Consider the following 144,179-nt stretch of genomic DNA (forward strand, 5'->3'; position numbering starts at 1 on the left):
CTTCACTCCGAGGAAAATTTATAAAGGAAAGCTGAAACACATCAAAACGAATGGTATAAAAACTATCATATTCCTTACTTGTTACAAACATTTTTTTGGTAGAAAACGGTGGATTTAAACTGGTTTTATAGCTAGCAAAACCACTCACTTGTATGATAGTCGCATCAATGTCCCTTATATTGACAACGATGTGTGAACCAAACAAACAGATATAATACGTTAACATGTCAAAACAAGGGTACAACAGTAAAATTGTGTTAAAATCTTAATCACTATAAAAACAAACAAATATGTAACAAAGAAGCACAAAAAAACATAAAGCTAAAGCACGTTATCAAAATGAAAGGAGCTAGTAAAAAAATATACAATATGTCTATCTAAATGTATGTTTATGCACTGCACGTTTTATAAGTTCCCTTACTTATCAATTATAACAATACAAAAATATCCTCAAGACAAAATACCCGGTCATTTTTTTTATAATTAATTTGATCAATTTAAATCTAGGCATTGTTTACGGTTAATACTAATATACATGCATATCGTCATAAGTCTGATCCTGTTTTTAAAAGTTCTTTCAGACAATCAAGAAGAATTTTGTATTCGTGGTCTAAATACATCACTTCACTTCCTTCAATCAGCAACAAATTTCGTCGTGGATAGAAAAATGATAGTAATTCAGAATCATAAATACATTTTTCTAGATTAGATATTATTTTGTTTGCCCAGTCTAAAGACACCTCTTTCTCGATATTTTGATTGGATAATGTCTCATCGTTAGAAAGTTCTGCCTTTTCTAGTTCGTGCAAAAAACATGTTTTCAGTTTGTACGTTGTTATTACATCAAAATTCTCTTCATTTTCAGAATCAACAATTTTTGGAAAATAGTTCGACGAAAGCAATGCTTTCAGCAAAATGTAACCTTTCGTTACAGCACGCGGACAGTTCCGAATTATCACTTGCTCCCAATCCCCAAATGATATCCTGAAATATTTTTCGTGATTTGGTACAAAATTTTGGTCGGGGGTTTTCATTACCACTGACACGGAACTTTCTTTTTTCAGTTTATTAAGAAGCACAGAATCTGTCCGTATGTCCTTTGGTGTCCAATTCTTAATAATAATTTCTGGTACTATATCAACGCTTATAGAAGCTAGTTTTACTGTTGGACCCACATAGTGGAAAGTAAGGCACGATAAAGTCCCTTGAGCACTGTTTAACATGCCCTCAATATAAAGACTTCTTATAGCAGTATTCGAATTCTCTTTGAAAAGCTTTATAATGCCTTCATTTATTGTGGAGTACAGGGCACAGTTAATCTTTGCACTATCAAGGAATCCATCAGCTGTGAGAAATTTAGAAAAAATATCTCGGTCACATTCATGTTTAAGCTTGAGCATTATTACTTCACTTGAATTTAAAGCGCATTCAGTCGGTATAAAATGTTGCTGGAAGTTGACCAGGCTAAATAAATAGTCGAACTCGTCTTGTATATTGACCTTTGTGCCCTCGTACTTACTTCCAGCTAAGCGTATTTCACATTTCAGAAGTGGGTAAGTTCTCTCCACATAGGCCGAAAGCCATTTTATTACAGTTTCAATTGCAATACCTATTGTTTGGTTCTCCGGAATATCATAGTACATCCCCATGTAAGGCGAATCTAAAACTATAGTGACGAACTTGCTTAATGAATCTTTGTGTAATTTTAAATGCTTCTTCCATTCTGTAAGATCAATTTTTCCATCGATTTTATCTATAAAGCTTACCCAAGGACATTCTTCAAATACATCAGTTCCATGAAACTCAGTTTCAATATCATCTATCATTGTGACATATCTTGATTCCGATATACTCCTTGTCGTAATCATTTTTAAATGGTCATATCTTAACAGCTCTGCAAATTCTAAAGGACTGTATCCATTTAAATCACAAATGTTTGTATCGGCACCATTCTCTAACAGACATTTAATCACTGTTTGTTCTCTAAACCATATGGCCCAATGCAGTGGTGTTGAACCAAAGCTGTCTCTTGAATTAAGAATATCTTTGTTATTGCAATTTGCAATAATTGATGGCCCTATCATATATCTCAAACAAGACCTGTGCAAACTGTGTTCACCTGTCTTTGATGTTTTAGATATTTGCCCGCCGAGTGAAAGTATTTTATCAACGACTTTAACATTTTGTATTAAGACAGCCAAATGCAAAGGAGTAAGGGAAAACATATCTTCTCCATTTATGTCGACTCCACATTTCGATAAAATTTCAACACAAGCTGGAATAATCTGATCATGTAGAGACTGAGAAAAATCACTGGGTTTCTTAAGAACAACACTGTGAATCATGTTTCGTTCACAATTATCTACGTCATCAATTCGTGCCCCATGACTTACAAATGTTTCAATTACACCCGAGTGACGCAGATCGTCATCATACATTGCATGGTGCAGTGGTGCTTTACCTGTCGCGTCCTTTTCGTTAATGTGCGCTCCTTTCTGCAAAAGCAATTCAAACGATCTTGAAAATTCACTATAATCAGCACTTGCTGCTAGATAATGCAAAGGCGTCTGGCCATCATTATTTTTTCGGTTTACATCTGACCCTTGTTCAATGAAATACAACATCGAATCATAGCAAGCACATGATGCTACAACATGTAACGGGGTATCTCCATCGTCGTCAGTCCCATGTAACAGTTGCAAAAATGTTGTTTTATTTTTTCGGTGCAGTCTCCTGATGTAATCATTGCAAAAATGATTAGTTTCGTCAAATCCTTCGCTTTGCTCGTCCGGATGTATGTCCATTACCCAGTGCAGCATATTCCCGCCAGTTACAGAAGTTTGGTCCAATAGTGTAACACTTTCCATCAGTTCACAGATTTCTGGATAGGGTAATACACTATCTTGGATTATAAACATCAAAGGAGTTTTATACACTTTATTCATGCGGTTTATATCTCCGCCATATTCTAGAAGTAATCTTATTATTTCTGTGCCGTTTTCTTTGTCCCAAGAAGCGTGAAACAATGGTGTGCATTTGGTCGCCTCGTCTTCCAGATTTGGATCGCCACGATTTTCTAAAAGAAGACGAACAATTTCAGGTCTACTTTGCATAACAGCTAGATGTAGTGTGCTACAAGAATTTCCCTGAACTGTTAGAGAAGGCCGATAATTAGGATCAGCATTTTCTTTTATGAGGGACTTCACCTTTATGATATCATTTGACATAACAGCATTTCTTAATTCCATACTCACATTCGCCATTTTGAAATGTTTCACACTATTAAGTTTTCTATTTTTAAACCAACCTTTATATTAAAGTGGTATTTAATAATTTCCGTGTATATATAATGAGTATTAAAGGAATAATATGCCTCATTCAACCGGATGTATACTTTTATTTTGGAAACACATTATATTTAGTAATATCTTAATCCTGCCTTACCATGCTTACGATGAATATAGATTACTTTCATTTCATTCACATCTAACAAGATATTAAATAAATGTAGTCTGTTATTTTCTATCATCGGTACAGGTTGCACTTTGAAAATACAGCTGTCTCTCAAAACACACCTCTTTTGGGGAGATCTTGAATATTCATAGAAAATTAATTTTGTTTATTATACTGGTTGCCATTTATGCTCTCTGTGTTCCATCTTACAGAGACATAACTTGGGAATGTTACCAGTAAATAAACATGTGCATATTGTTTACATTGAAATCTGTGGTAACCTTTCATTCGAGGTATGGATAGTTAAGAAAATTAGTGTTTGTTTAACTCTGAAAAGTTCAGGGCATATAAACGTTGAAAATATGCCTCACAGCCCTATATTTTGACCTTTGGAAAAAAATGTGGTGCATATTAAAATTCAATTCTAGGATAAGATTTTTTTCAAAACTTCATAGTGAAAGTGGTACCGTATTAGCCGTATAAGGAGTTCCTATGGCAAATTGCATTGTCAATATTTACAGAAATGCAACCTACAATTATGACATCATTCTTAAATATAAATGCATTCACATTATATTTCCGTCAAACCAGCTCGCATTGGAAAAGATGAAAAAGAGAAAAGATATTTTCTTAACCTTTCCTTTTTTCGATTGGCGTTAACTTCGTTAACATCTTTCTTAATGAATGAGTACATTCGGAAATACCTCCCTATTTTAAAAATCAGTCTATATCAGTCATTTCTTATACATATACCAAACCAATTGCAACTAAAACGTTCATATTAAAAACTGGGGGTGATCTCAGGTGCTCCGGAAGGGTAATTAGATCCTGTATGTGGCACTCGTCGTGTTGCTGATGTTCTATACACAACCGATAAATAGTCTTATTCGGTAGGTCACATTCGTTAGAAGGGATCTGGATTGTAGTTACGACATAATGAACATATCCACAAAGATCACCAACTCGTGACGGCGTCCGTAAAATTAACCAAAGAGTTGATTTCAACTTCACTCTTTAGAACTCTTGATTTAATTAATTCCTTGTGTCTAGCTACCCTCTATCAAGGAATTTATGATACTAAATAAAAGCCCGGGAAATCGTATCAAATGGGAGATGTTTACTCCGTATGCAAGTGCTGCTAGAATGTTGCTACATAGAAATGGAAAGTTCACTATTGGGAAGGTGAAATCATATCTTTTGTCGTCTCACAATAAATGTAGTATTATAGGATTTAATTTCCGTCTCATGATAAATGTAGTAACATTTCATCACTGTCTTATGATGAATGTGGTCTTATTTTATTGCCATCTCATTCTCACGATAAATATAGTCACAGTTTGTTCCCGTCTCGTGATAAATGTAATCACATTTCATTCCCATATTTCGATGAATGTAGGTACATTATATTCCCGTTTTTTATTCACATCACAGTGTTTGTCATTTGGTATTACTATAAAATTGATTGTAAGCGTACATAGGACAAAATTTCGGATGACATGCATAGAGATATATCCATCTTCTTTAAAACAAATCTTTATCAAAGACCATGCAATCAACTTATTCAGACACACATATTAAGTGGACTAGCAATTGATTTAATGCTTTGTTAAGGGCATACGATACAGTTTTGATCCTGTATTTACAAGTTCGTGAAAATTTGCTTATAGGCTATTTTTTTACCCGATTGAATCAAATATGTAATAAAAAATATACCTTCATGCGCTTCTTTTTGAGTAAAATGAGGTCGAAATTTTGTATATTTGCTTAAAATTCAGATTTGTGGCCGTAATTTCTTTTTTGAAAGAAACACATAACTTTTTTTAAACACAAATTGTTTTTTGTTAAGTAATCGGTAATTTCTGTATTTTATAAGTATCCTTAAAAAAATGCGTTTTTTATTCAGAAATAACTCATATTTATCAAATGTAAATTACGTCATTTTTTGCTGCATGTTTATCAAAATTAAAAAAAATCCTCTATTTACAGTTTTATGAAATTTTGGTCACATAATCTCCCTGTTAAATGAAACAAATTGCTGTTTTGAAAAAGAGGGGCCCAGGAACTTGCATCTTTTCCCGATATGTGGCAGTTTGACGTCGCGAAAATAACATTTTACGTTAGCAACGTCATAACCTCCCCTGTAACTGTATCGTATGCCCTTAAGTGGACTAGCAATTGATTTAATGCTTTGTTAAGGGTACAGGATGAGGAATTTTAAAAATGATTAACTTTGAACAAGACAGTATCAAGGGTAGTCTACAATACAAAATGCTATAATTAAATGTACAAAAGTAAAATTTGCAATGCGAATAGTTATTAAAGGTACCAGGATTATAATTTAGTACACCAGACGCGCGTTTCGTCTACATAAGACTCATCAGTGACGCTCATATCAAAATATTTATATAGCCAAACAAGTTTAAAGTTGAAGAGCATTGGGTCCAAAATTTCCAAAAAGTTGTGGCAAATACGGCTAAGGTAATCTATGCCTGGGATAAGAAAATCCTTAGTTTTTCGAAAAATTCAAAGTTTTGTAAACAGGAAATTTGTAAAATGACCACATTATCGATATTCATGTCAACACCGAAATGTTGACTACTGGGCTGGTGATACCCTCGGGGACAAAACGTCCAACAGCAGTGGCATCAAGGTACCAGGATTATAATTAAGTACGTCAGACGCGCTTTTCTTCTTCATGGACTCCTTGGATAAAATAAATATGAAGCTACATGATACCCCCCCCCCCCAAAAAAAAAAACAAAAAAAAAACAAACAACCAACCAACCCTTATCCCAACCTCCAGGGATATCAATATGGTCGTGCAAAATAGATGACAGATTATTTTTTTCTTTTCGAATTATCATCATTTCATTTGTCCTTGTAACTATTGTGTTGGAGCTGAAAGCATGATAATTTCCAAACCCATCCTTTCCATGGTAAGTGCTGCTCTTAGCGATGAATGTCGGATTTTAAGACTTATTAAATCATCAACAGAACTGCTGCTGACGAAGCCACAGAACACCCACGTTATTAATCTATTGTATTTTATTTCAGTGCATGCTATATTAAGACAAACGAATAGTCGAGGGATTTCATTTTGTTTATTTATGATGACTAGTTTTCAGTATAACAACACATACTAATCCGTCTAAACGTAAAATTAGACTTATTTGACAGCTAAGTTTGTTGATTTCAAACATATCTTAGGCGTTCTTTTACAACAAAAACAATAAATTTCGATTTGAATTAAAAAACGTGAACTATAACGAACAAAAAGGGATTATATTCCGATCTTAATGAGTTGTTTCATGCAACGTTGATATACAAATGTAGATATTGGGTTTCATATTCACACGTAAAACATATATTTGTACATAAACATTGATGCATAAATAACATCATCAGTCTATAGCTTGGTCTTGTTCTGTCGGTTCTTGTTCGGTCGGTTTGTGCGAATGCTTTCATTTTAAAGTATTTTCAAAATCGAAACTTTAATTTCAGATTGTGTGTTCTTCCAAAAAGGTTCAGTTACTTACCTCAAATATTGCTACGCATACTACCGCTACATATAATAATTAATAAACATAACCGTTTGTTTATAAATATAAACACAGAAGATACCAAGTGACAATCGAAATTCATAAGTCAAAAAAAGTTTTTAAAAAAAATATGGCAAAAAACGAAATGACTAGAGGAGAAACAGAACACGAACACAGAAAACTAGAATCTACTCAAAACTTGGGTGACCTCATATGCTCTAGTAGGGAAGTCATCCGTCTTAGTAGTGTATTGGTATTTTAAATATAAGCGCATTAAGCATTTGACATTCTGAAAACATTTTGTATTCATTTTTCCGCCACATTATAAGGCTGGGGAATAATGGCTGCAATATATTCTTCTCTCTAGTGCTTTGCAACATTTGCTTATGAAGTTTGAAATTTTACTATGAGTGTTTTGTACATAAGGTTAACAATGGGGTGGATTTTTCGTGAATTTCCCGCGTTGGTGGTTTTTCTCATAGAAAAACATGGATTAAACATATCTACAAAGGGGAACAACATCTTGTATGCGCAAATCCTCGACTAGCGATAAAATTTTATTGAATCTTTTGTCGCATTACTTTCTAACCAAAATTTGGTAAACGTTGTGTCGCGTTTGTTGTTGTTTTCTAAACGCTGCAAAAGTAGAAATCAAATACATCGTTTAATAAGTCTTTACTGACCCTGTTTGAACTTTCAATAATGCATGTACTTAGAAAGAAATGTACTCTTTATTTAGACCTTTTGAATCTTCTGTTTTCGAGAGTTACTGTTGAGTTGTTTGATTTTCGTTGGCATATCTACTGTGGGCACACATATTGCATGCACATTTTCTCTTTAATTCCATTAAATATTATATCTTTTAACATAATCAGAATGCTTATAATAAAATTATTCCTTCTTTCTTAGGAAGAACATACATATATAATAGTGAAATGTATTGTGCATATAATACATATTGTATTATAATTAAAGGCTGTGAAAATAAAACAATTTGAAATATACCATTCTAAGCCGTGTGTACATGTAAGTGTTTGATTTCCTCTGCACATGTTAACAAATCCAGTTATAATTCCCACACTAAGATTAACCTTTCTAACATTCTAGGAAATATATGTCTCTCATTTTTCCATAAAGTCTTTAAATTAACAAAAAGAAAAGTTAAATTTCTTTCAGGACATAGGTAAATATAATTAAAGTAAAAATGTCAATACAAATTTTGAGTGACATCATAAATGGTAATGACTAATTTTTCCAGTGTGTCATTTATAATTTTCATATCAATAAGTGATTAAATAATAAATAAGTTGTTCCTCCCAGTGGCACGGCATAATTAATCAATGTTGATACAGGTTTTTTAGACACTGTATGGATCTTAAACTGGTTGTAATTACAGATTTACTTGTTCGTTTTCATGTCATGTCAATCGTATATACCTGAACAGGTAATATTGATAAAGATCTATACGTCTTCTCCAGATTGTGTCTCATTTGTAACTTATACATTCAAGACGTGGATTAAATATTTTCGTGGATGACTTTATCTGTTAATGCCCAAAAGAATGCAGTGTTTATGTAAAGGTTTACTATATACTAATCAGGATTTATAAGTTTATAAGCTTAATTGTTCGATCAAGACAGACGTATTGACAAACAATTTGTCTTCGATCAATACTCCGTCTAGCAGAATAATCTTCTTCTTGTGACATTTTGCTTTATTTTCATCCTAATCAAATGTAACTTTGATATCGCCGTTTGCTCAAAGTTATTGACACAAAAAGTGTCGTTAGATGTTCGTTAGAGCGTGTGAAATTCAAACCATTTAAATACCGTAGATTTTTAGTGTATTTGTTCCGACCGTGAGTCAGTGAACCACCGTAGTTTTTTCATTCATACGACGGTTGATCAGACATCTTTAAGTTTGTAGTACACCGTGTGACAAGGATATCTACACAAATATGTACGACTCTTACCTGTGACATAAACATTCTTTTAATATTACCTGTATGTGCAATAAAAGAATAAACGAGGGAGCAGAGAGTATGGCAATAATAAAGACATTTTTGTGTTTTTCAAATACAAGAGTTGGAACATTAATATGTGGATGCTATACTCTGGTACGTATTGTTTTACTACAAAATCTGAGATTTTTTTCGTTACTCTGATTCATACACCAGAGTATTCGTTGTACAAAGGTATGAAACTGTGAAACTTTTCGTAAAATATTTGTATTTTAATGAAGGTAATTGCATTGGTTGTCCGAACATATATAAACATACTTACAAGCAGACAAGGATAAATATATACACTACAGGCTCAAGTTTCAGTATCAGGACCTAATTACTATGACCAAAACCTTTTTTTAAGGGTATTTTTTACCTTTTTAGACTAATTTTTAGGGAGGGTTTCCGCCACCCCTTTTTGACAAGCTATTTGCCCCACACATATATCATGACAAAATCGGCTTTATTTCGTGTGTTCCATCTTGAATGTATTATATTAGTATTCATACAGACATAGATGTTTGCTTTGTTTACAACTACGGTAACCTACAATTGTTTGTCATTTATCATTTGTGCCACTATGTAATTTCAACTGACCTATACTAATTATGATTGGCCCTATAAAACTTGTTTTTCTCTGGCTAAAAACTTGCATGATGGAAAACGTAAACAGGGGAGAGCGAAATCAATCAAAATGTTAACGTCGTGTTAGAGTGTTAAGTTGTAGAAGAAAATAAATGATATAAATTGTGTAGATTATCATAATGAAGAGTCTGTAATTTAGTGGTTGTCGTTTGTTGATGTGTTACATAAATTTTTTTCGTTTATTTTCTGTTCTGTTGGTTTTCCCGTTTGCATGCATGGTTGTACACTAGTAATTTTGGGGTCCTTCATAGATTGTTGCTCGGTGTGAGCCATGGCTCCGTGTTTAAGGCCGTACATTGACCTATAATGGTTTACTTTTATTAATTGTAATTTGGATGGAGAGTTGTCTCTTTGGCACTCACACTACATCTTCTTATATCTATATACTAGTAGTACATTTAATATGGCTGTAAATTTTCTTGTTTGAATTGTTTTACATTTGTCATTTCGGGGCCTTTTATAGCCGACTATGTGGTATGGGCTTTGCTCATTGTTCAGGGCCGTACGGTGAATTATTATAGTTGTTAATTTCTGTGTCATTTGGTCTCTTGAGTAGAGTTGTCTCATTGGCAATCATACCACCTCTTCTTTTTATATAAACAAAGCGAGTTCATTGGTTATTTTTCCGATAACAGTGAAATATTCATTATCTAAATCTAAATCTTTATAGTGCCTTTCACCATTGCATTAACAAGGGATACATGTAGAACTATACCATATCTGTATATAGAAAAGGAACGTCAGTATATTAGGCATATTTCTACTTTTGTGATGGTTATTATCGACTTCCTTTGTCCTAACAATAAACAACTTGTGTATCACTTCATTCAAAGCAAACATTTTCATGTACTAATTTGATCAATGACACTTTTCAATTTGGTAACAATTAATTCCGACAAAAGAATGGTGTGGTCAAATAGCTTCAACCTTAAGGGTATTGGTGTGAAGCCGTCTTGTGACAATGGTCGAGTTATCTGGACATCATTCAACCTCCGGTCAAACAATAATGTCAGAATAGAGAAAATTGAATTTGATCCTATTAACATGAGAAAAATAAATAAAATCCATTTGGAAAGCAATCTTTATCTCAAGCTAAACATGAAAAGATAAAAATTCTTCCTTTTATAACATTCTTTTCGAGGCAGGGTTCAAATATAAGTTTGCTGTCGGGATATTTCAGAGACAGAGAACAAACGGTGATGAAACGTTAAAGAATAAATTGGTGAAAGTGGCTTATTGAGCCTAGATGCAAAATTCTCATTGAATATGCATTACTGTAGATGAATATATTAAGTTAAAAGAAAACAAAGTCTAAAAAACAAACTTTTAGATGCCCTTTTCTGTTCCATTTTATTTTGATTAAATAAAAAGGGTCTATATATATATAAGGAGTTGGTTACCTTTTAGATAAACATGGGAAATGTATTTTGTCAATATGTTGTGTCCTAGGATGAACTGTTAATGTTTAACCTGATAATTTCGTTTCCTTAATAATATATATAAAAAAAGGCTTAATCATCATAAAAATGTTGTTTCTCTGTAAATAATGAGAAATTAATTAATTCTACAAAAAGACATTTCTTGTCACAATACACAGTAAAACATGATATATCTGCAATAAGAAAATGACAACCGTAATTTTCATATTTTGTAATTAATATTTTCCCGTGTAACTTAAATGCAAAAATCTGATGTTAACAACGTGTTACAAAATATTTCATTATCACAAATATCTTATTAACAAAACTATTTTATAACCTTTATCGGCAAATGATATATTGAATGATTTAATAGCAACATATTAAATTTCATAATAATTATACCTCTAATCAACAAATCATTAATATTTCTATTCAAATCAGGTTCGGACGTCAATCGTTAGTTGTAATTTACAAAAGATCTCAGGTGTTTTAATATCGATCCTCGCATACCTAACATTCCAGAGAAATTGACTTTGCATGCAATTTGTAAAATTAGTCATTCGGATTATCGATTTGTATTAATAACGGGTAAATACACAGATGTACTTCAAAGAAATCGTGGTTAGAACAATTTGAAAGTATGGTTGGATTTTAATTGCTTCGTCTTTGGAATGGTATATATAAAAACCAAACCTTAATTGCTCTCCAACAACACAACATACTCAAAGTAATGAAATTTACGAAATTTAATCAGTATAAAATCTGATTTTCTTAGTGCAGAAAATACAAACACCAAGGGGACAATAAAATAATATGACAAAGAGGAATAGGTACATGTAGCGCTATTGCATTACATATAAATGAAAGACAAATATTTTTAAAAAGTTCACACTAAGAGCACACAAAACAGAATTGAACTAAAGATATAGACTTGCAATAACAGAATGACATAGAGGGTTTTTGTATATGTATATGTACAAAATTAACAGAAAAACGCGTGACATACGTGGCTTTATATATATGTTTAAATTTGTTTCAACTGCTACATATTTTTACAATTGCTCGACTGTTTCTACTTTATTCCGAGCAGCTCATATTACAAGTTTCGTTACTTCATACAACGAAATTACAAAGATGCTTATTCAAATGAGAAAATCTCATCAAAACTATTGATCTGAGTACTGACCCAGACAGTATTGACGCATAAGACATGTCAAATATATTCAATCCGAGTATTTACTGTTAGTCAAAGAAGGATCGATTTTGCCTTGAAACCGTCTGGAATTTGATAAAACATGCACTTTTGCTTAATTTCGGTGAAGGATGGTTATGTAGAGCGTTTGAGTGGTAAAAGTACAACATTGAGGCTTGTAATGTCATTGGTAAAATATAATTTTACGTGTTATGATTTCTGATGTCAAAACAAGGCTTACAAATAAAAACTGACTGAATGAAATGAAATTATATTTTCCGTTTATAGAGCTTAGCTTGTCAAAATATATGTAACATGCAGACATATTGCATCCAGCTGATCGATACCAGCAATTTAAGCTGTTACGTATTTGTAGTAGGGGATACTATTTATACACATGATAAAGATTACATTTAATCATTTTTTTAAGCTGGTTAATTTTGGAGTAAAGTTGACTTTTAGACTGAGGACCTTCATTTCAAAAGTTATTCAGGAGGGTTTTTTTTCGAGAAATTCTCACCCCAAAACTCAATTTAGAATAATAGCATCCGATCAAATTTGAAAAAAAGACGTTATGTTTATACCAGAGTTAGCTTAGACTCTGAGTTAGATCCGTATTAAGAAAGACTGATGGGTTAAAGGAGTCTATTTCAAAGTGATTAAGATAGCTCAAACATGTATCAACATTGTCTCACACCTTCTGTTTCAGTGTTAATAATCTGTCTGAAGATAGTCTGTTTGATCTAGTGAAATCTCAACAAATAGATTAGGCTTTGTCACTCTGTGTACGTTGATAACATACTTTTATGACACAAGGCGACATTATCCATTGGTACTGTTTGTTTTTTTAAATAGCCAGTAATTGACCGTAAGAAGATTCACATATTTTATTAAAACACCACGGGGTTTGACCACGACTGGAGGGCTATTACTCATTGAATCAATAAAGTTGTTATATTTCCTAAATTAATATTTATGTAATTACATGATTATAAAGCCAGTATCTACCCGAGGACATGTGTGCTAATATGTGTCCATAGTTGATAGACTTGTTAAAAGGGCAATAAATACAATAACACTAGAATAAATGTCTCCTTTTCTCTTTGATTTTAAAATTGACAAATTTTGACAAGGTACTTGTTTGTTCTGAACACCTCTGGGGTGTTAATGATATTGTGAATGTACATAATTACGTATATGTACACTTTACACAGTGTATATCAGCACACAATTTGTTCACCATATGAACCACTTCATCCACCCCATTAAAAAGTTCACCCACGAGATGCATATAGACTCAATCACTTGTACCAAAACACAAATAGTTAGACACTCAGAATTGCACTCATTATTGTTATTATTTGATAAAAAATAAAATCGAAGAAAGCGACCACCTAATATGTGTTGCATGAAAGTTCAGAGACTGTGTATAAGTTAGTTGGAAATACAGTGTAAGAAGCATATATATATTGACGAAAACTTAATTGAAAAAAAATTTGCATACTCGTTTTGTATGCCTTATTAGACTTGATATTCCCATGATATTTAAAGTAGAGTTTAATGAAAAGATGGCTAAAATGTTCCTTGTAAATTTTTATTAGGTGTCTGTATAATGTGAGAATTTATTTTTTAATTTAAACCAAAAATTAATTCTCCAAAGACCTATAGTCGTTAAATTGTCCCACCCAAAATGAAGGTACTTAACTTTTAAGTATTAAAACTCAAAGGGTAAATGGTATTCATGTATTTTAAGATTCAATAGTTTAAATGTATTGTCACTGAATCATTATAAAGAAGGAATTTTATATTGCATGTCTTAAATTGAGGGCCATTGAAACTTTTTTTAAAAAGGTTAGTTTCGATGTCCATGTTTTTTCAGTTCTCGATTGAGGAAAGATCAGATTATGAATAGACAGGTCATGATTAGTTGCATTGCTGCACCTTTAAAATAATTTGTTTCAAATCATTAGAAAATATCTAAATGTTATGAAAAGTCTTAAATATTTAATTTACTCAGTGTCACGAAACGTCACAGGAAAAAATAAAATATCTCCTATACTAAAATGTCACAAATGGGCGTAGTTGGGGTTTGTGCACGGCAATCATATCAAAAAGGGAGATGTCAGTATTTGTTTTATTTGTTGTTAATTATTTTTTGCGGGTAGGGGAGTGGGAGGGGGTCACGGCCTAGTCTTGATTTCCACTGGGGTGAATATTTCAATCCATTTTACTGCAGTGCTAAACTCAACCTTACAACTTGATACAGGATCAGACGCTATTTCATTCGTAAATGCTGGTACATATTCTTGTAAACGTTATTTGGAAATAATTTAATTTTGGATGTAACGCGTCTTCTGATTGGCTGACGTTATTTTGTTATGAGTCCATAGACATAATTTAATCATGTGACCTTGACGTCATCAACGGTTTTTTTCATAGTTTTCTACGGTTTAAAATGAAGTTTAGAATTAAATTATAAGAAATGACTGTTATATTTTTTCTGTCTATTCGAAATATCATAAAAAAAGGTGGTGCACACTGTTAAATAAACCGCTACAGGCGTTATTCAGTGTGCACCACATTTTTTATGTTATTTCTTCATAGACAGAAAAAATATTACAGTCATTCTTTAAATGAATTCCGACATGAAGCTTATAGACGAAAGTCTATTTGAACTTTTTTTTTAGGGATTTTTTTTTTTATAAATACAAAAATGACAGCAGTTTTCTTTTAAAAATCAAAAAATGAAACTTGTTTTTTTTTCTATTTGCGGGTAAAAATGTTTCTATAAGTTTTTAAGAATCGTTGTGTTGCTCGTTGATTTCACCAAGCTTCTATTTATTCACACTCATTTGCTTCTGAAAATATTGTTTATACATCGAACTTTTCATATCTTAAAATACTGAAATAAGAAATACAGTGTAAATGTTTATACTAGGTAACAAAGAATATTTTCAGCTGAATCAAAACGGAAATAAAGTATTTAGATGCCTCATTAAAATTTACACGAACACAAAAGATAAAATGATATGATCCTTGGTAACTGTAGGCTGATACGATGGTATTTACTGATACGAGGACTGATATAAAAATGCCTTATGGTAACGATCTACATAATCACTATCTTACCACAGTGTGTATGAAAAGAAACTTTTAAAGATATATTGTCTTTTGTACTTTTAACATTTGCATGCCGTCTGTGGATTGTTAACTGGCAACCTATACTGTGCTTTTGAAGATCGTTGTATATTTGTCCTTCTAACATTTGCCGTCTGTGAATTGTTAACTGGCAACCTATACTGTGCTTTTGAAGATCGTTGTATATTTGTCCTTCTAACATTTGCCGTCTGTGAATTGTTAACTAATAACCTATACTGTGCTTTTGAAGATCGTTGTATATTTGTCCTTCTAACATTTGCCGTCTGTGAATTGTTAACTGGCAACCTATACTGTGCTTTTGAAGATCGTTGTATATTTGTCCTTCTAACATTTGCCGTCTGTGAATTGTTAACTGGTAACCTATACTGTGCTTTTGAAGATCGTTGTATATTTGTCCTTCTAACATTTGCCGTCTGTGAATTGTTAACTGGTAACCTATACTGTGCTTTTGAAGATCGTTGTATATTTGTCCTTATAACATTTGCCGTCTGTGAATTGTTAACTGGCAACCTATACTGTGCTTTTGAAGATCGTTGTATATTTGTCCTTCTAACATTTGCCGTCTGTGAATTGTTAACTGGCAACCTATACTGTGCTTTTGAAGATTGTTGTATATTTGTCCTTCTAACATTTGCCGTCTGTGAATTGTTAACTGGCAACCTATACTGTACTTTTGGAGATCGTTGTATATTTGTCCTTCTATCATATGCTGACTATGAATTTTTAACTGGCAACCTATACTGTGCTTTTGAAGATCGTTGTATATTTGTCCTTCTAACATTTGCCGTCTGTGAATTGTTAACTGGTAACCTATACTGTGCTTTTGAAGATCGTTGTATATTTGTCCTTCTAACATTTGCCGTCTGTGAATTGTTAACTGGCAACCTATACTGTGCTTTTGAAGATCGTTGTATATTTGTCCTTCTAACATTTGCCGTCTGTGAATTGTTAACTGGCAACCTATACTGTACTTTTGGAGATCGTTGTATATTTGTCCTTCTATCATATGCTGTCTATGAATTTTTAACTGGCAACCTATACTGTGCTTTTGAAGATCGTTGTATATTTGTCCTTCTAACATTTGCCGTCTGTGAATTGTTAACTGGTATCCTATACTGTGCTTTTGAAGATCGTTGTATATTTGTCCTTCTAACATTTGCCGTCTGTGAATTGTTAACTGGCAACCTATACTGTGCTTTTGAAGATCGTTGTATATTTGTCCTTCTAACATTTGCCGTCTGTGAATTGTTAACTGGTAACCTATACTGTGCTTTTGAAGATCGTTGTATATTTGTCCTTCTAACATTTGCCGTCTGTGAATTGTTAACTGGCAACCTATACTGTACTTTTGGAGATCGTTGTATATTTGTCCTTCTATCATATGCTGTCTATGAATTTTTAACTGGCAACCTATACTGTGCTTTTGAAGATCGTTGTATATTTGTCCTTCTAACATTTGCCGTCTGTGAATTGTTAACTGGTATCCTATACTGTGCTTTTGAAGATCGTTGTATATTTGTCCTTCTAACATTTGCCGTCTGTGAATTGTTAACTGGCAACCTATACTGTGCTTTTGAAGATCGTTGTATATTTGTCCTTCTAACATTTGCCGTCTGTGAATTGTTAACTGGTAACCTATACTGTGCTTTTGAAGATCGTTGTATATTTGTCCTTCTAACATTTGCCGTCTGTGAATTGTTAACTGGCAACCTATACTGTGCTTTTGAAGATCGTTGTATATTTGTCCTTCTAACATTTGCCGTCTGTGAATTGTTAACTGGTAACCTATACTGTGCTTTTGAAGATCGTTGTATATTTGTCCTTCTAACATTTGCCGTCTGTGAATTGTTAACTGGCAACCTATACTGTGCTTTTGAAGATCGTTGTATATTTGTCCTTCTAACATTTGCCGTCTGTGAATTGTTAACTGGTAACCTATACTGTGCTTTTGAAGATCGTTGTATATTTGTCCTTCTAACATTTGCCGTATGTGAATTGTTAACTGGTAACCTATAGTGTGCTTTTGAAGATCGTTGTATATTTGTCCTTCTAACATTTGCCGTCTGTGAATTGTTAACTGGCAACCTATACTGTGCTTTTGAAGATCGTTGTATATTTGTCCTTCTAACATTTGCCGTCTGTGAATTGTTAACTGGTAACCTATACTGTGCTTTTGAAGATCGTTGTATATTTGTCCTTCTAACATTTGCCGTCTGTGAATTGTTAACTGGCAACCTATACTGTGCTTTTGAAGATCGTTGTATATTTGTCCTTCTAACATTTGCCGTCTGTGAATTGTTAACTGGTAACCTATACTGTGCTTTTGAAGATCGTTGTATATTTGTCCTTCTAACATTTGCCGTCTGTGAATTGTTAACTGGCAACCTATACTGTACTTTTGGAGATCGTTGTATATTTGTCCTTCTATCATATGCTGTCTATGAACTTTTAACACGCAACATTTACTGTACTTTTGAAAATCGTTACATACATTGCCGTCTGTGAATTGTCAACTGGTTACATTTACAGTAATTTCTAAGGTCTTTTGTCTCTTTGTTCTTTTGACATTTGCAGTAATTGAGTTGTCGACTGGCAACATTTAAATACATGTATATAGTTCTTTGAAAGGTCTTTGCATGTCTCATTGTAGTTATAACATTTGCCAACTGTAAATTGTCAACTGGCAACATTAACATTCCTTCTTTCGATCGATAAAGGGCATAACTTTCTTTTTTATAACATTTAGAGAATTTGATATCATAATTTTAGATATTCCACAATCCTATTTTTCAGATTGTCTCCCTTGTGTGCCTTGTATTTTACCTTTTCCGGTACGTTGGTTACCAGTTAATACAGGATTCCCCAGGTAAGATGCGATATTGTATTTGAAGTGTATGCTTAAAAGTATAAAGTATAATGAATTATCATTCCACAAAACCCCAAAAGCGAAAACAAACAGGGTTTCAGTTCTTTTGACCGAGCACCTGTTTTTTTACATCTTTAATTATTTAAATTGACCAATTAGAATAATTACAATAAAGCATACATGCTAGTTTACAGGCACACATTTCAAAAGAACATGGAATGCATTTCTACATGGAACAAAACAATCCCCCCCCCCCCCCCCCGGATAAAAAAGATTTCAAAGTGAACAGATCTACAATGTATAATTGACAAACGATCAAATGTAGAATTTCGGACTTTGATCAGATTGACTTAAACTTATCTAGTATTCATCTATATTTCTTGAACCTAGTATGATTAAAAGGAGATGGGGGATTCGTTTTAATATTAAAGACAGTATCGCAATAAAACACAAGAGACACCAATGGGCAAACTTACGACCTTCAACTACAATAACAACAACAACAAAAAAAAACAACAAAAAAACAGAACTTGTTTCTATAGAAAATGCCAAGCTCTACATTTGAATTAACAATTAAATATTATATAATACAGTATGCAAATTAAAGTAAAGAAATCATTAGAAATTTATTGCAGTATCTTACATACAAGAATTATAAAAATCATTTTATGTTTACAGAATATAAAGGGATAGTATATGCTGGTTTTGTGTTGTATGGTTTAATGATAACCACTTCTCTAGTCCTTATACCCGGTGTTCAGTTGGTAAGTTTAATTTTGATAAAAATATGGTTAATCGGAAGTTTTATTTTTATTCAATAAACATATATCCAGACCATATGAGTATACACGTATGTTCCAGTACGAGCTGACCACACATGTTATTAGAATCATATTCAAAACAGTGTGGTCCTGGCCATTGATTGACGATCTAAATTATCCCATTGACTGGGACAGATTAGATGAACGTTTGTCTGTTACGACCATTGCTCACTTCTTACTTATTATAGAATTTAAACTGTGGGGTCACCAAAGGTTCTTAACGCCTCTAATAGTAAAAGAATTCGTAAAAAATATTCAGGAATAACCTTTATATTTTGATTTATATTATTGATATAAATCAACACATTGTATTATTCCGGATTCGTTTTTCGAATTGCTTTATTTTAGGTGTTGAGAACCTTTGGTGACCCCACAGATTCAGTGTCTTTAACAAGTACACAGTGAGCAGTGGTTGTTACCGACAAACGTCCACCTAATCTGTCCCAGTCAATGGGATAATTTAGGTCGTTAATCAATGGCCAGGACCACACTGTTTTGAATATGATTCAATATGGGTTAAATTTAAACAAATATTTATCACAATCTTTATTTTTAGTTTACGAATTGTTATTATTTCAATTAATTGAATAAAATGAACAAACGAACAATTGAAATTAAATATTTTTTTAATTGTATATATCTGAATCCTAGTATTTTCGCACTCTAGTATTTAATACTCATACGGTCTGGAACATATACACATTTCTTTTTAATCTATAAATGTTTTTGGAGAATCATTTATTATTTTTTTACTGCATAAGACAATCTCTGACACTTTTTCACGATTTAATTCACTACTGTATGGGTGTTTAACGACATTGACTATATACTAATGACGGTCTCGCAGTGTCTGTGATTATAATTGTATTTCAAGCATTTACACAGCAAGATCAAAACTTTGTTAAATGAGGGTTTCTTTGGTAATTTTCAACAAAAACGAGATAACACAAGGTGCACACATGTCTTAAGATTATCGATCGTTAAATGAAAATTCAATACAATTTAAGTATATCTATTATATATGTTATGTTTTTTCTCTATTTTCAGGACAAACGATATTTATTGTTGCCATGGATATATATGTTAATTTTAAATGTTTTATATGAAACTGGTTCTGTGGCCTTACTCACTACAGTACACATGGAGAGAGAAAAGGTAAAAATTCATCCCATAAAGTGAAATATTGTTGTTTATTTAGCATTGCTCATTATAGTATAATATACAAATTAAACCTCGTAATGTAAAAATATATAAGAAGATGTGGTATGAGTGCTTATAAGACATTCCTCCATCCATCTCCATCCATCTAAACATTTATATCATATGCTTCACAAAATGTTGTTTGTTTACGTAATTCTTGAGCTCTTCTTTTCAACCATAAATACGCTCATTCAGATTTTTGAGCGCACAAAATGCGCCTTGACAGAAAAAATAAACAACGTAAAGTCAAACACTACATTGTAACAGAAAGACTGAGCTACACGAAACCAAAAAGGAGGAAGTTATACGATAATCTAATTCTACACACCATGATCTTAAAACAAAATGTTTTAAAAAAATTACGAAATATACGTATGTAATACAGTATCCAGATGTTAAAATTACATGTAATTTGATTTTTTTCTCCAATAACACATTTCATGCAACAGATGTTTATGCAAAGCTCGCCTTAAGAGAGATTAATATGATATAAGAATTAAGATGAAATTGATATTTTATTCGCTGATTTGCATTATTTATCTATAAGTACATTTTTTACTTTCAGACGCTCCATGCGTGGGAAATAATATGGGTTTTCTTTTACTGTTTTAAACTTATAGCAAACGTAAGTGTACAACTTAAAGCACTCATCTAAAATGAATTAGTGACAATGGTAGCAATTACATTAAAAAAAGACCTACATGTATTCAGTTGGGTCAAATCTTACGAAAAATATGAAATTATTAACGATTGAAACAGATTAAATTACCACCTTTATGTGTTACCTTTGCATAAGGTTGATACCACAAACAAATAAACAAATTATAATGTCCTAGTTTACTATACAACAGTGAAAAAAAACCATTGGCAAGCAATACATTTTCCATCCTGTGCATTGCTAATTAAAAACGTATGCGATTTTCTAGAAATAGTATAGATATATACATGTAGATACTCAAATATGATATGAAAATAGATAACGTTTGAAACGTTTACTGGCTCACATTAATAATCTATCAATTGTATCTTTAAAAATGATAGAACTTCTGGTATATATCTGACTATTTTTTTTAATTTTTTAGTGTTATTGTTTTGCCTGTGTTGTCTCACAATACCAAGAGCTTTCAGAAGGAAGAGGAACATATGAATACCTATACAAGCCAGTAAGTTTTATCAGTTTCTTCCTTTAAAAGCTCATGGTAGGATATTAGGATAAACAAGACTCAGTGTACTGCATACATGTTCACTAATGAGAAATGCTGCGTAATTGATAAGCAGGCAACAATATGTCAAACATATAAACAAAATAAATTAAAAAAAACACACATTTTCGTAATAGTAAAAGTTCAAAGATAAGTTAATATTGATATTAAAAGACCTCCGAACAAAAAGGGGTGTTCAGATCCCCGAGCCCGAAGAGCAGGTTTGTAATACCAGATAGATAAAAAAATAGACGGAGGAACTTAAACTAAGTATACCAGTAAGATACACTCATGTGCACCCAGTAAGGATTAGTAGCCTTTAAAATGCGGTTTAGTTGTGTGGAAGCATACAGAACCAACATATTGCTTTTGTATAAGATGGACCTATCAAAGACAAAACAAAACATCGATATGTGTATTTTCTTTTCTGGTGGTTTTTCTGATAGTTTATTCTATTCTCAATATTCAAAGACCTGACATTAGCTACACCTCGAACAGATTCATTACTTGATTTGCAATATTAAATAGTATATCATTACATGTTTGATTTCTTTACACAATTTGTTTCCATTTATAGTTAAAATTTGATTTTGATTTTGTAGAGAACACATCGGTCTCACAGATGTCGACAAGATTTTTCAGTTGAAACATTTGAACTGCCATTCGGATATCACTTGCCTCCTTATACAGAAAGTGATCCGAATAAAGAACTAAATCCACCAAATTATGAACAAATATATCCTCAACCCAAAGAGGAACCAATATCAAATCATTCACATACATTTAATGTGCAATCAAGCAATAACAATTGTTATCAAGTAACGGTGGATATTGTGTGGATATGAATATATTGTATGGATATAATGTGGATATAACTTAAATCAAGTCCAAGTGGATCTTTGGATAACTTGAAGTTTGTGCTGTTCGGAAGAAGGTTGCAATAAGCATGAAAGACAGACGCAAATTTTGAAGATGAGTGCTACATATACGTCGTCAAAACAATGTAGCTTCATTGTGATAAAGGGAGGCTGTACCATCTGGTTCACTACTCAAGCCTTGTGGTATATGTATACAGAAACTGACCACAGGCAACACAAGAATGGATATACTACCTACCGAGCAATTACAAAAAGTTGGCTTATATTTTGAAGATATCAATGCCTCTTATTGCCTGTCCCGAAAAATGTGATACAACTCAGAGAAATAGAGTAAATGAGTTATAACTTATTATCAAGATGTGATCCGAATGTGTGACAAAAATCTGTGCATATACGACTGTTTCTAGTCAAAATTATTGTTAAACATTTTGTTTTTTTATAATTTAAATGATGATGATGCTGCATTCTTGAACTGGCTAAACAATGCTCAGAAATGTTTTCTGAAAGTGCTTTAATGAAGACTCAGGGAATAAGTGTTATAATCTAGAGATTGTTCTTCTAACACTGATTTGTAAAGGTTGTAAACAATTTGTGTACCAATAAAATAGATGACTGTCTTTATAAACAGTAATGCATTGTCAAAAGCATAATTGATTTTTAAGAAGATTCTGTACTATTGTGCACACTTGAAGAAAACCCGAAGAAACAATATCTGCCAGTTAAAGAACATTACTGGTGCCAATCTCAAGAATTCATTTTACAATGAATTCTTTCTTCAGTTGATGAAATAATAAAAAAGAATCAAAATATATTTGTTTGCATAAATTTTATAAACCCAAATCCAACTTAAAAGGTTATTTCTAGGAGTATTTGAGTCTCAAAGTTTGCTGCCATGGAAACTAGAAATGTGTAGTTCTTAACAGAACAACCAAAATCCATTCCATGTTACTTTTCATTAGATATAAGAGACTTCGCTTTTATTTATTACATTTGTGTAACTAAAACAAAACAATTGTCCGTCCTAGTGTATAGTTGCTTGATTTCTTTTTTATGAACCTCTAGTGCAAATATATAATAGAAGTTTTTTTTTTACTATTACTTTAAAAGCTTACTATATAATATTAGTTTTGCTTATTGCGAAACACTTGAAGAACTGTAGTTGATTTCATCATTATCAGATGATATTTGGTGAATTTTAATCTGATCGCATTGCCTGTACGTACGACATCTTAGTTTAGTTGACGAACACAGCTTAAGTAGTTTTTGTATAATGTGTCTACAAGTTCGTAGGGCAAGACATTAGAATACTACGTTATATAGGGGCAGTGATTTTGCCTTGCAACACACTAACTACAACCCTCATATAATTATTATTGTTATTTCAACACTTGCAGAGTGTGTGGCAGTAACCTTCCTTACAGATGGTAAGATGATAATATGGTAAAGCTCAAAGTGAACAGATATTCATACTAAGTAGAACACATACACGTAGATGAAGAAAACGATGCAAACGTAAAACATAAAGAGCATGATCATGATGCAAACACTCGCCAACTAAACAAGATTTCAAATACAAAACGCCACAGACGCGTTCTATCTATATATGACCAGTCAGCGGCGCTCAAACCAAGAAGGATAGAAGCAGTCTATAAATCAAGTACGAAGCTGATTATAGCATTAAAAACTAACAGCACCAAAAAATCTGAATGAAGTTCCCTTTCCCTGGGGGATACTGTTTCTAATGTGTAACTTTTAAAGAGCTGTAAATGTGCAGAAATGATCGCATTAATGATATTTTATGTTAGAACAGATTCTTAGACTTACTGAGCAGGTGAGAACATCAGGGGCGAAGCGTCTACCGGTAGTTGTATCGACCTAATGGAAGTCATAACTCATCAAGGATAATACTCTACCATCTTATTACATGAACTCGTCATAAATACAAGGTTTCAAATTGTGAACGCCAAACGCGCGTTTTGTCCCCTATGACTCACTAGATGGCAATGACGCTCAAGGCAAAAAGTAAGAATAGGTCAAATAGTGAAGGACGTTTAAGAGCATGGAGGATCCAACATTTTCTAAGGTTTTACCAAATACGGATAAGGTCATTTACTCGTTGGTTATATAGATCCTTAGAACGTCCTTTTTTTTTTACAGTTTTGCAAGTAGTTGATTTATTATGACCACCATAATAATGATACTTCATGTCAACATAGTACGCTGACTTCTATGCTGATGGTACGCAGGGCGCACGTTTTGTCTACAAAATACTTATAGATTAGTGACACTCGAATCAAAACTTTCGGAAAGATGTTAAAGACCATTACAACCATCCGTTCCAAAACGTTGTGACAAATCTGACAAGAATTATCTTTGCCTTGGCGTTTCAAATGATTTGATATTTTATTAACTGTATGTTCTAAAAGCGACACGCTTTAGCATCATATTGGCATTGATACATTAAAATACACACTCACGGTGTATGTACCTTAAAAAATCAAATTAAGGTTACAGTAGTTTACCGATGTTCAGATATCGTAAATCGATAAGGAACAGACAATTAAAGGTAACAAACAGAAACTAGAGAAAATGCATGAACTCCAAAAGGAGTAAGATTGGAAACTTCGACAAGGCGAGCGCCTCCTGCCATACTCAGTAAAAATTTGACGTTTGTTCTTCCTATAAATCAGGTATCGAATACTGTAAAGTATGAAGTTGCTTCAGCGCAACATATTTTCTGAGATATTTTAACACACAAAGCAACGCAGCGGGTATTCATTTAGAGTTATACATTAACGTAAGCACAATCTTATCTAGTAAAAATACTGTCCAGTATTTTATACAATTTTTAGTGAACCAGATATCTAAAACAATGTCTGTGGGTTGAAATATTATAATGGTGCTAAACTTAATCATTCATGTTACAATTAAATCATGATTCAATCCCAGGATTTATACGTGATGAAATAATAAGAAAAACAAGGAATCTAGTACACTATTTTTATTGTAGCATTTTATCAATTCTTCAAAGATATCGATTGCACTAGACATTTCATAGTAATCGAATGTAATGAAAGCATAAAATGTTTACTCTTGATTAATGACGAAACACATATGTATATCATATCGCAATGTCCGAATGTCAAATTTAATTTAAGAATGTCTTCTACAAATGACAGCTCTTTATGTGACTTATTTTAGTTGTCATAATATTATAATGGTGCTAAACTTAATCATTCATGTTACAATTAAATCATGATTCAATCCCAGGATTCATACGTTTTGAAATAAAGATAAAAACAAGGAATCTAGTACAATATTTGTTTATTGTAGCATTTTATCAATTCTTCATAGATATCGATTGCACTAGACATTTCATAGTAATCGAATGTAATGGAAGCATCAAATGTTTACTCTTACTTGATGAAGAAACACATATGTATATCATATCGCCATGTCCGGATGTAAGTTCATGTTGACATTTAATTTAAGAATGTCTTCTTCAAATGACAACTCTTTATGTGACTATTTTTAGTTTTCATAATAGGTATGATTCGGTTTACCTCCATTACATAAAGTCTAGATAAAAAAACGTATTGCATCTGGATAAATTCTGCACAAAAAATGGCCTGTCTCTTACGTTACTGTATCTGCGGTATCTGGTATTGTGACTTCGATGGGACATGCGTTCAACATTGTTTCAAAACCTTTAATTGCAATGTTTAAAATGACAATATCTGTCAAATCAAAGTCACATAAATAAAGGAAACAGTATTATACCGCTATTAGAAGGTCCTAAATCGATAGAGAGAGAAAAAAAATCGGGTTTCTAAATAAAACCAAGGGAAACACACCAACTATAAGAGGGAAATTACGAAACAACAGAATCACTTAAGTGCAACAAAAAACCTGACGATAATGTAACAAACACAGAAACGAACTATAAGATAACAACTGCCATTTTCCTGACTTGGTACAGGACAATTTAAAAAACAATGGTGGATTGAACCTGGTTTTGTGGCTAACCAAACCTTGCGCTTTTATGGCAATATTAAAAATATAACACTTAAAGGACAATCTTACATGACAGGACTACAGTACAAATAATTGAAGAACATTCAGGACAGAAATAATACAAATAAACAATGCAATAATACATTTCGACATGTTGTCAATAGTTATAAAAGGAACCATACTTATAACTTTATATGACAGACGCGCGTTTCATGTAGAAAAGACTCATCAGGGTCGCTCAGATAAAAAAAAAGTCAGAAAGCCAAACAAGTATAAAGTTGAAGAGCATTGACGACCCAAAATTCCAAAAAATGTGCCAAATACTGCTACGGTTATTTATGCATGGTATAAGCAAATCCTTAGTATTTAGAATTATACAGTAAATGTATATAAAAATGACATCTACCCCATTGAGACGTAAAATCTGACACAACGAGCGACACAATATATTTTGATGAATATTTGGTTTTAAAACCAATTAATTTGAAGTAAGAAGCTGGCATTTTGTTAAATTTCATGATAGGAATTCGTTGCTATATAAATCATAAATCATGTTTATAAAATTTTATAAATTTCACAGCGAAATAAAACGAGAATACAAAGAGAGACAACTCTGTTGTATAAAATGTCAAATGAGAATGGATTTTTTTTGTTCCTAAATTTAGGAATATTGCTCATTCTAAGCTAAATTTTCAATCAACTAGAATTAAGAAAGCGTTGATTTGTCTAAGCTGGACAAAGTCCGTTATGCTCCAAGACTAGTCTATATAAAAAAAAACACATTATGCTTGAAGATCTGATAGAAAATCATGTTTTATTCAATTTTCTTAAGCCTATTTTTTAAACACTTGATTGATATTTTACTTAAACATAACTTAACTCAAAAGAAGTACATCATCATGAATATCTAAACATTAGTTGTTTTATTCAGAGTTAATGTATATTCATTCATTGTTTCCACTAATATGTAAATATTATTTTAAGCCTTTCAAAGTTATGTTCCAACTCATTCATTTTGTTGTCAAGTTTGCACACCATGAATTACAACTCCTGGTAACATAAAATCTTTACTGCATGCCTGAAAACGGACTTTCGAAGGGTTTAATCTGCAAAATATAAGCGAATAAAAGAATGGATATTATTGCACAAATATATTAATACTTGTTTAAATGGTATTTTTCATGAAAAAAATAAGACAGCTAAGAGACAAAAAATGAACTTAACTTTAGTAGTAACATTCTAGCTAACGAGGGATGGAAAGGGTATTGAGTCTATGTCATAATGCGATTTGTAATTTTTGTTGTAAATTCAAGTCCTTTTTTAATATGCTGCTTAAATTATTTCAACGTCAACACTATCGGGCTAGGGGCCATGTTAAGAAAAAAGAAATAAAATATAATTTAAAAATACATACATTTGATGATGTCAAATCTGTTATGTACTTGACAGGGTCATCGAGCATTTTTGTTATGTTGCCAATCATTACGGCTTGTCCACCTTTAAACAAATTGACGTCTGGAAAAAAGAAATGGGGTAGCTTTTCCTCTTTGATGTTCAGTAACAGTCTATTGAAGGCTGAGACAAATCTTTCAGCAAGTTTACTTTAATGCCAGTCTTTGGGATCTGGATGAGCATGTGCCTCATGCAGAAAAACTGTTTTAATGTGATAAGATGATAAGACGGGCGTCTCTGAAAGACGTTTTTCGGGTATTTCATAGGTTCGGACAGCTTTAAGAATTACCAAAAGCTTCTTGTATGTGAGTTGATCGTTACAATTTTTCAATAGGCATGATTCTGCACGAGAAACAGAATATTGCCATAGAAGTGATGCATCATAGCTATCAATATGCTTTTTAATCCCACCGTGTAAAGTCTTAGCTACTAGACCATACCCATTACCATTCCGAATTGTTTCCACTGTTTCAAAAGCAGGCCATTGCTCATTCGTTTTATCTTTGTTTTCTAGCCATGATGCTAAGCGTGTTGGAGGTAATCCTTCACAATCAATTTCAAGAACAAGATCACATTTTGTGTTTCCAAAGGCCCAGTTAGCTGGTCCAAAAGATCCAGAGATAGCTAATGCAACTGAGCAACCATCACCAATTTTTATTTGACTTGCTGGGTCAGTGATCCCTGAATATCCCGACTTGTTTTCTTCATTGACCAAGCGAGTCGCCTCATCGACTATTGTCTTGAACATTGCCGAAACCTTCCGTGGTTCCAAATAGCCATCTTTATTCATGCATTCTTTCCAAACAGCATGACCCGACGGATCGACTTTTAGCCTTGCAAATTCATGTAAACTGTCTATGTTTTCCACCTTTCCTTTAATGTCTATCAGTAGAAGACGGTCCATCTCTTGTGCCCTAATCGCAGAAACATCTGATGCCGAGCTCCCTACAAGTATCAATTGTTTCGGTTTGAAATGGGATGCTATTTCTCCCACTTTTTTCACAATCTCAGTCACGTAGTTGAATAACTTTGTGTAACCTGGATCACGCTGTGGTGTAGCACATTTGCTGTAGAATTTTTCCAACGTTTCATTTAGTCCCAACATATCCGACATTTCAATTCACAAAAAGGCTCGCTGACAAACACAATAACTTAAGTTAAAATTACTCCACCATTATTTAAAAGAATACCCTTATACACAACGCATATATCCGGTTATCATGTTACATGTTGTTTTTTTTTAGTATTCCCAGAATTTGTTATGTTTTTTGTGGCTAGAATTCGATCAAGGGACATATAATGAGATATATGTTTTTTTTTTATTTCAGTTTCATTTTTTAAACATATAAGATATATTGTTATAATACTAAAAGTAGTTGGTTTGGACTTAAATGCACTTATAAATATGACATATAAATGACATAACTTTTAAATACCTGTGCAATTTCGTTAAATGTACGAGTAAATGTTCAGACTAGGTTTTCAAATAATGTTTTAATGTTTGTGTATACATGTTCCAGATCATATGAAAAATATGAGTGGCTAAGTTCTTAATCTTTTAAAAAAAAAGTTAATTAAATTTAACTGCTTTAAACTTTTTGGGTTTAGACGTTCCCGATGAAGACAAATCCGGAAAAGCGCCCCGGACGCTCATCGTTTACATTTTCTGGTACATCAATATTTTTACGTTTTATCTTCCCTAACAAAGTTATGAAGAACAACGACACAATTGTTATCTTCACAATTTCTACCGTGACCATCATGAATTGTTTGATCGTAACAACAACTAAAAATTTTTAAGTGATCAATTGTGTCGTTGATCTTCATATTGTTAGTGAACTTTTGAGTTAAGATCACACAACTAACATACATTTGATGCATATATTTTATACACTTTCTGTCCTTGCTGACCTCATGATACCTGTTTTATGTTGTTGTGTTGCAGTCTCATTGGCATAAACCACCCCACCCCTCTTTTATTCATTAGTTGATCATGAAAAACCCGCTTATATTTATGTCAACTTTAAAATTCATGAGTCTATGTGGCACCCTGATTGTATTACCTCTAGACAATGGGGATTACTAGTTTGTCAAAGAGAGAACAACCCGACCAAATAGCAGACAACAGCCAAAGGCCACAAATGCGCCTTCAACACAGCGAGAAAATCCCGCATCCGGAGGTGGTCCTCAGCTTGGCTCATCAATAACACTGTGAACTAGTTAAATGAAACTGGACGTCACACTAAACCCCAAAACATATAAATGAACAAAACTAAAAATTATACAAGACTAACGAAGGGCAGAGACTCCTGACTTGGGACAGGCACAAAAATGCTGCGGGTTAAACATAAATTGTGAGATCACTCCCATGCATCCCCCTAATACCTCTAGCCATTGTAGAATAAAGGAACACATAGTAATACGCTAAGTAAAACTCAGTTTTAATAGAAGTCCGAGTCCGATATCTGAACAGATAACAAAATGACTCATTATTACATAAATGAACAAAGGACTACTAGCAATTCATGACATGCCAGTTTCAGACCTCAATTCAACTGATTGAAATATAATGCCTTGATCATATAAAATCAAGTACAATGCGAATTTAAAGACCTTATAAGTGAATTAATAATAATACCAAACATGTAATTCTTACTGACTTGACAACAGTATCGTAACTATACACATGGAAAAAAGTATTGCAACACCTTGATTTTTTAAAACTTGAAACATCAGCCTTTTATTTTGGATGGAATATAATAAAATATTTGTAAAATAATATTGAAAAATAGTTTATGATTACATTGGCATTTTAACAAACAAAAATATTTAAAATAAAAAAGATTTATCTGACCACAATTTTAATAACAAAATTAAGTGTTTTTTGTACAAAAAACTGCATTTTACAACTTTTACTGTAGTCGAGCTTTACAATGTCAGAAATTTCAAAATTAATCTTAAGATGACTGTTCACATGATGGTTGATCTTTATACGCCAAAGAATTATTACTTTGTGCGCAGCCTCCATTCAAACGGTTAACCGTCACTTAACGTCTTACGATTCCTGCCACAAATCGACTAATTTGTTGATAAGGTATCAGCAACCATTTCTGATGAAAGGCATTGTTTATTTCATCACGTGTTTGGACTGGGGTGTCCTTTCGTGCACATTACGCCAAAAAGTCTCCCATATATGCTCGATATGGATCTAATCCAGGCTACGATCGGCATAAAGAGTGTTTTTTTAATTTCAATTTCAATTTGGTGTTGCAATACTTTTTTCTATGTGTATATATCCTTTCCGCATAAGTCTGTTTTAAGGTTTGGTTAGATTTTGAGGTGAAAGCCGACATTTTTGTGCTTTGTAAAGAATATTACCATAACATATTGGAAGTGAAATACCTGAACGTAAAAGATGTTTGCATGTTTATTTCTATTTTAATACGAATGATGCCCTTGTACCGATGATAAAATTTAGTAAATTTTTTGGCTTGTTTGTGAAAACCCTGTTGTAATAATTTTTCAGTAATAAAGAGATTTCGTTCGTTGAAATCAAATAATGTGTTACATACACGAGCGAATCGAACAAGTTGAGATACTAGTATATTAATAACACAATAAGATGGTGACAAGAGAACGTCACCATATGAAAATGGGTAATTAACAATATAAAATTAAAAAAACATCTCTTTTATCATGATTTAGGTATAAAAGATTCCCGTTAAAGATATAGATATCAAGATCCAGGAAGGAGCAGTGTTCATTGTTAGTATTACCTTATCTAAAGTCAGTTAAGCAGGATAATCTCAAAAGACAAAGTGTATATGTTATATATACTGAAGTCGTTATAATTGAGAGCCACTATATCATCTAAATATCAACAAATGTTATTGAATTTTTGAATCAGATGCTGTTTTGATGGGTCTTTTCTGAATTAAGGATAGATTTTAACTCATAACAATACTGAAGTTTAACAGCCGGGACAAAAAACATACTCCTTGGCCTATGTTGGAACAAGAAAATGTGACTGTCTCAGTCTTTAGCTGTACAAAGTTAGTATGAGGTTGATGTTGGTTGTTGTCCTTCATATTTGTTTTTCATGTATTGTTTAGTCACACGTCAGTCCTTATTTTATCGTTTCAATTGTTTCAAATTTTGTCATGTCGGAGTCTTTGAATGGTCTGTTTATTGCTGAATATGTAATAATGACCCAATGATTAAAAAAATGCCTCACTGGCAGTCGTGCCAGACATCCTTATATAAAATCGAGAAAAGGAGGACGGAATTACTGCTCAGACAATTTTTACATATCCGTTGTCATTATATAGAAACCGGTATTTCATATCGTTCAACCCATCATAAATTTTTAATTATATCAGGCAGCGGCATAAGGAAATGTGAAGTACATAAAAAATAATGATTTCAAAATGTCTTCAGTATCAAAAAATAACCAAAATTAAATGAAAATATAAATCAGACACTTTTGAACAAATTTGGTGCAAAATGTAATAGAAATTTCAGAAATGTACATACTAAGCTATCTATTTTGATTAACACAAATTTCTATGTAGTCAGCGATAAAATGATGCATAAAGAAAAGTTATCTGGTGTGTCAAAGGAATTTAAATTGAAAAGATGATTACAAACTTAATCCTCAAATGAGTTAATTTAAACAGATCTTTATAATCAGGTCTAATATATGTGCATGTATGATTTCTTCGCTTTCAAGTAAACTATCCATGATCACAAAGACATCATGTTTCGTACTGCTTAAAAGTGTATTGGAAATATTATACAGATGAAAAGATTTGCATAAATTTGCATGAATTACATCTTTTTCTGGTGACTGCGTTCTTTGAAGGGCAGATGTTTTCTACACATTGTCATGCCAATCAAAACGTGTGGAATTTCATTAAGATATTCGTATCTTTTACGCACTGTTTAAGATTATAGGATAAAAACTTAAAATTTATTCATTTTGTGAAGAAATTTCAGGAGCGAAAGTTTTGCAATCAGTGATATAAACAGTGGAACTTCGTTTATTTGAGTTCTAAAGTTACCATGACTACAATAAAACATCCGCACGTGCAATGAAAATGCAGGACTATATTGTTCCTGTTAAATTATTGCTTTGAAGTGCAACGAACAAAGAAATCAGGTATGTTTATTTTCACGACTTCTTTTATCTTATAGCTACAAAATATATATTGTAGATAGTTTAATGTATAGGATGTGAGGCATATTGATCATAAAGACATACATTTTTATTGAAAGGAAATATTGTTGTAAAGATTTTTTTCTAATCAATTATAATTGCACTTCATTGCACTTCGTTGTTCTGTTGTGTAAGTAATTAATGTTATTTACGTGTAATCCATCTGTTGTCCATTGGTGTATTACTATTAACATAAGGTAAGAGTGTTTTACTTTATTACGTTTGTGTTATAGTAGTCTCAGGTTTTAACTTTTGTCAAATCATCAGACCGTGATATTGTAAACACTTTATATTTATTAGATTAAACAATACAATAAGAAAGACAGTTATCTAGATTTCACTTTTAATATTAATTTGCATCTGCACACAAAACTGTATTTGATACAAAGACCTGTTACTATTGAGTTTAGAAAAACTGGTATCAAACCTTCCGAGCATTCTTCTGTTTTAATACAGATATTTAAATCTCACTAGTTTGATGACAAAAAGTATTAAAAAAATACTGATTTCTAATGTAAATTAAAAACGGGGGAAACCATAAACAAAATCAAACGTCAGACTTTATCAAATAACGGGATAAAGGGTGAAACAACTGCGATATTTATGACTTGGTCACTCTACAGGTATGATGATGCTATTTAGTTACACTGACAAACTTGGGTTAGCCATTCAATATGTATAAACTTTTAGGTAATGCGTAAATATTTGGGATTCAGTAGCCAGAACTGCATAAACAAATAGCATATATCTATACAACACAACTGACTACAAAAAAATAAAAATAAACAAACATGCAAATGTTTGCACCTATCTAAAGTCAGGAACTGGATGAATCTGATGTACTGTAGTTGTCGTTTGTTTTTGTAGTTTATACGTGTTTCGTATTCTCGTTTCTCGTTTCGTATATATATTGTTAGAATGGTTTTACACTAGTAATTTTGGGGCCATTTATAGCTTGTTGTTATGTGTGAGCTAATGCTCCTTGTTGAAGGCCGTACATTGACTTATAATTGTTTACTTTTATAAATTGTTATTTGGATGGAGAGTTGTCTCATTGGCATTTACACCACATCGTTCTATATCTATGTAAATAAATATAAACATGAAGTATTATATTGTCAGGAAAAAAACCCATGATCTAACAAAGACGCCAATCAAAAACTCTTGTTGTTGTTAGTTTTGACAAAGACGCAAAACACAAATGTTTTTATAGTTGTTAGTTAGTTTCACAAATACACACACAATTTTGTGTTGTTGCACACACAAATCGATCGGTGTACGGAAATTTGGTACCGTATTCGACAGTAGAACCTATGTTAAAGAGGGGCGTCTGTTTTTTTGGGGGGATGTTTAAATAAATAGCCATGTTAGGTTGAAATGAGGACGATAAATCTGATGTCAAGGTTAGAAAAAGTGCGACGCTCTTGAAAGAAAGCTAAACAAAAAAATATTCTTGAAGTAGTCTGTAGGTCGTCTGTTGCAAAGTAAGCCATATGCTCCTATGCAACAGAAACTTCTTTTTTAGTGCCGGCCCATATTTCAAAGTTTTAATTATGGTCGTGTTCCGTGGCAGATCCTATTTATCTGATTTATTTTTTAATTTGTTCCCATCCTTAATATGAAACACATATTTACCACTGCAAGTAGACTTGCTACAATTCCCTTTCTATTATTTCTCTCTTACTAATTTATATGTTTACTGATAAGTGCCAGCCTACTGATTGCCCTTTTAGAAAGCCTTCCCCCTGCAGATGTCAGTATAATTATAATCTCCTAGTTATAGCAGTAAAATTATTAAAGGGGCAAAATTGAAAAAAAAGAGAAAAAAACATAATTAGGAAGGGACATGTAGCAAGTCTACACTGCAAGTTAAGCTATCACAACTGAATTAATCAATCAATAAATTATTTTTCATATTGTTTTATATTTCATGACAAAAGTTGAAGAAAAATTAAATTTGTATTGCTAAGCAATTTTTCATCCATCTATACCCTTTCTTTACGAAAGCCACTGCTATAAGTATGCCTATGAATAAGCAAATGCACTTTTAAGTGGACTGGTATTCATTTAGTATCTTCATTTTAAAACAAAAAACTAAGAGATAAAGATGTAATGAAAAGATGCTGATAACTTATTCTAATACTAAAGGTTTCAACTTAATTTTATTTACACTTGTGTTCAGGCAGATTTTTGATATAAATCTTATTTATTTCACATATTCATACATAAAACATTTTAATTAATTTTTTAACGTTTCTTTAAATTAAGATTATAGCATAGTTATCTAAATGATTCACACTAGCACTTTTACTTAAATCAATATGATAGAACATTTTTCATATTTATGACTCATTCAAGTCAAAGATTTATCTAATTATACTTTTCCCTGTCAGAAACAAAGGCTATCTCGGAGCATTTTTGAATAACAATATCTCATATAATGTAATACTTTACAGAATATGGTTCCACTTCGGGGAAAATACAAGCAAATTTATTAAATTGTAAGTAATTTTCTCTTTTTAATTGGTAAGATACTGTTCGGTGTCATTTTAGCTATCAGTTCGATTTATTCAGAGGCGGATCCAGCCATTTTAAAAAAGGGCCCAACCCAGGACAAAAAAGGGGGTTTGCAATCATATGTCCCCATTCAAATGCATTGATCGTCTAAAAAAAGGGGGGTATTCAACCCCCGGACCCCCCTCGGGATCCGCTGCTGATTTAGTGTTTAAAATCTAAATAAAACTATCAAAGCTTTGTAGGTTTGGATGTAAGTTGAGGAAAGTCGGCCCATCATCGGTCATATGATATTCATAGACGTGTTAAAATAATATTAGGTGCAGGTGCCTGCTGAAGCTTTTATTGAACATATTCATTGAAACATCAACGTATCAAAGGAGATAAACTATCAAATCAAACATGAAAAAGCTGATAAAAGTGAAATTTTATACTACAGTGTGTTTTGTTAATGTCTTTCAAAATACATTGAGAATTTTGATATCATCTAACTGTAATAAGATGCTTCTTTGTGATAATGTTATAACTCTGAAAGTATCAAAGATCCGCCATCTGCTAGCTGTACTTTTAATAGTACAATAATGGCTTTGTCATTTTTTTCAAATGTTATCATGCCAAACATCGCCTATCTTAAAAAAAACAACAACAGAAAAACAGGAAAAACACATGCACGTGTACAGAAACTATAAACCGTGCAATAGACTGTGTTTTGTTTTATTTTGTATGTAATTAACATAATCACATTCTCCCATTTTTTTTAATATCATGTTAATAAAAGCATCTTTTCTGGTATATTCTCATGGTTTACGCGTATGGACAAACACCAAATTGCAAAAGAGAGGACTAGGGCAAATTCATAATCCTTCCGCGGTAGTTATTTTTAAGGTTTGATTGATGAGACTACTACAACATGGCCCACCAAATTCAAAATGACATGGATGTAAATACAAAAAAGAAGATGTGTTATGACTGCCAATGAGACAACTCTTTACAAGAGACCAAATGACACAGACATTAAACTATAATAGGTCTCCGTAAGCCCCCCCCCCGACAATGAGTAAAGCCCCGGCATAATGCATAGTCAGCTATAAAAGGTCCTAAAATTTAGTAAAAACATTTAAGTTGCAAAAGTATCAAAAGGGATTGCATACAAGTTATATCAACATAAGACCTCTATCATTCCATAGAGTTGTCACAGCGAGCAGTTATAGGTTGGTCTTCTTTTGAAACGGTAGTAGTTAGCTTAAAGGGAAACTAGTTTAGTATACTTTTATATGAATGCAAAAATGTAACTATAACTTCATTTACAATACTTATTTTAGAATCAATGTGTTTTGATAGCGTTTCTATCTTCATAAATCTCAATTTTTGTTGTTGTGAAAAAGTGCTTATGACCGAGGCTTATGAATAACATTCATATATTTGGGGGATTTTTATTAAGTCTGCTTATCGACATAAGCTGTGCAAATTACTATCATCTTAGTAAATCTATGGTTTTGAAGTCTGACAAACCATTTATAAATGTCAATTCGGGCTTCAAACAAAAAAAGAGTAGCCACAGGACTTATAGATCCTTAATCCATAACATCTTTTTAAACTTCCACATGTCACACGGGTAAAAGAAATGAAAAACAGATTTAAAATTATTTCTAACATCAAATACAATTGATTTGATTTAATTCGACTAAATTGTGTCTTGCACAGTGCAGCTAACATGGTCAAAAGCTACGACTCAAAGACAAACAGCTGTCATTACTAGTATCTGTGAGGATTAATCAACACGAGGCGCGCGCTCGAGACATTAACATGTTTACGATGTGGCTTTTGATTGCTATTTAATGGCTTAATGGCATTCTCTAAATTCACTTTTATGAATGATGGCTATCAGATTTGCCATGAAAAGAGAAAATATGTTATTTGGAAATTGTATAAAAAATAAACAATATGATTTGTTTTGACGATGCTTATATTCTTTTTTGATCTGTTCCCAGTTTGTAATAGCTTAACAGCGATCATCTGCTTGCAAGATGTGTAAATGCATGTAAACGTTTATAAAGTGTTGCACAATCACACATCCTATTGCCAAAAGGGATTATAGATGGCATATCCATGAAATTTTATGTAAACATGAAAGATGAAGAAAGTGATGTCGATCTGCCAATAGAACATTTTTTTTCTTAACTTCCAGTGAAATTGTTTGTGTTTAGTCATATGACGAGTTGCTATTTAAATAACAAAATAAAATATGACCTTTTTCAAAATTGTAATAGGTACGTGCACCTAAAACAATCTATTCTCTCTATCTTTTATTTGGTAAAATAATTAGTGGTTTGTGTTTATTAACCAATCAAGATTAATACAACTGATCAAACATGTCTGATATTCGATTACTGCTTTAAGCGAACATCTAATCTAAAATATTTTTATTTGATTTGATTCATGGGATTGTTTGAACGACCAATATTATATTTTGCGCTATAGGGGAAATCAAACAGTCAATCTCTTTCTCAGTTATTGCTTTTTACAAAAAATCAAATGTTAGTTTTGAAATTAAAAGAGTTTAAATTACTTTGTCTTACATCTATAGAATGATAAAAGAATACAAGGAATTATACATCTACCGACTAATGTTCTTTAAATCTAAAAGTTCTGTTGACACCTGAACTGTTATATACAAGAAAAAGTAGAAATTAGTTTTTGAAGTAGCTTTGGCTCTCAAAATATCATTAAGCAGTATGTTTCTTCTATTATCACGTTCACTAGAACTAATTTATTCTCTCAAACGTCTTTTGCCTTCTATCTCTCAACAGTAGGCTTTTAATTACGTTACCATGCGATTTCACGCGCATTTTAAATTGCAACAATTACTTTTGCACGTGCTTTGCGGGAAACTGTAGATTTTCTTTCAAAATATTTATAATCGAAATCTCATTGTTCATTTTGCGAGATAATAAACAAAGTGACAGAAATAGCCCATTACCAATCGAGAATGCACTTTAGAAGTCAGTTCTCCTGAAATTAAAGACCCGTTACTGTCTTGCAGTAGCAACATTAACTTTCCAAAGAATTAACTAACTTCAAAGTAGCTTGTGATATCGTAAGCAATTGTTCTAGACAAAGAATTAATTAATAGTAAACATACATCTTTTACCACTCTCTTCTATTACAGCTTTATCTCGTATATGCCAACACTCATGAAATACTTGCTACTGGGCAACAAAACAAACAATAATCGATAATCAATTATGCACTTGTAAATGATATTTATGAATTTGAACCATATTGCACCATTTCAAGTTGATTAATATTTGAATGTAAATGAGTAAAAAAGCAAAAGTGTGTGTGTTTTTTTTTTATTAATCTTTACGCACGGAGAGATTCGGACCGAGTATTATCTAGATCGATCTCAATGACATATGGATGGATGAACGCATAAAACCTTAACTCTTTTTGATTGGTTTTCCATGAATTATTGATTTGAATATTAATACTGTGTCTATCAAATTCGTTAATTTTTTCTTCTTTTCCCATTGAAATTAAGATAAGACTGCATGTGACTTAATTTCAGTTAGGTCTTTGGTTAAGCGAATACTGCCTTGATTATATGATAATTAAAAACTATTAGTGATTGAAACAGTGACAAAAGATTATTGCAGTGACAATAATTAGTACTCAATTTATCCATTAATTTTACCGCAAAGTTATGAATCTCATGAGTACAACGCCTTGGGCCTACCATATAAATAAAAACGAAAGGGTTTTCAGGATTTCGAAGAGCAAGACAGAAACTCTGAAAAGGTACACGTGTCTGTGATCTCATGCACTATATATATATGATAGAATATTGTCACAAAATGTTTGAAAAAAACGTACTTATAAATTGTTTAAAGATATTTTTTAAACAGAGATGTATTTCAAGTGAGAAAGAACATTTTAATACGATACATGGTTTTCATGCTGGTCATTAAGGTGGTACCTAACACTTGAACTAAAATTAATTTGGCTCGTTTAATTTTCTTAAAATTTTGACAAAGTACTTACTTTGAACTTTTGACAAAAATATATAAATTTCAAAAAAATTGAACCAACCGTTTAATCAGAAAAATTACACTGGTTATATAGCAGTTTGACAAAAACTTATTTTGATCATTGAGAAGCTTAATATTCCTTTAACAACACGGCGTCATTAAAACGTTTTGCTGATTTTACAGAGTTATCTCCCTGTAGTGTTAGGTACTACCTTAATATATATATATATATATTCAAAACAGTCAGTACTTGTAAAAAATGTATATAAACTTATCATCATCAGATAACAATTTAAATTCACCACTTCTTCTTTACACTTCATTAAATAAACTTTCACGTTAATCTGCATTTAAAGGACAGTCTAATAATATATATATATACATTTTGCAAATGCACTTCTGTATCGTATCTTTAAGCAATTTATAAGTGACAAATTAAAGATATTCGTAAATTAAACATAATTTTAAAAAAGAAAATGTGATGCATTGAAAGATTCGTTTTCACAGATAAAACACTTTCGTAGGAATTCAATATCTATATGTTTATCTCCAAAACATGCCGTATCGACTAACATAAGTTGATTAGCTGTCTGCATGGCAGTTAAATCAGATTACTTTAACAAAACTCGTTCACCAAAATATTTATCTAATTTCCTTGTTGCACATCGTAGTTGCACACTTAATGCATTGTTTATATGCAACGAGACGAGCTTTTTACTTTGATTATTATTTACACAAGGGAACGTTGACAACCATAAAGACTACTTCATCAAAACAATACATGTTAATAGATGAAATGATTGCATTACAAGGGCGAGAAAAGAAAAAAAAATGATTGATGAACGGAGATTATAAGTTGGATAATTTGAACATTTGTCATTTGTTTTAAAAATAAGAATTAAGAAGCGTGTTGTTATTTATATTTCATGTGAACATCGAGCAAGGTAAGGCGTATTTTTCTGTTATTATTATTATGAATTAAGATAATTTGGATAAAAATAGTGTTTAAATAAGAGGCCAAATGATAATTGTTTATTATTCATCCTTTTGTCAAAACTGTATTCTCGAACCCATCCAACAAAAAGTTGCCATTAAGTTAAAAAAAAAAAGCCCACATATATTATGTTAAATGGTTAACTTCTTTCAAATTGTGACTTGGATGGAGAGTTGTCTCATTGGTACTCGTAACGCATCTTCTTATATTTATCAAACCTTTAAATTGATTACTGATGTTGGCTAAATCAGAAAAAGTTATCAAAATAACTGATTTTTAAATACACGTTAACATATATATATGTCAACGTATATTCGTTCCACCTTACTGATTTCAAGTTCCCTGGAAACTTTGTCATAAACAATTCAATAATATCTGTTTCTGTTGGAACACATATTATATACTATTTATTCAAAATAAAGAAATATCGTTCCAAGTTTTTAAGAATAGTTATTCTACTTAAAACTTATATTATGCAGGAACTTCTATTTCATTACATAATGACTTTATTCAGTCTAATATGGTCGCCATAGAACATCGTAGTTTTGACGAAACGTTTAAATAGGCTATTACATAACTATATACATGTATGAATCAATCTTAAGTATTTTTAAATTTTGTTTATTATTTGAAACAAAAAACAGTCAGTTCTTTTACCAGGAAAATATACAACTACACTACATACATGTATATACATGTAGATGCAAAACAAATATATTTACAGCAGATTCCATTGAGTGTGTAGCGAATGGTAGTATATTTGGCTAGCTTGCTTGTAAGCTGAACCGTGATGTCAATATAAGGTCAGGTATTCTACCCTCCTTTCGAATAAACATAGTCAAACAGACAGATCGATTGGTTTTCTGTCGGACTAGTCTATTCTTAAAGTAGGGTATTTTACCTAACCTAACAATGACTTCACGGTGTACAAAAATAGTGCATAGTTAAAATTCAACTAATAAAAAGTTAAAACAATACAGAGAAAAGCTCTATCACATGTGTATGGGTTGAAAGTAAAACTTCATCTTTTTTGTTTTTGTTTTGTTTTGTTTTTTAGTTATTTTGCTTGTTTGTACATTTCGTTTCCATGCTTGCACCTTGGCTAAGTATACACGTACGATATCGCATACATATATTGTTTATAATTTCGTGATTGCATTGGGCAAATCCTTTTTCTTTTTTAAAATCTGTATACATTTTTTCTGATTTTTTTGTATTTTGGTCTTAGAGATTAAAGATATAATGATATTTCTTTGACTGTACTTTGGAACATTGCTTCAGTGCGTTAAACTATTGTTCATCACTTTTCTCTTTTTTACCAGATGATTTTCCGAGTCGAGAAAACATGCCGATAAAATGTATTACTTTTCAGCACTACATACATAATGTAGCAGAAAAAATGTATCTGGAAAAATGATATATACTGACTAATTTATCTTCATCATAGAAAACGATAAACCTCGTGTCATTTATCAAAATATGATTCTTTAAAGGATGTAAATGTATAGTAACAAATGTTCTTCGTTTCTTTTTCAGAGTATTTGTAGTATTTACAATGGATGTATTTGAAGTGCTTACTTTCTTCATATTCTTCTGCGTGGTTTTGTCCGAATTTCAATGCCCAAAACAGTTGCAGACGACAGGTTGCACGTGCAAGCAATTAATATGGTGGAACAATGAAAACAAAACAATAGTAAATTGCAGCATGGCAAATTTACAAACAGTTCCTGATTTTAAAGTTTTGAGTACGTATGAAATTTCACATCTTATTCTAAGCCATAATAACATATCAGAAATAACATCCGGGGATTTTACTGACTTAATGATAAAGGAGATGGACATTAGTGCAAATCCTATCGTTTCATTTGAAACAGTTTCTTCCATATTACCAAGACATTTAAATACACTAATAGCAAAGAAAAGTAAAATCTCGTTGGATACAGATCTCGCGTTTTTTAGAGGATTAGAAAATCTAACTGAACTCATCCTCGACAGTAATGATTTGGAGAATGATAAACAGACACTTCCAGGAAATATCTTTAAGGATTTAAATCTAAATTCATTGAGGAAACTAAGTCTTCAAAGCTGTGAAATTGGCGGAATACATTCGAAAGCTTTCACTGGATTAAGACAACTTGAAGAGCTAGATTTGAGTTATAATTACTTGGAGGAAGTTCCGGAAGCAATTCAAAGTCTTTATCATTTATCGAAGTTAATTTTGCTGGGAAATAATGTTATGCATTTGAAAGATAACACATTTCATGGATTACAATACCTACAAGATTTGAATCTTAATGTTAACGAGATCTCTAAAATTGACGTCCATGCTTTTTCTGGACTAGAACATTCCTTAAAAGATATAAGACTTCATTATAACAATTTGAATACTATTCCATATGAAGCATTACGAAAACTGAAAAACTTATCGTTCCTAGTTCTCTCTAGAAATAATATCACATTGATTCCAAAAGATGCCTTCGTTGGAGTGACAAATTTAAAAATATTGGAATTGGATAGTAATACACTAACATATTACAATGAAATGTTTAATGGATTGGAAAATTCTCTAGAAACTCTGACATTGCGCGAAACGGGACTTCGGATTCTTCCGGTACGATCGTTATTATTCTTGAAACGCTTGACCGACCTTGATGTGTCACATAACAGGATTAATAGCTTGTCATATGGGGATATTGGCAAACTCAAGTTGAAAACTGTTGATCTTAGTCATAATCATTTGACTATAATCCAACCTGATACATTTATTGGTATAAGTAGAACAATTGGACTTGATTTAGATAACAATAAGCTCACCAACTTATCGTTTGTATTACATGTCACTCCGTGTGCATTTAGTTACATTGATGTCAGCGGAAATGACATCATATGTGACTGTGACACAGAGAAAATAATAAATAGTGGAATCGTGTTAGGTGTTGGACCAACTGGCATTTGTAAAATAGAAGATGATATTCCGAATTATAGGTACAGACTAGGAACAAGTGCGTTATCTAGAGAACTCGAAGATCGTTGTAATAGAACCGAACGCGTATTTGATTGCCAAACCATGGAGCTCAAATCAAGCACTGCATCTTTAATTACAAAATCTTCAAATTTTGTTTTGACATGTACAATATTGTATTATTTAGTTTCCATGTACAGGTGAAGTTCATACGAGCAAAGTTGTGAATTGATATCTTCCCTACCATCAGTCGACAGGACATTATTATGTTGATGAGGTGACTGAACAGGATGCAGACAGTCCTAACCGTAAACAATCATTCCGTACAGTTGACTTTACCTGGAACTCGTCCAGTGTGCATAAAACTATATGGGTGTTGCAAAAGTGCATGATTTCTTTTAAACATGAGGAAAACATGAAAGAAAGGTGTTCTTCAAGAACACGATGTTCATACTGAACCCTAAGCAGACTTTTTCCTTTATCAATTATATTTTACTTTATAATAGAGTTGTTGAGTTTGTAAATACGTTCAAATTTTCTTTTGGATCAGTCCCAATGAAGTTACGATGTAACACAGTACCGAAAGATTATTAAAAATGGGCTAAGTATCCTTGTGGATAACCATTTGTTTTTATGAACGAAGCGTGATGTCTTATAATTTAAAATTAGTAAATGTTTGTAAGTTGTTGTCCAAAAATAAAAGTTGTTTTTAATAAACCAGATTAGACCTACAACTTTAGGTATCTAGACTGAGATCTTGCGCTATGATTTCATTTGTCTGACAGTTGCTTTTATGTGTGTTTTTTTATATGACAGGTAGAAATTTAAAACAAATTTACTGCCGGATTAGGTAAGGGTATATCTTCTTAATTCGTTTGTGAAGCCCCCACCCTTCCTCACAAGAAGAACATACAAAATAATTGAACACAATGAATATTTCATAAAACAATACTTGTGCGTTATATCCAAAATAAAAATGATATGGAATTCATTAGTATGACATAGCACGTGATTTCTGTATCCATTAGGTTATTTCATAGATGGATTCATATATATTCTATTGGATTAAAGAATTTTGTACATCAGTTAACTTTTGATATACAGAATACTTGGGATTTTACATCGTGGTAAACGTGAGGGCATTCCGAATTCTAATGCAATTTGTATGTAACAATTATTTTCATTGGCTAAAAGTTGCCGTCAAATCCACAGTTGACCAGGCGTTACTAAGGAGGGACAACCATTTTGAAATGATTGAATCAACAAATGTTCGACTACTACTATATAAACGAAAATAAAACATCACCTACCTCGAATTCGCCGTTTTAATGTAATTTTATCCGAATTTGAAGCGTACAGGTAACGTAATATCATCCAGTTTGTAAGTTTTCATTTGTATGACGTCACGTTTACCAATGACGGCTTTGCGCCAAAATCGTTCATGACGTTACGCGGATTTTTTTTTATTTGTCAAATTTAGACATTTTTCAAAGTTTTATCGTATTATTTCTTTTTGTAATGCATTAGAATCGGAATAACAGTACTGTAGTTGAAGAGTTGCCACCGTCAATTTTGATTTGACGGTCGCAAATCTCCGTTTTACTGTCTCCGCTACGCGTCGCCAGTAAAACTGCATTTGCGACCGTCAAATCTACAATTGACGGTGGCAACTCTTCAACTACAGTACTGTTATTCCTTAATTATTGCTGCCGACGAGATTTCCACTTCCGTAACTTTCGTGTTTGACTGGTAACCGATCTTTATACAGATAAATACACGGATATATCGAGGGAAAAAAAAACATTCCTTATATAGATATAGGAGGATGCGGTACGAGTGCCAATGAGAGAACTCTCCATCCAAGTAACAGTTAATAAAAGTAAACCATTATAGATTAATTTACTGTCGCTTGTTATAAATTCCTTTCTTAAATGTATAGTCATACAAATATTTGTGTTTAGTTCATAAATTAATAATATGAAACGTTTTGTCGTTAAATATATATATGTATAGGTAAAAAAACATTCTTAATATATATGCACACGTACCGAAACATTGTGTTAACGCATGAGAAGAATATCTCAAGAACGTTTTGTGGCAATCTTAGATTGGTGTTGCGGGAAAGTATGAATGCCTACTCTAATCCAATCTATTAGAAAAATCGATTTTTTACATGCACTTATTTGCATTGCACTATTATTAAAATAGTAGAAAAGAAAGATATGCAAATTGATAAAATTTATATATACATTTCATTGTGTAATCATACGTTTTTTGATTGAGTTAAGTCTGCCAATTGATATTTTATCGTATGTTTTTCTATGTTGTGATGTTATGCTATTGTTTCAGAAAAAGGGAGAAGGTTTGGGCCCATTAAAACGTTTAATCCCGCTGCAAATGTTTGCACCTGTCCTAAGTCAGGAATCTGATGTACAGTAGTTGTCGTTTGTTTTTGTAATATACGTGTTTCTCGTTTCTCGTTTTGTTTATATAGATAAGGCCGTTGGTTTTCCCGTTTGAATGGTTTTACACTAGCAATTTTGGGGCCCTTTATAGCTTGTTGTTCGGTGTGAGCCAAGGCTCCGTGTTGAAGGCCGTACTTTAACCTATAATGGTTTAATTTTTAAATTGTTATTTGGATGGAGAGTTGTCTCATTGGCACTGACACCACATCTTCCTATATCTATGTAACTGTTATATAGAGAATAATACATGGCAACATCCGTATCATATATAAAGGCAACAGTAGTATACCGCTGTTCAAAACTCATAAATCCATGGACAAAAAACAAAATCGGGGTAACAAACTAAAACCGAAGGAAACGCATTAAATATAAGAGGAGAACAACGACATAACACCGAAACGTAACACACACAGAAACGGACCAAGCATCAGACAAAACACCACGAGAATAACAAATATAACATGAAAACCAAATACATGAATTTGGGATAGACAAGTACCGTGCCACGTCTTATCTCAATATCTTAAAAATAAGAGAAAACACAAACGACTCAACGTTAAAATGCAACACACACATAAACGAACAATAATACAACAATGGCCATCTTCCTGACTTGGTACAGGACACTTTTAAAGGGGAATAAAAGTGGTGGGTTGAACCTGGTTTTGTGACATGCCAAACCTCGCACTTTAATGGCATAGTTAAATATAACATTGAGATGACAACATAATATTACAGGATTACAATACAAATAAATAGGAGAACATATTAGACAAAGAAAAACATGATAAATAGATAACAAAAAGCATCAGGTTTAAAATTCAATACGCCAAAAACGCGCCTTGTCCACACAAAAATCAACAGTGACGCCCAAATATAAAAGATCGAAAGTGAAAAAAGTACAAAGTTGTACAGCACTGAAGATCAAACGTTGAAAAGGTTTCGCCAAATACGGCATTGTTTTTATGCCTGAGATAAGAACATTCTTATTATATATTATTATCTTATATCTTATTATCATATGTCGTATCATCCCGAGACATCAATATCAGCCCAAGGGCCTTTAGGCCCGAGGGATGATATTAGTCGAGGGTGATACGGCATGTGATACGGATTTTGCCATGTATTATACGCTTTATCATATTTTTCAACAGAAAAGTATTATATTATATGAACTGTTTTTTTATCCATAGCACTGGGTTACCTTCAGTTCAACTTGTTTCAAAGGCCTTAAAAGAACTGCTCAATTACTTATCCGAAGCACCTTACAATTTGCGTGCTGTTGTTTTAAAAAAAATATTTTGTTTCTTTATATTGTATTTATTTGCATGTTTTGTTCTTTTTAAAGTTGCATTTAGTGTGCCAAAAATATGAAAACTTGACGTTCGTGATGTCACATACAATATAGAAAACTTGACGTTCGTGACGTCACATACCAAACAATGACGTCATTAAAAAAATTGACCTATTTTGAGGAAACTTTTTCTTGAGCAAAAAAAATAAATCTGACTTCATGTAAAAAAAAAAAGAAAAAAAGTAGGGGTGTGATAAAGGGTAGGGGTGCGACAAAGGGTATGCGATAAAGGGTAGGGGTGTGATAAAGGGTATGCGATAAAGGGTGCGCATCAAAGTTGCGCGATATGGATTAAACAGCAGGCTATTTATCACATATGCAAAACTACTGTATTTACTACTAAACATATGATAAATTAATTTAATGTATATCAACAAACCAGAGTATACTGATTTTTATCGGTAGTTCGTATCTTTTCCCTTTGATCCTACTGCCTAATATTTTCGAGTATCAACGTACTGGCTGTATCACTGAAAATATTAGGCAATACATTGCGTGACTTCATATTTACATTGCGTGACGTCATAATTACCGATAAACAGAATAATAGGCAGTTTCGTTTTTGATACTGACTATATCATGTTGAATATCTTAACTCGCCCTAACGAGCTCGTCTAGATATTCCACATAATAAAGTCAGTATCAAAAACTCAACTACCTATTGTTCTATATGTATCACTACAATATAATAGTTATTAAGGTTACTAGGTTGAATTATCTGTCATTTATTCATCATCCAGACTTGTCTCAGAACACAATATATCTCTGTACATTAAACTCCGTTTAAGGTATAGAGATAGAATATTTTTCTGAGACGAGAGCTTTTGACCACCCGCAAGAACTTGCTGTTATCCGATGTTCAGTACTTCAGTACTTTGATTTGGAATGTTATTAGCCTATCGTCTTTCTCTCTAAAGTTGACCAGTCTTAGTGCCGCATGGTATTTGTCCTTATTACTAGTTGGCATTAGTAAACGCTTGATACGAGTTTCGCTACATGGTGTTGTACCATCTTTATTCTATGTACATCCTTTTTCTCGTGAGTGAGGTCACATAACGAGCTGCTGTATTCAATAAGTGGTCTCATTAGTACCAGATATGTTTTTAGTATGCCTGTTATTGATGTTTTGTGGACTATTGGGTTAATTTCTTTTTATATACTATAGTTGTTAGGTAGCCTTATTTACGTTTTTGTGATGTGTTTATTTAGTAGTTTATTTTCAAGTTCAACTCCAAGATAGGGATTAGGTTAACATCTATTAAGTGGGGATATTAGGATTTATTGATTGATATCTAGGATGTAATAAGTTAGCTGTAGCATTTAGCACTTTTTGATGTCAAAATATACTTTCCAGTTTAGAGACTACCTTAAGTTTTTAACCCTGCAAGATCGTTTTGAAGTATTTTGATATCTGTAGGAGATTGGATGTTTCTGTACACCAAGCAATCGTCTGCAACAGTCCTATACTTGCCCCTAAACAGAGATTGTAGGTACAGCACAACCTTCTCACCCTCTTCTTTGAAGACTGTACAGGAAATGTTGTCTGGTCTTGCACCTTTTCTTAGGTTTATTTTCTATTACAGTTTAACTACACCGGGTGTTTGTTATACTAAAAGCTATCATAGGACTGTCTGATGATATTTGTAACTCTGGTAATTAAGGATTTTGGTGTAATACCTGATATAAGAAAAAGCAGATTCTTATTGCTGGTTATGTACATATACATTCTACCGCTGCATCGAGTGTGATATTATATGTATCCCCTCGAGACAGTTAAATTTTCAAATTTAAAACACGAGGCTCGCCGAGCTTTAAAATTTAACTGTCGAGAGTGGATAAATATCGTGTTACACGAGATTTGGTGGTGGAATCTGTTTCTCTAATGATTTTCAAATAAAAACCAGGCAACATTTTTCCTTCTTTTCGAGTGATCTGCAAAAAGATATGTTATTTCTACGTGACGTCATCAGGCATGGTCGCCTTTTTTAATGCCGTCACAATAGGCGATTCAGAGGAAAGCCACCAAATTCAAAGTCATAATCCGATTTTAACTAATGAAGAACTGAGATCAAACGAACCACACGTTGATTATGTTTTTAAGACAATGGGTGCAGACAGGGATAAATTGACGAAGAATTAGAGAAATTTGCTTTTCCTTCTGTGCCGGTCAATTGTATCGTTTCTATTCTTTTCTCATGATAGTGATGTTAGTACTGATGTTGGATTTCTTTTAAAAGTTTTATTTTATGAACTGTTGTTTGGCGTTTAGTGTTTTCGTTAATGACATGGTCGTCTATTGATTTTCAATTTATGAGTTTGAATTTCCCTTTGGTATCTTTTGCCTCTAAAGAAGAACATATTCTTTCAATTTGTAATTTGCTTTGAAATAGGTATATTTTATCAAGGGCACAGAAGTCAAGTGTATTAATACAATTGCAAGTTAAAAAAAAAGACTTTTTGATTTTATTATTTATCACATCTAATGTATGCTCTCCCTAGAAAAGGTAGTTTCACATAACTTTGAATCCTCGCTTTGATTGCTGATGATATCAATTTTGATAAGTTGGTATATATGTTTGGTTTTCAAGTGAATCGTCAATACCTAGTTCGTTTATCAAGCAATTTATGTAATGTGATTAACTCAATAAAACGATGTTGTTTGGGGCTTTATCTTCGACTTCGAGGACAATTAAATGTCTGACTGTGTATATTTTTGTTTGTTAAAATCCAACCACATATCATTTATGTCACTGCAATTATGACACACATAACTATTATTATCCTGGTAGCCTTGATAACTATTTACACCACTGGGTCGATGCCATTGCTGGTGGCCGTTTTGTCCACGAGGGTATCACCAGCCCAGTAGTCAGCACTTCGGTGTTGACATGAATATCCATTGTATGGTCATTTAAAAAAAAAAATCCTGATACAAAACTTTGAATTTTTCGAAAAACTTAGAATTTCTTATCTCAGGAATAAATTACCTTAGTCGTATTTGGCACACGTTTTTGGAATGTTTGGTCCCTAATGCTCTTTAACTTTGTACTTGCTTGGTTTTATTACTATTTGATCAGAGCGTCACTGATGAGTCTTAATGTAGACGAAACGTACGTTTGGCGTATTAAATTACAATCCTGGTATCTTTGAGATCTATTAGGATACACATGTGTTATGTTTTTGTTTGTTTGTTTGTTTGGTATTCTGTTATTTAAATGATATATTAGACAGGAGAATAAAAAAGTTGACGCACTAGGCCGGTTGGTGTTGGTAAAAGATCTTTAGAAGACATTAATATATTTATTCACTACTGTCCCGGCTCAAACCAATTGGCAAATTACTGATATCGTTGATTAATGCTTGGTCACTTGTGTTATTTTTTATATGTCATTTCAGTTCTATATCTTTGTATAGTCAATACTGTGTTTTCTATACTGACTGCAATCATTTTATCGGCTAGATATAAGCAATATGCACACATTCTGTTAGTTTAAACATATTTTATTTGCTTAAATGTGCAAAAGGGATGAGACAGAAGTTAATCAAACTTATATAGTTTTCTCCCATAACAATTTATAACAATAGAATATTTACAAAGCATGCATGCAAATAATACATTACACGTTCTGTTATCGTACACACAGACATTGCATTGTGGACGTAATGAAAACTTCTCACTTATAAAAGACAGTTTTAAGATAATTCCTCTCTAACCTCTAACTCTCGGTAAGGAACATCTTGAACTTGCAGTGAACTCAGACTTAGTAAAACGTTCCCAGTGTCTGAGCAGAAAGTTGACGAACCAGGAAATGTCGAAGAATGTATCGTCCTTTTTGTAAAAAAATAATTGAAATATACCATGCCAAGACCTTGTTGATAAATATTCCGTATCGACTTGACACGATGGTCTTGAAGTATAGACTCTTAGTACTAACGTTGTTTATCATCTTCACGTAACGTGTTATAGTAATATGAGGGGGAGGACAGGGGGTACCCTTCTCTCTTTTCCCGCCCCTCTTCTCCTTTCTCCTACCCCTCTTCTCCTTATTTTTTTTTTAATTTACCGGAAAAAAAACTTTTTCTCCTTTCTCCTACCCCCTTTCTCCTTTCTCCTACCCCCTGTCTCCCTGTCTCCCTTACCCCTGTCCTCCCCCTCTATTATATGTCTTTTTGAATATTACTTTTACTGTTTAGTCTATTTTTGATGATATCTATTTGTCGTGGCTCGATATTTATACACCCATCATTGTGTAAGGTAAATTATTGTAATCTTGTGATTCATTTATGTGCCTTGTCTATATGCCATTTTATGTTTCTTTGTTATCCCTTAGTTTTTGTGTATAGTAATTAAAATTATAACACAAAGTTGACTGTTGTACACATATTTTGGCATTTTCACCTTTTGTGTGTGTTTGTTTTGCGGTCACATTGTTGTCAATTTAATGTATTTGTTGCGACTGTTATACAAATGAGAGTCTTATCTAACTATAAAATCAGGTTAAATCCACCATTTTCAACTAACTACATGTGACAGTTTTTATCCTTTCATTTGATGTGTTTGAGCTTTTTTGAAACAGTCGTTTTGAATTTGCCGGAGTTGGGTGTTTTTGTGATAATAATGTCTACATATTATGTCCTTGTTATCTACTTAGTTTCATTAAATTCTGTTGTATTATTTCAGAGGCGATAAAAACTGCTGCCGTAGTATACTTAGATCATAATTTTAAGTTCAAATGGGCTTCACTTTCTGCCTATATGCACTCTTACATATTATGTTCTTCGTAGTTACAAAGATTCATGACATACAGTTGTGTAGTTTCAGAAGAGTGCCATGACAAGAACAAGACTGACGGACGGACTGACTGACCGACGGACGGGTCAAAACATTATACCATTCGGAAATTTGTTTCGTGGGGTATAAAAATTCCCGAACTGATTTCTTTGTGATTTATTAAAGATATTGTTTTGTAAATAAATAACTGCAAAAACTAACAAATAAAAATAACAGATTACAGCAACCATTCTACTTTCTAATTTTATTTGTTTATATACACACACATCATGGTATTAAAGTTCATCTTTCAATATCTTTTTTAATGTCTTAGATTGTATTTTTATATTTTGAAAATGAAAGCACCACCCTTGTTATCCACTAAACAAGTAATAAGCATAATTTCTAATTCTTTGTTGATGTCAATTGCACACGGTTCCATGATTCCGTCCTCCTCACACAAAACAGTTCTAATTGTTTTACCATCGGATGACAGGACCACGATTATATTTTCCCCACGAGAAGTTATATAAACAAACCCGTTCATATCTACTGCTATTCCCTCTGGTTGATATATATCCTCGTGATTAAATGCCCATAGATGTTCACCAGTTATGCTGTAGCAGTCAACTCTGTTATCATAATAATGTGTGCCATAAATTTTCCCGTTAAACAGTGAAATACGATGGACACAAATTTCTTCTAAAAATTCTTCGGTCATTTCTTTTAGGTTCAGTATCATGATTTTGCTATCCCCTTTATGGCTGATTACGATAACCTCACCATCACTTGCAACTCCGTAACCGTTATAAGCAAGTTTAATGGTTTTTAAAAGTTGAATTTTCTCTACGTCAACCAGCAGCAACTTTGTAGCTCCATAAAAAGTGACAGCAACTGTATTATCCTTAACAAAGCATAAATCATATGGTTCTTCTTCGAATGTCATCAGCTCTTTCATTAAGGTGCCATCACTATTGTACTGAATCATGCTATTCTCCTTGTCATGAAAAAGTAATAATGTACCATCCGGTAGTATACGACTGGTCATTGTTTGAAGGATTTCACCTTCCGGAACTCTTAATGTGTTCAAAAGCGAAGGTTTGATTTGCTCTATTCCGTGAACCATTGGAACTAAGTTTTGGGCTTGATCTTTTCTTCCAGTCTTGGTTTGGAAAATTTTCCTTGATGATTTGACAGATATATTTCCAAAGGATTTGACATCTTGTAAAATGGACTTTACAGTAGAAGAAACGGATATCTCCACATCATTGAACTGGCTGCTACTCTCTAACTCATCCAAGTATTTTGTTGCTTGTGATGTAGTTTTTTCGATTTCACGCAGGCCGATATATGTTTGCACTTCAGTTGCATGCTTAGTCATAGTAGAAAAGTCTTCCTGTAATTGTTCAATCAGTTCTGCGCGGTTTTCCGTTTGTTGAACCAGTGCCTCCATGTCTGTTGCCAATTTCGAATGTTGTGATTCTAAGTCGGTAAGGATTTCCTTCTCTAATTTGTCGAAGTAATCATTTAGTAATTTGCGCGTTGTCCTTACCTCTTGAATGCCATTTATTTTTTGAATATGGATTGTTTTGATTTTGTCTTTTAAGTGTTTCAATACTTCTTCGAAACTTTCTCTCAAATCTTGTAAATCTTTTTTAAGTAACGGAACGGCAGCAGATGATTTGAAATCTTTCAAAATATCATCAAGGGGTTTCAGGTCTTGACACTTTTGGTGTTTATTGGCGATACAATGAATGCAGCAAGGACATGAATGGAAAGCACAATAAAGTTCGTACCTTTTGTCATGGTCTTGGCACCGGTTGCTCGTTTCCAGCATAAATCGTGGTAATTTGTGATAATCAACAGTACGCATCGTACTATGTTCTTTAGATGCTTTTGATCTTTTGTGATGTTTTTCGCAGTCTGTACAAAGAAAAACATCACATTCTGTACACCAGGTGATTGCATTACTGGATATATCATCCTCCTTGCAGAGTGTGCATATATCTACACTCGATGATGCCATTTTCTTTTTATATCTGAAATGTATTTGTGAAATTAATATTGCAGGTGCAGTTTCGATATGCTAATTTGTCACAATTAGTTATGTAATATGTATTAATATGTTAATTCAGAATGAAAAACTAAGCTGAGTGTAAAATTTTGTTACTTTTAATAAGGAAAAGTAGAGTAACAGTCACTATTAATTATTTTATGTATCGTGTAAACAAAACTCGGCTCGTTTATCAATCACTTAATTCGATTTTGATAATTTTGATAATAACTAGTCAATGATATTGCCAAGTCATTGTCCCTATACACACGCGTCGAATTACTTTGGTTTTTCGTTGTTTTGCAGATATAAATAAGGTAATATCTAATCAGTTTATTTGTAAAATCATATAACACATTGTACTTAGAAATGGTATTATATACGGTTTATTTATATTTTAGCTTTGCACACGATAGTACATGGTCATGCATCCCTTAAACTGTTTGTGGCGTTTTTACACTAAATACATTGCATGTATATTTATTAGTACTTAATCAGTGAGAAAACCATTAATTTTTTTCGTTGGCTGTGAGTTTATAAAAAAGAAGATGTGGTATGATTGCCAATGAGACAACTATCCACAAAAGACCAAAATGATACAAACATTAACAACTATATGTCACCGTACGGACTTCAACAATGAGCAAAGCTTATACCGCATAGTCAGCCATAAAAGGCCCCGATAAGACAATGTGAAACAATTCAAACGAGAAAATTAACGGCCTTATTTATGTAAAAAAATGAACGAAATACAAATATGTAACACATAAACCAATGACGACCACTGAATAACAGGCTCCTGACTTGGGACATGCACATACATAAATAATGTGCGGGGTTAAACATGTTAGCGGGATCCAACCCCCCACCCCTAACCTGGGACAGTACAGCATAAGAACGAACTATAAAAATCAGTTGAAAAGGCGTAACTCATCAGATAGACAAAAAATACAAGTGGACGTGGCCGGGTACTTATACATCCCGACACAAAAAGACACAATGAACAGATCTGAGAGTACTCGCAGTTATCTGACAGCTAGTTCAATGTCACTAACAACTAATAAAAAAATCATGCCTTCAAGAAGTTTTTATCGGTGCTTATTGGTTTTTGTTTTATGTGAGTCATTTACTCTAAGACCGCAGCAGTAGTATTATCACCTTACTCTGTCTCAATCTGTGTTAAATTGATATGTTTGATTATAGTGATTCTGCAAAGGTGTTACTTTTATTCTGCTCGAACATATTTTTTTTTATAGCTTGACGTATCTTATACAATTAAGCAGGACTCTCTTCCTTTGTTTTATTCATTGTTTTTACCGCCGCTGTTTAAACGTTGAAATGTTCAAACACAAAAAAGTTGAAATAATAATTATTTCGGGATCAATCATATGGTTGTTAATTCTAGCACAGAGCCTTTTTTTGGATTTTTTTAATTTTTTTTATTTTGGTTTTTACAGCAAATTCGAGACCGTAAATCCATTTAGAATACATTTTTACACTTAAATGTTGGAAATCAAACCTTAGAACAGGAGAATTGTTTTCAAAACCTAGGCAAAAGATACAAAATGAGCATTCAAACTCATAAGTCAAAAACAAAATGACAACGCCATTACCAAAAAAACAACCACCAGCATAACCCCGGGTTAATATTAAGTGGTCCGGTTGAGTAAGCAGATCATGTTTCATATGCGACCTGTTGTTATGAAAATAATTTTGGATATTTTGTCGAAATTGTACACTGAATTAATTTGGAATTCAAGCAAGACCTAAATGTAACACGTTGTTGAAATCCTACCACACCCATAAACTGTTGATTTTTTAAAAAATAAGTTTTAATCACATCATACGCAACGCTTTAAAGTTATCTCTACCCTGAAATGTGATGCCTAATCATATACAGTATAATGTAAACTCAATTAGAGACGGCCTTTCAAAATCTCATTTCTTTTATTCTGTTGTGACTCATCGAAAGAGATTTATCACAAAATTTGTACCTACTTGAGCAGTACATACATGGTTGTCAAATTTGGAGCAAGGTATGAATTTAAGACAAAAGGTTTTTTTGTTATGTTTCCTCTGAGTTTTGGGGACAGCTGTGTGTAATTTCGATTTTATTTTAGCCATGAGGTAGTCAGTTTCTCTTAGAATTATGATTTTGAAGTACCACTGGTAAAATCCGCTACTTTTATTCTGACTGTGAAATATTTGTTAACGTATTTTGCATAGTTGATGGTAGTTGAAGAGAGTGAAATATCAAAAATGTTCTTACCTTGCTGTACGTGTTAAAGGCGTCTGAACAGGGAAGTCAACGCACCAAACGATAGTAAATTTATTCATAATGTATCGTTTTATACATATAATTTAAAAAGTAGAGGTTTGCATAATTTACAGTTGAACGCTTATGAACAAACAACTCTAATATATAGATAGCTTGTTACCAAATCCTGCATATTCTGTTTCTTTGTTGTGCATCATGTAAAATTTTAAATGGACCTGATTGCAAGGTTTAGGCACACAAACATTCAAATCAAACTAAGATGCATACACAAAAGTATTAGTATGTTGCAAATTTACTGTTGAACGCATCACTGCAAACCAGTAAAAGTCTGAAATGGTCTATATCTGTACTCGACTGTACTGATTTTTACTCAACCAGTCTGAATTGTTCTTAAATTTACTTGATGATACTCGACTGTAGTCTGAACCATACCCAACAGTCTGAACTTGTACTCGACCAATACTTAACAATTTTATACGTGTCTGAACCATGCTCGACCTAGTCTGAACCATGTTAAACCTATTGTGTACCATACTCGACCTTGTCTGAACCATACTCGACAAAGTCTTAACCAACCTAGACCTATTTTTTGTATCTACATGTATCTATTGTATTTCATCAATTTAGAAACTATTTCCCTTGACTAGAAAGTAGAAAGAAGTAGGTCCAGTAAGATTCCTTTTTGGTCGCAAAATATAGCAGTTTTTTTAAATTGTTAAAATGTAAACTTTTAGTTATTTATTTATTAAAAAAGAAGAATGGTTCTGCTTCATAAAAATGGACCTTTTTGGAAAATACAATGCACATATATCGGGTAGTAGCATCATTAAGTCATGCGAAATTACTGAAATCTTCACAATTTTAGCATTTTAGTAAAATATAAGACGGTTTCCGTTTTATATGAAAGTGTATATTTAAGTTGTATTTGATGATATAATACATAACATATATAAAGGTTGAAGATTAACACGGATGCAGACACTTTATTTTTTGACAAAAACAATCTGAAAAGTGACAATATTGGGATTTTTTTTTTTTTAGATTTTTCATATTTAAGGTGGTACCTAACACTACAGGGAGATAACTCTGTAAAATCAACAGAACGTTTTAATGACGTTGTGTTCTTAAGGGAATATTAAGCTTCTCAATGATAAAAATAAGTGTTTGTCAAACTGCTATATAACCAGTGTAATTTTTCTGATTAAACGGTTGGTTCAATATTTTTGATTTTTTTTTATATTTTTGTCAGAGGGTCAAAGTAAATACTTTGTCAAAATTTTAAGAAAAATTAAACGAGCCAAATTAATTTTAGTTCAGGTGTTAGGTACCACCTTAAGCTTGAATCGGAGTGTTTTAAATGACTAAATCAGTTAAAATCTTTCATCTTTTACAACTAAATGAATCAACTTAAATACACCCTGTGATTAAAAAGTGTGCAAAATCTTTCGTCAGCTGAGATGAACCGGAAATTTGAGGTCAAATTCGGCTCTCCGTAGATGTAGATGTAGATTTATGGTGTCATTTGAGTTGAAATTAAGCTATTCTGCAGTGAAATTGTTCTGTATTGAAATATATTTAAAATAGTATATAAAAACTACACTTTTTATTTTGTTAAACTTAAGATTTAATATAACTATGATAATAGAATTTCCATAGCAATCCGTGGTAACCTTTTTAAAACGGAAATGTACATGTGTTCCAAAGTTACAGTAAACATTTATTTCAATTAAATTTTATACAGTTTTTCTAAAAAAAATAAGGTTTAATTACCTCAGCACATGTGTGTTTTACAGGTAACTATAAGTCACATCTTTCTTAAACTCGTGTATTACTTATCTAGTAAATACAAAAGGCCCTTCGATTAAAGTTAAACAGGATGTTGCAATTCTTTTATGACTTTTATTCAAAATTTAAAACTCTCTGAACATCCCTTTTTGATTTATATATATCATACATACTATATCCCAAATTATCATAAAAGATGTATTTCTAATATAACGTTAACAATATCAAGGACAGAAAGTCACAGGACAAAAAGTCACAGTTTAGTTTTTAAATTATTTTTCATTGAACAAGAAAACACTTATTTAAAAAATATTTTTTTGTTTTTTTCTTGAACTTTTATATTTAAAGCAACTTTGTAATTGAAATTTATTCAATAAATATATTGTTTTCTATATTTTATTCTTAAATACTAGTACTTGAAACCAACTAAAACCTATGTTCTATGTGATTGGATTAACATATACCTGTAATGCCGGTATATGCGCTCATAAGATTAATGAAAAGCATGATTAAGTATTACTTGAGGGATTCGTCTGAGAAAATAAAGTTATTCAAAGTTTGCCTTAAGTTAACGTAGCAGCAGTTTGTTATTATGTTTACCCAACCATCCAACCCTTTTATGATTTGGTAATTGTCAATGTGGATATTTAAAAATATGACGTTGTATTTATATGATTTATTCCTCTTTTGTAGATATATTTTGATTGTGTTACTGTATATTCTATTATATGTTTGGATTTGTAGTGCGATGGCTGACATTATAGTGAAGGACTTTAGTTTGAGGAATTGGGAATGTGTAATTGATATTAAAGGCTGCTACACTTGTAGTCATTTATGTGTTGTCTTATTTATTAAATAATTTATATTATATAAGAATATAAAAGGCATTTTAAAATGACAAAAAGTTCATATTTAATAAAAGAGCTACAGTTAAAAGATGTCCTCTCGTGGGCTGTTTTTTATTGACATAATATTTTTAAAATAATTTTAAGTACTATAGTTATTTTTAAACAATTTGAAAGTTCTCAATTTACTTCCCTATGCATACGCAGCAACTGTTGTACACCAGGTTTACTTAAATTTGTTAAATAAACCTTCCTCAGTTTGTTTAATACAATTTTTGTTCGATACATTTGATTCAAAATTACAATATAGCCATTTATTATGAATATCCTATGTGGGTGCATTATGGTATATCTAGCCCAGTGTCTTAAGACACTTGCCAATTATTGTTTAATCATAAGCAATTAACAGTTGTATTTTACCTTATAAGGAAATCTTTCTCTTTCCACTTTGAGACAACCTTTAAAGTAGTAAATGTTGACCCACTCCATATACACTATATGTTACACACACGTTATCAGTATGTTATAGAAATATAAATGTTTTATATAATCGACGCATCACTGAATTATCAATGCTTTCAAAAATATAACGCTACACGATACGAGTATATATATACATTATATTACAGGTATGCTCTCGGCACAACAACGGGATACGGGGGTAGCAATGTTCCGAAAATATCAACATATCACATCACTGGTTAGGAATAAACTCATTTTTTGTTTTTATGTATAATGTTCGGTATCTTGCTATATGTTACGCATATGCCTACATACATTTTTAAATGATATATCAGTGCTTTTTGATCTAGTTGTGCTTCTATAGGCAAAAAACCCGGACAGGATGTAAATACCAGATTCTGGTGTACACATTGGTAATGACATTATTCTTTTCAGTAATATTAACGTCTCTACCGTACGTTAGAATATGTTGCATAAAAGTTGTAATTAGATGTAATGATGTAAATGGATCTAGCCTATTTTCACCAGGTAGTCCTGCGGACATAAGACTATAGGCGGCTCTACTACATTTTTTAATGTTTTGTTCAGTTGTTTCATTTTGAGAGTTTTGATCTCAGAAAATCCCAAGATGCGGAGATTTATCTACAGCATAGGACTTTCGTTTAAAGTTAAAACACTGTTTAAGATAGTTTCAAACGGTTGTTTGGTTCTATTTGTAATACAATGTTTTTTCTGAGGCTTTAAAACATAGTGATGAATTGGGTATATTCCGTGGGTTTATCTATAACAAGTTGTTGTTCTATTGGATTCTTGCTTATTTACGCAACATCATATGCACAGGCTATTGCATTAAAAGAGGTTTCACCGAACAATCCTGTGCAACATGTTCAAAGTTTTGAAGCATTTTATATTCAATACATATTAGCACTTAGAAGAGCTCCCCACTGAAGTTCCAGTTGAACTGGAAACTTTTCTGAAGGGTAATTTGCGCATTTAGCGCATGTTTCTGTGTTTTTATATATTTCATCGATTAATATACAAGTTACTGTATTGACATCGGTGAAGTGTACTTTCCGTAGTAGCGTTGTTTAGACGAAAACATTGAAGGCGGATTCACCTCTAGTAATACTATTTTAAACGGTGATTTTTTTGTCCATGTATTCTCGTTATACTTCTACTATATTTGCTACATTCAGCGGTGAAGCATTCGCAGTGAAGCATCTCTGTTATGATGACTTTAGATCGAGAGAATGTTTTTAAAATATATACTGTAAAAGGATTACTTCTGTAAAATCGAAAACTTGATTGACTTTAATCAAGTTAAATATAACGGTGGTTCCCATTTCTTCTCGGGTGGCGGGAATGTTTACAACTTTCAAAGTTTGTAAAAGTTATTTTGGTATTTACAGCCGATGCCATTATGTGTGGAGGCAAATCTAATATATTTGAATAGTTTGCTTGCTACCTGAACTGTGTAGTCGAACTTTCCTCAAATTTGAACACAACCTGATAATCCATAAAAAAAATCACATATAACTAGATAACATAATTTACATACTGCCCATCTTCTAATTTCCATTACATATATGTGCTGTGGATAATGGCAACAACTCTCGTAAATTTCTGGATTTTATACTTAATTTTGAAGTTTATCTAAAGAATACTGTGGTAGGAATGTTTTTATACATTCGTAACTTTCTAAAAAAAATGCTTATAAATTCCGATGATGTTACCGTTTAGTTTTAATTTCAAAAACATGTAAAATATAAAACGATATGCTATTAAATTGAGCGTTATCAAAATATAATTATCTCCCAACACAGATATGAGAAAACCTTAATGATGCACATGTAAAATTCTTTATGCAAAACTATACTCTATTCCTTCTTCGTCCTTTAACTTAATGGGAGAATAATCTGTGTTAATTCTCCCAAGGATTTGTATAATAAGTCTTACTATACAAATCATTGATTCCCCAAATATGACAAATCTCTTTTTGAACTATCTTCTATCGAAGGACAAGATCTGTTCCAGTAGCTTGCTTTAGCATGGTAATATCCGACAAAAGTGCTGAATGTGCTTCATCAACTAAGAATTTAAGGTGATCAACCATTGCTTAAATCTAAATATTCATTTTGTACTTTGCGTGAAATGCCATTGTCACTTTCTTCTTAGTGCATTGTTCAATCGCTGGAATCCGAATGCGACGAATCGTCCAAGAAATGCGATGTTCCAGTAATTATATATGACGATTCGCGTGTTAAAATACCTCAATGTGATATTACACTACTTAGAGATAAATCTTCATTGCAACCATGACTCCCTCTAAAATTTGAGTTACTATTGGTGATACCTTTGGGTGATGAACAACTATTGGAATTTATTTGTGAGGGTTTGCAGGATGGACCCCTAAGAAACAATATACCACCGTTTTCCAAAATATGCGAAAAACCTCCAAAATAACTGCATTGCTTTTAGAAATTTTTGTATGAATGTCACACTACACTATTGTTACTGATGTTTGAAACAGCTCCGTAAAACCATGAATGAAACTGCATTGATTCTTGAGTTGTGTAATAATCATATGTAATTATGTTGCTGTGACATTTAATTATGTATATTGAGTGTTACATGATATGAAACAAAATGCCTTGTATGAAATATTCCATTATGAGAGATAGAGTGTCCCGCTAACAAAGTTCTCTAGTTCTAAAGAGAAATATCTGTTTGATGTGGAAATATACCTATAGTTCAAGGAATTCAGACTGTTTATCAATAAATAAACTTTCATTCAGAGATTAGCTCCTCTTCAGACAGAAATTCATCATTTTTGATTCTTAACATTATATTCATGCAATGATTTATTCCACCTTGACACTTTAGTGAACAAAAATATGATAAAACAATGTCATGCTTTTTATAGACAAAGACATAAACTGTATATGTATCTTTAACCAGTTTCCACACTAATTGAAAGGATACCAATAGTGATGAACGTTTTGTTTTCGAGTGATCAGTCTGATGATCAAAACAAATCTGGAAAATAAAATTGCTGTAAGAGTTTGAAAAAAAAATCTGTTGTAAATAATATTATACATTTACGCATTAAGGTGTTTCTACACGCGCGTCTGGCGTATCAAATTATAAGCCTGATACTAATTAAGCCATATACCCAGCAATATGTGATTTGAACTGCTAGATATGGTACAGTCTTATTTGTATCTTTTTAAATTATATTTGTAGTGTCTTCAAAATCGTAATTGATTTTACCTTCATATTCCATATACTATATCTATTCAAACTTTCAAAGAGCAAATTTGTATAGAAGTAATTTGTGTTATGATTTTTAATATAACAACAAAGCCAAAAACAAATAATAAGAGATCGAAAAATGATTAAAAGACAAGAACACAACACAGAGAACTTCAGACTTAGCAAATAAACTCATCATAAATACCAGGACTAATTTTTTATATATATATATACGCCAGACACGCGTTTCGTCTACAAAAATAACCCTCATCAGTGACGCTCGAATCCTAAAAAGCCAAAAAGTCCAAACAAAGAACGAAGTCGAAGAGCACTGAGGACCAAAAATCCTAAACGTTTTGCCAAATCCAGCTAAGGTAATCTATGCCTGAGGTAGAAAAGCCTTAGAATTTCAAAAATTCAAAAATTTGTAAACAGTTGATTTATAACTATAAATATAACCATATTAATGATAGTTCATGTCAGCTTAAAAAGTGCTGACTACTGGGCTGGTGATACCCTCGGGGAAATAAATCTCCACAAGCAGTGTCATCGACCCAGTGGTTGTAAATAAACTCATCATAGATACCCAGACTAATTTTTTTTTATATACGCCAGACGCGCGTTTCGTCTACAAAAACCTCATCAGTGACGCTCGAAACCAAAAAAGCCAAAAAAGGCAACACGAACCCCACAAATATCCGGTTATAGTTTCAAGTGCTACGGAATGATAATCATATCTCGCTCCTCATGCGGTACTCGTCGAGTAATTTTCAATTTATTTTCAAATTGAGTGTATTCGTAAATAACAATCATTGCTGTCATTTTTAGATGCATTTTCAGAATGTTTTATCTGTGTTCGCATGTTTAAAAATATGACTCTGAATGAATTGCAGCACGCTAAGTCAAATTATTTTTTCTTCCGAGAGCACTTGTTATATGACCTTCTAGGTTGACAAACAATTACCTTAATTTAACTTATTGAACATTTGAAAAACAACACAAAAATATGGTTATTACTTTATACTTTATAAACAAAATGGTTGACAGGTGATACATAATGCACACATACATTTAACTTCAAATGCTATTTTTTTCTGAAATTTCCCCCCCCCCCCCACCCATTTTGTCTCTCATTTGAGCTGTCAATGGATGCATCAATGTAATTAGATAGTTAAGATTTAACTTATTTTATGTTATCATCCAAATACAGTTTTGCTTTGAGCTAAAACATGAAGATTCATTTTCGCTAATTTAATTGAAATACACATCTTCATTTTAAATTTTACTGCACTCAGAAGTCTATACATTTTCATCGTAGTTTACATAAACCTCAACTAGGTAACACAATTTACATTTTCTTCTTCTTTAAGTTTCAATTTCATATGTGTGCAGCTGATAGTGCCAATCAGACTCGCAAATGAAGGAAATGTATAGTTTAAAGTTATTACACAAATTGTAAGGTTATCTACATAATACTTTTTCATGATAAGCTTTATACATCCGTATCTTTCTATTAAATTGCTTATAAATTCTAATAATCGTACCGATTAGTTTAAATATCAAAAACATGTAAAATATAAAACTGTATACTATTAAATTGAGCGTTATCAAAATATAATCTTTTAGTTTAAACATATTTATTTATATTCATAGTGGATTGGGAAACAAGTTTTTAACTTACATAAACACCTTTCCACTTTGTGGGTGCGAGTGCTGCATTGTAGCGGCATTAGCCTGCTCTTTTTCGAAATATTTAAGGGTTGTTTTTTTACGTGCAAGAGATATCGATACGGCTATCTTTTAACACGAGTCAGTCATTTTCGTCCTCTTCCGACAGACTATTATCATTTCCTCAAGACCATACTCGCAAATAGTGTCAAAGGAGAGCCGAAAATTCAGTCCATGAAATGTTCATCCCGAAACGGGAATCGAACCCGGAACCTTTGTGTTAGTAGTCCGATGCACTAACCACGACACCACGACTAAAAAATATAACCTATTAACACTGCTATACGAAATACTTTTTGATGTACATGTAAAATACGGTATGCCGAACTATACCCTAGCTACTTCATTGTCTTATAAGACGGACTAGAACTAAGCAGTATCTTGCTGTTGTTTCAGTAGCTTTCCCATTGATGATTATTTGGTATATTTTTCGTTTTTGTTAGATTAATTTGCAGGTTTGTTTACATTTTTTAGTAAATTTTGTTGTAGGTTATGACACAGTTTTGGTTGGAGGGTGTAAAATATTGTCACATTAACTAATTACAATGTATGTTTGTGTTGCCCACCCAATTTTGTTAATATATAAACAGTTGTTCTATTAGTTGGAAGTTTGGCTAGCTATAAACCAGGTTTAACCGACTATTTTCTACGGAAAATGCTGTACCAGGTAAGGAATATATCAGTCCTATGTTATTCACTTGTGTCGTTGATTGAGAACGTGTGATTTTGTCAACTTTTATGGACTGCTTCTTTTTCAATTAGCCTTGGATTTCGGTATTTATGTGGGTTTTTTTTATATCTTTTTACTACTGACTTACTCTTATTTTTACCGTTGACTGACATAATATAGACCTATGCAAAATATGAAGGCACATTGAATACACTTCCATGGGACAAGGCACTGTTGCAGTATTTTTTTTGTACAAAATGTAATTACCTATTAACTAAAATTGCATGAGACGAGAAACTCAGACTATAAATGAATGAAACATTGCTAGAATTTGCAGACATTTTGTTGATTTTCACTGAAATTAATTTCTTGTTTATTACGTAATGTATTTTTTAAGCGTCGGAAGCTGAATGAGACAACCACTGAAAATTCCTTCGGAATGTGATGGTCCTCTGTTCGACATTACACGGGACAAATCCCCATGTTGAATTCTGGAATGTGTTACTGCACTGTTTGAAGCTAAATATGTATTGCTACAATGGCTTCCTCCTTTTGGTGATGAATGCTAATCTATAATAGCCAGATGAACTTCCAGGATGTGATACCACATTGGTTACGGAAATGTGTTTTAATCCTCTATATAGAGAAACTGTATTCCTGCCAGTAATGTGTGACAAGCTTCCAGAATTTAAAACTGCAATAGTTCCGATGTTGGTCGAAAATGTTTAAAATTATCAAAACTACGTTGCTTGTTTTGTTATGTGACAGAATTTCTAAATACTGTTACTGACTTGTGAAACATCTGTCAAGCATGTATAAATGACAAAATATCAATCAGTACATATTCAAAAGAAGTATTGTAAATAAAGCAACAGAAGTATACCACTGTTCAAAACTCATAATTCCATGGACAAAAAACAAAATCGGGGTAACAATCTAAAACTGAGGGAAACGCATTAAATATAAGATGAGAACAACGACACAACATTAAAATGTAACACACACAGAAACGGACTAAGCAATAAACAAAATCCTATGAGAATAACATGTATAACATCAAAACCAAATAGATGAATTTGGGATAGATAAGTACCGTGACACGTCTTATAGTAATGTGAATTCACACTCAAATACAAGAAAAAACAAACGACGCAACGGAAACACAACGTTAAAATGTAACACACACAGAAACGAACTATTATATAACAATGGCCATATTCCTGACTTGTTACAGGACATTCTTAAAGAAAAAATGGTGTCTTGAACCTGGTTTTGTGGCATACCAAACCTCCCTTTTTGATAGTCATATGAAATATAACATTAAAATGACAACACAACATTACAGGACTACAATATAAATAAATAGAAGAACACAATTGACAAAGAAACACACGAATAAAAGGTAACAAATGTTTAAAATTTTAATACGCCAGAAGTGCATTTTGTCCAGACTTACTAGTGACGCTATGTTACAAAAGTTTGACAGCCGATACAAGTACATTTACATTTACAAATACTTTATGTACAGTCTAGAAAAGCGTGATATTTTGGAAAATTGTTGCATTATTTTGTGAGGGTTACAGGTATTTCTTATATTCTCTCTTTAAATATATGAAAAACTTAAGCTTTCATAACTCATGAATAAATTACTGTATCTGTATTTTGAAAAAAAAAAGGAAATGTTTGTTCTCAATGCTCCTCAACTTCATACTTCATTTTGCTTTTTTATCTTTTTTTTTATTTGCGCGTCATTGATGAGTCTTCAGTAGACAAAAAGTGCGTGTGACGAAAATACAACACTTCAATCCTGGTATATAAATAAAATTAACTGTTCTAATTTTCCTGCACCAAATGCGCATTTCGACAATACATGTCTCTTCAGTGATGCTCGTGGCCAAACTATTTGAAATCCAAAGCTTATATAAAAGATGAAGAGCTATAATCCAAAAGGTCCAAAAAGTATAGCCAAATCCGTGAAAGAAGAGTTTTTCTACATGCTAAAGGAAAGTTGTTTCAGACAAAAAATAATATGAAAGATTGTTCACCGATAAGTTTGTGGTAGGAAATGTCAATCATAGGATGAATCCAATTATCTTTATCTTTCTGATAATCGGATACATATACTCTCTCTCTAATGTCATATAATACAATATAAAGTCATTATATCATACATAACAATTGTCATTTTTGTCAATTTTAACGAATGCCCCATAAGTCCTAGAATACTTTTAATTTTTACTAACAAAATCGTGCAAATGTGAACGTATCATTGACCTTTCTTGTCATAAGTACTCCCTTCAAGTCGTCAAGCAAATATTAAAAGCATTATTTTATACCATATTTCAAGAACCAAATGAAATAACAGATGAATAAGAGACACATGCTTTATCGACAGGTTCTTTATTTGAAAAAAAAGTCTAAATCTGTCCACGTGGATCATTGACAATTATAATTTTGAAAAAAACCAGACATGTTTTCTGAAACAAGTTAGCAGTCTTTGTGATGTGTCAATTTTTTAGCTCTCGGAAAAAACCCATAAACAGATCAAATTTGTACTTCAAAATGGTTTTTAAGTTGCACGCAAAAGTATATGACTGCATCAATAAAATGTCGTATGAGCACAAGGATTTTGATTACTAGTCTGAAACTTACCAACATTATGGGTAAAAAACATTATCAAAGATACCCTTTAGTATGATATTCATCGTATGCGATTCAGAACTCCAAAAAATTACAACCATATCTTTATATCCACAACAAAACTAAAATGATACATCAACAGCTGTTTTTAAAGTCACTTCATGAAATTAACATACATTGATATTTGTACCTAAACATTTATCAAAATGAAATTAAATCAAATTTGATTTTTTTTTAAATTTTTTAACTAAACGAATTAAATGCAATTGCAATATATCAAAATTTTGTGTGGGTACGATTACTTAATCAAATATTTCAAGATTGAATATACTGTTCTAACGTTATTATTAGTTTTATGTTTTAAGTGCAACATTAAAGATGAAAAAGTGGTTATTGAACGTTGCTTATGATGTAACCAATGAACGAAAAAGTATCAATATTGAGATTCATCAATAATATTTTAAGTGAGTGCTAAGAATTAATAAGCGTTTTTGATAATACATGTAATAAAAAAAGGAAATCTTCATTTCTATTCCGAATAATCTTTATCTGCATATATAACTTATATAAGGTCAGTTTCATGTCCAAATTTAGCGTGACAGTAGTGAAAAGTGTTTCAAAAAGTATAGACTATGAATACATCTTGCAATTTCAATCCGGCGGTTTTTTTTTCAAGATGGCAGCCATAAAAAATCAAAATCAGCAAATGTCACTTAAATACATGTTAAAATTTGGGATGAGAGTAGTCCTGGATCATTGATACAATAATACCTATGGACAAAGTTTAAATTTCATAATGGCGGCTTTTTCCAAGATGGCCGCCATATGATATCAAAATCAACAAAAGATTCCAACAATGTGCGCCTTCATCTGGGTTATATGACGTTATCAATTACAAAATGGAAAACAACACGTTTTATAATTTATTGCGTTCGAAGCACTTTTCTGGATTTACCTTCATCAGGAACGCTCAAAGCCAAACATTTGAAATCCGAAGATGTAAAAGTACCGAAAATCGTTGAAGAGCTATATGTCAAAAATACCAAAAATAAATAGCCAAATTAGTCTAAAGCCAACTTTGCCTGAGGGAGTTGAAACCTTAGTTTCATAATAATTTCAAAATGTATAAACAGACAATTTTAGTAAAGTATGTTTAATCATGCCAGTGCCGAAGCACTGACTATCCACCAGCAGAGGTATCGACCCAGTGAAGTAAAAAATGGAAAACAACACGTTTTATAATTAATTGCGTCCGAAGCGCTTTTCTGGATTTACCTTCATCAGGAACGCTCAAAGCCAAACATTTGAAATCCGAAGATGTAAATGTACCGAAAATCGTTGAAGAGCTATATGTCAAAAATACCAAAAATAAATAGCCAAATTAGTCTAAAGCCAACTTTGCCTGAGGGAGTTGAAACCTTAGTTTCATAATAATTTCAAAATTTATAAACAGACAATTTTAGTAAAGTATGTTAAATCATGTCAGTATCGAAGCACTGACTACTACAATTAAGCATATGATCTTATAATACCATACATGCAGCGTTTTGCATTTGCGCCAATCTGCATTTCGTTTGGGCCGATTTTTTGTTTCATTTGCGCCGATTATTTTTTTTCCTTTGCTTTACAGGTAAATTACGGGTGGATATCATTTTACATTTTTTATCATAGACCTCTTCCGTTATCCATTTGTACAAATGTTATGAATTGTCAATCACTAGGGATAGCCATTTTCCAATGTCACTTAATTTGTCTTTACTCTTTGCTCAGCCAACAGACAGGATTTTTCTCGGCTAGTTCTGAGCCAAAGGAAAACGACAACAATCTGTTCTAGATTTTGGAAAAGCATCCAAAATTACGTTATGCATTGCTTGTTGAAAGGAAAGTTTTTTTCACGGCTTGGATCTCAAATTATTTTCCACATAACTTCATAACACTATTCTTGAGCTGGTAAGTGTTCGTAAATTAGAGGTAGGAAGTTTCCATGTTTGAAATCCGTGTAAAATATATAACTGATTAAAGTACTTCGGACCGCACCTAAAAGTTCCATCTATTAATATTACAGACATATAATTGAAAAGACATTCAAAACATTTGGACTGACTGACCTTCTGATATGTATGACCAGTATTAACTCCCCGATGTTAAACTGTAAATGCAATTAGGAGCAAATATAAAATCGGCGCAAATGAAAAAATGAAATTGGGACAAATGAAAGAATGGAAATTTTAAAAATTGGCGTAAATGACATACGCCCCATACTTTGACACATAAGGGGGACAAAAGATTTACATTACATGCGATAGGTCCCCTCTGTCATCTGGTTGTAATTACATTAGTACTATACGTCAGCCACTTATAGACTATCAGCGGGCATCGTGTTTTGTGTTTATACATTGAAAACAGTCAGATCGTCATGATGATATCCTAATGAGGGCAGATACATCATAGAAACTTCACAAACAGCCACAGATTGACATTGATATTTTTGATTTTCGGAAGTTGTTTTGACAATGGTGGTGGTATATTGATTTTCTCACATGTAAAAACAGCTTCTGTATAACTGATTCCTACCATTGGTATACCATTTTTCAAAACTGTTTCCTGGACATAATGTTACTCGTGTAACTAGAAATCAAACTATAATGATTTTCTAAACAATTAAGCAATGCACGTTTTGACGTCTTTTAATTTCGATGTCAATTACTATAAAATGACAAAAAAAATCCTGAAAACAGATTAAAAAATTGAGCAGACTGTTATTTTAAATATAAACAGGTATGTTTAAAAAATGGTTTGCTATCTGCAGGGATCATTTTTATAACAAACACGTACCAAGATACACAAACTTTACTAAAATATACATAATATTTAATTTTCAATAAATTCCATATTATGAGTGATAGAAATGTAACTTTTAATTTTGAAAAATCAAAGTTATCTTTCCTCCAACACGCAGATATGTTGAATCAAGATTTTTTAAATACATAGACAAAGTATAACTTTATCTGTTTAATAGGTTTATTAAGTTGTTGAGTCAAGGGGTGAAACATAACAACATATTTTTTTTCTTGCAGGATGATGTCTTTTTAAGATAAATGATTTCATTGGTTCAATTTTTGTTTTGATAGAAAAAGACATCTAAGTATAAATTTGCAGTTTGACATTTTCAATATCAGCTTATGTAAGTCGATCTTGTGAAATTTTCGTCTTGAATATAAGAAATACATATTTGCATGATCATGTTGATTTTACATGAACATACAAGCAAGCAAAATATCAATTACTATATGAAAAAGGTACATGTGATATTATTGTCAAGAATAGTTATCAAAGGTACCAGGATTATAATTTAGTACGTCAGACGCGCGTTTCGTCTACACAAGAAGACAGTTATGCAGCAGAAAACAAATGACGTAGGTATCAACAAAAATAATTGTAGGTTGGTTCTTATACAGTAAAGTAATGTCTATATATATAGGAATATGAAATCATATTAATAGGGAATGGTTACAGTATAAAGATGTAAGAAAATATGTTCTTTTATAATCTTATGTAGAGAAATGCATTTCACATGTCTTCTATGCAATGATTCATTACTGATGTTTCGAATTTCTTTTTTGTTTTTTATGTGATGTATTATATTCTGTGTCAAGTTCAAATGAGATATACGGATAACATATCATGATGATTACTGACGAATGCTTTTCATATTCCAGAATTACAAGTTTAAAGTTTTTACATTAAAGGACTTAAAATATACATTGAGGTAATTGATATATGTATAACCTTTGTGGACACACGCACTTCTAATGAACTATTCCAAGTTGACTTTATACGACTTATTTGTCTGTTTGAAGAAAAAAAACATTTCTATTTCTTCCTCTCATATTATGACGTTTGTGTTTAATATTAACTTTGATTTTCACTATCATTTGATTTTAAAAAAAATATAAAGTATTTCTAAATTATCAAAAAGTAATTACATTATGCCTCAATTCGTTTGCAGCTCATTCAATTCTCGCACTTTTTATCTTGGTTTGTGTGTTTTACATTGTTTTAATAGATTTATGAGATTTGGACATCGGTTATCTGCTGTTGTCTTTATTTTTTGTTATTGTTACTCATTTGTTTTTCTGATTCAGGAATAGATTACCTTGGCTGTATTTGACAGTTTTTTGGGGAATTTTGGTTGTCACTGATCTTTAATGTCGTACTTTTTGACCATTTAAACTTTAAAACTTTTTTGGATTCGAGCGTCACTGATGAGTCTTTTGTAGACAAAACGGGCGTCTGGCTTAAAAAACAAAATTTAAGCATGATATCTATAATGAGTTTATTTACCTTACAGTCCTAGTTTTGATATTTTTCTACATTTGTTGATATCAATAAATTTTCTATAAGGTTCAACTGCTTATGTAATGAAAGTTAATCCTTTATTAATCGGGAGCACCTTTGACTGCATACACGTTGTTTAATCATAAGCTTTCTTTGTTGTGTTTTGTGTTAACTACTGTTTGTCTGTTGGTCTTTTTCTCTTTCAGCCATGGCTTTGTTTTTTTAGTTTTGACTTATGAGTTTGAATGTCCCTCTCGTACATTTGTTCCTCTCGTTTTTAAAACGGAAGCACACAGTTAATGACTTGACATACATATTTTTATTTTGTATGCAGGACAAATCTTGGATGAGTTAAGTCTAATGACGTCTTGAAAGGCTATGTTATGTATTTGCTTTGACGCCTCCTATGACGTCAAAACGCTGAAGCTATTTTTTGTTGAACTTCGAGAAAGAATGGCTGATAGTATTTTGCACCAACAAGCATACTAAAGGTAAGCATTAATATCTGATCTAAAAAAACTACACGTCAGTGAGATTTCATGGAAAAACTTGTCCCATAGTTGCAAAAAAAAATGTCTCTCGAAGTCCAAACAATTGGCCTCGGGGTTATGACGTCGTATGAAGGTGTTAAAGCAAACAAATTAAATAGGTTTTCAATACGTGAGTATTAGACTAGGACGAGATATGTTATTCATACAAGTTAAATTAAGTACTTTTATGAGTTGCTGTACTTTTACCTATAAGTGAATACTTTTTTTATACATTGTAACCCTGCTGGAGAGTTGTATCATTGGCACTCATACCACATTTTCTTATTTATGTTGTAAAATTTTAAAAAAAATTGGAAAACATATTTTCTTGCCTCCAAATAGGTACTAAATTTATTACACAGTTTTATAGAATTATCAATAATTCTTATTGCATAATGCAAAGAAAAGAGCTGTTTACAATTATGTTTACTACATACTAACTTGTAAATAAGATGACATCCTTTCAAAAGAGTAGTCAGCATCTCTGTTGACATATATGTCTCGGCAATGCAATACAACCTCGAATACAGCATGCAATTAATATTCTAATGCAATTTGGATGTAACAATTTTTTTCAGTGGCTAAAAGTTGCCGTCAAATCCACAGTTGACCAGGCGTTACTAAGGAGAAACCCACCATTTTGAATTGATGAATCAACAAATGTTCGATTACTACTATATAATCGAAAATAAAACAACACCTACCTCGAATTCGCCGTTTTAATGTAATTTTATTCGAATTTGAAGCGTACAACTAACGTCATAACCTCCAGTTTGTAAGTTTTCATTTGTTTGACGTCACGTTTAGCCATGACGTCTTTGTGCCAAAATCATTCATGAAGTTTCGCGGAATTTTTTTTTATTTGACAATTTTAGACATTCTTTCAAGTTTTATCTGATTTTTTCTTTTTGTAATGCATTAGAATCGGAATAACAGTACTGACGTTGAAGAGTTGCCACCGTCAATTTTGATTTGACGGTCACAAATCTCCGTTTTACTGTCTCCGCTACGCGTCGCCAGCAAAACTGCATTTGCGACCGTCAAATCTACAATTGACGGTGGCAACTCTTCAACTACAGTACTGTTATTCCTTAATTGTTTTCCCAATAGACGTTTTAAATGAAAATAGCAATTTATATTGTATCTTAAATTTGAAATCAAATGAATATTTATATCGTATCAAGCATACCCACATTACTATGAAACTTATGTGAGGATCATCAGCATCCACAAGGGGTATACACGACGTGGCTTAATGGTAATATTACTTTGTTTACTGTAATTTGTATCAATGATTAAATTTAACTCCAAAGTGACAGAAACTTTGAAATATAACTGTAGTGTATAACCAGGCATAATTAAGACCAGAGAGGATGAACACTTGAGACGTCTACTTATCAGATAAATGCATTCAATGAATTGTTATGTTGATCTCTTCAAAGTTTATATTCATTTTGCCTTTAGAAATAACAATCCATTTAATTAAACTTATCCTAACAGCAGTAGTTTTAATTTATAAGATAACGCTTGGAGGCAGTATCAGAGAGAAAGCAGCAACCGATAAAGAAAATATACTATATTTGAAATTACATTCAGACAATTCGAGATCAGAAAGAACCAGTTCATTGCGGAGTTTTTTTCTCTCGGAAATATGCATGTGTGAAACAAGCTTCAAAGTCCTGTATTGTAGATTGTATTGTTGATCATGGGAATACTTCATCTAATAGCAAATATATGTGAAATTGAAATGCGACAGGAAAATTTTAACATACAACTACGATACATTTCAATTTAATTTTAATTTTACGATACGGTTAGATTTAGCTAACAGTTATTTCGAGTTTATTGAAACTCGTAGCAGAAAGAAGCCAGAAAATGAGTGCGGATGGTAAATCCTGTGGTACTAACGACATTGTGTTTACAGTAAGAAGACATGAAACGCAGTACATGATAACTAGTATAATCATGTACGTGTGCATCGCCATTATGGTGATCTGCACTACTTATATATGCTGTAAACTAACAATCTGTAGGGATATAATTCAGTCAAATATCCAAAGGAAGTTACATGAAAGAAATCGCCGTTCCGCAATCATTGTGGTTTTAATTTGCCTTATTTTCATTCTTTCGGAGGCAATTCACGTAGTCGCCACTATCATTTTCTCAGATGCGAACAGTTCTGACGTTCCGGCTTTTGCTCAGAACGCGGCACAGTTTGTTTTAATCAGCTGGGAAATAGGCTTTGCGCTGAACTTTGTTGTGTATCTCATTCTCAGCAAGAAGTTAAGGAACACAATAATTTCCTGTTTTAAACGAATTTGCTTGTGCAAGAAAACTGGTAAAACCAGGAATTCGTCAACATTCTCGATTCAACTAGAAAAAATTAATAAGTTTGGATAATGATGTCTGAACTTAAAAAATGTATCTTTATTCGACAATTCTAGAAAGAAAGAATAAGATAATGTAAATGATCGAAAGTGACATGCATAGAAGAATGACCGTCTTCTATTTCTGACTTCAGATACAAGATGGCCTATTGAAGATGACATAGAGAAAACTTCAAGATACGTTATTTCAAAAACAATGCTGTATTGTGTAACAATTTTTCATACTTTTAAAAAATGAGAATGTAAGTGTTAATGTTGTTCTTTTTATTTAATTTCGTTACATTGCTGTATCATTAAAATGATAATTTACCGTTTCTATATTTGAGTGTGAATTCACATTACTATAAGACGTGTCACGGTACTTTTCTATCCCAAATTCATGTATTTGGTTTTGATGTTATATTTGTTATTCTCATCGGATTTTGTCTAATTCTTAGTCCGTTTCTGTGTGTGTTACATTTTAATGTTGTGTCTTTGTTCTCCTTTATATTTAATGCGTTTCCCTCAGGTTTAGTTTGTAACCCCAAATTGTTTTTTGTCCATAGATTTACGAGTTTTTAACAGCGGTATACTACTGTTGCATATATCTATACTTGTAGTATAGTTTATTTACATCTTTCAGTCGATTAGATTCAAAAAACAAAACAAAGTGACATTCGTTTACTAAACTGATGTTTAAATACCATGAATTGGTTATGAAGAGAGAAGTCATGGCTTCAAACAAAAAAACTGGGGAAATCGCATAACTCCAAAAGGAGAGAAACGGGGTGAGTCAGGCGTTAAAGCGTCTACTACTGTATATGTTTCACTTAGAATGCATATTTCAAAACAGCCAACAATGACCATCGGAAATAGGAGAATTATAATGATACCATTACTTTGTACTATTATTTACTGTTGACATATCTAGATCTGTACTGGGTGTTAAAAGCTCATTACTAACGTTTTAATAAACGTTCTTGATAGTACGATTTGATTTTAATCCAGATTTAATGGATGATATTATAAAGTTCCATCAATGACAGTTAATCTTATTCCTAATTGTGTGCTGACATTGCGTTATGGGCTTTGCTAGTTGTTGAAAGCCGTGCGGTGACCTATAGTTGTTTATATCTGTGTTATTTTGGTGTCGTGTGGAGAGTTGTCTCATTGGCAATCATACCACATCTTCTTTTTGTTTTTAATTATTGTATTAGTATTGGCCATTATTTGGTTAGGTTTACTGTTGTTTGTCTTTTTAGTCATGGCGTAGTCAGTGTCATTTCGACTTATGAGTTTTAATGTCCAAATTTGTATCCTTTGACTCTTTTGTAGAACAATTTAATTGAGATTAACAACATCTTAATTTAGACAGTTGTTTTGTTAGCATTGTTGTACATTGATTTGCTTTTGTAATTGTTATATTTTGTATTTTGTGTTTGCATTTGTATAGCATTATTTATTTTTTATTTTATTCCTGTAAAACTGTATTTTTTATCTCTATTTAGAAATCAAATATATAGATTGAAATAAGAGACTAAATGAATAGTATTTAAATGATAATGTATTCTTGTGTACTCGTCTATTTTCTGTTCTGACTTAGAGTATTCCATCAAAGTGTTTCCATCCAGAAAATACATATTTTAATATCTGCAAACCAGTAATGTGTTTTCCTCACATATCCATTGCAAGTTATCTAAAATTACTTGAAAGCAAGCAATGAAAAAAATTAAACTTCTCCTAAATATGGACAAATTAAAGATTGTTCTTTGGAAACAAGTATATGCACATAAGTTTAATAATGAAAACTATCCATTTTGTTATAAAAAAAAAACCCAATTATATATTTTTTTTTAATTTGAGTTTTCATATGACTTTAAAATATCCTTTTTTCCGATGTCTTTCAATAGCTAGATCCATCATAGACTTTTCAATTGAAAACTGCAATACCTACCCAAATATCCGTTTTTGAGAGTTCGTTAACAAGATCTCGCCCAAAGTTTTGCTAAATGATTATTTATACAAAATGAGCTTGCTGTTTGGTGTACGCCAAGGTTCCGTGTTTGAGACTATTCTTTGACCAATAATGGTTTACTTTCATAAATTTTGACTTGAATGGAGAGTTGTCTAATTGGAACTCGTATCACATTTTCATCTTCTTACATCTACTTGTGGTCAAATACACCAATTTTATGATGGTGTGTCTTCATAATGCCATCAAAGTCGAAATTTTTCAGGGTTTATCATAGTTAATTTAACAACAAAATTAACATGAATTTGGGGTCTATTATTATTTTTTTCGAAATTGATACTTCAGGCTAGAAATTCTAAGTTTTAAATTACCATGTTTTATGAAGATAGGATACAAGTTTTAAAGAAATTCATATGTATATCATTTCATCAAACCCTTATCAAACGCTTGAACTTTACATTTATTTCATTAAATCATATAAAAATAGGCATTTAACCTTATATTTTCAAAAAATGGAGAATATCCTGAACTTTGTTCAGAAGAGATAATCTAGAACTATTTTTTTAATCAAAAGTTATTGAAAATGCAGATAAAAATGTATAATGTTACAACCAAATCGGATGAAGGACATATACTAATTGTTTAAAAAGAGGTTATAAAAAGTATGGTGATTTATCTGTTGCAAAATGCATGTGACATATGTAAGAGATTTTCTTTTCGTATCTATGCATACATGCAGATTGTGGGTGTGTGCATGTTTAATCAAACTCAACTCAAGATTTTGTTTATGTACAAGGTAAGATAATGATTTAGTTTTATTGTGTATTTACTGTATGCTTCTCATATGTTTAATAAATTGATAAAAAAAAATACCAGGCTTATTATATGGAAAGCCAGAAGTGGTCTTCGTCTACATAAGACTCATGGTGGCGCGAGAAGAAAGTGCCAGGAGTAAAACCAAATGAACAAAAATGTCATCGTTGGTAGTCTATGCTTTGATTTTTCCTCCAAAGATGCAATAAAGTGATGAGGCAAATTGTGAAATTGATTTCCTTACACAAAGTCATACTGTAACGAATAACTTCAAACTATGAGCTCGGTTTTAAGGACAGTCGTTCAAATTGTCCTGCTATGGGTTTTTAAAAATTTGGAAGCTACACAGTTTGGTTTGAAATGTTTAATTCTAAACTCTTTTTACTTTTAGGGAATGGTTTGCCTCTTGTGTATAATGATGATGTTAAGATTTGTAGAAAAATTCCCATTGTAGTAAATTGAAGGTTTTATGTTCTTGGTACATTTTATATTGGTATTGACCTTAATTTACTGTTCATTTATTTATTATCTATTATTTATTATGTCAATTGTCTGTCTATTGTTATCATAGATTATCTTAAACTTAACCTTTGACCTTTTCTGGTATCATACGCAGTAATCAATCAATCAAGTTAAATAGCTTTTGTAATTTGTTGTTTTGAAATTCTAGTGAAAAATGGCAAAATTTAACAGTATTATTTGTTTTGATTTTCTTTATTGTAAATATAGTTTCAGAATTTTTTCAATCCTGAGTACTATTACTTTACTGTTGTATTATATCTAAATATATGTTATATCTTATTCTTAGTTTACAAACTTCAAAAAATGATAAATGTATTATCAAGTAGATTTGATTGATCAACTACATGCCCGTTTGGCCGTTCGAGTGTGATATTTGATTATTTTACTTCTTTATGAACAAATACAAAATGTACAACACATTGAAACATTCCCGTGCGACGAAGATGCATCAGCTGGTTTGTGTTACTGTAAGAAGATGGATCCTTTTGGCGGAGAGTTTTATTCATGCGAAGGTTCTAATCTCACAAAAATACCAACTGAATTGGCCGTTACAGTAACATCATTGTACGTTACGTCAATCAGATGTATTGTATGACATGTGAAGGCATTCAAATCATCTAAAACATATTAACAAAAGAATATTTTAATCTCTAATTTTAATGCTATTTTCACATTTCTTGACCAGTGTGAGAAAATATTTCTAATTTCTAGCGAAAAATTTGTTCTCAACAAATGATTGGTTGAAATTTAATTGTAATGGCAATTTTTTTTTATTTCTTCTGAATTTTGTTATTGTGACGTCATAAAAAAGGCGACCATGGCTAATGTCGTCACATCTGCAGTACACAATTTTCCTGAAATCTTTGAAACGGAAGGATAAAAATCATTAGAGAAACAGATTCCACCATTGTAACTCGTGTATTACGATATTTCTCTACTCAAAAGTTAAATTATGATTATTTAAAAAGATCGCAATACACTTGTTGCAGTTGTGGAATCTATACTTATCGAATTTGTTGGTTTAACGCAATGAGAGTATTGGCCGTATTAAGACAATTAGGTTTAATAACTTGTGAGAATGGAATATCGCTTGACACCAACTCTCGTTATTTAATTCAAATAGTAATAATAAACTCGTCATAGGCTCGTTTATTCTTACATTGAAATTAAATAACTGGAGTTGATAAAAAGCGATATATATTCTCTTGTTATGACACCTATAAATAATTTCTCAATGTCAAAAACTTCACAATTACAAATATCTTCTCGTCTACCAAGTTAATTATAGAACAGCAAGAATGTTCAGTAAAATAAGATCTACAAACAAGTCGCCATCATCAAAACAGATAATTTTGCTATGAATTCTATTCTTGTCTTTTATGTTGGAGAGTGCCCTTTGTTTGACATGCACAGCATCAAAGAGACTAAAGTGAGTGGCACAGGCTCTTAAGAAATAATTATAATGTTTAATAAAATCCCATAACTCGGACACTAAACGATAAGTTTTGCAATTGACAGTGTGGTTTGGTATACTATATTTATACTATGTATATATATTATTAGTCTAAACATTAGCCCAACATTGTTAGATCTGTAAATTTGCGTTAGCAAATTTTTTGTTCTTCCTTCGTTGGCATTCGAGCTCATGCTACTTTGATATCGTAGCCCTAATTGTATTGAACTATGTGCGCTGCGCTTGACCACTGGACCACCTAGGCTCTAAAAAGAGCTTTCGATGGCCGGGTGTAACCTTTCTTCGTCGTAACACAGTACATGATATGTAAGTCATAAAGATGGAATTGTTACAGATCAGGTGAATTATCTATTGTTACTAAAGATCCTACAAATAAATGTAAGAAGCAGTCCCAGAAATAATAAGAGCTTTTTTTTGCGCCTCATACAGTCAATAGACGACATTGTTCAGTAACTTGAGTAAGTTGTGTCATCTAAATAAAATTATATTGAATATTTGTAAACAAGTATAGACATTAACACATAGAAACCTTTCATATCTGTGAATATGGCGGAGGTGGCATTAACTCCTTCAAGGTTATATATTTTGGTCTCACGAAAACATGTTTGCGTTTGAAATTTTCACCCACAGTATTTTTTTAGTCTATTTTGTCGTAGTATTTAATTATCAGGAACTTCAATTATTTGTCACCAAAGTTCAAATGGACCGTGTATTGTTTTAAATCGTCAGTTTAAAGAAACCCTTTTACTAGATGAGAAAAAAAACAAATTGAACAAACTGAAGTATCAACTGTTTGAAGCTATATCTGAAAAACGGATATAAGTAGAGGGTGGGGTCGACGTGAACTGTCAAAATGAAGAAAGCGAAGCTTCATTACTGATGGTAAGCCTGGCGGTAATACTAAACGACTGCAGATAGAACTGATCAGAATATTATTTAACAGACGGGCAAACTATCGTACATGTGACAGATATGGGAGAACATCTCTAACTTGTGCACATATCAACAAAGACCATCATGTTATACAACTTCTTGAAGACACTTCGTCGTAGAAATTGATGAACAACATCACACATATACGTTATGACTGTTTCTAAAGTTAGATTATTATTGTAATGGATGCTTCTAAAAACGCGTTCATTTTACTTGGATATCATTTTTTTTGCATTTTGATTAGGCCACACCAATTTGATTCCTTGTTCGACGGACCCGCACCGCACCTTTTTTTTTAAAACAGATTTTTTTTTTTTTTATATATTCCCGCTTCCCGCATCCGGAAATATAATCATGTCCATTTACCGCACCGTTTTTTGTGTAAATATTATAAAAAAGATATCAACATTTGTTTTTAAAATCCCAGTCTAACCTGTATATAATGATTTTAAGCACAAAAGCACCCCAACCACACTGTGTAAATATCTGTGATAATATTTGTCTCAGCATGAAACCTATTTATCCAAAGAGGGAGTGTTCCGATATAAATTTATAACCGCGGTAATACCTGTAAAGAACAAAAAATGGTTTCTTTCCCCCTGACTTATATTCCCTATTAAAAAATGCTCGTTGTTAGAATAAAGTACAAAGAACTTCTCAAGAATTTGCCTTCAACTGCAATTATATTGTATGCTGGCGACACAAAACTATCTATAGCCGCTGCATGTTTATGCACCTGTCCTGATTGATTCGGGGGCCTGTCGTTCAGCAGTTATCGTTTGTTGATGTTGTTCATAATTGGTATTTTCCCGTTTGAATATAAATTAGATCGTTGGTTTTCCTCTTCGAATTGAGTACGCTAATAATTTTGGGGTCCTTTATAGCTTGCTGTGTTGGTCTGTATCAAAGCCCTTTGTAAAAGCCGTACTTTGTCCTGGGTTTGTTATTATCAGGTTGAGAACATCCCTCCCTCAGACAAGGGGGCATTTTACTGATGTAGAAAAGAAAATAGTAATACCAAGGATTTATTAAGTTCTTCTATACAAAACCTTTGGAAATTTAAAATTTAGAATTTTGTATTCAAAAAGAGGAGAGTAACATCATATTTTTAATAAACAACTTTTTCTAAATGAGGGATCCACTTATTTTGAATAATATTAAACTGATATTAAAAGTAAATGTGTTAATTTGACATGGTTAAAGTCCAGGAATATTACACAATTCTTGGACATGTTTTGACCATTTAATACCAGATAGATATATATTTCTTTGAGAAAATATCATATGAGCCTTTTTGTACAAACAAATATATTATAACTTATATTGATCCCTCATAAAACATGTAAAAGAGAGATGTTAATAACATTAAGGGGTTGCCCCCCAACTGATTATGACTTGTAAAGACAACTGTCTCATTGTCAGTCAGACATACATAGACCAGATTTAATTATTTCTTGGTGAACAGGGAAAAAATACTTCAGAAATTAAAGATTAAAGAAATGTCAAAGTACAGGTGATAAATCAAGTTTTAATATTGTCAAAACCTACTATTTAATGTTTACAAAAAAAAAAATATAATCGCTCGCCTTTACTTTTTTTAGCTTAGCCTCAAAAATTTGCAAATTAAATATTTTTTTTATTAAAATTTTCAAATCGCTCGCTCGCCCAAATTTTGGAGTGCAAAAGACCGTAGAACAAGAAATTAATTTGGTGTGGCCTTAGTAATAAACGACTTAAATATACTATTATTTGTTCTTGTTGTCATCTTGTTAATACACCAACATAGCAAATGGTATTTGGGAAATATTAAAAAAATACCTAGCATGGCATAAATATTGGTACCGTTTAAAAACTGTACCCGAATATGAAGGTGAGAAACAGTATTGCCAAACAAAAACATACACTTTATAGAGAACAAAACATTGAGCAACAACAACCCACTCTCTTACATCGATATACACTCCTATTATCTGACAGACGCTCGTTAACTATCAAAACAGTAGTAAACATTTTTCAATCAGATTGTTTTTGTTCATTCGCTTTATTTCACCAAGCTCTATTAGTTTATTTAAAGAAATCATGATAGGAATAGTAAAAAGTAAAAACACAAAAATACTGAACTCCGAGGAAAATTCAAAAAGGAAAGTCCAAAATCAAAAGGCAAACTCCAAAGTCCAAACACATCAAACGAATGGATAACAACTGCATATTCCTGACTTGGAACAGGCATTTTCTAATGTAGAAAATGGTGGATTGAACCTGGTTTTATAGCTAGCTAAACCTCTAACTTGTATGACAGTCGCATCAAATTCCATTACATTGTCAACGATGCGTGAACAAAACAAACATACTCAAAGAGTAAAAATGTAAAAATAGGGGTACAGCAGTCAACAAAGTGCAATCATCTTAATCACTATAAAAACAACAAATGTAACGAAGAAGCACAAAAAGGCATACATCAAATTTAACATCCTCATTTTGCTCATCTTAAACGATGGAATATAACACGAATGCAACACACTTTTATAAATTGTGACTTGGATGGAGAGTTGTGTCATTGGCACTTAAACCACATCTTCCTATATCTAAAAACATGCATTGATATTTACTATCATAGATTATACTATATAAATAAGATGGATACAAGAGACACTAGCATGTTGTGATATTTAAGTTGTTACGACTTTTGTATCGGAGTTGTTGTATAGACTCTGTACGTAATCGCTCATCATATCATATAACATTAAATACATTTAAAATTAATCTGTAAGGCAAACTTATGAATTAGAATATATAGCATTATTAAGCTTATTACTCTAGGTAAGATAAATATTTTGTAATTATAAAAAGAAACATTATATTTACATTTTCTCCAATCCATGGAAAAAGTTAGACTGAAGCTTGACATTCTAAAAAATTAATACAGTTTGTGTTCAAAAATATTTAGTTGAACCAAATGTACTCGTACGATAGGAAGATATAATGATTGACACTTTGAATGGATAAAAACCGCAATTTTTATACGTGTGCATGTAACAAATTTCGTTGCAGAGCGGTCTGATTACAGCACAAACAACATTTTACAAAAGACCAAAGAATAAAAAAATATATTTTAACAAAATGCATTTGACGACCATATAATTAATTTTCATGTCAACACCGAAGTGCTGACTACTGAGCTGGTGATACCCTCGCGGACGAAATGTCCAACAGCAGTGGTATCGATCCAGTAGTGTTTATAGTTATCAAAGGTACCAGGATTATAATATAATATACTAACCGACTTGAGAAACGCAACACTAGATTATTGTATTGTTATTTTTGAATGAATGTGTCACCGTCAAAAGCGGTAACTGTCTGTTACAAACGCCAAAATGATTGTCAGAATAGTCGACAAATTGTGTCTGACATGATTTGGGTTCTGTTTAACACCTTCTGATTTTGCATGTGTTCGACCCATTAATTGGTTTTGGCAATAATGCGTTTGGAACTTGAGGGATTTAAAGATTTTTCTTCAGTCGATTTTTTGGCAATTCAGTTGATGGGAAACATTAATGGAATGCATCTGTATGCAATGGGATTCGACAATTTGATTAGTAGTTGACGTTGCGGCCGTAAACATGTCTGGCAAATGACGTTACGTGATAAAATTCTGTTGGCGTTTCATGTCACTACATGTTGATCTGATCTGCTCATTGATAGCCAACAACAAATCTTGTCTACTTGTATCGTTGTCGGAAGGACAGAAAAACGAGTTTTTGAAGTCGTACAGTATGGCTGCAGCACGTTTGTGTTTTCCTGTTTGAAGTATTCTTAAGGGCTGATTCAGTTTTGAATTTCTCGGTCTTGGCAATATAGATATGTAACATTTTAAACTGAGTGTGGCAAAGGATTGAAAGAACTGTTGCATAAAGCAAAAAAAAATGAAACAATCTTTCATGGGTCCCAAATTTCGCTTAAAAAATTCGGTATGTTCAATAACCGATGGTAATTCAGATTTTGATTTTTTGCAAAGCGAAAGAAGTAGGGTAAGCATGAAAAGTATTTGTAACAGAATCAAACAACATTTAGTAAAAACAATCAACAAAATTAGTGTTGCGTTTTTAAAGTCGTTCAGTATATGTCAGACGCACGTATCCTCTACATAAGACTCATCAGTGACGCTCAGATAAAAATAGTTGTAAAGCCAAACAAGTACAAAGTTGAAGAGCATTTAGGACCCAAAATTTCTAGAAGTTGTGCCGAATACGGCTAAGTGTATTTATTCCTGGGATAAGAAAATCCCTCGTTTTTTCGAATAATTCAGAGTTTTGTAACAGGAAATATATAAAAATGACCATATAATTGAAATTTATGTTAGAACCATAAACTAAATCTAAGCACGATTATTGTTTTTGTGTCCATTTTAACATTGAATAAAAAACCTCTGTGCCAAACCGAAGAAACTGGTCTCTACGAAAGGTTGACATTCAAACACTTTCACCTGCTGAGCAATGGGATGGGGTAAATTATCCCACTTGCATTAGTCAATCAAAATCTTGCATGTTTTACGTGAATTATTATGAATTAGAACAATTTGATATTATTGATCATAAAACTAATATACTCAATTTAAAATTAGATTTAGATGTAATAATTATTTGTCTGCGTGCTGCTTTCAACAATGAGCAATATCTATACGTCAATTGGAAAAAGTAAAATCACAAAAATACTGAACTCAGAGGAAAATCAAATCGGAAAGTCCCTAATTTCATGGCAATATCAAATGACCAAACACATAAAAAACGAATGGACAATAACTGTCAGATAGCTGACTTGGTACAGGCATTTTCAAATGTAGAAAATGGTGGATTAAACCTGGTTTTAGAGCGCTTAACCTATCACTTTATTGACAGTTTGATTAAATCCGTTATATTTACAATGATGCGTGAACTTAACAGACATAATATATAAAATAGTCAAAATATGGATACACAATTTATCATTGTGTAACAATTTTAAAAGAAACAATTTAACAGAACACAAAAACATCTATCTACAAACACATTCATTGACTCGCGTGTCTGACGTCAAAATTATTTTTAAAATTTTACATGGACATGTGAGCATACAGGGTTAAAAAATCAAACGTATGGGAGAATTAGTTTCAGAAATAGACCAAGATTTTATATAGTCTAAAAATTATATAGAATTTATAAGATTTATGAATTTGATTCATTAAAATAACTATAAGAGCCAAAACAATATGAATGAGAGAAACCTACTATTGGTAATTAAAATCGCGAATTTTGTGCCTGGTAAAAGTCATACTATTTGTCTATTTAAATTTAAATTTTTGAATAAGACTAGGAGGTTTATAGATTTGTACATTTGGTTCACGACGATCAATAAACAGACCTTATGTGTCGACATGCGCATCTGGTGTGGTAAAATTGGTACCATAAATGTTAGCATACATCGATCAAAAGTTATTTAAGAAAAAAATGTAGGCAAGCTATACTTTATTGTATTTTGAACATGGCTAGGAATTATATTAATTTTTGACCGAGCGATACTGAGAGCTGAAATAACACGAATATAATGCCTATACCCAGTATTTCTATGTCCGATGTGTATTAGTGTAGTGCGTTTGTGTAGGCTCTTCCATGAACCTCCCATTTTTGTTTTTAATGAAGCAAACGACTGGTAATGTGATTTTTCAGAGGGAGTAATTTTGAGCAGCCGGCATGAACGGTTGTCGTATCTTGGGCAAATATGTCAATTTCGAATTGCAGCACATTACAGTCATTATAAGTGAATTAGTAACAACATGTGCATCATTTGATAGTTTGGAAGTGTTTTTAGTTAATGAAATCGATTAAATTCATGACAATTTGATAAAGTTCATTATTATGCAGTAGCTATATATAGTCAGTATACACATGTGCAAACAAATGTTATTTGATTTAGAAAGAAGCACGTCATAGTATAACTAGTGACAAATATTTATCATTGTGGTTTCAAACATTATTTTTTCTCTTGAAAGTAAACTCACCGGTAAGTATAGTAGTTAATGGAGTAGTGGGTTATAACCTATATAAATAAAAATAAATATCTAAAATCTTTTTAAGCCTTTTTTCGCACCTCATTATTCTCGTATTATGAGTTTTCGAGCTATTGAGATTGCATTGTGAATTCAATTGAGAAAGTAATATAAGTACGATGCGTATGAATAATGACGTACAAAACCATATGATCTGACAATAAACCAAATAGTTGACTTATTAAGTTAGAAAAATCATATATGTCTCTTTATGTTAAAAATTTATAGACTGCTAATCATTATCACATGCTTAAACTTTCATACCTTTAAATATAGCGGAAGTGATATTACCTCCTTCGGCGTACTATTTTTCTATTTCACGAGACTATATAATTGACATTTAGAACAGATCGGACTGAAGCATGTTTGCCTTCGAAAGTTTCACACTCGAATATAATATCTCAGTATGTGATTATCAGGATTTACGTAATTGACCAAAAGTATAACAGGACCTTGCATTGCTTCCACTCGAAGTCTAGATAAATTTGAAAAATGAAAATCGGGAATGTGTGAAACAAGGACCGAACAAAGAGCTGAAAATAGCCGCATGCCATTTATTGTTTTTCAACACAGCGAGAAAATCCCTCACACGGAGGCGTGCTTCAGTTAGACCAAAATAAGAAAAAGATAAAGAACGTCATATTAAACTCCGAAATATCAACTTAAGATTAAAAAGCATACAAGAACTAACAAAAGAACAGAGGCTTATGACTTGGGACACATGCAAAAATGCGACAAAAACATACTTTCAACTAGAAGAGACCGTAACAGATTGAACAAATGGAATTTCAATTGTTTAAAACTATACCTGTAAAAAGATACAAACATACACGTTTTAAGTAGAGGATGTATTCGACGTAAACTGTCAACACGAAAACAGAGAAACTTCGTTACTGATGGTATGTGTTAGCAAAAATGTTAGCAATACTGAACACATGCAGATTGATAATTAGCAAACTATCATAATTGTGATAAATATAAAAGAACATCATTAACTTTTGCATACTAAATATCTGTCGTTGTTTTTCAACAACATTCATTGATATTTTATATTCTAAATAACATTATGAAAACAAAATAGATACAATAGATTGTAAAATTTTGTGAACCATTTGAGTGTTATTATTGCAGTAATCACTTATTATATAATGCAACAATATACAAATTCCAAAAAAATAAGAAATAATTTATGGGGGCTTGTATATATTGTGATTTGTCAACGGGTTGGCCCTTTATAATAAATATTTCACCCTGAGCGATAGCCCCCATGAACTATTTCGATTCTAATAGGACAAATACGGCAACTATTATGGATCGAAGCGCCCTAAGTGGAGGCCAATATTTGCAATTTCTATAAATGAACGAACTATCGAATTGGCGTCAAATAATGGAGCAAACTGAATTAGTGACATGCTTAAACTATTTACCAAAACGTATTTAGATAGTTTAGGATTAATTTAAATGATAACTTACTATGTGTCTCATATGTGTACTGGTTCAGTGATAATAGCGGCCATCCTAAACTCCAAATACTATAAATAATCTAAAATTAAAATTCATATAAGAAAAACAAAGCTAGGGGCTTCTGAGTTTAGAAGCAGCATGTTAAAAATGTTTTGAAAGATCTCAAACCTACCCTTATACCTCTAGCCAATGTACAAAAAAAAAACCTCGCACACCAATACGTACATTTTAACTCAGTTTTAAGAAGTCCGAGATCAATGTTAGAATAGGTAATAACCGAAATTAGGCAAAATGATAATAATACATAAATTAACAAAGGACTTCCAGCAGTTACTGGCATGCTAGCGTCAGACTTAATTGATTAAAAGATTATATCTTCATCATATGAAAATCTAGCACAATCCCTCTAGTTATCTATCTGTTTTTAAATACAATTTGTTAGTTTCCGATGCAAAGACCATATGAATGGATCAATATCATATCAAAATATGAAATCTTGAATTACTACAGTATGGTATCAATATTTATTCTTAACAATAGATAATTGATGCGGTATGAGTGCCAATGAGACAACCCTCCGTCCAAGCCACAATTTGTAAAAGAATAACCATTATAGGTCAAAGTACGGTCTTCAACATGGAGCTTTGGCTCACACAGAACAGTAAACTGTAAAGGATCCCACAATATGACTAGTGTAAAACCATTCAAACGGGACAACCAACGGTTAAATCTGAATAAAAAAGAGAAACGAGAAACACTTATAAACCACATTAACAAACGACCACTACTTTACGAATAAATTTGATCTACGACACAGTACCACAGTGTAGATACTATTCTGTACGCTTTCCGGAAGTCGCGATTTTCGAAGCGAGAACTTTTTGGATCACATTTTAAATTTGTAGGATATACTGTATTAAACGGTAAGATGTTCATCTGTACATTGCTTAATGATTAATTCAGCTGACATCGATATTCACAAATGGTTTATAATTAAATTTAGCACATTCATTATTCGTATCTTTGCCTTAATCAAGAGATTTTCAAGTGCATCACTAAGGAAAATCAGTCGGTGAACCTAAAAACAATCTTTTTGCACCCTTACCGTACACATTAACGTATAATCCAGACTTAATTTACTAAATAAAGTATATTTTAAGTGGTGGTAAAAGTTTCAGCTAGATCTTTGAAGCCAGAAATAAGAAAATTACACTTGTTCGAATTTCGCACTGTACGATCAGTCTCGCTTGTATATTTTGAAATTGTATGATCAGTCTTTATTTCACTGTATTCTAGTAGTGATTTCAAAGTTATTTACGATACATTAGAAGGTGGCATTTTTCTAAATAACACAAATATATTTTAATAAATTCACATCCTGTATACTTTTCAAACATGTTTTAGCTTGATAGGGTGTACTCGACTTACTATTAAGTATAAGGATGTTTGAATGTGGCTGAAATAAGAAGAAGGTTTGTTTGTTTATATAAGTTTCAGAAATGTCCTCCGTTATACTTAAAATTGTACAAACACACAGATTTAATTGTTATATAAAAATGCATGTTTTTTCAAACATTCGAGGCCGTACTGTAGCCTATAATTGATCACAGTTCCTTCACTTCGTTTTGGATGTAGATCTGTCTCTCTCACACTCAATTGAATACCACTTTGTAAAGCGATGGTTTATAGGTTAATAGTGATAATGAAGTCCGTCTTTCCGTTCGTCCGTTGGACCGGTACACCATGTTTCGCCGGTTTTGCAAGCGCATCTCCTCATAAACCACTTAATATACATTGGGGTTTCCAGACATTTTTAAATGGAGAGGGGGTCCAATCCAGGGGAAAAGAGGGTTCTAAATATATGTTCCCATACAAATGCATTGAAAGTTAAAAAAGAGTTTCAAACCGCCGGATCCCAATTTTCTTGAATCCTTCACTGGTATAACTATTAATTATTTTTTTCTCGGATTCCGTATCATAAATTATAATATAAAAAAGAAGATGCGGTATGATTGCCAATGAGACAACCGTCCACAAGAGATCAAAATGACACAGACATTAACAAATATAGGTCACCGTATGGCCTTCAACAATAAGCAAAGCCAATACCACAAAGTCAGCTATAAAAGCCCCCGAAATGACAATGTAAAACAATTCAAACGAGAAAATTAACGGCCTTATTTATATTAAAAAAAAGGAATGTTTTTCGAATTTTATTAAAAATCTTTTATGGGGTTTCTTTATATAAGATACGGACTTGAACATTGCATTATATGGGGGCACCCATCAGGTATTTCCAACCGTGACCCTCAAAACCAATTGTTAAACTTTTCTAAAATTGCTCCATTTTTAATCAATTAATGTTTTATGGAGCTTCTATTTCGAATTTTTGGTATTAATATTCTTGATGTTTCTATATCTTAAATACGGACTTTGTCATAACCTTATATTGGGCGTACCTATTTTATATCCACAACTTCCTTCAGACAAGTGTCATAACTTAATGAATCTTTTTCAGATTCCTTATCATTTAATTCAATTGTGTACCTCTTTTTTGGTTTTTCGAAAATTCATCAGTTTTTTATTTCCATGATAAGGACTTTTCCACTACCTTATTGGGTGGTACCCGTTTACTATACGCAACTTTCAAAAACTTACCATATACTAGTATTAATAAAACTTCCTCATATTCGTTATTAAATGATGCCTCTGTGCACCTATAATTTAGTTTTTCTGGTGGTTTATTTTATTCCAAAACATGGACTATAGAAGTGGCGGGGTATAATATCGTTAATTCTTTCCTCAATACCTAAAGTTTTTAAACAAAGTTTTCTATCTATTTTTTGTCATTTTAAAAGAGACAGGCTTGATGTATGTTATCACCAATTGGTCAACGACAGACGGTGTAAATAGTCTTTAAAATTGTAATAGTTAAACAGATAACTGCAACGACACACTATTACAAAGTCCACAAGCGAATCATATATTGCTTTTTAGGCATTTGATTATAAGTAAGACTGATGGAACAAAAATATGATTATTTTGCCGTCTAAAAAAATCATCAGAAATATATTTGTATTGTCTGATGAAAGAAAGTACACTTTATAGTTCCAGGGACACTCAATCATAATTTCACATAGACACGTATACACCTTCAAATTGCCGTTGTTTTTCAGTCAAGGTCGTTAAAAATTTCCATTTGTTGTTGTTTTTTTTCTTCAAAATCACGACTGGTCATACAGACAAAAAATCTGAAATCGCTACTAGAATACAGTCCGTTTTAGACTGATCGTACAGTAATTTATTTTGGGATCCTCAAGGAAAGCATATTTTTGTATTTGAAATACGAACATTCTACTTAAATACGATAGGAATATTGAAACAGTATATATTTAACTGTAAACTGATGCAAATATTTGCAATAAAAGATAGTTTGCTTTGTACTACGAGAGCAAAATTGTCAATCGATTTCACTTTTTTCTATGAAGTTGGTCTGATGCACACGTATATTTTATATTCTACTGCATGTTTTTGTTACAGTTACTCATATTTATGATGCTATACATACATTCAAGATGTGCAAAGCACTTTATAGATATAGGAGTAAACAAATGATAAGAAAAAGCACCAAAACAAAACCGTTCTGTTAGCCAGTTTGAAATCCTCGCTTCGAAAATCGCGACTTCCGGATAGCGTACAGAATAGTATCTACACTGTGAGTACTAATCAGAAAAAAAATCAACGGATATTTTATAAAAAGTAATAGCATTATACCGCTATGAAATGTTAAACAATTTCAGAATAAACAACAATAAACTTAAAAAAAAATCCGACATTTGAAATAATATTATACACAGTTTAATAAAAATATTTTTATTGTTTGGCATACAGTTTAAAAGAAGACTTATGTTGTTTGTTGCTAAAAAAATGATCTAAAAGAGTTTGAACATATATAATCACTTTTTGAGTTTTTGAATGCCCATTTAATTGGGTGTGGGAATTTTTTATAATTGAGATATATATCGGTTCTTGTGCTAGGTACTATTAGTTACATAGTGTGTTAGTGACCTAATATGATATATACAGGGTCAGTAAATTCCATATGGGGTGAAAGCGCACGTAAATTCCATATGGGGTGAGAGCTCGGCCATATGGAATTTACTTACCCTGTATATATCATATTAAGTCACTAGCACACTATGTAACGAATTTTTCTTACCGACTATCTTTATTTGTTGAATTTAAACTATAGTGGTCTTATTTGCTATCATAACACATCTTCTTATGTCTGTATTAAAGTGTTCAAGTGTTCAATTTAAAGAAGCTTCTTCAATTGGTCTGCACTAAAAAAAACTTATGTAAACGATAAATATCTGTTATCAACAACCTTGATATAACAACATTCAACAGTACTTTCAATACTTTTAAATCCCCAAACAGTGCCTAAGTCGTAAACCCACTACTAACCTTGTATTGAAATAAGCCCCGCCTCCCTACTAACCTAATATGGAATATACACGATTACCACGAGGTCGCTTTTAACCAATCATATTCCTAGAAATGTATAGGAGGTAAGATAATATAAATAATCTGTAATTAGAAAAAATATTATATATCCTTTTCCTCCCATGCAGAAATTATATTGTAACTTGATATCTTAAACGATATAATTAGAGAGCCATTAGATGAACCAATTATACTCGTAGAATAATGAGACATTTGCAATATTGAGTTTATCTTATTGACACTCAAGTACATTCAACTATGACCAAACAAATTGCACAAGATAGATTGTAAAAGGAAAACGTTGCCTCAAAAAGGCCCAATTATCAATTTAGCATTACATAATACACCACACTTGTATGTAAAAAAGGCTACTTTAAACCAAAATGACAAGAGATATAGATGTTCGTACTACAAATTTAAGTTCTGCTTTCAACAATGAGCAATACACATGCCGTAAACTAAGCAATAATGACACCGGAATAAAATTTATATTTTGCCAAAATCATTTTAAAGCAGAAACAAAATAAAATGAAGCAAGCAACAACAATCTCTTGTTGGCATGTTGCCCTCACTGTGTAATATATCTAGCGCATGGAAAGGTTTCCACCTCGCCCAGTGCTGGCCGTACTTTTAGTAATATTTGGATTTTCAATCATTTTAGCTACGGTCATCAATGAACAACCATTTATTGTGTCGACATGCTCACTTGCTGCAGATAACTTAGTACGGTGAATGTAATCATAATTTAATCAGCAGACGACACAGGAATTATCAAATCTGATCCATGCTATACCATAACCTGCAATACAAATATATGAGATACTACCAAGAACAACCACAAGTGGACATGTTTATCTGATACTGCAAGCAATTTAACCGATTTGAGTATAGTTTTGATTAAGGTAAATTATTTCAAACCACACAGAAGCAAACTTGTTATAAATCATACCTGGTCATATCTATGTGGGATATTATGATCGTCATTTTTCTTGAATTTGTAAGAGAATCAGAGACAATATCGAGAAGTACTTGGGGTTATTACATCGTTATTTTTACTCATGATAGTCAACTTTTCAAATTTATGAATTGAACTTTCTCTACGGTAATCATCGTATTAAACGGGTTGGTGGGGATTTACCTATATATATATATATTTACGTATGTCTATACGGAATGTATATACATACATATATATTGCATTTTTTTTTTTGGCACTTCATGAAACAAAAAAAATTGACTTGATTCAGTTACGTGTGTCATCGAAATACATTAATGTAAAATATTTTAAGATTATAAAACATTATCACATATGAAACCTTTTCTATCTAGTGTAATTATGATTCAAATATAGCAGAGGTGTTTTTACCTCCTTCAGTGGTCTCTGTGTCTTTAATACGTCATACTATGATTGATATTCAAAAACGAAAACATGTTTGTCTTAGAAAAATTCACACTTGGTATTATATTTAGCTCAGTATATCATTGTCAGAAACAATGTGTTACTCGAGAAAAAAAAGTATAAAAGGACTTTGTTTTGTTAAACATCTCTAGTCTAAAGAAAACTTTTAAAAGAAGAGAATTAAACCAACTGAACAAAATGGAATATCAACTGTTTGAAGCTATATCTGAAAAACGTTACAAACTTGCACGAATACTAGTGGAAGGTGGGGTCGATGTTAACTGTCAAAATGAAGACGGTGAAACTCCATTACTGATGGTATGTGATGGAAAGCCTGGCGGGAATACAAAACGAATGCAGATGGACCTTATCAGAATATTATTGAACAGGAGAGCAAACTATCGTACACGTGACAGATATGGTAGAACATCTCTAACTTGTGCACATATTAATAAAGACCATCATGTAATACAACTTCTTGAAGAAACGTGCTCATGAAAATGGATGAACAACTTCCAACTTATATTTAATGACTGATTCAAGAGCACGACAATTGTTATAATGAGTGCTGTTGGAAATGAGATAGATAAATCTAAGTACAAACTTTGTTGAGTAACATTTTTCAATTTCTGATTTTTTTATATATCATTTTACAATTGTTATTTGCTTTTTTGTTTGATTAATAAATAAAAGATTTAACCATATTATTATGTTTCGTTGTCTTTGTGTAAATGAAGTAAGATTAAAACGGTATTTGAAAAAATGATAAAATATTGTGAAACAATTATTGCAAGTACCGTAATGAAATTGATTGAAAACGATTATGGCTGGTACTGTAATAAAATCAGTTACAACTTAAACATCTTAAGGTAAGAAAATTCAGTTCAGGGGAATCGACAAAGGAATGGTCCACTGAAAAAAATAAGCCAATTAACAATGTATATAAAACTAAATAGTGAGTAACACAAATTCGATCAAACAACTGGTACTTACTTATATTGTAGGGTAGGATTTGTTATCATTCAAAATACAAACCCCGTGATAAGTCGTAATATGTTATAATACAATCTGGGGAAATCTCTCGTAAATCTGTAGATAGAGACCCCAGATGCATCACCAGCCCAGTAGTCAGCACTTGTGCTGACATGAATTATCATTGATATGGTTATATTTATAAATTTACTGTTCACAAAATTTTGATGTTTTGAAATACTAAGGCTTTTCTACCGCAGGTATAGATAACCTTAGCTATATTTGGCAAAACTTTTAGGAATTTTGGTCCTCAATGCTCTTCAACTTAGTACTTTATTTGGCCTTTTAACTTTTTTGAATTTGAGCGTCACTGATGAGTCTTTTGTAGACGAAACGCGCGTCTGGCGTATATACACAATTTAGTCCTGGTATTAATGATGAGTTTATGCATCTGGATGGTTGATACACAAGATTGTTAACAATTGGGCATATAAATAAACTTTTTTCAATCTTTAAGCACAGTTCTTCCATAGACTTATACCCTGTGGTTGTTCAATTCCGAGATAACTTTACATAAGCTCATCATAGGAACGAGGATTGAGATTTTAGATTTGCGCCAGACGCGCGTTTTGTATACAAAAGACCGACCAGTGACATTCGAAACAACGTTACTTTCAACAATAACAAACTAATTGCAGTTATATGTTTTGTGATATAGAGCATTAAACATTTGAAAGTTTTAAGTCGCCCTGGCCTCTTTATTATGACTAGATTAGAATGGTTTTAAAAACAAAACATCACTATGCAATGGGAATCTAATAGACAAAACATAGTTTTTAAATGTATCAGTTATGCTCCTATTTATTCTGGCATTTCTCAACGCTGTCTCCTTTTATATTTGTATTATAATCTGAATGCGATACAGATGATTTCATTCTTTCATGAATTAACAAATATTTAGTAGCTGTATTTCTCCTTTAATTTACTTAATGGCTATTTAAGTGTTTACAATACATTGCATCGAGTAAATTTGAGTATGGAACATATACATTATAGAATTCTTTACTTTTTATGAGTTTGTACCAATGATTACTTAACCTCAGACAGATGGCATTCCCTTAAATCAACGGACGATGTTGAATGTCTAGGGTTGATATGGCATAGTACCAACTCAACTCAAAAGTCATAAATTGTTTTTTTTTCATTACTTTTATCAATTGACAATTGTTTAGCATTTGTTCAAGATACTTTTAGAATCTGACCCCATGTTTATGCAAAAGACATCATTTGTTTTTGCAGATATTTATAGTAAAGTAACACTGACTTCAAGTAGAAAAGGGAGGGAAAAACCGGCATTTATATGGCGAAAACCTACAAAATTGACGTTGCCTTGTATTCCCTATATTTAGGACGATGGTTCAAATTAACATCTCATAATTTAAGCCTCGGTCGAAATAATGTTTCATCTAAGAGAATTTCGTATAGTTTTAGCCAATACGAAAACAGAAAATTTAGAGTTATGTCATAATAGAATATATCACACATTCAAGTATGACGTCCTTTAAACGCGTCCAGTTTATTCATATGTCAGCGGGTAGGCAATGTCATGATGTTTGGTGTTGGCTGTTCAAATCATACTCCCACGTCGTCTGCCTTCATGAATGATTTACATCACGTCAAATAATGGTCATGGAGTCAATGAACGTTAGAATATAAGGCGTTTAAAGGGTAATGCACGAATTGGTAACTGAAAGTTGTCAAAACATAGATAAATGATGGTAAGAATTTGTATTATGTCAATATCCTTTTATATAAAAGTATGATAGTTAATTGCATTTATCCAAATATATCAGACTATGTTATTGTATATCGTTTAAGAATGTCGCTTTTTCATTATTTTATTTTTCGTTTACGTCAATATTAATAGTTGTTCAATAACGAAAACAGCTAAAAATCGACATCGCTACGATCCAAAAGAATTACTGTCTGTGTCCTTACAGAAAAGAAATAAATCATAGGGGATTACATTTATATTGATTAAACCATGGTTGGCCATCTATGCTAATAGTTCACCCCTTGCTAGCGCTCGTGATGAAATATTTAGTATAAAGGTTTTTAAACACTTGTCATTTTATGACCCTTTATAGCTTGCTGTTCGGTGTGAGGTAAGGCTCTTTTTTTAAGACTATAATTGACCTATAATTGTTTCCCTTTTACAAATTGTGACTTGGATGGAGATTTGTCTCATTGACACTGATACCAAATCTTCTTATGTCTACTTACCTATTGTAAAATCATGATAAATTCAATCCCCCAAGAAATTTTTCTTATATTTGTTAAAATACTTATTAATGAGATGAACAGAGAAAAAAAGGAACACATATTTGTACTAGCTGGAGGCTAATTTTTGAAACCTGAATTTCATTTTTAGATACAATAGCAACAGTGACAGAAAGCTTTTAAACACATAAACCGATTTATTTGATTTCATTAACATCCTCAATATTACCTATTTGAGATCTATCAGCATTGTGCCAGCAAACAAATGTCAGCAAACAAAATTCTTCTTACATTATTATTACATATGATACAACGGTCAGGGATATGACTCCTGAAAAGAAAATATGCAATAATTAGAATCAAACTTGAACTCCAAAGTGTCAAGAGAAACACGTTTGTTGAACAAATTCACTGCATTCCGCAGGTTGTTTTTTTTTTTCAAGTTATTGCATAATTCATCTACACTGACAAATAAGATTCGTATGGTGTTTACTTTGCTTAAATAATTTAATCCATGCATGGAGAACCGGACTACATATAAAAGAAGAGAGACAGATAGGCTGTTAAAGAAATGTCATTATGAACAATAAACATTGTTTGTTAACATCAGTAATTTAGCCAAATTTTCCCAAAATTGGCGATCATAAAATGCAATATGAAACCGGAAAAAATAGTTAAACAGATATTTACATACTGAGTCAAATTTATTGTAATTTCTGAAGCAAATTTTAGTAAACAGATTTCGACACAATTTGTGTTGAGGATTTGGTAATGCAAACTTTCACATTTTGTAATTGATTCGATGTTCTATCTATTTGAATCATACTACCTCTAATTAGTCTGTTGCAGGGAAAACTAATATCTGACGTGCTCAATTACATGTCGTGTACATATGATGACTTTTGATAACATACATAAGTCAAACAGATGTAGTCCCCTAAGCCAACGTACCCCTTTGAGAAGGGTTTTGCATGCAAACGTTCAACTCAGTCGGAGAGTTCACTATACGCTTACACTTTTTTTTTACTTATCAAATATAAGTCACATACGTTTATATCAATTGTATACGTTGAGCGTCAAAATAACTGCGTAAAAGTATTGACTATCCATATGGTGCTAAACATATAACGAACATTCAGATTCGTAAACACAAGTCAAAATAGAACTATTGCTATAAGAAGGACACAATTTGGTAATGAATAAAAGGTCAACACAGGCAGAAAGATATTTTCAGCAAACATAATACTATTTTCAGCTGAGAAATCAAACTTATTGTGAGGAAAAATGTAGTCATATATGTAACTCACAATTAGCACCTATACATAGTTTAGGTTTGAAATTATAGTTGGTAATAATAGTATTGTAATTAAATGAAGTCCACACCTACATGTAATAAATAATATTATCGATATGAAATGAATTGCCTTCAGCAATGCGTTGGGTTTTTATTTTTTTTATTTGAAACCGTCGAATTCTTGAAATAGATTACATACAAAAATGGCAAAGTCACATGGAGTGTTTCACACACCACGAAGTTTTAATTATATAATAATCATTTGTCAACCTTAAGGTTCATCATAACAAACGGAAAAATATGGCTGTATTTTCATGCCAAAAATTACTCTGAGTACAGACTTACCTGTAAAGTTGGAAAAGTTTTAATGCCTAGCATCCACTAGATATGAAAAAGTTAAATCCATTTTGTGTTTCAGAAAGATAAAATCTATTTTGGATTTTGATGGGCATTTTTTTCCCTTCATGCAAAAGGTGTGAAAATTGACTAAGTTGTGGAACAACTATGAGATGCTCCCTCAGGTAAAAAACCGGTTTGTATTGTTTTCATTGTCCTTAATTGACATGGACACCAGGTATCTTCACAACTATAGGTGAGTTAAAGAGTTTATCTGAGTCAGTGAGTGGACAGTATCAAAGTAATGCAGGTGTTTGTTTACTTTTGCACCTTCTGAAGAAAGGGAAAAAATGCCCAGCAAAAACCAAGAAAGCTTTTATCTTTCTTAAACACAAAATGCATTTAACATTTATATATCTAGTGGATGCTAGGCATTAAAACTTTTCAAACAGCACAGGTAAGTCTGTACACAGAGTAGTTTGTGAGGTAAAAATACGGCCATATTTGTCCATTTGTTATGATGAACCTTAACTTTGGATGATGATGAAAAATCGTTAAAAAAATCTCTATATATTTTAGAAAAATTCTCTGAGTGTTCTGGTTTACGAGCAAACTTAGAAAAAACTGAAGCCATTTGGATTGGGTCAAAAGCACATTCAAAAGAAATATTTCACCAAGGAGAAAGATTAAACTGGAATCAGACAGGGAAATTTAAACTCTTAGGTATGAACTATGATCTTTTTGCTGTCGACAAGACTGCCTATTATTTCGAAGAGAAAATTGAAAAGATAAAGGCATTATTAAATACTTGGATTTACCAAGATCTTACATACATAGGAAAAATAGCAGTCATAAAGTCTTAAGCATTGCCAATTCATCCTTCTAAATTGGGATAACCTGAGGAATGCTTCCCATGACCATAATGAGTTTATGGGCCAACCTATTTGGTTTAATACACTTTTAAAAATTGATAATAAAACTATTTTTTTATGAAAAATGGTGTGAGGCAGGAATATTTTTTGTCAATGATTTACTGAATGAGAACAATGGATTTCTCTCTTTTAATCAATTTAAAGAAACAAATGATATCGATACAAATTTTCTTCAATTCTATGGTATAAATCATATGATCCCAAGTAGTTGGAAGGACCAGATCAAAAACTGTGAAAAGAAAATCAACATTACTTGCGATAATTTAGACTTTTTGAAAACAAATCAGAAATCATGCCCATATTTTTATAAATTATCAAAGGTTGATTTTTGGTTTTTAAAAGAGTGAGGGTCGGGGTAATTCATGTAGCTATTTTATTTTTTATGACTATTAGACTTATTATTGATCAACTTTGAATAACAGGATATATTTAATATATTGTTAAATAAATTATAAACATCGATTAATTAGTTTTCCCTTCATTGCAATTAAAAGACACAGACTGTAGCTTGTTGCATAATAAAAGATAATTCAAAACAAAATATAGTCACCCATATTTAATATAATCACCCATATCTAAACTTATTTGGCAACAGCTCAGGTTAAAGGTATATATTAGGTGTCTATTGATTGATATGATAATTGACATATGACAAATGTTATAATTAGAAACTGGTATTTCCATACTACGCTGCCATTGTCAAAAGAGAGTTTCCTTTACTTTTGGAGATTACTAGACTAATAGTTTTAGCGCTAGAAGAGAAATAAACTAATAAAACTTAATGTGAGTAGACAAACAATAATTTCAATCAGTATTCACTTATATCATAAAAATTTGAACGAGACTTCTGTCATCGAAAGAACGGTTGACAATCTGAAACAATCTTCCATCGAATGACCAGCGTTGTGTTCAATATCGTAGCGGCTACATAGTGCTACGTAGATTTTAGACTATTGAACGAGTAGCTAGCCTAGCAGCTATCAAAACAATGTGACAGCCAGGGGCGGATTTACCTGGAGGCCAGGCGGGCGCGCGAGCGTGTGCCACCTACAATTTGCAAAGCATGGGTTGTCCTCAACTTATTTAAGTATCAGAAGAGACAATTCTATCCCCTTTAACATTCAAAATATTCAAAACAGTCATTTTCACAGAATCAAAGTGATTACTACATGTAATCAACTGACCTACGATTAATTTTAAGTTCTATAAATATTGTTTATTTCAAAGGAGGCTGTCTTTGATGCAAAATGAAAAAGGGTTTAAGAAGTTTAAATAAAAAAAATTATTACGTTAAATTTGCGGTTTTTATAAATCTTTTTTTTTAATAATCGAAGTTTCAAAACTCACTTTCACAATTTCATCACGGTAAAGAACACAATCCAGGTGAGATCCTTTCTTACTTTCCTTAATGCAAAATAAGCAAGATAATGGTGACGATGTATCTAAGTTGAAAAACGTGTGTCTAATCCATTTGGTTTGAACAATACAATATGTTTAAATTAATGGAAGATAGAAATACTGTTTTAAGCGAAAGGTTTGTTTATTAATTAGTATCTCTGTGTGTAAATATACATTTCTCACTTACAACCTGAATATTTTGCCGAATTATGTACAGTATTACATGCATTTGACACCCAGAAAATAAACATCGTAAAGGCATCTCATTCAAATTGTAGTGGCTTCTGAGAGTGGTTTATGGCAAACACAGTATATATAAAGTCTGGCACGAATTCCGAACATTAGAAAAGTAACTAGAGGCTCTCAAGAGCCTGTACCGCTCACCTGAAACAACTTGGGTTTTTGAATTCATATATAAAAAAAATATAAAATCTGGCTACAAAGTAACAACACTTGTCCAGAACCTCATTAGGAAAGGAACATTTATGCTATGTTTGGTTTCATTCAATGCAGTGGCTCTCTGAAAGAAGAAATTTGTATGTATTTCCCAAAGGGTCCTATTTTGAACTAAGTACCCCCACTGGCGGCCATCTTGGATGATGGATCAGCTACAAAGTAACAACACTTGGTCAGCACCTCATAAGAAACATTCATGCAATGTTTGGTTTCATTCCTTTCAGTGGTTCTCTAGAAGAAGTCATTTGTATGCATTTCCAATAGAGTCCTATGTTAAACTAAGTCCCCCGCTGGCGGCCATCTTGGATAATTGATCGGCTACAGAGTAACAACAATTGGTCAGCACCTCATAAGGAACATGCATGCCATGTTTGGTTTCGTTCCATTCAGTGGTTCTCTGGAAGAAGGTCAAAATGTAAAATGTTAACGACGACGACGACGGACGACGGACGCCAAGTGGTGAGAAAAGCTCACTTGGCCCTTCCGTCCAGGTGAGCTAAAATAGAAATGATGAAAGGACAATCAAAATCTAATACTAATATTGGTCAGGTGAGCATTTGTCATCCGTCTCGTCTCACTTTGCGTCCGTTAGCCCACCTGTCTATCTGTCAACTCTTCACATTTCCATCGTCTTAACCAAGTTTGGTAGGGCTGGTGTTATGAAGTGTTAAATAAATTCTTAAGTTAACTGGTTTCATTTCACATTATTGAAACCACATGTGACTTAGATACATTGACGATTTGCAAAAGAAGGTTTGTTTTTGTGGTATTCCTGTATTTCTTTATGTCACAACTACCAGCACCATGTCGTTCAAGGTTTAGTTAAGATATTACATGATATTGATTTATAGATAATTTTATAACAAGCGCTGGTGTCTTTATTGTAGATTGGTTTGCATAGGAACACAGAACCAAAATAAAATGTTTACATGATCTTCAGCATTTGTCTTGGGGGTTGCAGCTTTATAACTGTAGCTTTATAAACTCATATCTGCAATATTAATCCGTAAGTGCGTAAGTCAGGGTGTCAGGAGATTGTTATATAATTTTCTTTGCCATCATAACTCAGAGGTTCTCTTTAGAACAGGAACATATTGTTTTACCTCTGTCCGTCCATCCGTCAGTCATTCACTTGATATTTGATCCGGAGGATCACCTAGGGCGCATACAAAAATATAACGTCATGACTGCATTCCCCTCTGAAAATATTAGATTAACCAATTATGAATGCAATTGATATACCATTTGCTAGATTTTTTTAAATTCCGGTATGGAGGGTCATCTTTTGAACTTCGAATTGAGGTCTTTCTGTCTCTGTCCTTTTTGTTTTATGTCACATTTCCTGGGAAATATATGTGGATAGTTTTCAATGAATAGAAGCACAGAGATTTCTTTGTAATTATGATGATTAAAGATGGTTGTCAGGGTTGGATTAAGTCGGTTTCAGCTTGAAACTTTCATTTCTCGATAATTTTATCACACATTAGTTCAAGATATCTACATTTTACCCCCCACCCCCCTCAGAAGAATATTTCAAAAATTTCACCTCAAAATATTTTTCATCTCTCTCTGCTCAGCTAATAAAAAACTTAACGCCCACCCTAACATGAATACCTACTCCCGCCTGTCCCTGTTAGCTAGACTAGTCACACGTTCAGTAGTCATAAATCTACGGTGTCTGGTGTAGCCACTAAGATATTGAACACAACCAAGGTCATATACTTAATTCAAATAATCAATTATTAACCCGAAAACGGTATAGTTTGAGGTTAATCTTTTTTACAGATTGTGTGAAAGTTGGCACAAGTTCACATTGAACACTAGACTGGGTATTTTGTAATAGTCCTTTACATTACAGAATGGACATGGATGAAAAGAGACGATACTTCATAGTAGGCTCTGTGATAATGGAGGTTGTAACACCACTGTTTCGGACAAGACTTGAAAGAGACTACACCAGAAAAGGTCTAACATCTCTACAGGCTTTCTTCAACACACAGCCAGTAATTCACATCCTGTTTCATTTACGTCATAGAAATGCACGATGTTGTGTTGATGGCACAAAATGTTATAACCATCCATCATTACCACTTATCTATTGTCAATGGAAACGTCTATATTCAGAGAAACCTGGCCTTGCCCTTCATGGTTGTCACTGCAAGTTCACAGCAAATCTAGTTCAACCAGAAGATCTTGATGTTACATTAGCCAGTCTCATTTTGTTGAACTGCTGTGCATTGTCACCAGCTGATGAGGCTGCAGTACAGGGATTAAGACAATACAAGAATGACTACTTGAGTCACAACACCACAGGCAAAATATCAAAGACAGAATACAAAAGCCTCTGGACAGACCTGACCAACTTTGTCCTACAACTTGACCCTAGTAAACACGATGAGTTGGTTAGGATGGAAAAACGACCACTAGACGAGACCTTGTGTAACAGCTACATCCTGAATCTACTGGACATACATAAAAAGCTTGATGAGGTAATTTTTAACCATTCATCTGCTTATTTCATATTCATGATGTTTAATTTTTATATTTCAGCATAGTACACTTAGTTTAATAATCATTGACAAGAGCTGCACCATTTGGTTAAGATGCATTCGTAGAATCTCAGAATGTGTTTTTAAGAACTAAATTCGTCTCCCATCACAAAAAGAGAGCAACTAAGCACATTACCTTATTCTGCACAAAACTGCATACGTTTGCCACTTATTATCCACTCAAACAAATACAAGCTATATTTGTGTCGACGAACTGTACAACGTAGAAACCAATTAATACATGAGAAGTCAACAATTAGGATTCGGACAAACTTAAAAATTAGATTAATGAACAAACTTGAGCGTATTGTTTATTAATGGCGGAAACTTTTACTTGATCACACGATACATTTGTATGTATCTGATATTGATATTTTGATGTGACTAACCTAACAAGCGATCATGGTGGAATAAGAATAAAACATACCGCTGATATTTTGTAAAATTTGGTTTTCCTTTTTCTTATAAAGTCGGACTTTTAATATTGTTAGGTTTTATGGACTATCCCTTTTTGAATATTCATCTGAGTGTGACATGTTTGCTGATTGTAATATAATACTTGAATTCAATAGTGTGACCTGGTGAAAAATATTCAAAACATTTGTAAGGTTTGCTTTTTTCAAAGTATTTTGTTTAATATCTTTCTTTGGTCAGTGCAATTATCACATCAACCCATGCAGGTCCATTAATTCAATTACTGTAAAAGCAGAAATTTTCGTGGGGGATTGAATTTCGTTTATTTCGTGGATAGGAATTATCCACGAAATTAAAACCCAAATGAAAATTTAACTGTAGATTTACATTATTTTATGATCTGACTAAATCCTATTGAAATTATATAATTGATAAACATTAATGCAGACAATGAAATAAATAGGTTAATTGATAAGACATCGATATTCTAATTTTTTTTATAAGTCAGATGATAATACTTATCCTTTGTTGTAAAGTAATTAATTATCATCAAGAACTGACAAAGAAATAGAATTCATTACAAAGCTAAAAATACTAACAATTGTATTCATTGGCAAAATTTTAGAGAATTACGTAACGAGGTGATTGATTTGGTTAGACAATCAAAAGAGCAATATAAACAAAAACTTACAAAAGACATTACTGACAAAAATATACCACCAGGAAAGTGGTGGAGGATTGTAAAATCTATTTCTAAATTATCAAAGTCTCGTGAACCTACACCTTTTTTGAAATCTGAAGGTCAAATATTTTTACATCCAGTAAATAAAGCTGAAATCTTAAACTCTCATTTTTCAAATACTTCTAAAATTGATGTTGAACCTGAACTTCCAAATAATGTACCAGACCCACCATTTAAAATGGAGGAAATAATTATTACAGAAGAAGAAGTTCTTGATCAATTAAAAAACTTAAATTGTAATAAACCTTCTGGTCCTGATGGTGTTTCACCTAAAATTTTGAAAGAAATTAAATCTGGTATTGTAAAACCACTTACTTTGTTATTCAAATTTTCACTAAAACTCAAAAGGGTTCCATGTGCATGGAAACTTTCCCATGTCACTCCTATTTTTAAGAGAAAGGGAAGTTGTCATGATCCAGTTAATTACAGACCTATTTCGCTTACAAGTATCATATCCAAAATTATGGAGAAAATTTTATTCAAGCATATGTTTAATTACATGAAAGATCACAATTTATTATGTAAATTTCAATCTGGTTTTCAGCCAGGTGATAGTACAGTAAATCAACTAGCAGAAATATATACTACTATTTTTTCCAATCTTGATCAAGGAAAAGATATTCGCTTTATTTTTTGCGATATTTCCAAAGCTTTTGACAAAGTTTGGCATGATGGTTTGCTATATAAATTGAAAGTTTTGGTATCCATAGTAATTTAATTGATTGGATTGGAGATTACCTAGGTGACAGATGCCAAAAAGTTGTTTTGGATGGGTTTTATTCATCTCAAAAAGGTACCAGTGCTGGGGTAACCCAAGGCTCGGTACTGGGTTCATTCCTTTTTTTAACTTATATTAATGATATTGTGGAAAATATGAGTAATCATATTAGATTATTTGCAGATGACACCTCTTTATATGCCATTATTGATGATGACTATGATACTGTTTCTATGTCTTTGACTGATGATCTTGGGAGAATTAAAACATGGGCTGAAAACTGGGCTGTAACCTTTTATCCCTCTAAAACAGAAACCCTATTATTTTCTATAAAAGATATCAATCCTCCCCCTTTATACTTTGGCATTGGAGGGGACCAAATAAAAGAAGTTAAAAGTCACTGTCACCTAGGTCTCAACTTTGAGAGTAAGGCTAATTGGAAATTACATATAAATGCAATTTATAAAAAAAGCATGTTCTAGATTACATTTATTAAGACAAGTAAAATATAGTTTGGATCGAAATGTACTTATTACAATTTATACAGCATTTATTCGACCTATTCTAGAATATGCAAACATTATATGGGATAATTGTACTTTACAAGAAGAACTTATTAGAAAGTGTTCAAATTGAAGCTGCTCGTATTATTACTGGTCTCCGACGTACAACTTCTCTTAAAAAATTATACACTGAAATAGGTCTAGAAAAATTATCAGACAGAAGGAAGAAGCATAAACTTACTACATTTTATAAAATAAAAAATGGATTTTCCCCAAGTTATATGATAGATTTATTAGAACCTTGTTTTCTCATACCGAATGATTATAATCTTAGGAGAGACTCTCTGAAGTATACCATACCAAGGTGCAGAACAGTTTCATATTATAAAAGTTTCATACCTTCTGTTGTTAAACTCTGGAATGAATTAGACACTAATGCTAAAAATGCTTTGTCGATTAACCAGTTTAAATCTGTACTTGATAAAATATATAAACCAGAGATTCCTTCTAAATATTTTTGTTCAGGTATAAGAAAATTTAATATTATTCATTGTCAATTACGAAACGATGCAAGTAATTTAAATTCTCACTTGTTTCATGATTTTTTGTCAGAAGAACCTTCCTGTCCTAAATGTTTATATAAATGTGAAGACAACCAACATTATTTTTTTGATTGTCCATCATACACTATTAATAGGATCACACTCCTTGATAAATTGTCTGCTTATGGAGTTGATATTGATTTAAACTTGATACTATTTGGTGATCAATCTTTGAGTATTGAAGACAATGTGCAGATAGTTAAGGCTGTTCATGAATATATAAAAAAATCAGAGAGATTTGTATAATGAAATGTATTTTATAGTCCAAAACCAAATTAACTTTTACTTTGTATGTCTGTATTTTGTATTATATTAAGCTCTTAGACCCGAATCAGCTGAAAAATAATTAATATTGAAACATAAGTTATAATGAAATGACAGTAAATTGAAATTAATTTTATTAAAGCTAAAAAGCTACTAAATGCACCTTTATTTCTATATCATTCATATATTCAATTTTTATATCTTTAATTCCTTAAATCTATTTTTTTTTTCTTCTATTATTTATATTCTAAATTCTTTTTATATTATTTTAATTCTTTAATGTATCAATATGGTTACTACTCGCTGTCGTTTTTCTTCAGGTGCAATAATTTAGTAAAAATAAGTACATGATATCAAACATGTTGTTTTAAAAATGAGTTATTAAATTTATTATTTTAGATAGCTGACTGGAGATCATTTAGTTTAATATGAGACCTCTTAATCAATGTTGGAGTTTACAAAACTTAAACTTTTCTTCATAGTATATTTTTTATTAATTTTTCTGAGTTTACATTTGAAGTATTTTGAAAATAGTCATACTTTTGATCTGAGTTAACTATTTGAAACATCATTCCAGTCAGCTAAGAGGTATTTTTGAAAAATTAATTCTGTTTTGTCTTTATGCTTGTGCATGTGTTGCTTTGTTTGAATGTAATATATTGTACCTTGTTTTGTGGAGAGGGCTTACATAGGCTATGCCTGTTGCCCAATCCAATTCAATTTATTTGAATAAAATATTGTTTAAACTTAAACTGTCAATCAATGTCATTTAACAGCCTAATGCGACTGTAAAGTCGTAATACATTCATTACACAATCATTGTCCTTTGATAAAACACCAAAGGGTGTAAAAGCCAATTAGCGTGTGCAGGTTACAACCCTTGATTAGTGCTCACTGTTACTATGAAATGCAATTATTTATTTTTAACCGACGGCGAAAGTTCAAATCAGTTATATTGTTTATTGTCAATCATAAAGTGAAATTTTTGTAACTTTTTTCCAAACTTAAAAACCACGAAAACTAATCCCCACGAACTTACTTTTGAATACAAAACCACGAAATTTTAACCCCACGAAAATTAATGTTTATAAAGTATTATGCTAAATGTGTCTTATGTTCTAGTGAAATAAAGCAATTGATTATGTAATTTATGGGCAATGAAAATACATGGAAAAACTACAAAAATAATACTCAGAGGCAAATTAAAAAAAAATTGAAAATCGGAACGGAAGTACAAGCTACAACTACCTTCCACAAACTTGGATGTCTTTAGTGTTTTTGTTTTTGTTTCAGATGGATTTTTCAATTCAAGATATAAGATCTGATTTAAAAAGACAAAAAATTTATATGCAGGTAGATAATTTAAAATCAAATGAGAACATTGACAATCTAATTTTGAATAATTATACAATTAATAAAAACTAAATGTGATAAGCACGGACCAAGGCAAACCACTGCATTTAAGTCCATCGATGAATATTTCGTGGTAAACATGTCTGTAGGCGTTGAACACTTCTCTGCCATAGGACAGTAGTGTGACAAAAATACCATTGAACAAAATACGAACAATCAGTTGCAAATGATTTTAACATAACAGGAGATAACTGTATTGCATTTTAAACTTGGCCTTCGTAAAACGTAGATTTTACTGTCGCAAATTGAGTTTACCTAGCGACGTAGAGCGGAGCTAGGTAAACGGATATTTGCGACAGTAAAATCAAGTTTTACGAAGGCCAAGCTTAAAATACAATACAGGTATCTCCATTCTAATGCCACATATTAAAATAAATGCCATAAATGAAAAAGTGCGCGAAACTGTTTCAACGTCTTTATCATCTAAACAATGTGACGTCATAACAAAACAAAATATTTTTAGGCTCAAAATATGACTATCTTGTTTATTTTTTGATAAATTACATACCTAAACAAAAGTCGGAATTCAAAATAGTGGCTTTCTTAGTTACGTACTGGTATAACGTGGAATCTAACCCCTCATAAAAATTGTCAACGTCCAATGAAAATTATCCTTACAAGGTAATTGCATTAGAATGCTAGTTATAAAAACACAAAACATAGTACACAAAACACCAATATATTCTTATACTGAAAAATAGTTCAACGCTACTAACAACAAATAGAAACATCATGTTGTAGTCGACTAGTAAATTAACCGAAACGTATCTAACAAACTAGGTATAACGATGTCATAACAACGCATGTGCCACATCATATACCCTAAGTATCGACATGATAAAGGATGAGGAGAAAGTAAACACATAGTGAAAACTGACTGCATTTCACTGGCTTCATAATATGTTAAAATTATATATCTCATTGTTTTACAGGAAATGCTTCTATACATCAGAAAAGATCGATGCACTTCTGAATTTGGAATCCCTGAAGTACAAGGTATGTATAGTTATATGCTAATTAAATGATATGCTAATAAAAAGGTTATTTACAACTAACGACAACTACTCTGAGATGATTATTCTTTCAAAACATTATTTGATAATATTTCTGTTTAGTTGATTCAAATAACTGAAAAATAACTATTAATATCACAGAAATGAAACCTGAAATAATATATTAGTTTTCAATAAAATTAACACTTTCTTGGCATTATGAAGACAAGCGTATCTTGTATTTGATTAAATCGTAACGTTATGGTTGATTTTCTCCTTTCAGAAAAAGACCAACGATTCAAAATCAAACCATACAAATTAGGACATGATATTTTTAAATTGAATCATAAGATTAACTTAATATCAGAAATTTCTGATGGCTTAAAAGGATATGCATCAGATATAGTAATGATGGATGATGGTAGACTTGTCATTTGCTTTCCTTGGCAGTATTACAACCTACTGATTTGTAATTCAGACGGCTTTCAGATAGACAGTTTTCATGTTCAGGGTGGACCATGTTATGTTACACCAATAAACAACTTTACCGTTGCTATTACATTGATGAAAAGTGATTGTGTAGACATCTATAACATAAATAGTAAACTCAAACTGCAATCAATTTCGGTACCTGGAATGTGGAGATGGAGAGATATAACAACTATAGAAAACAAATTGGTGGTAGGGGGTCACAACAGTCTTATGATCATAGATTATCAGGGAGAAGAGGGGTTGAAGACAATAGTGACTGAATGTCGTCCTTATAGATTACATTGTCATGGTGACAAAATATTCTACTGTGATAAATATTACAACAACAACAAAAATCTTCACTGGTATAGCTATGTAGATGACATACATTACATACTTAAACTACCATCAGAACCAAGGAGGATGACTTCGCTTCAAGATGGCAGTCTGTATGTGCTGTGTGATGATAGTTCATTGCAGCATGTGTCGGCGGATGGTAGTCAGTATAAAACTGTTAAAGCAAAGGGACTTAACAAACGATGTTGTCTAGCATACAACACAAAGCAAAGAAAACTGGTCACAACGACTCCACACTGGGGAATATTCAACGTTTTCTATGAGAAATAATGCAGTTTAAATTCAAGAAATATAAGCATTATTAGAACTTTTTTTTTGTACAAATAAAGATTTATTTGATTGAATTACTTGTATAATCAGCTTTAGTTGATTATACACATGGACTGTTTAATTTGATTCCATTAGAAACAAGTGACATCTTGAAATTTCATAATTATCTAGACCTTAAAATGCAACATTTTCTGATTTTGTATAGCTGCTCAGAGATATCCTAACCTGTACAACTAAGTCTATTTATATTATTTTAAAAATTCACCTGGCCAAAAGCTCTAAGTTATCTTTTTTGCATCAGTTTGCATTCGTCAACTTTGTCTGTTATCTGTGGTCATCAGTTGGATTTTTACAAAAACAATATTCCTTTGAAACTACAGGGCCAAATTCAACCACCCGACAACACACTTACTTTTTTGATGAAATGGCTAATTAATGGATATGTCCAATTATACCACTGAGGGTAGCAAATATCTGACGGGACAGAAATACTCAGAATTTTTTAAGTCTATCTATTATTACATTATATCAGAACTGTTTGTGTTTTTATGGGAGTCATTGCCATTAATAACGAATTAGACAATTTGTTTTTCATTTTGCCTATCATTTGAAAACTATAATACTGTGGATTCATTTATTTTCGTGGGTACCAATTTTCGTGGATTGAGGAAAATTTTCATGTTCGTGGATATTTAATTTCGTGGTTTTAGAGAAATTTGCAAACAAGCCTATAATAGACAATTTGATATTCGTTGATCATTTAATTTCGTGGTTCGTCTGTTCCCACGAAATCCACGAAAATTGGTATCCAACGAATAATAATGAATCCACAGTAGATTAATAGATGAAAATAAACTTGAATAACCAGTACGATATGGTATCTTAATGAGATGATTGGCTGAAATTTTCCGAGTTACTGGAGTTATTGTTCTTTACAGACGGGTCTCACTATCTTCATATTACTTTCCCTGATATTCCAAAGAACATGGAAACATAAACACTTTAGATAACAACAATGATCAGGAATTTAAGATCTACAAATAAGCCGAATGGTTGAAATCGTCCAACGATTGAAGTGGTTGCCCTTTAATCACGCTGCGTGTGTGTGTTTTGTCTAGTATCATAAAAATAATAATGGATAGAAATTTGAATACGCAGATATGTATAGTTATCAAAGGTACCAGGATTATAATTTAATACGCCAGACGCGCGTTTGATCTACATAAGACTCATCAGTGACGCTCAGATCAAAACTGTTAAAAAGCCAAAAAAATACAAAGTTGAAGAGCATTGAGGACCCGAAATTCCACAAAGTTGTTCTAAATACGGCTAAGGTAATCTACTCCTGGAGTAAGAAAATCCTTAGTTTTTCGAAAAGTTCAAAGTTTTGTAAACAGAAAATTTATAAAACTGACCATATAATTGGTATTCATGTCAACACGGAAGTGCTGACTACGGGGCTGGTGATACCCTCGGGGACGAAACGTCCACCAGCAGTGGCATCGACCCAGTGGTGTGAATATTTATCAAAAGTACCAGGATTAAAATTAAAACGCCAGACGCCCGTTTCGTCTACATAAGACTCATCAGTGGCGCTCAGATCAAAACAGTTAAAAAGATAAACAAATAAAATTTTGGGGAGCATTGAGGACCCAAATTTTCAAAAAAGTTGTGCCAAATAGGGCTAAGGTAATTTACTCCTGGGGGTTAGAAAATCCTTAGTTTTTCGAAAAATTCAAAGTTTTGTAAACAGAAAATTTATAAAAAATGACCATATAATTGATATTCATGTCAACACCGAAGTGCTGATGACTACTGGGCTGGTGATACCCTCGGAGTCGAAACGTCCACCAGCAGTGGCATCAACCCAGTGGTGTAAATAGTTTTCATAGGTACCAGGATTATAATTTAATACGCCAGACGCGCGTTTCGTCCACAGAAGACTCATCAGTGACGCTCAGATCAAAACAGTTATAAAGCCAAACAAATACAAAGTTGAAGAGCATTGAGGACCCAAAATTCCAAAAAGTTGTGTCAAATACGGCTAAGGCAATCTACTCCTGGGGGTAAGAAAATCCTTAGTTTTTTCGAAAAATTCAAAGTTTTGTGAACAGAAAATTTACAAAAATGACCATATAATTGATATTCATGTCGGCACCGAAGTGCTGACTACTAGACTGGTGATACACTCGGGGACGAAACGTTTATTTCCTCAAACACCGTTTTATTTTAATACGTGTGATCAATGCGGAGACAAGTGTAATCTGATAAATTGTTGATTATTCTAGATCCCTTAAAATTATGCCAGTATCAATATTAACAATAAAATAAATCTGCTTCAGTTGGTGTTGAAGTAAGTAGTTTCAGATAGATATTTTTAAATTTATTCTCTTGTCTTGGCACCTGCAGCTTCTAGCCTCTTTTTCCTTACAAAAATAGGCCAACAATATATAGAAACCGTATGTCTGAATTGCATTTGAAAATGAAAATAATTACTGAAAAGAAGAAAGACATCAACATTTCATTGATATTTTTTTTAATTAGATGTATATCCAATATTCTCATAAGATTTTATGCATTAATAATTATCATATTACTTAATCATTACAAACATCATAACCCCGATTATTCATGATGAATTGAATCCTACTATAGTTTAATTATTGAATGCAAATATAGCTGATATTATCAATACGTTTATTTTTATAGACATATAATTCAGTGTACATAAAGTGCGAATCCAGCTAGTTCATTTTTACTGTTATATGCGGGTATGTCTATTGTAGAATAAAGGATCATGGGAAAACTGTATTTGTTAACGTTTTGAAAATATCAAGTTAAGTGATTTGAAGGAAAGTTTCAACTTATTTTCATTGTGATATGTCTTTATAATATACAAACATAGCATTAAAGTTCAAATAAGTGTTATAAAAGCTTCATAATATAGCATATCGATTATTGAAAGCGATCCATTTTAACTATAGATGCGATGAATTATCACTGTTAGTGCAGTCATTATTAATGTAGAATTTTCAAAGATGCGGGGAATTTTATTGTAGAATTATGTGATAAATGCACTTGCAACAAATGCAAAAACTTAGTTGATGACTTAAGGATTTATGATACATGTATTTTCAAATTGAAATACAAACTCCTCATTCATTCTTCATCAAATATATAGCTTTTCAAACTTGTAACAAAAGCGATTCTCAAAATGAAAAATTCTAGATCCGCGAATGGATACTACCGCAGAGGTAAAACCATACACATTTGGGTTATTGTACACGAAATGCATGCTACAATTCATTTTTGTTGATTTTAGACCCTTTGGAACTCTATGTAGACTATTTCAGAAACTAGGCAAAAAATCCCCAAACTAGATACACGGTTAGATTCAGCATGTCAACGAATCCCAAATATCGATATTAAAGGACTTTTGTCTATAAATTTGAACCCCACAAAATTGAAATGGGACCAAAAATATAAAAAAAAAATGCATGCATCGGATACATTTGTTATTGAAGGCATGACTGTAACAATAGGATGAATATATAAAAATATCTTATGCTAGGGTCTCATTGGGGGGTTCTGATCCTGGATCCCGCTTACTGTTTTGGCAGATTCCCGTATTGCGCTTATCGTTTTGTCAGATTCCCGTATCCCGCTTATACTATGCTGTTCTCATTTTTTGTAATTATCCGTGTCCCGCTAGACTTCATTTCTCGTTTTTCACGACACAATCATTTGACTTTCACCTGTCACGCTTGCAAAAAATCGGCAATCCGGCGTCACGCTTATACCCAAATGCGACCCACTATTTTACTCTATTCTGACTCATATTAAGCCCTTTATAAATATATTAAAAAAGTAGCGTGGATTTTTTTATCCCGTCTTTATCCCGTCTCGTTTCGTTTTTAGCCATATATAGATGTCGTACATGTATGTGACAATGAGACAACTCTCCATCCGAGTCACAATTTATAAAAGTAGACCATTATACGTCAAAATACGGTCGTCAACATGGAGTCTTGGCTCACACCGAACAGCAAGTTATAAACGGCTTCAGTGTAAAACCTTTTAAACGGGAAAACAGAGGTTCAATCTATATCAAGATGTACGTAATTAGTGGTGAAGTGTCATGGAAATGGATAAAAAAAATAAGGATAAAGATCCATATACGCTTTATAAGAAACTAAATGGAATACATTTGAAATAAATGTTATTTCTATTGAACTTATTAGAGTGTTTTAAAACCAAACTTTCATCCGTAAGTTAAATTTTATCAAATCTTTCTCTTACTTTATCTATTGTTTGAGCAAGTCGGCTAAATTAAGGCTTTACAGCTAATTTCCTAATGCATGTAAAGCAAAGCTTTGGTTGGCTTGCTTGCTTTGTTTGTTTAATTGTTTATACAAACTTTGTAAATAAGATTGACATTTTTAAACAATATGAATAGGCAAAGTTTAACCTGTATATGTTTAATATTTGAATTAAATTGGGTGTTATCATAATGATTATCCAATAAAAGAAAAGCATGCAAGTCAACTAAAGTCTTGCTCTACGTGCTTAAAGAAATGAGCTGTAATAGATAAAAAAAGATAATTATACAGTGAAAATGCACCGCATATACAATAATAATGATTCGCTCCACAGTGAAAATGAAAGAATAGTATCATTATTCGACAGTAAACATGACTAGCATTACGAAATCATCACAGTGGAATTTAGTTAAATATGAAGAAACTGAATGACAAAACATATTCTACGTTATACAACTTTATTAATTGTATTAAAATGAATATTTTTTACTGCAACAACATCTTACCTGTTAGTTAAAGCACCTGCACGATCTGTTCGTGAAATGTCCTAAATATTCACCTATTTTAATATATATTTCACAGCTGGATGGCTTTAAGCTGGGGTCACACATTCACAATTTTTACTGCCGTCCTTGACAGGACCATTCCCAATAAAAATTATTAAAAGTCTGATCAAGATCCTGTGAATCGTGGATGGAAATTCAAACTTAAATTAAAATTTGTAAAAAAAATAATTTGATCACGACAACAATCAGATGGTGTTCAGGAAGCGTCGATATTCAACCGTTTCTAAGCGAATTAGTCCCGATAATCCCGTTCTGAATCCGCTTTTAATCCGATTTGTTTTTTTCGGCAGGTAAAATTCGACCGAGTCTGACACGACTGCGTCCCGACTATACCGAATGTAATCCGACAGATATCAGACAGTGACCAGACAGTAAACCGACGCTGACGGAAGATATCCGTTAGAAAACTGTTGGCATATTCGGGATGATCAGGTAATGTCGGAACGTAATCCTATCACGGTCCGCTCTATCGCATTGCAAACGGCTTTGTCCGGTCTCAGTCGTATTGTATTCTGTAATTGTCGGGGCTCTGACGTGGGTATCATATACGAATTTCGTATTAATAACGGGACTGTTTCGGAACGGTTTCGGGCAAAAACGGTTCGCAATCGACAAGATCTGGATGCAATCTGGACTCAATCGACAGAAAAACAGCTATGCAAAACTACTCCAGATCATTCCCGTTCCACAGGACACCGACCAGAATACACAAGACATTGTTAGGAACTCGATCCGATACAGCAGAATCTGTCACGACATAGGCACGATTGTAATCCGACTAGACAAAATCGGCTGAGTTTCCCCGAATGTTACGGGACGCACCTAACTGTCGGGGTGCTTTGCCGAACTATTCAGACCCTTCCCGACCTGTAGGAATCTGTAACGAACTAAAACGACTGCGTTCAGACAATAATAGGACATTCCAGATAATTGAGGATACTAATCCGACTTTTTCACTTTTCGTGTCGTATCGCTGTCTGATCTCAAACGGGAGCAATAATCGGCAATGTGTGAACCCCGCATTAGGCGCGATTAAACCCCGCTCGCATCTCTTTCTTTGTTTTATTAGTATTGTGTATTTCTGAACATGTACATTTTAACTAATTTTCTTCATTTTCTTCAAAAATTAAAAAAAGTTCGTCTGTTTATTTATCATTCTACATTAGACATTTATGGCATATACAGTAAAAATGATATTTTAGGATCCGCACTTTACATACACTGTAATTTAAACGTTGTGGATTTACAAATATTCGTTTATTTATGATAAGTTGATTATAACAAACATATATGGCATCATATCAAAACCCATCTGATTGTTTTAATTAGATTGTATCGAAATTAATCTCATTATGTGTGTGATAAATAGAAAAGAGAATTTCCATACAACATCAACAATGCATTTTCTATGATGATTTAAAGACATCATGATTATGATTATAAGATAGAATACAACAAAGTTTGAAGTAAGTTTGCTTTTACACTAAAGTTTAAAATGTATTACTATGGGCACACATAGATGGAGATAGACTAACCCCAAAATGTATTGTATTTTTTCATTTTAGACCCAAAGGTTTTAAAAAATAGCTTTATAATGATACGGAGCGGTATGTTTGTGCTTTTTAATACCAAACTTTGATTTTATTTTCAGTAAATTGAAACCAAACTAATATTGTTAAATACATATACGTATACACATTCACAGTTCTACAAAAACATATTTATGTCAATAGTTGAACATTGGTATTGTACAAGGTCATGTTTTTCTCTGACTGTTAATGATATCTCTTTACTAAATCCATTGGATGTAAACTAACTACTGACCAATTATTATATAACTTATAATACTCACCGATCTGTACTCTGTGTATATTTTTTGTTGGGATGTAACATTACCCTGCTACGTCAGTGATGTATTTTGGTTACTCCTTTATTTTATCTCTTATTCTATTTTGTAGTAATAATCTGATGAGTTGAGCCCTTTTCAATTTTCAACTTCTATGTCATTTGTTTCTGGTGTAGAGTTGTATTGTTGGAAATCGTACACCATCTATTTATATATAAAAATAGAATAGATAGATATCCTTAAATTCTTTATCAAAAGATATAAAGTAGGCCTACTGTACCTATAATTCATAATAGACTGGTATCAATACAAAGTAAAATATGCAATATAACCAATAGCGGAATATGTTTTATTCATATATATTTTTCATCTAGATCATGAGCCCTAATATGTCTAAATTTATTGTTTGTGAACAAACCAAAATAAAGATATTATATTACAATTAAGACTATTAACCGTTTGCCTACTACAATTTCCCTTGCATTCTGGATATTGTATGCAGTATACAAAAGTGTAAGCCTGCATTTCCAATCAATAAAGTAAAAAAAGACTGTTGTATTACTTATTAGATCTGCACATTAGGTTATGAACTCTCTTCAAAACATAAGGAAAAGTCAAAGTAATACTGTGAAAGTTATGCATAACAAAAGTGAATGCAATACAAAAGTTAACATTGAACAGAAGTAAAAGTAATGGAGGACTTAAGCTTTTACCATATATTCTAATTAAATTGAAAATGCGTGAGATTAGAATTGTCTTCACTATACTAGTTTTTCTTGGACATTTTATTTATTTATTGTCTGTAATATTACAGAATGGACAGGGAAGATAAAAGACGATACTTTCTAGTAGGATCTGTTATACTGGAGGTTGTGACACCGTTGTTCAGAACTATACTTGATGGAGACTACACAAAGAAAGGACAACCATCTCTTCAAGCTTTCCTAAACACACAGCCAGTAATACACATCCTGTTTCATCTACGACACAGAAATGCAAGGTGCTGTGTTAATGGGCAAAACTGTTATAACCATCCAGCATTGCCACTCAACTAATGCCAATGGAAACGGTTATACACAGAGAAACATGGCCTTGCCCTTCATGATTGCCACTGCAAGTTCACCGCTAATCCTGTTCAACTAGAAGATCTTGATATTACATTATCCAGCCTGATTTTGTTGAACTGTAATAAACTTACACCAGCTAATGATGCTGCAGTCCAGGGTTTACGACAATACAAGAATGACTACCTGAGTCACAATACCACAGGAAGAATATCACAGACAGAATATAAGAGCTTATGGACAGATTTGACAAACTTTGTCCTACATCTTGATCCTAGCAAACAAGATGACTTGATAAGGATTGAGAGAAGACCATTGGATGAGGTTTTGTGTAACAACTACACCCTTTATCTACTGGACATTCATAAAAAACTTAATGAGGTAGCTTACGCGATTAATTCCCTATTTTTTTTATAGATAAATTGTAGCAACTCTTTTATATCACAATTGTCACATTCATTTGTTGATCCTATACTGTATATTCTGAAGTTATTGTGTGCAGTTATATACGACTCCATACATACATATACATTAGATTTCAGAGTTCTATATTGTGCTTATGTCACACAATCCCATTATTCGTATTAACAAAAACTGTGCAATAATTTCTGCACCTTTAATAAACAGAAGAAGGGAAGAAAATTTAAACTGCTATCCTTTCACAACGTCAGACTGGCGATCATTGTCATTCCTTAATTAGAACTAATACTTTCAATTAAGTGTTCTTAATAAGCTCTTTAACACTGTAGTCTTCTTCTTTTGGCTACATCATCTATGATTTAAAACAAAAACAATGATTTTTTTTAAGTTAACCGGGTCTTAAGTAAATTTTACAGCTTTATGCGTTTGTTACTTTTTTCAACTCGTACAGTACCGAGTCCCCCTTTTTTTACCTTGCAGGACATGTCCCCAATAATTATTTTATTTTTATTTATGATAATTGATCTAAATTATTCATGCGTTTGATTTCATCTGACAAAGCTAGACATCTAGTTGTTAAGCATAATGCAAAAGCCTATTACCATTTTTACACTAAATGAATTTGATGCATCAGTATTAATTCCATGTGTAAATCTCATGAATATATCAAGAAGATACACATCAAATTAAACGAGGAAATACATGAACTCAAAAAGAAGCACTAGACATGAATGAAAAGGGAAAGCATCCTCCACTATGCATGTAGCACCTTATGTGCCATTTTGATTTATATGTTTCACGAGTAGACTTTACCACAATTAATCTCTAAATTAATTTTCATGAAATATGGACGCAAGGTAAATGTCCGTAAATGATAAAGAAATTACAAACTTATAACGCAGTTAGATAATTGGAATGTCTTTACTGTTGTTTGTTTTAGATGGATAATTCAATTCAAGGTATGAGATCTGACATACAAGAACAAAATGCGTCCATGCAGGTAGATATATTATAATATTCATAACCACTTACTGTATCTTAATCACCTCCAATCAAGTCCACCAAACACACAAAAAAAACCGGTTTATTTGTCCATCTTAAGCAAGAACTTCAGGAATGCATTTGTTTCATCTTAATTCTTGCTTTATATAGATATAGGAAGATGTGGTGTGAGTGCCAATGAGACAACTCTCCATCCAAATAACAATTTAAAAATTAAACCATTATAGGTTAAAGTACGGCCTTCAACACGGAGCCTTGGCTCACACCGAACAACAAGCTATAAAGGGCCCCAAAATTACTAGTGTAAAACCATTCAAACGGGAAAACCAACGGTCTAATCTATATAAACAAAACGAGAAACGAGAAACACGTATATATTACATTTATATGAATACCCCTTTGCTATCTTTTGTTCGCATCTCTTTTCTTTTTTTTTCTTTAAAACAAAATCATGCTTATATGTGCCTTATGTTTAATGGTTTTCATTTAGTTAACATACTATATAGTAAAAAATCATTTCTGTAGATCACCGAAAGGGGAAGTGGTCTAGAACACAGTATTATTTTATTTAGGGGGTTCACTATACACGCAAATTTTTATTAGTCTTCACTTCAAGGTTAATCGAGCAAATTTTATCAAATAAGGCTTTTTACAGTTTTTTTTACTTTACTACGGGCTCATAAGGATCTTAAATCTGATTTTATTGCTGTGTCCACAATAGAGTCCACAATAGACACAGCAATATTATTCTACGTAGGTTTGGAAGAATATATTTACAGACAGCTATAGTTTAGATGAAGCAGCTGTATTTAGACTTGGCATTTACCTGGGAATTCCCAAAATACAATGCTGACATGGAATTTACCATCAATTTGGAATAAGCATGATAGTCATACTGGCATACACATCAATATTTCTTTTTTTAAACCAATATTTATTTATAAATGCAGTGGCGGATCCAGGAATTTCCATAAGAAGGGGCCGACTGACTGACATAAGAGGGGGCCCGCTCCAGTCACGCTTCAGTGATTCCCTATATAAGCAACCAAATTTTTTCCCTAAAAAGGGGGGGCCCCCTGGCCCCCCCCCTTAATCCGCCTCTGAAATGCATAGAGTATGAAATGTATAGTTTAGCAATGATTGTGTATATCCCTCCTGTAAATGTGCTTTAAATTTTGGTGTATCTATTTGGTATTATTCATTTATTTAAAAACATGATTTTATCATATTTTACAGAAACGTATCCTACAATTGTCATTTTTATTGTTTATCTGTCTGTTTTGGTGTGATAAAATGGCATATCCGATCTGTGATTTGTATATATTTCAATGGTGCTCTCGGTAAGGCAAAAAAAATATATGTTTGTTTAAGGGTACCTGACCGATCCTTTTTTGAGAACCCACCCTAAGCCATTGTATTGCCGTCAAAAGAAATAATCCAATCATTATAAATAGGGGAACTCTCGCCCCATGGACAACTCGGACCATGCAAGACGGACCACACAATTCAAAATCATGGCGCAAAAAATAATAAAAAGAAAATACCAACCTAACCTACCTACCCTAAATATTTTGATGATGTAACCTTAAACAGACATGTTAGTTTTCTCGTTAGAATTGTTTTACATTGTCTTATCAGGGCCTTTTATAGCTGACTGCGGTATGGGCTTTGCTCATTGTAACATGTACAACAATCAAACATCAACCCACACTAAACTGAATGTAATTGAAAGACATCTAGAGGTTGATATCAGAGACGGATTAAGGGGGGGCGGGCCCCTGCTATTTGAGAAAAAATTTGGTTGCTTATATAGGAAAGCCCCCTCTTAGGTCAGTCAGTGGGTCCCCACTTTAGAAAATTTCTGGATCCGCCACTGGATATACAGCATCGAACAGAAGATAAAAAAGGGAACAATATGGTGAATTTTAGAGATTAATATTATTTCATGTACATGCATTTGAAATATTTAAGATATATTGTTTCGATTTTTTTAGTTCTAGGTTCCACGGTGACCTAGCTTCCATTTTCGAAAACTGTGATTTAAATGCTAGTCTTTTAGAGGGATATTTCCTTTTCATTGGTTGTAGATATGGAATCTTATTTTACCATGAAGTCGGATTTGAAAATGACTTTGGGAATGAAGATATTGTAAAGACTGAATGTCAGTTTTAGTCTTATATATGTACTTTATAATTTTAGTCTTGCATGTACATAATTATGTGTACATATATCACTGATTCAGTGGCAATGGTAAATAGACAATGACAAGTCTTGGATAATATTTTATAGTTTTGAATGTTTTGTCCGTTGACTAAAATTAGATGGAGGTTTGTGTGTTCTTATTTCCAACAGAGGTAAACTCAACACATATCAATATGTGCATGAAGCAAATTGATAGTTGCAAGATACGGAATGATTGTACCACAAGAAAGTTTTAACCTGTGTATATATACTTAAAATATGATAAAAAAAATCATGTCTTTTTCAGGACTTCTGAATCCAACCATGTAGTTGAAAATATGATAAAAAAAATCATGTCTTTTTCAGGACTTCTGAATCCAACCATGTAGTATGGAATGTTTTTGAGATGTGGTTTTGGTCGATGGATGTTAATGAAGGACCTGTAGTACAAAGTATATCACTGAATTTAGCTCTTTGTCTAAGTTTATTATTGAATACTTTGCTTTGAGCTCAGTTCATTGTTGTGCAAATCATTCTTTGTGAAATAAAGATTTGACAGAAAACTCTCATGTACAAGGATTTGTCAAAGTAGTATCACCGCTATTTACAATGTAAGTATTAGGGAGATAAAAGCATTCTATTTTGATTTGAACCAAACATATTATAAAAAAAAGAACAAATTTACCCGAGAATGCTACTACCACTACTAGCAATATGATGCTAGGTTGTTTTAATACATCTGTACTAGCTGCCTACTGATGACTTGGATCTGAGTGTAAATGGTCCTTCAACTATGCGGGGAAAAATTATAAGGCATATCTAGGCTTATCAATTTCTAAAACAATATTTCATTGTACATGTTTGAAATTTTTAAACAACCACAGAAATTTTTGCAGTTGAAATACATGTAGGTATCCTGTCGTCGTCTTCCCAAGACGGATGGTTTCCAGATAATAACTTCAGTATAAGTAAAAAGGAAGCCTTAAAATTATAACATACTGTGGATTCATTTATTTTCGTGGGTATCAATTTTCGTGGATTAAAAAAAATTTGCATTTTCGTGGATATTTAATTTCGTGGTTTGCCGAAGTCTGCATACAAGCCTATAGAAAATTTGTTAATCGTTGAACATTTAATTTCGTGGTTAGACTCTTCCCACGAAAGCCACGAAAATTTGTATCCAAAGAATAATTATGAATCCTCAGTAATATTTATAATCATAAAAAGAAGCTTGGGATTGTTTTGGGGGGGTTATATATATAGTCCCTAAGGTTTAGGAATAAGGGTTCCAGAGGTGACCAAAACAAGCATTAATCTAGTGTCCGTACAAAAAGTCGTGTATAAGTATTTCAAATGTTCTGAAATTGTACCATAATATTGAATACCATAAGTAGAAGGTTGAGGTCTATTTTGTGTGTTATGGGACAAACAGTCTAGGAATTAAGGGCCAAAAACAAACATTTTTGTAAATTCCAGACAATAAATTGGAGTTATTTCTTTGTCCTGAGAATGGTTGTTGAATTACCTAAAACCAATGCTTTATGAAATCTTCTTTAAAAATTGGAGTTTAGATTTCTATGTCCAGAATAGTAGTTGAATCAACTTAAAATAATGCTATACATGTATATACAATGCAAAATTCACTTTACTACCAACTGATAAATTTAAGCAGTCTTTAATAGCCATTCAGTGATTACAAGCACTTTGATTATCATTCTAGGGTTATGCCCTTTCACAAATGGAAAAATTTCTCAAGTTTGGCTCAACTAAATTTAGTGAAATATGTATATAATGCTTATTACCTCTAAACTCAGTTTAAGTTCAATTTTTGGCAGCTTCACTTTATGTACCTTTTTAACGTTATATGCTAGCGGGGGCATCATCACCATGACTGTATGACATTTATATTTTAATACTTTATGTTTTATTAAAATGAGTAGTTGAATAATTATTGTTGCAAACTCCATTAGAAATTTGATTTGAGATCATTTTTATACGACCGCAAAAATTGAAAACTTTTTGGTTGTACATTGGTATCACGTTGGCGTCATCGTCTTCATCCAAAGACATTTGGTTTTCGCACTCTAACTTAAGTAAAAGTCAATAGAAATATATGAAATTTAGACACAAGGTTTATGACCATGATAAGAAGGCTGGGATTGATTTTGGGTATTTTGGTCTCAACAGTTTAGGAATAAGGGCCCAAATTAGCACTGTTCATGGTTTTTGCTCTATAACTCAAGTATTAGTGAACAGAAATCTATGATATTTTAACATAAGGCCTATGGCCACACAAGGAGGGTTGGAATATATTTTGGTAGTTTTAGTCCCAACAGTATAGGATTTAGGAACAGGTCCCAAATAAGCATTTTTCTTGGTTTTTTTAACAATACCTTTAGCATAAGTTAATAGAAATCTTTAAAGGTTTATGACCACAAAAGGAAGGTTTGGATTATTTTTGGGAGTTTTGGTCCCAAGGAATAAGGGGCCAAAATTAAACCTTGTTTGCTTTTATAAAAAAAATGAATTATTGTGCTTCTTTGATATGCCAATCTAACCGTGTTAAGATTCTTAATTTTTGGTCCTGTTTTTAAATTGATTTACATTAAGGTCCAAAGGGTCCAAAATTAAACTTAGTTTGATTTAAACAAAAATTGAATTTTTGGGGTTCTTTGATATGGTGAGTCTTAACATGTACTTAGATTTTTGATTATGGGCCCAGTTTTCAAGTTGGTCCCAATCGGGGTCAAAAATTATTATACCAAGTATTGTGCAATAGCAAGAAATTTTCAATTGCACAGTATTCTGCAATAGCAAGAAATCTTTAATTGCACAGTATTGTTCAATAGCAAGAAATGTTCAATTGCACAGTATTGCACAATAGCATGAAAACTCCAATTGCACAGTATTGTGCAATAGCAAGAAATTTTTAATTGCATTGTATTGCACAATAGCAAGAAATATCTAATTGCACAATATTGCACAATAGCAAGAAATTTTCAATTGCACAGTATTGCCAATAGCCAGGAATATTCAATTGCACAGTATTGTCCCGTTTTCAAATTGGTCTACATTAAGATCCAAAGGGACAAAAATTGAACTTTGTTTCATTTCAAAAAAAATTGAATATATGGGGTTCTTCAATATGCCGAATCTAACCGTGTATTTAGATTTTTAATATTTGGGTCTGGTTATCAAATTAGTCCACATGGGGGTCTAAAATTAAACATTATTTGATTTCATCAAAAATTGAATTCTTCGGGGTTCTATGATATTCTGAATTTAACCATGTTTTTAGATTTTGGATATTGGACCAAAATAGGTAAATGTCCAATTTAAAATTTTTAAGTTGAAGTTCTTTATAGACCACATTCAATCTGTGTCAGAAACTTATGTTGTGTCAACTATTTAACCACAATCCAAATTCAGAGCTGTATCCAGGTTGAATGTTGTGTCCATACTAGCCCCAACCGTTCAGGTTTCCACTTCTGCAGTCGTATAAAGCTGTGGAGTATCTGTCCCATTCATTTGTTATTTCTTAATTTGTGTGATTTAACATTGTTACAGTAAATGTTAATTACTACACTTGCATACCACAACAAATACTGTATTGGTACATGTATCACTTATATTTGTATCCATATAACAAAACAAAAAATGAAAAGGAATAATTTTGCAATACCTTTTGAGTACTAAATAGCTTTTTAGGTATTTAGACATATTAAGACTTATTAAGTTAGATGTTGATGATATCTGCTTGACATGCTTCAAATTCGATCAGATTACTTTTGGAGCAGTTATGAGTCTTTGAAGCATGCTCACAAAGGTTCTTTTGGTGAAATCATTTTTATATTGGTCAAAATTTGTCTTTGCTTCGACCAGCTTTGGAGGAGATATAAAGAATTGATATAAATCAGCACAGAGGTTTACTTCTTATCTTATTTAGATTATGTCAGACATAAGCCATTGTCATTACTTAAAACCAATAAATGTATTCTAATCTGAGGAAGAAATTCGACATTTTAACAAAAAAATTTACTAATGATACTGACGATCCACCACAAAGTAATGTAAATAGAACCATACCAATAGTAAGCAAATACATATAAAAAAAGATGAGGTATGATTGCCAATGAGACAATTCTCCACAAGAGACCAAATCGACACAGAAATTAACAATTGCTCTCCCAGCTACAAAATGTATCCAAAACCAAAGATGTAGAACATGTTCTATCGGCATAATCATTTGGTAACTTATGTAATTACTGTCTCCCCATGTCTGTATTGAACATAAAAAAATATCAAATAAATAACACTACTAATGCTCAGATCGGTTGTCACCGTGCAACACATATAGGAAAAACTTTATTGTCATTAGACACTGTCAAACATCCAAACATACTATTCACACTCATCTGTGTCCACACTTGTATTATTGCAAAAACTCCATATTATCTCCCTTTGGTAAACAAAAATGCCATTTTGTGTGCACAATAAAATTGAAATATCTTTTTTAACTCATCGGGGACCAATATTTTTTATTATTTTTTTTTCAAATAAGCAGGACTAAAACCAAACAATTGTAAAATTTAAGCGATTTCTGTAATTTAGTTCTTTTTTATTTTGATATTACCTATTTTTCTCCTATTAGTTCAACAGAATAAACTGAGTACCTTAACAAAAATCCGTGCTTCATTTGGTGTCGGACAACCAATTACTCCCTCCAATTTAGTGAAAATAGGCCTACTCGGACAAAAAATAGTTCATTCGATGTCATTGTTTAACCAACAAATTTGCAGAAATGAAACTTTTGGTGAAAGGGAGATACATTTAGACCATTTTGAGCCAAAATTCACTCAAGTGTCTATGAGTTTGCATTAAAAATTCAGGATTAATGCAACACTAATTTAAGATTTCCAGAAAACCGGGAGTTATTTTGGTAGTACCTGTGTTTTACAGATCAGAAATTTCTAATAAGACTTTAATCATTCAATTTGGTTAAAAATTGGCATGTAGAAAGGTGATACATGTACAATTCAGGATATACCTGGTTTCCTTGAAGTTAAACTTAATAAGGTAAAATCTTTAGAAAGCTGTGAAAATTGCAAAATATGGTTGAACAGAAGGGATTTTTAATTGATGGTCTGACACCTTTTGAAGGCAGATTGTGAGCTTAAATAAACAGTGAACCCATTTTTTTTAACTTTACTTTTTTATTTTGTATACGATAAAGTTCTTTTTTTAATTTTAGAGCAAAAAAATAGCGAAATCCTGTATTTAAACAAAATGGATTTATTCCAGCGAGCGCCCTTAAATTTAAAAGATGGAAACATGTGTACTTTTAGAATGTAATAATAAATGTGTTTTATAGTTATATCAAATTAAGAGGTATCTATTATTACAAAACACTTGAGTTAAAAAAGAAGAAATGTTCATTTATCCATATATTATGGAAAGCCACAGTGACCCCCTCCCCATCATTATTATTTTCCCCTTAAAAATACATGGATTTGAATAAATCTTCGGCTTTTACTTTGGATATACATAGTATCAAGAGATGGTATTTAACTATAATTCCTTGATAATATCTGCGAATAGATTACCAGCAAAATATATAATCCGAATGTTAAAAGGAATGTTTCTGTGTGATCTGCTTAATTCCAAAACGTGTGCCATTTTATTTGAATTTCGTCCAGCTGATGTTCTTTATAATAAGCTCAGCTTTACTGCAACTTGTATCGCCGTTCATATAGTAAATATTTTACTTACAATACCTTTTTTTTTTTTAATTTTCAGCTTTATAAACTCTGGATTTTTCAATTAGGGTGACGATATAAAAAAGAAGATGTGGTATGATTGCAAATGAGACAATTGTCCACAAGAGACCAAAGTGACACAGACATTTTAACAACTATAGGTCACCGTACGGCCTTCAACAATGAGCAAAGCCCATACCGCATAGTCAGCTATAAAAGGCCCCGATAAGACAATGTAAAACAATTCAAACGAGAAAACTAACGGCCTTATTTATATAAAAAAAAAAAAAGGAACGAAAAACAAATATGTAACACATAAACTAACGACAACCACTGAATTACAGGCTCCTGACTTGGGACAGGCACATATTACATAAATAATGTGGCGGGGTTAAACATGTTAGCGGGATCCCAGCCTTCCCTCTAACCTGGGACAGTGGTATAACAGTACAACATAAGAACGAACTATAAAAATCAGTTGAAAAAGGCTTAACTCATCAGATGGACAAAAATACAAGTGGACGTGGCCGGGTACTTATACATCCCGACACAAAAAGACACAATGAACAGATCTGAGAGTACTCGCAGTTATCTGACAGCTAGTTCAAAGCCACTAACAACTAATAAAAAAAATCATGCATCTAAGACTAAACGATCAATCCGTACACATCCAATGGATTTAGTGTAAAGACGTCATAAACAGCCAGAGAAAAACATGACCTTGTGCACTGCCAAGTTACAGGTATCGAAAGATTGTAGATCCATGAATATGTATATGTATATAACATACTAGTAATATTTAGTTAGCTTTTAATTTACTGATAACAAAATCAATATTTATACCAATAAAAACAATATTCAATGATCTTATTACATGCAGTAAGTATATCTAGCATATTTACCTCTCTCATTAGAGGTTATTTTCTGTTTATCATAGTCGGTTATTGTTCCAAATCATCAAAGTTATAAAGTAGAGTATAAATATTTATCATATACTTAGCATTAATATGATAGCTTTTGCATATGTGTAACGAACAGAAGTACACAAGCCATACTTTCCCACCCAGGCTGATAACCCATATCAGCCCGGTCTGATAACCCATATCAGTGGCGTCTCGTGCAAAAACCCATAACAGTGCTTCTCGTGCAAGTTACTTCCGGTGTTACCGGTATCGGTTGTTTATTTTTCCATTGTGACGTCAGATATTGATGACGACGTCAAAATTTACGGGAACTTTTGTGGGGATAGTTTAGTACTAGCTAACAAATGACATTGGCAATTATGAATCATTTTATAGTACAACAAACATGGAGTAATAATGATCATGAAACTCTTCCAAATATTCAATGTTTCAAAATGCCTCTATAGGAAATGTTACCATACAATGTACATATATATGGAGGTAGTGATGCTGTTGGTTGACAATTATAGTATATTGGATTTATAACTTAACTTCTTTATAAAGTTTTTTACTGTTTTAGTTGTTGCATTTGGTTTTTTTTGCCTTACATAAAACTATTGTCGGAAGTATATGATAAAGCGATTTATCACATATTTTGTACTGATATGTACGTTTTTGCATGGCCAATAATAGCCGGAAGTCAAGGTTGGTTATCAGCCCTCGGGGCCGATATCGATATCAGCCCTCGAAATCCATATCAAGCCCTCGAGTTTAACTTCCGGTAACCTGTCAATCAAGGGCTATTTGTAAACAAGTTGAACACAAAGAAAAGAAATTTAGAAAGTTATAAATGTGCTGTAGATGAAAAAAGTAGAAATCAACAGTGAAAATCACAAAAGTTCCCGTAATGTAACACTTTAAAGTCATTTAATATTTGCATTTCTTAGAATTAATATATTTATTGTTAATCATTTCTGAAACTTTTCACAAAACGTTCTTAACGTACTAGCTGTGATATTTTTTTTTTTTTCTTTAAATATCTTTTTGTTTTTTGATGAAATATCAACAATGATTTGGTGTAAGCTATTTGTTTTCTACTGCTTGAAAATATGTGATAAATAGATTATAACATGGCATTTTCCATATGGTCCATGGTATCAGCCCACGACCCATATCAAGCCCTCGGGCTAAAGCCCTCTGGCTTGATATGGGAGTCTAGGGCTGATACCAGGGCCATATGGAAAATGCCATGTGATAATCTATAATAATACATGGCCTTTTCCATATCAGCCTGGGTATCATCCCTCGACCCATATCAGCGCCTCGACTCCGTCTCGGGCTGATATGGGGGTCTCGGGATGATACCCAGGCTGATATGGAAAAGGCCATGTATTAATCTCTATTTTTATCATATACTTAGCATTGATGTGATAGCTTTTGCATATGTGTAATAGCGGAAGTACACAAGCCATAATTTCCCACCCGGGCTGATAACCCATATCAGGTGCATCTCGTGCACAAAACCCATAATAGTGCCTCTCGTGCAAGTTACTTCCGGTGTTTCCGGTATTGGTTGTTTACTTTTCCATTGTGACGTCAGATATTTTTTATGACGACGTCAAAATTTACGGGAACTTTTGTGGGGATAGTTTAGTACTTGCTAACAAATGCCATTGACAATTATGAATCATTTTAAAGTACAACAAACATGGAGTAATAATGATCATAAAACTCTTCCAAAGAAGGTCACTAACAGATCTTCAATGTAGCGAGACATTCCCGCACCCCATTCGTCTCAACTCGGCCGATTCCGTACCCTCATCTAACGGATAGAAGGAGAGTAGCGGATTCTACCGAGGATTGCCGATTGTCCCGCACCCGAAGGCGTCCTTCAGCTGGCCCCTAAACAAATATATACTAGTTCAGTGATAATGAACGCCATACTAATTTCCGATTTGTACAGAAGAAACTTGAATTAAAAAAATACAAGACTAACAAAGGCCAGAGGCTCCTGACTTGAGACAGGCGCAAAAATGCGGCGGGGTTAAACATGTTTATGAGATCTCAATCCTCCCCCTATACCTCTAACCAATGTAGAAAAGTAAATGCATATCAATACGCATTTTTAAAATTCAATTCAAGAGAAGTCCGACTCTGATGTCAGAAGATGTAACCAAAGAAAATAAACAAAATGACAATAATAGATAAATAACAACAGACTACTAGCAGTTAACTGACATGCCAGCTTCAGACTTCAATTAAACTGATTGAAAGATTATGATTTCATCATATGAATATCAGGCACAATCCTTCTCGTTAGGGGTTAAGTATCATACCATCATACTAGTAACATACACTACAAACTGCTCAGAGTCTGAATTGACCAGTTTTTGTGCTCGACCAGTAAAATCGAGCACACATTTTACTCGACTAGTCTCGACATTGTCTCGACTGAACTTAACTGTACTTAAGTGTACTCGACTAGGTCTCGACTTTACTTAATTAGTCTGAAATGGTCTTGACCAAGGCTCGACCTGTCTCGACCTGTCTTGACTAGTCTTGACTCAGTCTGAACCAGTCTCGACCTGTCTCGACTCAGTCTGAACCAGTCTCGACCTGTCTCGACTAGTCTTGACCTTCAAATTTAGTTTTGACTGGTATAAAGAAGCTTATCTAACTAAATTAAATATTGATCTTACAAAATTCACGCTCATTTGGTAGTTTGATTACTGGCTGTGAAATAAAAAAATTTTTTTTTACAATAGGTAAAAATAAAAATTATTATATAAATTCAGATAGGCATCTTTAATTTTTTTAATAACTTTTTCAAAATCACTTGGATTTTCATCAAACTATGCAGCTATCTTAGATATATATCAAGCTTACTGAATCCCATTTCATTTACTTTTTTGTTGTATTGCTGTAAAATTTAAGAATTAAAGTCATCTCGGTAAAAAAAGCTAGGATTTGCAATTTGGACAAAATAGAGATAGGCATCTTTAATTTTTTTAATTACTTTTTCAAATCAACTTGGATTGTCATCAAACTTTGCAGCTATCTTAGATATGTATAAAGCTTACTGAATCCCATTTCATTTACTTTTTTATTGTATTGCTGTAAAATTTAAGAATTAAAGAAATGTTGGTAAAAAAGCTAGGATTTGCAATTTCGGACAAAATAGAGATAGTACTCTTTAAATTTTCTAAGAACTTTTTCAAAACCACTTGAATTTTCATCAAACTATGCAGCTATCTTAGATATATATCAAGCTTATTGAATCCCATTTCATTTACTTTTTTGTTGTATTGCTGTAAAATTAAAGAATTAAAGTCATCTCGGTAAAAAAAGCTAGGATTTGCAATTCAGACAAAATAGAGATAGGCATCTTTAATTTTTTTAATAACTTTTTCAAATCAACTTGGATTGTCATCAAACTATGCAGCTATCTTAGATATATATCAAGCTTACTGGATCCTATTTCTTTTACTTTTTTATTGTATTGCTGTAAAATTTAAGAATTAAAGAAATGTTGGTAAAAAAAGCTAGGATTTGCAATTCGGACAAAATAGAGATAGTACACTTTAATTTTTCTAATAACTTTTTCAAATCAACTTGGATTTTCATCAAACTATGCAGCTCTCTTAGATATATATCAAGCTTACTGAATCCCAGGTTATTTTGTTTTTTGTTGAATTGCTGTCAAATTTAAGAATTTAATTAATCTAGGTCAAGAAAGCTAGAATTTGCAGTTCAAACAAAATAAAGATATATAGTACACTTTAATTTTTTTAATATTTTTTTTAAGTCAACTTGGATTTATTCAAACTATATAGCTACCCTGTTGATGTATTAATCTTACTGAATCCCAGGTTGTTATTTAGTTTGGTGTATTGCTGTCAAATTTAAGAATTAATTTAATCTGGGTAAAAAAAGTTAGGATTTGCAGTTTTGACAAAATAGAGATAGTACACTTTAAACTTGTTAATAACTTTTTTCAAATCAACTTGGATTTTATTCAAACTATATAGCTACCTTGGTGATGTATCAGTCTTACTGAAACATAGGTTGTTATTTAGTTTGGTGTATTTCTGTCAAATTTAAGAATTTAAATAGTCTACATGTAGGTCAAAAAGCTACAATATTAGATATATATCTTTCCTCATAATTTTAGAAAAAGTATATATAAATTAGTTATATAATTCCTTTAATGTTTTATTCCTTTTGATATATATATCCTATAAATATATCAAAAAGCAAAAAAAAATTAAAGAGATTATTCAAATAGTTCTTCTGATTTGTGGTGATTTATAAGGCAATACCTTCTGCTTGGGGCAAACTTATTAAAAAGATCACATCTACCAGAGAGTTTTAAATTCTAAATAACATTTATTCAAAGTTGCAACATCCTGTTTAATCTGAATCGCAAGGCTTTTTTAATTCTCTTGATAAGTAATACACGAGTTTAAGAAAAGTAGGGCTTTCTTTTTACCTGTAAAACTCAGGTGTACTGATGTAATTAAACCATGTATAGTGCCATGTCATTAAATTTGACAAAAAAATATTTTAAGATTTGATTCAAATAAATTTTTACTGTAACTTTGGAACACATTTCTTTTTTTAAAAGGTTTTCAAGGATTGTTATGAAAGTTCATGATATTAATTTTTTGTTATACTACAAAAAAGGGGTTTATTTTGTTTATGCTGATTTGAAAAAGATATGAAATCTTAAAAAAGACACCTTTTTTTTGTTAAAACAAAAATTTAATATTTTTATTTAAAGAAAGATATATTTCTAATATCAAAGCTTTTTGACCTACATGTAGATTAGTTAAATTCTTAAATTTGACAGAAATACACCAAACTAAATAACAACTTATGGTTTAGTAAGATATTTAGCAAGAATATTGCAAAGATAGTTATAGACTTTGATGAAAATCTAAGTTGATTTCAAAAAGTTATGAAAAAATTAAAGTGTACTATCTCTATTTTGTCAAAACTGCAAATCCTAGCTTTTATACCTAGAATACGTTGATTCTTAAATTTTACAGCAATACAACTAAAATCGAAATAACCTGGGATTCAAGAAGCTTGATATGTATCTAAGAAAGTTGCCTTGTTTGATTAAAATCCAAGTTGATTTGAAAAAGTTATTAAAAAAATTAAAGTGTACTATCTCTATTTTGTCCGAATTGCAAATTCTAGCTTTTTTTACCAACATTACTTTAATTCTTAAATTTTACAACAGTACAACAAAAAAGTAAATGAAATGGGAGTCAGTAAGCTTGATATACATCTATGATAGCTGCATAGTTTGATGACAATCCAAGTTGATTTGAAAAAGTTGTTAAAAAAATTAAAGATGCCTATCTCCATTTTGTCCAAATTGCAAATCCTAGCTTTTTTTACCGAGATGACTTTAATTCTTAAATTTTACAGCAATACAACAAAAAATTAAATGAAATTGGATTCAGTAAGCTTGATATATATCTAAGATAGCTGCATAGTTTGATGAAAATCCAAGTGATTTTGAAAAAGTTCTTAGAAAAATTAAAGATGCCTATCTCTATTTTGTCTGAATTGCAAATCCTAGCTTTTTTTACGGAGATGACTTTAATTCTTAAATTTTGCAGCAATACAACAATCAAAGAGCTGAAAGCTGTGAAGAAAAATGACGCCACTGTCTCTAATATTGGGATAGTTTTTATGCAAGTCTTGATTTTCACATACCGTAATTAGTTTAACAATGCAACATGTCTCGTAAGCATATAATTGATATTCGTATATGTGTGTGTGTGAAGTGAAGGTGCCAACTGGCTGGGTTTTTTTTTTAAGACAAACGAATAGGTCAAGACTACCTGAATTGTACAAATAAATACTGTAGAAAGGCTTCTATATTTCTCACTGGTACATAGGCTGAATCCGGGTCCGTTCGCGCCCATTCACGTTTGCGCCAACTCATGTTCGCCCCCTTTCACTTTCACACCCTACATATTCGCAACTAATCTTAATTGGTTTTGTGTTTAATAACTCTGTAAGCAAGTGTTTTCTTATAAGTATAATTGTTGTCATTGTCTCAAAATAAAGTGAGACAGCATTTTTTTTTTTGTGTTGAATTAATCTTTATCATGTTTTGGATAGCGTATTGTTAAAGATAATAACAATCCTTTCTAAATAAAGTGGTATTTATTTAGCTTTGAATAACTCTTAATCATGTTTTGGTTAGTGTATTGCTATACTTTGTTTCATTGACCTCTTTCATAATGAAGTGAGATTCTGACTATTTTTTTTTTCTGTGTGTTGAATAAATTTTATCATGTTTTGGTTATAATAGTGGATTGCTATATTTTGGTTCCTATATTTTATTGTTTCGTTGTTTCAGATCAAAGGGCTTAAAACAATTATCTTTTGTGTTTTTCCTTAAAAATCTTCAATGTTTTACTCATACCAAGCTATAAATACATTCAGTATTTACACCAAAGCAATTTAAAACAACAATCATGATTTTCCAATTATTCAACTTGAATTTGAATTAAAATTGGGCGCGAATGAGTAGAGTGCGAACGGACCTTGGGTGTGAACGAGCGAGGTGCGAAAGTGTATTGGGCGCAAACAGACCTGATACCACATAGTCTGAACCCCCTTCTCCCACAAAATATGAAGTAAATTAAAAACAAATTGTTCAGAGAACAATTGAAGTCTTTCCACTAGAAAAGATCTATTTTTATATTGAAATATGAAAAATCAGTTTAAAATGTTAGTTCCTATGCCTTTATGACGTCCTATTAACCTATGACCTTGACCACAATTTCAAGGTCACAAACCATGGACCTTGAATCAAAATATCCTAGGTCTTTAATATGTTTGGTTAATGAGTACTACCACTTGACGCGTAATTTTAAATGCAAGATGGACAAAAACTCCCTTTTATTGTATGCGCAGCCTTTCAACCAAAATATACAAGTAAGGACATGTCGCAACTAATAATTTATGAAAAATTATTTGTCAAAATGTCATACAGTATTTGAAAAGAAGTGAAAATAAGCCAAAATCAAAATTTATAATATGACCTTGACCTTTGACATTGACCTCATTTTCATTTTTAGTACCAATGACCTCATGAAGACCCTAGGTCTCTATCAGTTATGGTTTACCAGTTGAAAATGCATATCGCTTGAATCAAATGAAAAAGGGGGAATAACTCTCATATGGAGTCCCCATAGAGCTATGGTTCAAACGAATATTATTATCCTAAATATGTAACGAGCAATTTGGTAAAATAAAATCTTTTACGGTAACGAAGGAGAGGTGGCCACAAGAAAAACAGTTTTTGGGGAGATAACTCTTACAACGTAATGTATTTTGTTATAATTACATTTGATATCTGTTTCATTATAATACTTTATTCTGATTGGCTAACTGCACATCACATGTTATTCCTCAAGCAATTGCATCACTCAATAAAACTTTTCATTCATGATAACACATGGTCCCACAATAAAGTGCACAGATGAATTGAATAAAAAAGTTATAAAATTCGTGTTTTCATGATCCTAGCTAAAAAAAAGTAATTATAAGTATTGAATGTTTCTTTTTGTAACCTCATAGGTTTGCAAAAGCGTTGACCGTGTGCACATTTTTAGAATGAAGCGCTTACACGCTTCATACAAAAAGTACTTCAGTCAACGCTTTTACACCTCAATGATTTTACAAAAAAAAAGCATTCAATACTTAAATGCAGTTGTAAATTTTTAAAGCAAAAAGAGTTAATACTAACTTTCACTTTTTTGGATGTTCATGTACATTTTGTATGTATTTATTTTTCTCAACTACATGAATTTTTTGGTGTATTTTTAATGATATATATGAGTAGTCCAAATAATTATTACGTCTGGCAAGGCTTTTTAAATTTTATTCTGGGACACCTTCCTATGACCACAAGGCTATGTTAATTTTTTTCTGGGACGCCTTCTTAGGAAGCCTTCCTACGAACGTCTTAGGAAGGCGTCCCAGAAAAAAATAAAATAGCCTTGTCAGACGTCATTATTATTTGGACTAATACATGAGATATTGGATATTTTTATGCATTATTTAACCAGTTGAGTCTTTTATAGGATTGTTTGTTTAATGCTGTTTAAACATTACTGAAAAAAAACCACCTTAAATTTGCTAATTATTTGGCATGAAAGTTTGATTTATTGAAAGGGACTCATAGTTTTCCATTTAATTTTAATAATTGTCTAATGGTTAAAACAATAGCTTCGTTGTTTACTTTTATACACAACAACATATTCACTTTGGTTTCGTTGTTTACCTAATATTCACTATGTACTTGGTAACAGTTATTAATTAATTGAATAGAAAATATTATAATAAATATTATTGGAAGCCGAATTGACGTCAAATAGGTGCCAATTTGACTAGATGCCAATTTAACCAGGTGCCGACTTGACTTGTACGTTTCAATTCCTCTGCGATCGTTTGCGGTATTTTCTTGAGAAAACCTATTTTCCATCATCAAAGAGAAGAAGAAACTGCTTGAAATGATTCCCGAACGATCCGTGATTGTTAAAATAAGTTTAATTCACTCAAAAAAACAATTTTAAAACTTGCGATGTTTAAACAGGAAGTTTCAAAAGCACGTGTAAAAGAAGAAATTAACCGGTGAGAGTGGAAATCCGTACAAAACATATATCACTATAGTACGACTTTTAAAGCAAAACAGTTTCATTCTTTTGTAAAACAGTCTTTAATATACCTATCACATTAATGTTTGAAGGGTCTTACGCTTATTCAAACCATATAAGTCGGTATGAAACACCAAAACGGAATGATAATAACCGATTACGTTATGTAGTTTACAAAATTCTGGACTGGTTCCTGTCAAACTACAACACTTTGTTCGACTGTAGTGGAATACAAACAGAAACCAGTTAGTTTGTAAACTGGTTCCTGGCTGATTACTACACAATGCTCATGCATATTAATGATAACACAAGCACATTCCAGTTTGTATTGAAATTAGTAAATACGAAACCAAGCGCGGTAGGCAGAGAAATCAGGTCGGCAGTTATGGAACAATGACTGCGTCATTTTCCAAAAAAGTAAATGAAATGGGATTCAGTAAGCTTGATATATATCTAAGATAGCTGCATAGTTTGATTAAAATCCAAGTGATTTTGAAAAAGTTATTAAAAAAATTAAAGATGCCTATCTCTATTTTGTCCAAATTGCAAATCCTAGCTTTTTTTACCGAGATGACTTTAATTCTTAAATTTCATAGCTATACAACAAAAAAGTAAATGAAATGGGATTCAGTAAGCTTGAGATATATCTTAGATAGGTGCATAGTTTGATGAAAATCCAAGTTGATTTGAAAAAGTTATTAGAAAATTTAAAGATGCCTATCTGAATTTATATAATAATTTTTATTTTTACCTATTGTAAAAAAAATTTTTTTTATTTCACAGCCAGTAATCCATTTAATCAAACTACCTAATAAGCTTGAATTTTGTAAGATCAATATTTAATTTAGTTAGATGGGCTTCTTTATACCAGTCAAAACTAAATTTGAAGGTTAAGACTAGTCGAGACAGGTCGAGACTGGGTCAGACTGAGTCGAGACTAGTCGAGACAGGTCGAGACTGGTTCAGACTGAGTCGAGACTAGTCAAGACAGGTCGAGCCTTGGTCAAGACCATTTCAGACTTATTAAGTAAAGTCGAGACCGAGTCGAGTACACTTAAGTACAGTTAAGTCCAGTCGAGACAATGTCGAGACTAGTCGAGTAAAATGTGTGCCCGATTTTACTGGTCGAGCACAAAAACTGGTCAATTCAGACTCTAAGCAGTTTGTAGTGATATATGAGAAGAGCACAACCCGTGTCATGCCAACAACTGGTTTTTATTAAATGTGTTTAGTTCCGATGCAAAGACCTTAAAAGTGAATCAATATTAACGTATATGGATGTAGTGATGCTATTGTTGGACAATTATAGTATATTTGATGCATAATTTAACTTCTTTATAAAGTTTTTGACTGTTTTAGTTATTGCATTTGTTTATTTGCCTATTTAGTCCTGGTATCTATAATGATATAAAAAAGAAGATGTGGTATGATTGCCAATGAGACAACTATCCACAAAAGACCAAAATGACACAGACATTAACAACTATAGGTCACCGTACGGCCTTCAACAATGAGCAAAGCCCATACCGCATAGTGAGCTATAAAAGTTCCCGATAAGACGAGTTTATTTACATAAAACTATTGTCGGAAGTATGTGATAAAGCGATTAATACATGGCCTTTTCCATATCAGCCTCGGGCTGATATGGGGGTCTCGGGATGATACCCAGGCTGATATGGAAAAGGCCATGTATTAATCTCTCTCTATATATATATATCATGTAGTCATTGTGATGCATGTACATGTACATTAACACGTACACATAGGAATTTATCTGTGAACTTATTTAGTGCGTAATCCCGCATGTCTTTAGATCAAAGATAAAACTTGCAATTTACTTCACGATGACTAATAAAATCATGCTGCTAATTTACTATTTGGTGTCTATCCTACAGATTTTTACCGATATTGTTTTAGCTGGAGGTAAGTTCTGGTAATTACTATGTGTTTCTTTATTCTTCATTGGCTGGAGGTATAGTGGGATACTGTATGAAATATTCCAGGTGGAATCTATACGGAATATAGTAGGAATATTAATCTGAATTCCTACCAGAAAAGAGTGATATTCTAGTCGGACACTGGTAGGAATCCACACGGAAAATAGCCGGAAAATTAGCGGGAGGAATATTGCGTATTCCTACCAGGAATATGCAATTAGCAGGAATAATTTATTAGGAAAATAAAATTCCTACTACAAAACCTGGTAGGAATTTTTCAAAATTCAACCCAGAAAACAGATTTCTGGTAGGAATCTAAAAATATACAAAATGTAAGTGTAAAAAAAAACTATATTTATAAATACACAAATGGGTCAATGATTTAACGTTTGAATCTCAACAACAAAGAACATTTAGGAAATTCATAGAATAAATTCATTTTAAAAAAAAAATGGACTTTTGAAATGTATAAGGAAACTGCAATATTATATGCAAGCTAGAAATTGTATTATACATATAAAACATGAAGATAAGCCATAAATATGCCTAGATGAAATTAAGAGTTATGAACAAATAATGAGTAAAATTATGCACTATTGTTGAAATAATTGATAACTAAATATTGTTGGCCAGCAGATAAAAAAATCGTTTTGAATGTATAAGAATTACCTTCAGTCTTCATAAGCCACATGTTCTTACATTTCTATATTGTAGTTGTGTGGCCATAGCTCGCAGCATTGTGGTCCAACACAACTTTTCATTCTTTTCCCCTCCAACTTTTGAATTTGTGAACTGGAACTTGCTTGCATTTAACACTGCAAAATGTGTGTTCTTAGCAAACAGGAATCCAGTTCAAGATAACTAAAAAAAATCCAGGTAGAAAGATTTTCTGGTAGGAATCTGTAAATTGTTTCTGGTAGGAATATTGTACTTGAAGTAGGAAAATGAATAATCAAATCAAAACAGAAAATAATCCATACAGACTTAAAATTCCACCTACATGTAGGTAGTCATGGTAGTAGGGTTTTGGTAGTAGGAATATAAAAAAAAATCCAGTCAGAATTTGGTTCATTTTCCATGTCCGCCTACTTTCCAAGTGGAATCTTTGATTCTAGGTAGATTCCTACTTCATTCCTATTGTTCATAGCTGATCTGTTAACTATTTTTTAAAGAATGTGTGGAAGAACTTTTTTTTTATCTGTTTGTACAGTATAAATGAAGGGGTAAAATTCCTTCGGATTTCGTATTGTTTTGAATTTTAAACCTGTGGCCTTTTTTTTAAAATTAAATATTTAGATACATTCGACTGAAGACCCGCATACATGGGTTCAGCATTCTACTGTTCAGTGTTACATTGAATTAGCAACAGCAACCAACAATCAATAATTTTAAAACACTAAGTCGAAAATCTATTCCTATAATTTTGGCATGACTAATATTAAAATTCATGCATGGTTATTTTGCAGATACTATAGGAATAGCCGCTTTGAAAGCCTTGTTGGAAACCCGTTCTCTTCCTGCAAGAGGTGACTGCGAAAGTGAAGGAAAATGGTACTTCGCAGGTGATAGAGTGATGAGTGGGTGGTTGTATAGAAACGAGTGCCAGTTTGATATGATATGTGTAAAGGGTGGCTACTTAAGAACAGAGTATGAGCCTAGCTGTCGATCTACAACTACACTTCCTACGACAACCCCTCCGCCTACGACAACTCACGTCCTTACGACAACCCATCCAACTACGAAAACTAATCCCCTTACGACAACCCCTCCCCCTACAAGTGGTGATTGCCAAAATGAAGGGAAATGGTACAACGCAGGTGATATAATGAAGAGCGGGTGGATATCAGAAAGATGCATGTTTGTTGTACGGTGTTTTAAGGGTGGAAACATCAGAACGAAGTATCATGGGTCAAACTGTCAAACAATAATACATGTGGGCTAATAAAATTGATAATGTACGGTAACACGATCATTATTTAAAATAAGAGGATCGCAAGAGCCTGTGTCGCTCACCTGACTCTACTTAGGTTTTTGAAATCATATAAAAAAAGATAAAAATCATAAAAGATACTTTAATAGATAATGATTGAGGCCAAATTTCGTTTAATATTGCATTCTATGCTGTGGTTCTCTAAACTAAGACATTTGTATGCATTTACCATAGGGTCCCATGTTAAACTATGCCCCCTAATGGCGGCCAATCACCTACCAAGTAACAACAATTGGTCAGAACCTCATAAGGAAAATTTATGCTATGTTTGGTTTCATTCCATTCAATGGTTCTCTAAAAGAAGACATTTGTATTTCCACTAGGGTCCTATGTTAAACCATGGAAGTAATACATATTACCTCCATGGTTAAACAAAGTTCCCGGCTGGCGGTCATCTTGGATGATGGATCGGCTACAAAGTAATAACACTTGGTCAGCACCTCATAAAGAACATTTATGCCATGTTTGGTTCCATTCCATTCAGTGGTATTCTAAAAGAAGTTCAAAATGTTAAAAGTTGACGACGACGACGGACGACGGACGCCAAGTGATGAGGAGCTAAAAATTTGTAATGCAATTAGCGAATGCTTCTGTTTTCTTGTTTTTTTTTCTCTTATAATAACTGCCGGACAGACGTACAAACAAATAAAATCACATACCTGTAGAGACATATAAAATAAAAAGGACTGTGACCATGATAGATAATTGTTAACTTTTTATACAGTGTGACATGGATAGAGAGTTGTCTCATTGGCACTCATACCTCATCTTATTTATGCACAAAGAAGAAGAAATACAAACACATCTGTGCAGACTTATAAAATTTAAACAGGAACAAAATTAAAACAGATAGAGGTGCGAACAATAACTAATTATTCAAGGCAGATGATCGAATAAATAAAACCAGATATGTGTTCGAGTTCGAGAGTCACATTTTCGTTTTAATTCTTTAATTAGAATTACTAGTTCCAATTAATTTCAATCGTGGATCAAGGACGGGCATATGGAAAATTACGGTGAACGAAGGCAATATGGACCCCTCCCCCCCCCCCCAAAAAAAAAAACCACAAACAAAACACACACACGAAAAATTCGGTTTTTAGAGGAATGTCCACTCAGTCTTGATCAGTCCGCTATTTTCAGTTTCGGAAACAGAGGCTTTAATTTAAAAAATATCAATATTGCCAATGTTTGCAGAGAAGACCAGATCAGTTCTCAGTTTAAAAGACACAATTAAAAAACCTAGATGAACACGTGATGGATCGATGTTTTGATGTGCATATGAATACTGTACATTAATTTGATCTAATTTGTAAAAGACCAACACACTGGGCTTGAACTTCAGCTAGCCAATATAAAAAGACAGAAGAATTTTTACTCTATAAGTATCTGGATACATTATCCTAACTGCGGGTCGCCTAGTCATCGCTCTTAATCCTAATTGAAACTTGCTTAGCAGGGAGGCAGAACTTCTTCTTCAATCTTCAAGGTTTGGGTTTGAATCGTCCAGGGAAAAAGCTCACGGTCTTGCGACCTGGAGGCCAGTACACTAACACCCATGAGACCAGCAACATCCGAAAGAATCTTCCCTATATTAACGCCAACAACTAGGAATACCTATGAATAAAACCTTTATGCCTAAAAACGCTCTATTTGTTATTATTCCTCTAAGCTTTTTTTAATATTCACATGATTCAGGGATTTCAAGAAAGGTCGAACATTCAGCATTCAAGACTTACTAGAAATACCAAACATGCAATATACCATACCAAATAAAATCATAGAATCAAAAATAAGTGACAGCTGGATTTATAAGATACATTATGACATTGTATGACGCAGACAGATAGTTTCAGATAAATACAACATTATCTAATAGAGTCGCTTAAGTGCAAATATAGGATAAAGTCAAATCAGTACAAAGACATATAATAATAAGTTTTTCTCATTTTGTACGATGCATATCCTAGTTTTTGTTTCATATCTCGACTTTCTTGGTATTGCAATATGGATACTGATTTCAAGGGAGATACAAAACAAATCTTCCTCATGCTGAAATTGAAGTTGCTTCTTGATTCTTCTTTGAAATTATTATGTCGTCATGCTGCACGATTTGGTTAACTGTTATTACAAAAATAAAAAGTCAAATAATACATTATATCGCTATGATTTAAGCTAAACTACGAATTGAAAAGGGAATATGGCAGGTTGCAACCAACAACCTCCACTCTACTGGCTTTATTATTTTTTATCTGAGAAAAGGTCCTTCGAAACAAGAGGCTCTCAAAAG

The 144,179-nt window shown here is 32.3% G+C and overlaps 5 protein-coding genes across 7 annotated transcripts; 2 read left to right on the forward strand and 3 right to left on the reverse strand.

The window, feature by feature from the left end:
- Positions 1 to 260: 260 nt before the first annotated feature.
- On the reverse strand, positions 261 to 8,088 carry LOC134696688 (uncharacterized). The gene is made up of 2 exons (XM_063558608.1): positions 7,998 to 8,088; positions 261 to 3,076 (listed from the first exon to the last, which is right to left on the reverse strand). Exon 2 carries the CDS (start codon positions 2,943 to 2,945, stop codon positions 546 to 548), a length of 2,400 nt encoding a protein of 799 aa, XP_063414678.1. The 5' UTR covers positions 2,946 to 3,076; positions 7,998 to 8,088; the 3' UTR covers positions 261 to 545.
- Positions 8,089 to 8,328: 240 nt separating this feature from the next.
- On the forward strand, positions 8,329 to 23,189 carry LOC134696136 (uncharacterized). Its single transcript, XM_063557772.1, has 7 exons — positions 8,329 to 9,108; positions 18,205 to 18,277; positions 18,956 to 19,041; positions 20,146 to 20,253; positions 20,864 to 20,923; positions 21,381 to 21,461; positions 22,103 to 23,189. Exons 1-7 carry the CDS (start codon positions 8,998 to 9,000, stop codon positions 22,343 to 22,345), a joined length of 762 nt encoding a protein of 253 aa, XP_063413842.1. The 5' UTR covers positions 8,329 to 8,997; the 3' UTR covers positions 22,346 to 23,189.
- Positions 23,190 to 27,995: 4,806 nt separating this feature from the next.
- On the reverse strand, positions 27,996 to 28,958 carry LOC134697662 (protein mab-21-like 2). The gene has a single exon (XM_063559946.1). It carries the CDS (start codon positions 28,956 to 28,958, stop codon positions 27,996 to 27,998), a length of 963 nt encoding a protein of 320 aa, XP_063416016.1.
- Positions 28,959 to 32,540: 3,582 nt separating this feature from the next.
- LOC134696022 (leucine-rich repeat-containing G-protein coupled receptor 4-like) lies at positions 32,541 to 44,569 on the forward strand. Of its 3 annotated transcripts, none has more exons than XM_063557566.1 (2): positions 32,541 to 33,002; positions 42,132 to 44,569. In XM_063557566.1, the coding sequence occupies exon 2, from the start codon at positions 42,151 to 42,153 to the stop codon at positions 43,759 to 43,761; it is 1,611 nt and encodes a 536-aa protein (XP_063413636.1). In that variant the 5' UTR covers positions 32,541 to 33,002; positions 42,132 to 42,150; the 3' UTR covers positions 43,762 to 44,569. The 3 variants fall into 3 exon arrangements, with proteins under 3 accessions (XP_063413636.1, XP_063413638.1, XP_063413637.1); XM_063557568.1 differs by lacking the exon at positions 32,541 to 33,002 and adding an exon at positions 39,318 to 39,371; XM_063557567.1 differs by lacking the exon at positions 32,541 to 33,002 and adding an exon at positions 40,256 to 40,545.
- Positions 44,570 to 52,401: 7,832 nt separating this feature from the next.
- LOC134696682 (uncharacterized) lies at positions 52,402 to 59,802 on the reverse strand. Its single transcript, XM_063558604.1, has 2 exons — positions 59,529 to 59,802; positions 52,402 to 54,186 (listed from the first exon to the last, which is right to left on the reverse strand). The coding sequence occupies exon 2, from the start codon at positions 54,171 to 54,173 to the stop codon at positions 52,491 to 52,493; it is 1,683 nt and encodes a 560-aa protein (XP_063414674.1). The 5' UTR covers positions 54,174 to 54,186; positions 59,529 to 59,802; the 3' UTR covers positions 52,402 to 52,490.
- Positions 59,803 to 144,179: the final 84,377 nt, after the last annotated feature.

This window comes from Mytilus trossulus, chromosome 14 (assembly GCF_036588685.1).
Source record: "Mytilus trossulus isolate FHL-02 chromosome 14, PNRI_Mtr1.1.1.hap1, whole genome shotgun sequence".
In the NCBI taxonomy this organism is placed as follows: domain Eukaryota; kingdom Metazoa; phylum Mollusca; class Bivalvia; order Mytilida; family Mytilidae; genus Mytilus; species Mytilus trossulus.

Excerpts from the sequence above, each read along its gene's own strand:
- LOC134696688 (XM_063558608.1), bottom strand. The coding sequence starts at position 2,945 with ATGAATAAAGTGTATAAAACTCCTTTGATGTTTATAATCCAAGATAGT.
- LOC134697662 (XM_063559946.1), bottom strand. The coding sequence starts at position 28,958 with ATGTCGGATATGTTGGGACTAAATGAAACGTTGGAAAAATTCTACAGC.
- LOC134696136 (XM_063557772.1), top strand. The coding sequence starts at position 8,998 with ATGTGCAATAAAAGAATAAACGAGGGAGCAGAGAGTATGGCAATAATA. Across the intron at positions 20,254-20,863 it reads TACACATGGAGAGAGAAAAG|ACGCTCCATGCGTGGGAAAT; the intron begins GTAAAAATTCAT and ends TTTTACTTTCAG. Across the intron at positions 20,924-21,380 it reads GTTTTAAACTTATAGCAAAC|TGTTATTGTTTTGCCTGTGT; the intron begins GTAAGTGTACAA and ends TTAATTTTTTAG.
- LOC134696022 (XM_063557566.1), top strand. The coding sequence starts at position 42,151 with ATGGATGTATTTGAAGTGCTTACTTTCTTCATATTCTTCTGCGTGGTT.
- LOC134696682 (XM_063558604.1), bottom strand. The coding sequence starts at position 54,173 with ATGGCATCATCGAGTGTAGATATATGCACACTCTGCAAGGAGGATGAT.